This window comes from Odontesthes bonariensis, chromosome 18, assembly GCF_027942865.1.
Source record: "Odontesthes bonariensis isolate fOdoBon6 chromosome 18, fOdoBon6.hap1, whole genome shotgun sequence".
NCBI classification, from domain to species: Eukaryota; Metazoa; Chordata; class Actinopteri; order Atheriniformes; family Atherinopsidae; genus Odontesthes; species Odontesthes bonariensis.
In genome coordinates this window covers 28,746,930-28,890,158 of record NC_134523.1, presented here as the reverse complement: position 1 = coordinate 28,890,158, position 143,229 = coordinate 28,746,930, and the positions used below count along the sequence as shown (strand labels likewise).

General features: G+C 42.7%; 6 protein-coding genes and 1 long non-coding RNA gene across 9 annotated transcripts; 3 read left to right on the top strand and 4 right to left on the bottom strand.

Annotated features, from left to right (window-relative positions):
* The first annotated feature begins 9,891 nt into the window (after positions 1-9,891).
* Positions 9,892-28,675, top strand: LOC142367854 (uncharacterized). Of its 3 annotated transcripts, none has more exons than XM_075449870.1 (3): positions 9,892-10,017; positions 12,837-13,004; positions 19,303-28,675. In XM_075449870.1, the coding sequence occupies exons 2-3, from the start codon at positions 12,864-12,866 to the stop codon at positions 26,866-26,868; spliced, it is 7,707 nt and encodes a 2,568-aa protein (XP_075305985.1). In that variant the 5' UTR covers positions 9,892-10,017; positions 12,837-12,863; the 3' UTR covers positions 26,869-28,675. The 3 variants fall into 3 exon arrangements, with proteins under 3 accessions (XP_075305985.1, XP_075305986.1, XP_075305987.1); XM_075449871.1 differs by having other exon boundaries at positions 12,834-13,004; XM_075449872.1 differs by lacking the exon at positions 9,892-10,017 and adding an exon at positions 10,022-10,104.
* A 736-nt stretch (positions 28,676-29,411) lies between these two features.
* On the bottom strand, positions 29,412-34,888 carry apoea (apolipoprotein Ea). The gene is made up of 4 exons (XM_075449785.1): positions 34,846-34,888; positions 33,611-33,761; positions 31,597-31,884; positions 29,412-29,718 (listed from the first exon to the last, which is right to left on the bottom strand). Exons 1-4 carry the CDS (start codon positions 34,886-34,888, stop codon positions 29,412-29,414), a joined length of 789 nt encoding a protein of 262 aa, XP_075305900.1.
* A 28,850-nt stretch (positions 34,889-63,738) lies between these two features.
* apoa4a (apolipoprotein A-IV a) lies at positions 63,739-66,141 on the top strand. Its single transcript, XM_075449819.1, has 3 exons — positions 63,739-63,781; positions 63,866-64,016; positions 65,539-66,141. The coding sequence occupies exons 1-3, from the start codon at positions 63,748-63,750 to the stop codon at positions 66,116-66,118; spliced, it is 765 nt and encodes a 254-aa protein (XP_075305934.1). The 5' UTR covers positions 63,739-63,747; the 3' UTR covers positions 66,119-66,141.
* Positions 66,142-74,898: 8,757 nt separating this feature from the next.
* On the bottom strand, positions 74,899-90,761 carry tomm40l (translocase of outer mitochondrial membrane 40 homolog, like). Its single transcript, XM_075449960.1, has 10 exons — positions 90,710-90,761; positions 88,579-88,793; positions 88,432-88,499; positions 87,676-87,768; positions 87,497-87,598; positions 83,662-83,767; positions 81,883-82,005; positions 81,729-81,805; positions 81,527-81,629; positions 74,899-75,534 (listed from the first exon to the last, which is right to left on the bottom strand). Exons 2-10 carry the CDS (start codon positions 88,790-88,792, stop codon positions 75,395-75,397), a joined length of 1,026 nt encoding a protein of 341 aa, XP_075306075.1. The 5' UTR covers position 88,793; positions 90,710-90,761; the 3' UTR covers positions 74,899-75,394.
* Positions 90,762-94,958: 4,197 nt separating this feature from the next.
* LOC142368329 (putative ATP-dependent RNA helicase ddx6) lies at positions 94,959-112,321 on the bottom strand. Its single transcript, XM_075450477.1, has 13 exons — positions 112,151-112,321; positions 107,375-108,430; positions 107,193-107,297; positions 105,431-105,560; positions 105,204-105,350; positions 103,961-104,055; positions 103,754-103,876; positions 103,548-103,676; positions 101,363-101,479; positions 101,199-101,262; positions 100,925-101,026; positions 100,090-100,306; positions 94,959-98,212 (listed from the first exon to the last, which is right to left on the bottom strand). Exons 2-12 carry the CDS (start codon positions 107,615-107,617, stop codon positions 100,095-100,097), a joined length of 1,467 nt encoding a protein of 488 aa, XP_075306592.1. The 5' UTR covers positions 107,618-108,430; positions 112,151-112,321; the 3' UTR covers positions 94,959-98,212; positions 100,090-100,094.
* Positions 112,322-113,353: 1,032 nt separating this feature from the next.
* Positions 113,354-142,985, bottom strand: lipea (lipase, hormone-sensitive a). The gene is made up of 11 exons (XM_075449189.1): positions 142,946-142,985; positions 136,811-137,058; positions 134,131-134,415; positions 133,897-133,987; positions 132,861-133,006; positions 132,590-132,775; positions 128,992-129,144; positions 128,751-128,895; positions 125,456-125,683; positions 115,494-115,864; positions 113,354-114,736 (listed from the first exon to the last, which is right to left on the bottom strand). The coding sequence occupies exons 1-11, from the start codon at positions 142,953-142,955 to the stop codon at positions 114,470-114,472; spliced, it is 2,130 nt and encodes a 709-aa protein (XP_075305304.1). The 5' UTR covers positions 142,956-142,985; the 3' UTR covers positions 113,354-114,469.
* LOC142367226 (uncharacterized) lies at positions 125,960-133,512 on the top strand. The gene is made up of 3 exons (XR_012767043.1): positions 125,960-126,179; positions 126,281-126,350; positions 132,544-133,512. It is a non-coding gene; the product is annotated as an uncharacterized LOC142367226 (long non-coding RNA).
* Positions 142,986-143,229: the final 244 nt, after the last annotated feature.

Below are 143,229 nucleotides of genomic sequence, written 5' to 3'. Positions count from 1 at the left end.
GGCCTGTGATGTCTGCTCTGGGAGGAAACTTAAATCCACCAAGTCCTATTTATTCTGCCCGGCCTCTTTCTGTGAGAAACACCTTCAGCCTCATTATGATTCAGCTCCATTCAGGAAACACAAGCTGGTGGAGCCCTCCAAGAAGCTCCAGGAGAACATCTGCTCTGATCACGGTGAGGTGATGAAGACGTTCTGCCGTACTGATCTGAAGTCCATCTGTTATCTCTGCTCTGTGGAGGAACATAAAGGCCACGACAAAGTGTCAGCTGCAGCAGAAAGGACTGAGAGGCAGAGAGAGCTGGAGGGGAGTCGGCAGCAGATCCAGCAGAGAATCCAAGGACGCAGAGAAAGATGTGAAGCTGCTTCAGCAGCAGCTGGAGGCCATCCATCGCTCTGCTGATAAAACAGTGGAGCACAGCCAGAAGATCTTCACCCAGCTGATCCGTCTCCTCCAGAAAAGAAGCTCTGATGTGAAGCAGCAGATCAGATCCCAGCAGGAAGCTGAAGGGAGTCGAGTCAAAGAGCTTCAGGAGAAGCTGGAGCAGGAGATCACTGAGCTGAAGAGGAAAGATGCTGAGCTGAAGCAGCTCTCACACACAGAGGATCACAGCCAGTTTCTGCACAGCTGCCCCTCAGTGGCAGCACTCAGGGGGTCTCCACAGTCACCCAGCATCAATATCCGTCCTCTGAGGCACTTTGAGGATGTGACAGCAGCTGTGTCAGAGCTCAGAGATAAACTACAGGACATCCTGACAGAGGAAGGGACCAACATCTCACTGAGAGTCACTGAAGTGGATGTTTTACTGTCACAACAAGAACCAACGAGCAGAGCTGGATTCTTAAGATATTCATGTGAAATCACACTGGATCCAAACACAGCAGAGAGCTGTTACTGTCAGAGGGGAACAGAAAAGTGAGATATATAGAACATCCTCAGTCTTATTCTCATCATCCAGACAGATTCAGTAAGTGGCCTGAGCAGAGAGAGTCTGACTGGACGTTGTTACTGGGAGGTGGAGATGAGAGAAGGATATGTTGGTGTAGCAGTCGCATACAAGAACATCAGCAGAGCAGGAGGTGGGAGAAAATGTTTATTTGGAATTAATGACAAATCTTGGGCATCATATCGTTTCTCAGACAGGTATACATTTATATACAACAGCATTAGAACCTCCATCTCAGGTTCTTGGGCCTCCAGAGTCGGAGTGTACCTGGATCACAGAGCAGGTATTCTGTCCTTTTACAGCGTCTCTGGAACCATGACTCTCTTCCACAGAGTCCAGACCTCATTCACTCAGCCGCTCTGTGCTGGGATCAGGATTAATTATTCTGTATCCACAGCAGAGTTTGTGTAAAGTGAAATAAATGTATTTATCAGCTTGTTGCTGACAGCTGGTTGCTGTGATGTCTCTGCTGTTCTGCTGTTTATTTGCTGCTTTTTCCTGTGTCTGTGCAGCCATGGAGGATATCACTGCTGATGAGGAGTTTGGTTCACAGAAATATTTCTCCACATGAAAATCTAAACTTCTCTGAGCTCTAAATATCAGTCGGATCCTGGTGTCGGTGTGTCTGTATGTTGTTGTTTCTCTTCCACTTCATGGAGCCCAACAGAGGAATCAGCAGATCTTCCTTTATCACAGACTCTTTTCAGATCTCATCACTGTGGAAATGGGAAAATAATCCTGGAGTTACACTGACTTTGGTTTGTTTCAGAGATCAAATGTTGTTGCTGTTTTCTGAACCGACCAACACATGAGGAAGTCTGTTCTGAGGTGTTCAGAAACTGTCATTTCAGAGTTTCTGTGGAATCTGATGGAGAAAATGTCAAACTGATACGAGGGTCTAACTGAGGCAGTTTTCCTGTAACAGCACAAAGTCAAGAGTTCATGTTTAGAGCAGGAACACTGGAAAAAAATCTAAATCTTACCAAGTATATTTGTCTCACTGTATCTCATTACACTTAATATAAGACACAACTGCCTAACAAGTACCATTTCAGCCAGATATAGGGACTTGTTTTAATAAAATACATCTGGAATCTCTTGTTAAATGAAAAAGTCTTGAAAACATCTTGTTTTGAGTCATATTTCACATGAAAAAAGCTTTTTTTTTGCATTTGAAGAGGTTTTTAAGCTAATTTCAAGATCACTTTTAACTCAAAAGTCCTAAATATCACATCTTTTTACAAGAAATATTGACAAGCCAATTTTCACTAGTTCCATTGGTAGATTTTTTGCTCATTTCAAGCAAAAACGTCTTTTATTTGTTGTTTTTTTTACTTATTTTTGGAGGGGCATTTTTTTCCAGTGAAATATTTGTCCTTTTGACTTCCTTCAATAAAACAGCTTCATCACAGAGACCCAAGTCCAGCTTTCTTTCCTCCGTCTCTCACTCAGAAAGATTTGATCCACATCCACAACTAAGAAGATGAAGATTTGAGTGATAACAGGTGAGAATGAGGCCAAGCGTCCGGTAGAGCAGGAAATAAAACAAGAACAAATTTCTCCGATTATCTTTTCCTTCACCTTGTCAAAAACATAACAGGGTTAAAGTCAGATGGAGGAAAACTCCTTCGGGACTCAGGAAAAGACGACACTCAGCTGAGATGTGGGTCTGCAGCTCTGAAACTCCAGATGTTCAATAAATATTCTACAGAAACAGCTGCAGATGCTTCATCTGATGGGATTTTATCAGTGTTACATAGAGTCATATATATTACATTAGAGATAATATAGAATAATAAATCTGAGCCCAAGGCAACTGAAGACATCTCGGGGTAAAGACAAGAAACAAAAATCCAACACAGAGGACTGAAAACTAAACACAAACTAAAAAAGCAAAAAAACCTCTAATTTATCCAAAATATAAACAGTAAAAAATGATAAAAACACTTTTAAGTCTACAACAACAGTCCACAACCTCGGTACCAAACAGCTCCACGATGATTATCGTTAGGTCTTCGCCAGGGTGAGTGTTTGTTCTTACAGGTAGGAAATCCTTCCTACCAGCAGCCATCACCATCTACAACACCTCCCCTCTGGCTGGAAGAGAACTTCAAGCTCAATAGGCTTGAAGTCTCTCCTAATAAAACAATAAAGAAAAAATTTTAAAGCTGTATATAGCTAATGTTTATTCACTATTTGTATTTTATTTTATTTTATTTTATTCTATTTGCTTGTTTTCACTTTAATTGTTTACATGTCTTTTACTCTATGCTGCTGCAACACAAAGATTTCCCAAATTGGGATGAATAAAGTACTTACCTATCTATCTATCTATATTGTTTTATGTGTTCAGATGCTAGCAGCTAGCAGTAGCACCTAGCAGTAGCAGCTAGCAGCTATAATGTCAACAAACATGCAACACAACGACATTAGCCTGACAGTCCTTTATGTTTTTAAGGTAAACCACTCTCAGAGATACTCTGAATACTTCTGAAGACCTGAGGTCCGTTTCACGTAGCAGGTTTAGTGAAAACTCTGAGTTGGTTAACCCTGAAATGAGGGAAACCCTGAGTTTTCCGTTTCACAAAGGGAGATAACTCAACCCCGAGAAAGAGGGGTAACTCTAGCCTGTTTCACAAAGAGAGGTAACTTAACCTCACGGTCAGTTACCGGAGTAACAGACTCTCTGAACCTAACCTGGTCGGGACCAGGTTTTATTCAAGAAACCTTGAGTTTCTTTCTGTCTCCGCCCTCTTTCAGCCACACACGCCATTTGATTTCCTCATTCATTCAGTCAGCAGAGTGAGTTCTTCTACTTCTATAAGTCATTAGGCATAGTAGGAGGCAACTTTTTTCACGATCATGTCCTTTTGACAACGATCCCGTGGATGAAGGTGCAGCATTATTGCGCAGAGAAATAAATATTCTTCGGAGATGGTTATCAGACCGCATAGATTTTTGCATTTACAGACAATTATCTTTTTGAGCGGCACCATCAGAATGTGTTGGGACAAAAGAAAAAAAAGACATAAAAGACAAATAAATATTTGTATGAATAGGCGTAAAAAGACATTTATAGGCCTATTATATTTTATAAAGGCACTCGTTTCTTGGGGGTGGATTCCCTCCGGGGATTCCCTCAGCCACTGCCCTTCCGTTAGAGGTGGTGGTGCTGGGCACCATCCGTTTTACGGGCATCTGCCTTCTTTCTGTTGGCTCAGTAGAAGTCTGTGATAGTTTAAATAGGGTTAATTATTTAACAGAACATGATATAGATGATGACTCTAAATTGTCCTTCGGAGTGACTGTGAGTGTGTATGGTTGTTTGTCTCGTTTGTCTCTATGTGGCCCTGTGATGGACTGGCGGCCTGTCCAGGGTGTACCCCGCCTCTTGCCCATTGATCGCTGGGATAGGCTCCAGCCCCCCCGCGACCCGACTGACGGAGCGGTGTATAGATAATGGATAGATGGATGGATGGTATAGATGAGAAGACATAGTTTATGTGTGCGAAAACAGCATTATGTTGGGAATAAAATAACTGCACAGTCAAATAGCCACTTAATATTTATTTTACAGTGTAAAACATGATCTAAATGAGGTACCTCCATGCTGAGGTCTCACCTGTTTGAACAATGTTTTTATATTTCATCTTAAACTGCTGCCAAGAGCGCTTCTCCCCTGCGGGATTGCACTGAATGAAATAAATGAATGGGCTACCATTCAAGCAGTTTCCCTGTACTATTATTGTGATTGCAAAGGACTACATTTAAACTTACACTTTTGCTGCTGCAGCGGTGTTGCACTTATTTCTAAAAACATATTGAAACTCGCCGTATGAGCGCATTAAGATTTCCAATTCGAGGTTGGTAAAAAACGTAGCCCCTCCTCTTCCCCGTTGCCAAGGTGACTCGTCGAATCAGGGCTCCATTGATGCTGGCTTTTTAAAGTTGTGGTGCACGCGCTAAACTCAAGGTGAACTTACTCAGAGTTGATTAACCTCACTCAAATCAGCGTTTCTGGAACCGAAAACTCAGGGTTTTCTATCTCAGAGTAGATCAACTCAGAGATCAGGAATAGACTCAGAGTTGGTTGAACCTGCTACGTGAAACGGACCCTTGGATTATTACCCGCCCTCGCTGAAGAGATGACTCTTGATTTGGTAGTTTTTTGGAAACAGAGGTTGATCTTCGGAGCCCAGTCTACCGACTCAAGGTCACCCAAAGCGCTAGGAAAGCCTTTAAAAGTCCCAATTAAGTCCATATTAGACAACCGGTAACTTCATAATCATTACTAAGTAAATGAGCATTTAACGACAAACTAATGCTACATAAATACAGCCACAATAACCAAGTTAGCGAGCTAACATACCTCTGATGAAGTGGCCGCTGCAGACAGTCTCTGCTCCTCCCGACCGCAGACGTGGGTTTAAAATCCACTTTTTACGGCGTTGTTCTGTGAGCTTTTTACATTTCTCTCCTTTGTGAACGACTATCTTCGGTACTTTATAAAAACTATTTTCCCTTTTCTCGGTTAGAACGATCAGAGCAACCGTAAACCGCACAAAGCAGATCCTCAGTTCACTTCCTGACCTCCATCTGAATTCCCCGCTGTCGCGACGCAGCAATATGACGTCACGTGACAGCGACCTACTGTCGGTGTGTTGTTAGCACAGATTCTATAATAGTACAGATACGCCACCGCAGATTCTATAATAGTACAGATACGCCACTCACGGTGCATTTCCGGTTTCCAACGAGGCAATTTTGGTTGCAGTTCCACCCTTTTTCCACGTGGGGCACTCAATTTTGGAGACCAGAATGAATGGAGTCCTATGGAGCTATACGCCCTTTCGTGCCCTTATCATAAGATATAATTTTTTCTCTAGTAATTCGAATGTTGTTTTCGAAAGAGGATGTTTAGAAAATACCCACGGCTGAGTTTTAGATTTTTAGAGCCACTCATTTGCTTAAAAAAAGGATTTGAAGTGTATATGACTGTCATACATAGCTTACGACCGGAGATGCCGCTTTACGGCAACAATCCTGCTTGTTGTTGGACTCAAAGGCAGCAGCGTTTTCAAGGAAGAGCTGTAGTAAGAGAGAATGTGTGGTAACATCACAGATTCTTAGGCTGTGGTAACATAAGCGGAAAAAGTCCATCTTAATTCTGTTGTCGCTTGGTATGGAGCCAGCCGTCAAGCGGTGCCTCTGGTCGTAATTCTGGTCGAGCGCTGTCATTAGCACAATGCTAGCGCGTGGTGGACAACAAGAAGCCAACCTGTAAGAAATCAAAGGGATATATGTACTCGTTCAGTAGATTTTTGACTTGAAACCCATGTTGAGCTCTCAGAAACTACATTCAAATCTGAGCGCTCTTGAGGCGACTTAGGTGAAACTGACCATTTGTAGCATCTAGCTCCATTGGGCCCAATTCATTCTGGTCTCCACCGACGCGCCCAGTGGAATTCTGGTGGAACTGCAGCCAAAAAGCCGGTACAATGGGGCTTAATAGAGAGTGGCAAGGCTGTTCGTTATAATGGCTGTGACGCCACTCACGGTGCATTTCCGGTTTCCAACGAGGCGATTTTGGTTGCAGTTCCACCCTCTTTCCACGTGGGGCGCTCAATTTTGGAGACCAGAATGAATGGAGTCCTATGGAGCTATACGCCCTATCGTGCCCTTATCTCATGATATAATTTTTTCTCTAGTAATTCGAATGTTGTTTTCGAAAGAGGATGTTTAGAAAATACCCATGGCTGAGTTTTAGATTTTTAGAGCCACTCATTTGCTTAAAAAAAGGATTTTAAGTGTATATGAGGTCATACATAGCTGGTCGACCAGCTGTCATTAGCACAATGCTAGCGCGTTGTGGACAACAAGAAGCCAACCTGTAAGAAATCAAAGGGATATATGTACTCGTTCAGTAGATTTTTGACTTGAAACCCATGTTGAGCTCTCAGAAACTACATTCAAATCTGAGCGCTCTTGAGGAGACTTAGGTGAAACTGACCATTTGTAGCATCTAGCTCCATTGGGCCCCATTCATTCTGGTCTCCACCGACGCCCCCAGTGGAATTCTGGTGGAACTGCAGCCAAAAAGCCGGTACAATGGGGCTTAATAGAGAGTGGCAAGGCTGTTAGTTATAATGGCTGTGTTGTTAGTTCATTTCACGTTGTTTTCTCCGGTTTTTATGATCTGAATCTGATCAAGCTGCCTCCATCCCTATTATCTCACATCTTTCTCTTTCATTTTATCTCTATTTTAACGCCTCAGTAATTCATTATATTCAGATTTTAATGCACTCATTCAGTCACGCTTGTGGTTCTGATCAGCTGTTTTTTTTTTTGCATTAGAAACTATCTGACTGAGGAGGGGGAGGGGGCAGAGTCAGCTGCGGTTGCCAGGTTTGTTGATTCTAAGCGACTTCAGGCTTATAAACGCTACAGATATATATAGTTTTGCTTCTCATTTGTCTTCTGTTTTAACTAAGAGATCTGAACACATCACAGCAGCTTTAAAATCTTTACTCTGGCTTCCAGTCAGTCACAGAATAGATTTTAAAAGCCTGCTGATGGTTTACATCTGTGATCTGTTCAGAGAATATAAAGCCAGCAGAGCTCTGAGATCCAAGGACTCAGGTCAGCTGGTCCAGTCCAGAGTCCAGACTGAACATGGAGAAGCAGCATTTAGCTGTTATGCTGCCAACAAGTGGAACAAACTGCCAGTGGAGATTAAACTTTCACCAAATGTAGACATTTTTAAATCCAGGTGAAAGACATTTCTTTTCTCATGTGTCTACGCATGAAATCTGCACGGTATCTTTGAACTCATCTGGACTGTTGCTTGTTTTTAAATTCACTTAAATGATTTTATTTGTTTCTCTTTATATTCTTTTATGTATTTTTAATGCTTCTTCCACTCCCTGCTGCAATGCTTTTATTTTATGTAAAGCACTTTGAATTGTTTGTACATGAAATGTGCTACAAATAAATTTGATTTGATTTGATTTGATTTGATTTGATTCTGGTTCTTTCTGTCACTATGAATGTCGGATCCATTTTATAAAAACACTTTTCCTTCTGTTGGATTCATGGAAAACCAATCCATCGTTGCCAATAGGCAGGAACAGTCAGAGTTTATTTAATGGTACATTATTAATCCCCTTTAATCCTTTGCTGACTCATAAAGAATCAAACTGTAACAGTAATTGTGGACAGTCTTTGTAGAAGGTTATTGGTTGCAACTGGGCTGAAGAAGCCTCTGTTTCATGAGGAGGATGTGCAGTGTTGTCCAACTTGAGCAGCTTTTCTCTTCTTTAGCAGAAGCTCCAGATCAGGAAAAGATCCGGCCTCCTTTATCAGCTTGTTCAGTTTCATCTTGAACTCTCCACCAAGTCTCACTGTGCACTCCCGGTCCTAAAATCCACAGTAAAAGTCATGTGATCAGTGGAGTTTCTGTATCTGCCTTGTTGGGTTTTACTTTTCCCATTAAAGTGAGTTTTCAAAGCCTGGATTCACCTTTATACAGATGTTTTAAAGGCAGTGTGCAGATTCTATGGTAAAAGTCTAATCTACAAAAATAATCACAATCTTATTCGGTTATTGATCACATGGTTTTTACGTCATCTGTTTCTTTCCGGTTGTCCGACCCTCGTGTTTATTTTACAAAGATTTGTATGTTATTCAAACAGAGGACAAGACTCAGTTATCATCAGTCTCCAACTTTTACTCCCATACATTCTCCTGTTGGAAAAATATGTTTTAACCATCTTCTTCGTAACAATAATAAGTCAGTTAGATCCCTGTTTCAGAAGGAGGCGATTTCTACTCCTGCTGTCGTGCCTTTTTGGAATCGCTTTCGGATTAATATATCTTGGACATTTACCTGGTTGCTCCCAAATCACTTTCTTCTCACTAACTAACTAAAGGAAGTGTCCTTTAAACTCATTCACAGGATCTACCCTGCTAAAGACTACCTAAAGAAGTTCAACTCTAACATTAATGTAAACTGTACCTTTTGTGACCTTTGCCCTGAGTCCATTACTCATTTGTTCTGGTTGTGTCCTCATTGTAAAGATTTCTGGTAACATTTTTGTAATTTTGTTGACTTAAAAATATCAGCAAGCTTCCAGTTGTACTGGGAACATGTCCTGTTTGGGTTTCAACTAAGTGGCAAAATGAGTCCGAAGGTTTTCTTTATTCATTTATTAATTATCAAAGCTAAATTTCACATTCACAAATGCAAATTTTTCTAAAAGAAAACCAAATTTCTATGTTTTTTGATTGAATTAAAGCAATACTTGCTCACAATTAAACCTTCAACTAATCATAAAGCAAAAAAAACAATATGGGCTTGTTCCCAACTTGGGATTATGGACGAACTGTTGTCCTAAATCTTTGTTTTATTTATTTATTTATTTATTTATTTTACACGAGACTCCTTGGCACATATGTCAGTTTGTTCAATAGTTTTCTTTTTGCAAGAGTTTTGTGACTGTAATTCTCTTATTATTATTCTTATCTTCATGTTCCCCTTGGCTGGCTTTTTTTGTCGTTATGTACACGTTAATGTGGTTATTCTGCTTTGTTGCAAATAAAGTTATTTAAAAAAAAGACCCTCGTGTTTATTTCATGTGCGCGTTTATACTGAGCATTACGGCTCACCGGGGCCGCTTTAAAAATAAAAAAAACAAGCTTTTATTTTAAGTTTTATTTCTCTTCCAGCCTGAAGATTTGACAAGGAAGAATAAAACAAATGGAAACATTTGAAAGATTTGAAAGATTTAATGAATAAACCGGCTCAGAGAGGGATATACCGTAATGTCGGGTGTAAGCACGCATAACAAACTGCTGTAAAAAGAACTGATTGTGTTCCGGGTGGGCTTCAGCCTGTGGTTGCTTGTTTCCTTCACACGATCTGGCAACACAACAGAGGCTCCTCCTGCGGGAAGTCAGCCTGGAAGCCCGAACACGCACCGCAGGACCGACAGATGCGGTTATTTGTCCACATCTGCGGTGGTAAAACTGCGGCGGAGGAGCATCCGCAGCCGGCTGGCTGTGCTTCGTGACCGCGGTGAGAAACACGTGCACTGAGGCGGATTTATCACGGCACGGCCTGGGTTTGTGGTCGTGCTCAGCTGCAGTAACACTCAGCTGGAAGGTGCGAACACTCCGTTATGTTGTCAGAGAAGTACGGAACGCCTGCAGGGACATTTAGGGGCATGTTTATTTTTAAAGTTTTGTGCAAGAAAAAGTGAAGAAAACTTCCGACAGGCTGCAGATTAAAAACCATAAAAGGGAAAAAATGCTGAGTTTATGAAGGTTGTAGGTTGAGTCACATTATTTGCATGTGGCGATGTCACTGATGACGTCACTGCCGAGCTTGTAGAGAACTTTGGATTCTGAACACTTTCCCACGTTTTTCTGTTATTTTTTCCTTTTTTATCCTTTTCTGAACTCATGAACACAGCTATGAACAAAGCTGTTCCAACTTCTGATCTTTTTCATGTTTTCATGCGTGTCCTAACTTTGCATCCAGTTAAGTTTTAAAGGAAACTTTACGTTTTAACGTCCAGGTTTCAACAGGCTGCAGATTAAAGACGATCAAAGATTAAAAAGAAACTGTAAAAAGGGGAAAAGATTCAGTTTGACCCAAAGTTTAGGAAGGTAGTGCATTTAATCACCTAATTTAAATGTGATGACATCACTGTGGGGGTCAGATCACTTTGGATTCTGAACACTTTTCCACGTTTTTCTGTTATTTTTTTTCCTTTTTGATCCTTTTCTGAACTCATGAACACAGCTATGAACAAAGATGTTCCAACTTTTGATCTTTTTCATGTTTTTCTGTCATTTTATTTACATAAAAACAGCAGAAAATCAGTAAAACGTCTTTAACCAGATCCTGATTCTTCAGTGTTTGAGTGGCCAAGAACTGATGTTCATCTCTGTTAGTTTTATCTGTTCTCAGTGGGCTCAGCATCTGTCACATCTGTCTCCTCGATGGCCAACAGGCTCATGAAAGTGTCTGATCCCCCCTGGTACTGCATCAGGATTCAGAGAAACCCAGTCCCCATCACTGCTGACACACTGGTTTCCATTCAGACCCCCTGTGTCCCATCTATCTCCACCTTTTCCCCGTCATTACGACCTCGTTTTTAAGTGACCTTAAAACCACTTTTGCTCGATCTGTGAATAACAACAGAGAGAAATGTCTGCGTTTCTGTAACTAACAGCACTTCAGCCGCTCGTTGAAAAGCTTTAAGAGATCAAAATGTCTGAATATAAACACGATAAATTAGTGCTGGGCGGTATGACCAAAAATACATATCACGGTATTTTTTCATGGTATCACGGTTTCACGGTATATCACTGTATTTTTTTTTTTCATGCATAATTAGGTGTTCACAGCATTTTCTACAGATTGAGAACAGCATTAAAAATTAAAATAAAAATTCTTCAAAATAATTCCTTTTGTTAATAATTGGTCACACAGAACTTTATTGTGTTAATATTATCATCTTCAATGTAAACAAATTAATAACATAGCTAATTACACTGGTCGGACTGTTCAGCTGTTTCAGACTGATACCTCCGGTTCAGGCTGGTCCTCATCCTCAACACGCACGTCTCTCTTTCAATCGCGGAAAATATTTTTCAATACTCATCTGGATTGAAGCAGCAAACATTCAGTGTAAGAGTTTAAAAAACCTACTTTATTTGATTCACAGCTGCTAGTGTTTTCACCTCGACAACCCAACTACATTTATTTATTTATTTATTTATTTATTTTTTACGGCAAACTTGCAACTAGTTAACTTTATAAAGAAGGTGTAATCGCTTGTTTGCTATGGGTCGGGACGGGACGGGACAACATTGTATTAAAAATATAAAATATTTTTATAGGACTTTTTAATGGGAGCTAATCTAACGCGGCGCTGAAGCTAGCAAGCTTCCATGCTTCCCAGGGATGATCTCGCTGATGGAGACACACGCGGTGTGCACGGAGGGGCTGTGGGGGTGTGTGTGTGTGTGTAGGCTGACAGAGAGACGGAGGGAGAGCAGGGAAAGGAAATGCAGCTTAACGCATACCAGTATTTTTTAAATATTTTAAAAATAGACAGTAAACATGTTTAGAAGCGCAACACTGAAAAGGGTCCCGTCTCAAACAATGTCGCGCGACGCAGCGTTCCCCCCGTTGTGTAATCAAATACACCGGTATGGCGGTATATTACAAATTCATATCATAACGAAATTATAAACCGGTATTTGGTGTGAACCGGTATACCGCCCAGCACTACGATAAATCACTTTAATGATTAATGAAATGTGGTGTTTCTGTTTCGTTTTGTCCTCAGTTGCCATAGATACAAGTAAATCAGGATAAAGATGGAAACAGGCTGAATAAATGCATGAAAGCTGTTGTCAGTAATGTTTAAAACTGCATTTTAGTCACCTGTGAAGGTCTGAAAGCAGATTTAAAAAAAACTTTGAAAATCACTAAAAAGGTTATTTGTCCTGATACGTTTGTGTTTAATTCAAACTTTAATTAAAATAATTTGTAAAGGCAAGGCAGGTTTGTCTATACAGCACAATTCAACTACAAGGTGATTGAAAGTGCTTTACAGAGACATTAAAACAGTAGAAATAAAAAGCATGATTTAAATTTTAAACAAAAAAGAAAGAAATAAATAAGAACAATAGATAAAATCAGTAGTTAAAATGTGATTAAGTTTTGAGCTTTATTCAAATGCAGCTGAAAATAGGTGTAAGAACATGAGACACGACACAGATTCAGACTCAGGAAGCTGTAGTTTGATTTAAAGGGAAGCCAAACGTCAGATTATCAGAGTCATATTTATCGTCTGTGCTTTTTATTGTGATTTTAAGCAGATTTCCGTCCTTTAAGCTGGTGGCATCATGGAGGAGAGACGGGACGAGAGCAGCAGGTTGGACTTGAGTTCAGCTGAGAAGCAAGAAGCAAACGATGAGACCAGAGAAGAAACCGACGTGGGTCAGGATCTGCAGGTCGCCTCCAACTCTGCTCGGAAAGTCCCAGAAGTAAGAATATTCTGAGTAATAACCGAAAACATTCAGAGACTGGAAAGCTGCAAGCAGCTGTATGCGGGACCGAGATGTGCGCACGTTGGGGCATGCGCTGGACGTCGTAGTCGCGCAGCTCTGCCCACACGCACATAATAACCCCAATGCGGAGGGGTTTTTGAAAATTTCTAGGGGGCGCCAATGAGCCATTTTGCTCCGCCCACACACGATACCTTTTACAATTGATGAGGTCGAGAGGGTGGACGTGTGTGCCAAGTTTCATGACTTTGCGATGATGATAAGGCTTTCAAAGCACAAACACCATCACACGATTTACACCGACTGGCCACGCCCACACGTTCAGATTTCGGAAAAGTTTCTCTATGAATTCCCCCCCCCATGTCTTAAGAGTAACCTGGCCAAGTTTGAAGTCTGTAGCATTAAATCTGTAGGACAAGTTCGATCATATGCAAGGCATGGAATCGGGTCAAAAATGGCACAAAAACTCACTTTCCATCCAAAATGGCCGCCTTCCTGTGGATGTGGGACCATGACGGCAAGAGACTTTTTTTTGCGTCTGGGCATGATGAATGAGCACACCGAATTTCGTCGTCCCATGCAAAACTAACTCCATAGCGGGGACCATTTTTATGCATCGTAGGGGGCGCTACAGAGTCAATGAGCAACTTCCAAAAATATAAAGTTTAGATTCTTTCATGTCGTCGACTGGCAGGTGGTGCTTGCAGAATTTCATGAGTTTTTGAGTACCTTTTGCAAAGAATAAGAAAAAAGAAAAAAGAAGAAGAATCCTTACAGATACAATAGGGTCCTTGCAGTTTCACTGCTCGGTCCCTAATTAACGTCTTACTACCCAGATTCTGTTGTCTGTTCAGCTAATTGAAGCCGCACGAACGTCTGAGTCTGAGCGATGTTTTTACAAACAGTTCTGGTTGGTATTTAACCTACAGAAGGTAAAAGAATACTGAAGTCACTGTTGTAGTCGATGGTTAAAGTCCAGAAGTTTGGACCCAGAAGCAGAACTTTTCACAGGAATCTCATTAAAAATACTCCAGATAAAAATTTAAAAAAGCCTGAAAATCAAGGACATGATCAGCTGATTGGAGACGCAACCAGGGCGAACTAAAAGAGGATAAACAGGAAGCTGACCTCCAGAATAAAACAGGAAACTAAAGGAAGCCCTGATCCAAACTACAATAAAATCCTGGGAGACTGAATAAATAGAACCTGAACTGAGAAAATAACTAAAAACTGAACAGGAAACATGAACAAACACACAAAGGGAAAGCAACGCAAAACAGAATCCAAGTTCTGATTAAAAACAGTCCACCAAAAGGAACTAAACACACAGGGAATGAATAATAAATCACTCAGGCCAGCAGCAACAAACACACACAAACTTCAGACAGAACCAGGATATCAGGATAGAATACTTACGAAGTGGATTTACTGCCAGTTCTCCACCTTTTAATTAGGGCTGGGCGAGTTAACTCGTTATTATCGCGTTAACTCGCTCATCACTTAACGCTGATAAATACTTTATCGCGCATTAACGCAGGCTTTATTTAAAAAAATCTTATTTTATTAAAAATAAATAAATAAATAATTATTTTTTGGGGCTTTTCTGCCTTTAATGAAAAGGTCAGAGAGACAGGAAGCAGAGGGCAGAGAGAGGGAGAACGACATGCAGCACAGGGTCGTCCGATGTTGGACTCGAACCGGGGCCAGCTGCAGCGAGGACTATAGCCTCTGTACATGGGGCGCCTGCTCAACCCACTACGCCACGGACCTGTTTTATTATTTATTTTATCATTGTAAAAGTCTGTTGCTCACAGGCTTTTATTTTGTAAAAGTCTGTTGCTGTCTGCTGTGGAACCGGAAAAGAAAGTAATCGGCAGATCCACCAAACCTGGAGAAGGGTACGGAACTTTTACTCGGCCATTTTCATTTTAAAGTTCTTCTAGACGGCGGAGTCGACAGAACCAAAGTCATCTGTAAACACTGCCAAGTTTAACTGTCTTCTCAGCGTAGTAGTTCCAGTCTAAAATATCACTTAAAGGCAAAACACACAACTGATAGCAGCAAGTCATTCAAGGAAACAGACAGTGGAGCGAGGCTTCTACATAAAAACTACAGAAAGATGCTGATGTTAAAAGTGTGTTTGCACAACAAATGTTATGGCACTATCATTCATATGGCAGCACATTTAAAATAAAACTAAATGCTAAAGGCTATACGCTACCTTTGGATTCATTTTTGGATTCTACATACAAATGCGATTAATCAGGGAAATCATGTGATTAATTAGTGCAGTGATACTCACTGTTGTTTTCACAAGAGCCACATTGGCAGAGAAAAATCAAGGGAAGAGCCACTTTTACGACAACATACTAAAGTCCCCTTTTGCAAATATGCATTTCTACATATGAAACATCCCACAATAAAAGAAACGACACAGCCAATACATTTTCAATTCAGACCACATTTACCTTAATACTGGGATGAGCGGAAGCTGGCGTGCATGTCCTCGACTTTCTTCATGTTGTATTTGTAGTTTGTTGTTGTAATCATAAGCCCTTTTTCCATCAGATTCTGTAGCGAATTAAAAGTTATATCGCATTACTTTGTTGCGATATAAGATGCGTTCGGTTGGTTTTCCATCAAACGGGACGATTCTAGCGAAATAAAATGACATCACCGGAACATGCTGATGCGCATTATTCTGACTCGATCAGATGATTTTCCATTACAAAAGTGGCGAATTGTAGCGAATTAGAATGCTCGGTAGCGGGAATTTAATTGCTCGCGCTGTTATTGTCAGCCTCCTGTTATAACAGTTGCTATAACTTTCAAGGCTACGTACCTTTTCACCACCGGCTTTCGTTTTATTTATTAGGGTAGTTATTATTTAGAGTTATGGACCGTAGGATAGGACTAAACATGCTGAAATTTAAGAAGGAGGATGAGAGCGAGGCGAGAATTAATTATGCTGCTTCAGGACCTCCCGAATTGTGTTTAAAAAAAGCAGAGTCTCTGCTCTCGACCAGTTGTTTCTTTTATCATCGGACATTGTTGTTACTAGTTGTTGCTGCTGTTTTGATACCAACAGGATAGGTGAAATGGGGCGGCTGAGCGGCTCAACAACAACATTCGAATCCTCGCGCTTAACCAATACCATCTGCGCATGCGTGGCTAGTCTGAATCGCATTAACCTTTTCCATGACTTCTGTAGCGATACAACTTAGCCCTGAACCACCTACTTCGAGCGAATTATTTAATGCGACAAAACATCACATGTATCGCACTAACTTCTTGATGCGCATCAAATTAAAGCGAATCATGTCGTTGATGGAAAAAGGGCTTTAGTGAGACATTCAGGATGAGCATGGTTTTTGTGCTGGTTTTTGCCCTTTTTTAATTAAAAACCGATCCATTGTGCCTGCATCTCGCGCTGGCTAAAGGGCGGATTATAGTTCTGCGTCTATCGTCTTGACGTGTTGCTTTGCTCTGGTCGCAAACCACTTTTCATGTTATGGTTCTGCAACCTCGGTCTGGAATTTCTCGGGACGCACAGCAGTTTCCTCTCGCGAGAATTTCGGTGGGCGGTGACGAGAACTTCGGCGGCGGCGGCGGAAGTGTTTATCTTTCAAAAAAAAAAAAAGTGTATGCAAGATATGGATCTGGAGTTGCTCGACATCGAAGAAGAACAGCTTCTTTTATTGGAGTTGGCGAAAATGCAAAGGAGGAAGCCACACAGACAACCGGAAAGGCACACCGAGGACCAATCACAGCCGCTTTTGTCTGCGCACTTCCGTTGGTGGTCTGCGTGCGTCTGTCGCGTAGTCACGACAACGCGCGCAGAGCCTCGGCGTGGGGGAGTGGTCAAGATTTTGACGCTCGCAGAGACTCTGCGTCCGAGCGTCAGAGGCTTTGCGTCTGAAGCATAAATCAGCCTTAAAGGAGCTAGCATGCTCTGCGGTCAAGTGTGACGGTGGTTTAAGCGGGCTGCGTTGCCAGGTTTGACAGTGCCCCCTTTCGGAAACACCATTAAGCCTTAATTAATACTCAATAAAAATACTTAATACTGTGCAGTATTCGCCGTATGTTTTTTTGTTTTACTGATATTTTTATTACCTTTTTCAACATGAATACAAACAAACAACAAAGTAAAACAACATGGCCACGAGAAACAAACAAACAACACGTCTTGTGATAAACTCATACATCAGCATACTGTGAGAGTATCACTGGGAGGATGTGGGAACAAAGTACACACCCATATGTACATTCACGCACAAGGAAGGAAACGCTCAGTCCTATTACAAATGACAGCGATGTAGCAAATACACAGTATGGCAATAATGAAAATAACAGCCTATTTAGAGAGGAAATACTATTTTAACGAATCAATAAACCATAAAATTAATCATAACTAAACTTATATCCAGTCGTATCACCCAAAAACATCAGTTATCCAGTTTTCCTCATTACCATCTATCATCCCTTTTAATACAATGGTTATGAGCCTTTTACCTACATTTTAAAGAAAGGGGTCTAAATCCTACCACCAATCTTACATTGGTATCTGTACGTCAGGTATTCCATTGGTAGTAAGTCAAATATCATTTTGTGCCATCCTTTAATTGTAGATGGGGCATTATCATTCCCTTTAAGCAATATATTTTTACGAGCAGCAAATGTAAGAATACTGAACAGTCTTTTGTGATGAGACCCTTTAATATGACGACTAGGCAAGCCAAGAATCAGAACCTGAGGATCAGCGTCAAGCTGGACATTGAAAATCAAGTCTATTTGGCTGGATGTCACGGTTCAAATGATCCTAGGGTGAATCTACTCCGAACCATCCCTTTAAGTTTGCCAACAATCTTACCCCAGTATTCCTCAATATGAATGCATGTCCATATACAGTGCTTATAACTTCCCACCTCTACTTGACATTTGGAACATTTTTCAGACAAACTTGAGTTCATCCTGTGCCTAAGCTGTGGTGTAATCTGCAGACGATGTAATATTCTAAACTGAGTCTCTCTGGTTCTGTTACATATAGAAATCTCTCTAGCTAACCTCCACAATTCCAACCATGTAGATTCATCTATTCTAAGATCAAAATCAGAATTCCATTTGCATCGAAGATGCTCTAAGTCCACATTACTAACAGAGATGAGCATAGCATATCCCCGGCCAAGAATTGCTTTCTTGCCACGATCAAGAAGCAACCGTTCTATCTGTGAAGTCTGACAGTCAAAGTCATATCTGCTCTGATTCTGGATGAAGCTGCGGCATTGCAGATACCTGAAGAAGTGGTTGCTAGGAAGATCGTATTTCTGTCGAATTTGTTCAAATGTAAGCATCACTCCTTTTATCAAATAAATGTCCCAGAGTTAAGATCCCCTTCTCCTCCCATATCCTAAACCCCATGTCTGAGTGGGCTGGGTCAAAATCCATATTCTGCTATATCGGAGCTAGCGAGGACAATATTCTAGAACAACCCTCTAGCTTTCTCATTGCTTGCCATGCTCTTAGAGTTGTTGACATTAAAATGTTTCGGCACCTTAGTTGGATTTGTCCCCTCCAACTTCTCTTGCAAGCCAATTATCCTCAGGTTTTTGCGTCAACTACTGTTCTCATAATCCTGAAGCCGCTCCGTCAGCTCTTTCGTTGTTTTTTCCAAAGCGAGCAAGCGCTGATCAGCATCAGTAGATGCATTTTCCACGACTAAGATCCTCTGCTCCGCCTCACTGACACGGTCGCTGACTTCTTTCAGACTCTGAGAAATATTCGTGGTAATATTGTGCAACATCTTCCCTAATTTTTCATCCATCATAGCGGCAATATTTGCAGTCATTGCTTCAAGGGGTTTATTCAGACCCGGATCAGGTGTCCCATCAGTGTTAGCCGCTAGCGTAGCATCATCGACTTCGGGTAGGGCCACAGGCGCCTCTTTGTTCTTCAAAATTTGTTTAGGAGGCATTTTACCCGCGGGTTTGCTGAAAAATCAGTCCAGGGTCATCACATGGAGTAGTCACTCCGATTTCAGTGAGGATGAGTGTGCCAGAGCTCCGTCAAAATGTGGCTACTCAAGTGCTTGCATCATCGGAAGTCCTCGCTGTGTGTTATTTGAAAAAATGTATTGTTATTGTTACCATATTATAAGCTACTATGCGAGTGCGAGCCACCAATTAAAGCTTGAGGAGCCACACAATGTGTATCTCTGAATTAGATTAAAGATTGTAATCGTTGCCCAGCCCTAGTTTTAATATCTCTTCTCTGTTTGCAGACTGAAGAGCCGCAGAGGTTTGGTGTCACGTGTCCGAGCAGATTGGACCCCGAGGAGAGAAACTCCGACCACCGCGTTCAACCTTCTGTGGCCGAAGACGCCGCTCCTGACCCGGATGAATCACGGCCTCGAAACGACCGAACTCACCCCAAAAGAGAAGCTGTGGATGACGGAGACGGAGCGACTACGTCAGGGAGCGGAGAGGAGAAAAGATATCTCGCGGTTCTTCATCAAATGCTGCAGCTGCAGCAGCAGAAGCACAAACCTGGCCGACGATTCAAGAGGAAAACCCTCATGAAGATGGCCAAACTCTATGTAATTACCAGTGGGTGGGGCGGGGAGGAAAACAAGCAAACTGATTTAGCAGAAGAGCTAAAATCTTTCACATTGTCTCAAAGGAAGACGAGCTCTCATGAAGTTGGACCGAAAGAGACATTTGCAACTCAAACCAGCAGCAAAAAGCGTAAAACACGAGAAACGGACTGTAACTCGTCCACAGATCTACCCGACTCACTCAGTGTTCAGTCCAGGTTCAAACCGGCATCAGAAGAGCAAAAGGAATTCAGAGAAATGAGCTCAGAGGAGCCCGAAATGACAGAACCGCTGAGGAATCACGCAGCAGGAACATCTGGCATCAAGCAAACGCCCAAACAAAGAAGAAGAAGGACAATAAAAGGAGCTGGTTTGAATAAAAAAGCCAAACAAAAGCATTCAGATGAAACCTCTGCGGATGGACAGGAAGCAGACAGCGAGGAGCTGGCACCGAGAGAAGAAACTGTGCTAAAGGTCAAGAAGAAAGCTGGTCGAAGGGTCAGTAAAAACACTCTCATGAGTAAAGAGAAGCAGGAAGCAAGGGGCATGAAAGCTGAGAGTCGGGTCTCATCTCCAGGAAACCAGAGGAGGAAAAAGACCTCTGAGGCCAGCGGTACGTTAAAGGACTTCAGAGGTTTGTCCTGGTTGCGTCAAAGCGGAGACCTGGAGCACAAAGCCAGAAGAAGGAGATGCAAAGGGAGTCAACAAGCAGCTCAGCAGCTCCCAGCAGGGGACGTGTCTCCACCTGCCGAGGCGTCCTCCGCAAAATCCCAGCCGCCAACGCCACGGAAACCAGCCCCAAACACACTGACACCAGCTCCAAACGCACAGAAACTAGCCCCAAACACCCCAAACACACAGAAACTAGCCCCAAACACCCCAAACACCCCAAACACACTGAAACCAGCTCTAAACGCACAGAAACTAGCCCCAAACACACAAAAACTAGCCCCAAACACACAGAAACCAGCCCCAAACACACAGAAACCAGCTCCAGACGCACAGAAACTAGCCCCAAACGCACTGAAACCAGCCAAAAACACACTGAAACCAGCCCCAAACACACAGAAACGAACCCCAAATACAAAGAAACGTGAGGCCGCTGCAGCGAAAGCTCCAGTTTGGGATTACAGCGCCACGGCATCTCCTGAAACGTTGATGCAGACGCGTGACATCCAGAGCCACGAGACGAAGAATTCAAAGAGGAAGAAGGCAGCGCAGAAAGGAAAAGGTGCAAAAACGTTACACGTCACAGAGGAATCGGACACTGCTGTGCGGTGGAGAGCTTTCAGCCTGAAGCAGGAGGAAGGCGAGCGCGCGATCATGAGCGTAAACGCCATGAGAAACTGTAAAGGCCGAGGTCAAAGAAAAAGGATAAAGAACGAAGCTGCCGAGCCGAGTTTAAGTGTGAACGTGAAGACCGAACCGCTGGATTTCCCTTTGATGGACCTAAAGACTGAAGCCGTCAGTCCTCCCACGCTACCTCCAGCTAACAGAAAAAGGAAATATGTGGGGGGAGCCTCCACAGAAGCTCTGAGCAACGAGGTGGCCGACATAGGACCAGCGAAGCAAAACAGGAGGAGAAACAAAGTCAAACCAGAACTCCACATGAAAAACCTGCAAAACTCTCAAACGGATGAATGTTTCAGATCTAAGAACCACAGTGGAAAGGACAACTCAAACATGGAAGGAAACACGTGGAAGTCGGCAAACCCTGAAAATACGACCGAGTCCAAAGAGAAGAGGAAACGCTTGGCAGTAAGAGGACGTAGAAGGCCAACGGCAGCAGGCCTGCAGGTAACCATGGGTGATGGGGCTTCTGGAAACGTGAAGGGCAAAAAAAAAAGGGCGAACAAGAAGCAGAAGATGACATCAGGAGGATCGTGGTTTGATGAGGCGGTTGGTGAGCTCCCAACTGAAGCTGCGACGCTCAGAAAGAAGAGAGGGAGGAGACCTAAACGGGAGCTGAACATGTTAACGTCCCCAGAAGCTCAGGCAGAGTTTACAGGAACAGGATCCACGGCAGAGGGGAACCAACGAGGCAGTCCGAGGTCCTCAACAGACAGGACTGAAGATTCGCCTTCCTCTGAGGTCGCCTGCAGAGCGACAACAGCGGATCTGAAACCGAAAGAAAAAGGGAGGAAGTGCGGAATAATCAGACGAGCATCCAAGAGGAAGACGTCAACAGCGGCCGAAGAACCGTCAAAGGTCAGGAGCAAAAGGAAGAGAAGGGAACCGGTGATGAGCCCTGAAGGTGCAGCCTACCATCTGATGGATTTAAGGGCCATCAAACAAGAGCCGGATGAGAGCGAAGCATCGCGGGTCGAGTCAGGCTCGTGGGCTGAGACGCTCAGAAAGAAGAGAGGAAGAAGACCTAAACGGGAGCTGAACATGTTAACATCCCCAGAAGGTCTGGCGGAGTTCACAGGAACAGGATCCACAGCAGAGGGGAACCAACGAGGCAGTCCAAGGTCCTCAACAGGCTGGACTGAAGATGCGCCTTCCTCTGAGGTCACCCGCAGAGCGACAACAGCGGATATGAAACCGGAAGAAAAAGGGAGGAAGTGCGCGATAATCAGACGAGCATCCAAGAGGAAGACGTTAACGGCGGCCGAAGGAATGCCCGAACCGTCAAAGGTCAGGAGCAAAAGGAAGAGAAGGGAACCGATGATGGACCCTGAAGGCGCAGCCTACCATCTGATGGATTTAAGGGCCATCAAACAAGAGCCGAATGAGAGCGAAGCATCGCGGGTCGGGTCAGGCCCGTGGGCTGAGACGCTCAGAAAGAAGAGAGGAAGAAGACCTAAACGGGAGCTGAACATGTTAACATCCCCAGAAGGTCTGGCGGAATTCACAGGAACAGGATCCATAGCAGAGGGGAACCAACGAGGCAGTCCGAGGTCCTCAACAGGCTGGACTGAAGATGCGCCTTCCTCTGAGGTCACCCGCAGAGCGACAACAGCGGATATGAAACCGGAAGAAAAAGGGAGGAAGTGCGCGATAATCAGACGAGCATCCAAGAGGAAGACGTTAACGGCGGCCGAAGGAATGCCCGAACCGTCAAAGGTCAGGAGCAAAAGGAAGAGAAGGGAACCGATGATGGACCCTGAAGGCGCAGCCTACCATCTGATGGATTTAAGGGCCATCAAACAAGAGCCGAATGAGAGCGAAGCATCGCGGGTCGGGTCAGGCCCGTGGGCTGAGACGCTCAGAAAGAAGAGAGGAAGGAGACCTAAATGGGAGCTGAACATGTTAACATCCCCAGAAGCTCAGACGGTGTTCACAGAAACAGGATCCACAGCTGAGGGGAACCAACGAGGCAGTCCAAGGTCCTCAACAGGCTGGACTGAAGATGCGCCTTCCTCTGAGGTCGCCTGCAGAGCGACAACAGCGGATCTGAAACCGGAAGAAAAAGGGAGGAAGTGCGGAATAATCAGACGAGCATCCAAGAGGAAGACGTTAACGGCGGCTGAAGAACCGTCAAAGATCAGGAGCAAAAGGAAGAGAGGGGAACCGATGATGGACCCTGAAGGCGCAGCCTACCATCTGATGCATTTAAGGGCCATCAAACAAGAGCCGGAAGAGAGCGAAGCATCGCGGGTCGGGTCAGGCCCGTGGGCTCTGGCAGAACCGCAAAGGAAGAGGCGGCGGAGGCGTAAAACACTCTGGACAGTCAAGAAGAAGGCAAAGCCTCCTCAGATCGGTTCCCTCTGGAGTACTCCAGCTGACCCGGGTGTCTGGGCGCCGGCAGACGAAAACATCGCCCTGAACTCTCAGGGGAAGAGAAGCCTTCGCTGCCCGTTCTGCAGTCGCTGTTTCCGGCACATCTCGGCGTTTACGCTCCACAAACGAATCCACACGGGTGAGAAACCGTACCGATGCCTCAGGTGCAGCAAGAGGTTCCCTGATCCCAAACGACTCAAGCTGCACTCGAAGCTCCACCGCGAGCCTCCGGCGGCGAGCTGCCCATGCTGTGCCGAGACCTTTAAGAGCAAAACGGAGCTCATCCTTCACTTCCAGGTCCATCTGAAGGACGCCGACGGCTCACAGAGAGGATCGGAGGGCAAAGGTCGGTCCTTCAGGTGCTCTGTGTGTCTGAGGGAGTTCAGCAGCAAAGTCGCCGTTAGGAAGCACCGCCGGACGCACGGCGTCTGTGGGAAGACGTTCAGCAGATCCTCCGGTCTGAGTCTCCACGAGAAGACGCACCAGCCCGTGAAGCCGTTCTCCTGCTCTGCGTGTTGTAAAGACTTCGCAACGCTGCGGGAGCTCTGGACTCATTCTGAGAGTCAGCCGGGGCCGACGCCGTTCTCCTGCTCCGACTCCCAGCTCCGGACTCACTCTGAGGGCCAGCCGGGGCCGACGCTGTTCTCCTGCTCCGACTCCGAGCTCCGGACTAACTCTGAGAGCCACCCAGGGCCGACGCCGTTCTCCTGCTCTGACTCCGAGCTCCGGACTCACTCTGAAAGCCACCCGGGGCCGACGCCGTTCTCCTGCTCTGACTCCGAGCTCCGGACTCACTCTGAGAGCCAGCCGGGGCCGACGCTGTTCTCCTGCTCTGACTCCGAGCTCCGGACTAACTCTGAGAGCCACCCGGGGCCGACGCCGTTCTCCTGCTCCGACTCCGAGCTCCGGACTCACTCTGAAAGCCACCCGGGGCCGACGCCGTTCTCCTGTTACAGATGCGACGCCGCCTTCAGCAGCTCGGCAGCATTGCGCTCCCATCAGGCCGCCGCCTCGCACGGTGAGATGGAAGGATTCCTGGTGTCTCAAGGCGCCGAAGCGGCGACGGCCACCCCTGTGTTGTTTAAGTGTCCCGTATGCGGGCAGCTCCATCGCCGCTGGTGCCATTACATCCTGCACCTGCGGTGCCACACGCCTGGCGGGCGCCACCGCTGCGAGGCGTGCGGACAGCGGTACGAGCGGGCAGCGGACATCAGACGCCACTGCTCGGTTTGCTGCAAGAACAGTGGCGAGGAGACGGAGTGCAGAGGCCCCCCGGGGGACATCTGGAAGGAGGCAGAAGCTCCAGAGAGCGAAGCTGAGGAGAGCGTGGGTCCCGAGGTAGAGCAGAAGGGGGAACTGTTTCCTCTGCAGGAAGCAGGCGGACACCAGGTCGCAGATATCGTGGAGGACTTTGTCAGTGCTCCATCTCCGAGCTCTGATTTCCCCGCAGCTCCTCAGCCCCCCACCCTCCGTCTTCAGCCCATAAACCCCCGACTCGGCGGCAGCTTCTTGTGCGGACGCTGTGGGAAGTCCTTCCCTCGGTGGAACAAGCTGTGGCTGCATCAGCGTCTCCACCGCAGACCCGGCCGACCGTTCAGCTGCAGCCGCTGCGAGCTGCAGTTCCACTTCCTTGGTTCGTATGTCCATCACCTGCAGCGGCACGCCACTCAGACGCCCAAGGCGTGCCCCTCCTGCCCGGACGCCTTCGCCAGTGAAGCCGACCTGAGCTCCCACCTTTCTGACTGCCACCGACAGCCGGAAGGGTGGAGGTGCAGCACCTGTGGGAAGCTTTTCTCAGCCCGGAGAAAGCTGGAGAAACACAAGCTGCTGCATAAAGGTGCAAAGTCCCACACCTGCCTGCCGTGCAGCCTCAGCTTCTCCTGCTCCTCGGCCCTAACCGCTCACCTCCAGACCCACAGCAGGCGCCTGAGCGTGCCCAGGCCGGCGCCGCTTCTGGAGCCGCTTCTCTTCCCGTATCACTGCGGGAGATGCGCCGCCAGGTTCTCCAGCACCGACCTGCTCCGGGCGCATCAGGTGTGCCACTTCACCGCGGGGGAAGAGACGGAGAGTCCTCCAGAGGCTGTGGCGTCCTACGTTCCCAACAGAGGTCCGGAGGACGCCCAGGGAGTCACATCAACTCAGCCAACTCAGAACCAGAACCGCCTCCCGGTGAGCAGCAAAAAGCACCTGTTCAGGTATCCTCATCCAGACCGCCTGTACGTGGTACCCGTCGTCTCCTCAGAGCGGCCCGTCGTCATCTCAGACACCGAGGAGGAACCAGAACCAGGTTCTCCTCATTCAGAACCAGGTTCTGGTGGGAACAGCTCCAACATCCCTCACACCTCAGCTGCTCCCGGTTCTCCTCACTCAGAACCAGGTTCTCTTCACTCAGAACCAGGTTCTCCTCACTCAGAACCAGGTTCTGGTGGGAACAACTCCAACATCCCTCACACCTCAGCTGCTCCTGATTCTCCTCAGTCAGAACCAGGTTCTCCTCACTTAGAACCTTACTCAGAACCAGGTTCTGGTGGGAACAGGTCCAACATCCCTCACACCTCAGCCGCTCCCGATTCTCCTCACTCAGAATCAGGTTCTGGTGGGAACAGGTCCAACATCACTCACACCTCAGCTGCTCCTGATTCTCCTAACTCAGAACCTGGTTCTGATGGGAACAGGTCCAACATCACTCACACCTCAGCTGCTCCTGATTATCCTAACTCAGAACCAGGTTCTGGTGTCCCTCACACATCAGCTGCTCCTCGTTCTCCTAACTCAGAACCTGGTTCTGATGGGAACAGGTCCAACATCACTCACACATCAGCTGCTCCTCATTCTCCTAACTCAGAACCTGGTTCTGACGGGAACAGGTCCAACATCACTCACACCTCAGCTGCTCCTGATTATCCTAACTCAGAACCAGGTTCTGGTGTCCATCACACATCAGCTGCTCCTCATTCTCCTAACTCAGAACCTGGTTCTGATGGGAACAGGTCCAACATCACTCACACATCAGCTGCTCCTCATTCTCCTAACTCAGAACCTGGTTCTGATGGGAACAGGTCCAACATCACTCACACCTCAGCTGCTCCTGATTATCCTAACTCAGAACCAGGTTCTGGTGTCCCTCACACATCAGCTGCTCCTCATTCTCCTAACTCAGAACCAGGTTCTGGTGTCCCTCACACCTCAGCTGCTCCCGATTCTCCTCACTCAGAACCCGGTTCTCCTCACTCAGAACCAGGTTCTCCTCAATCAGAACCAGGTTCTGGTGTAAACAGCTCCAACATCTCAGCTGCTTTGAAGCATGAAACTGGCAGCTCACAGCAGCTGGATCGTTTGATTAAATCCTTAATCCCTGAAAAACTCTCGATGGACAGCAGCGATTGTGAGAACGATGCAGCAGAACCAACACTTCCTCCGTTTCACCTGTTAAGAGACGACGTCCACTCCTGCGTCATGTGCATGAATTCTTTCTCAGACATCTCAAGGCTGCGTGAACATTACATAGATCACGCCAGGGGGCTGCAGTGAAGACCGGGGCTGTGAGGACGCTGTGAGAATGCTGTGAGGACGCTGTGAGAATGCTGTGAGGACGCTGTGAGAATGCTTTGAGGACGCTGTGAGGACGCTGTGAGGACGCTGTGAGGACACAGTGAGAATGCTGTGAGGACGCTGTGAGAACGCTGTGAGAACGCTGTGAGAATGCTGTGAGGACACTGTGAGGACACTGTGAGGACGCTGTGAGAATTCTGTGAGGACACAGTGAGAATGCTGTGAGAACGCTGTGAGAACGCTGTGAGGACACTGTGAGGACACTGTGAGGACGCTGTGAGAATTCTGTGAGGACGCTGTGAGAATGCTGTGAGAACGCTTTGAGGACACTGTGAGAATGCTGTGAGGACTCTGAGGACACTGTGAGGATGCAGTGAGAACGCTGTGAGGACGCTGTGAGGACTCTCTGAGGACGCTTTGAGGACACTGAGGACGCTGTGAGGACTCTCTAAGGACGCTTTCAGGACACTGTGAGGACGCTTTGAGGACGCTGTGAGGACTCTCTGAGGACGCTTTGAGGACACTGTGAGGACGCTTTGAGGACGCTTTGAGGACGCTTTGAGGACACTGTGAGGACGCTGTGAGGACTCTCTGAGGACGCTTTGAGGACACTTTGAGGACACTGTCAGGACGCTTTGGGGACTCTTTGAGGACACTATGAAGACGCTGTGAGGACGCTTTGAGGACGCTTTAAGGACTCTGTGAGGACTCTGTGAGGACTCTGTGAGGACGCTGTGAGGACTCTGCACGGACTCTGTGAGGACACTGTGAGCACGCTGTGAGGACTCTGTACGGACACTGTGAGGACTCTGTGCAGACGCTTTGAGGACTCTGTACGGACTCTGTACGGACACTGTGAGGACTCTGTGAGGACACTGTGAGGACTCTGTGAGGACGCTGTAAGGACTCTGTGAGGACGCTTTGAGGACTCTGTACGAACACTGTGAGGACGCTTTGAGGACTCTGTACGAACACTGTGAGGACGCTTTGAGGACTCTGTACGGACTCTGTGAGGACTCTGAGGACGCTTTGAGGATGCTGTAAGGACACTGTGAGGACGCTTTGAGGACACTGTGAGGACGCTTTGAGGACACTGTGAGGACGCTGTGAGGACTCTCTGAGGACGCTTTGAGGACTCTGTGAGGACCCTTTGAGGACTCTGTGAGGACCCCAGAGGTTCATGGTTACATTTGAGCATTTTAAAAACGTTTCATAAATGTGTTGCTGCTGTTGACGAGTTACAAATACTTGAAACACATTTTTCAACAGTTTCTTCTGATATTTAGGTTTAATTAGCTTAAGAAGTCGGTGTTTTATCTCAACCGGTGAAAGACTGAATAAGCTTGTTTACATGTGAAATTAGAAATAAACCATCACTGAAAGCATGTTTATTTCAACACGTTACAGTGTGATACTGTAAAACTTATCTCTGATATCCTGAACCAGGACAGTCGTGTTTGTTTTATCTGTTTGAGTTTTCATCCAGGTTCATATGTTTTTTACATTTATTTTTATTTAATTGTTCCACTTTAATGTGGTGTTTTATTATTTTAATAGTCGTTAATCTTTACTTTTTTTTTATTTAGTTCAAAATTTTATATTTCTACTTTTTCTCTTTGTTGTTTTTATCTTAATCTTATAAAAACTTTATTTTTTCTGCATTTGCTGTTTTTATTTTTTCACCTTTTACTTATATACATATATTTAGTTATATTTCATGTTTTTATGTTTTGTTCATTTATTTTGTTTTATACTTGGATTTTCACCATATTATTTTAATTGTATTTTTTCCCCACTTTTATACAATTTTTTTGTTTTATTTTGTTTTTGTTTTTTTGTTTATTTTTTTTTACACTCTGATTTTTACCAAATTATTTTAATTCTATTTTTTGTTTTATTTTTCCACTTTTATACATTTGTTTGTTAATTTTGTTTTTATTTTTTCATTTCATGTTTCTAAATTTAAAAATATATATTTTTTGTTCTTTTCATTTTAAATGTTTTATTGTTTTATTTTCATAAATACTTAAATATTTTTATATTTTCAGAGTACCACCAGCATCAGTCTACATTTTGACTTTAGTATTTTATAAGTACCATTTTTTTACTGTGAAGTAGTTTTTTCTGAATGAATATTTCCTCAGACAGTGAACTGCTATATTTTTTACCTCGGATGATAAAACCTCAGTGTTTTGGTTTTGTAAACTCCGTTAATGTGAACATCTGTGATCATGTGACCCCGCACACAGCTGACTGTGTTGTTTATGTTCAGAAAAAAGACGTTTTGGACTGAAGTCAGATACAGGATTTGTTTCTTTTGTGACACAATAGTTTCTCAGTAAAAACAAACTCTACTTATCGTGTGGAATCCACTTTTTTTCCCCACATATTTCACATCCTAAAGCATCTTTTCATTCACTCGAGGCAAACACATCTGGTTTCTAACTGCTTTTATTGCTGGATTCTTTCAAACATGAACCAGTTGTTGTCAGAAGGAGATGGATGATGTTTGATGACAGGGTTTACAGGTTGTCTCTGATCAGGGAGACGTATGGCTGGAACCAGTCGCGCAGCTCCTCCATCTTCTCCCCCAGAGTGGACCTCAGGTCCTCGGCGGTGTCCTCGAAGCGATCCTTGATGTCCACGGCGGCCGTCTGGAGCTTGTCCTTCACGTTCTCCGCCTGCGACATCAGCAGATCGTTCAGGGTGGTGATCTTCGCCTGGGCGTTGTCTCGCACCTGAGAGATGTAGGGGTCCAGCCGAGTCTTCACATCATCCACGTTGTCCAAGGTGCGGGACTGGATCTCCCCCAAGTAGTCGGTGACGTGTCTGAGGAGAGAAAACGGTTTGAATTCAGAGAAAAATCCAGCTTAGGGTTGTCTGATTCAGCAGCGTTTGAGTTGGAAAGAAAGAGCATCTTTCTTTAAAATGCATGAATAATATCGTGATAAATATACCCTGATAAAATGAGAAGATTATTGATCACAGACATTTGTGCAACTTTTTACAGTTTCCAGAAGACAAAGTGACAAATATAAAATAAAATTTGAATATTTTTGGCCAGAACCAGAACCAGACGAGGTTCCTGAGTGACGACAGTAAAAAATACTTCAGTGTGTTCTGGTTCGGTTTGCACTGGAAAAAATGCCCCTCCAAAAATAAGTAAAAAAAACAACAAATAAAAGACGTTCTTGCTTGAAATAAGCAAAAAAAATCTGCCAAGGGAACTAGTGAAAATCGGCTTGTCAAGATTTCTTGAAATAAAATGTGATATTTAGGACTTTTGAGATAAAAGTGATTTTGAAATTAGCTCAAAAACCTCTTCAAATGGAAAAAAAAAAGCTTGTTTCATGTGAAATACAGTATGACTCAAAACAAGATGTTTTCAAGACTTTTTCACTTAACAAGATATTCAAGATGTATTGTCTTCAAACAAGTCCCTATATCTGGCTGAAATGGTACTTGTTAGGCAGTTGTGTCTTATATCAAGTGTAATGAGATACTCAATGAGACAAATATACTTGGTAAGATTTCACTGGAAAAAATGCCCCTCCAAAAATAAGTAAAAAAAACAACAAATACAAGACGTTTCTGCTTCAGATAAGCAAAACAAATCTCCCAATGGAACTAGTGAAAATCGGCTTGTCAAGATTTCTTGAAATAAAATGTGATATTTAGGACTTTTGAGTTAAAAGTGATCTTGAAATTAGCTTAAAAACCTGACAGCAACAGACTTTTACAAAAATAAAATAAATAATAAAACCTGCGTTAATGCGCGATAAAACATTTGTCGGCGTTAAATAATTATCGAGTTAACTCGTTAAATAATTAACGATTTAACTCTAATAATGAGTTAACTCGTTAAATAATTAACGATTTAACTCTAATAATGAGTTAACTCGTTAAATAATTAACGAGTTAACGCGATAATAACGAGTTAACTTGCCCGGCCCTAGTTATAAAGTAATAAATACATGAGCTCATTAAAGCTTTTTACTCCAAATACCCCAAAGCCAGCTGTTAAGACCCTTAAATTGTCTGTTTAAAGATACACGTGTCCGTAAATACTTCTATGGAAATAAATATATTCAGGTTATCGTCAGATAAACACACTACAAAGAGCTTTAAATAACTTAAATATCACTTGTTAACAGTAATAAAAATGTGAAATAATATTTAAACGTGCACATCGGTCTGGATCTTTCTGGCAGAACTCAGTAAAACTAAACACAATCATCTGCACTGGAAAAAATCAAAGTATTACCAAGTATATTTGTCTCATTTCTAGTCAAAATATCTCATTACACTTAATATAAGACACAACTGCCTAACAAGTACCATTTCAGCCAGATATAGGGACTTGTTTTAATACAATACATCTGGAATATCTTGTTAAGTGAAAAAGTCTTGAAAACAAATTGTTTTGAGTCACATATCATATGAAACAAGCTTTTTTTGACATTTGAAGAGGTTTTTAAGCTAATTTCAAGATCACTTTTAACTCAAAAGTCCTAAATATCACATTTTATTTCAAGAAATCTTGACGAGCTGATTTTTACTAGTTCCTTTGGCAGATTTTTTTGCTTATTTCAAGCAAAAATGTCTTTTATTTGTTGTTTTTTTTACTTATTTTTGGAGGGGCATTTTTTCCAGTGTGAAAGCCACAGAGCGTCTTACTGCACAGAGTTACCCATCAGTCTGACCCACCTCTTGATCTCCTCTGTGTCCTTCTGGAGGCGTTTGCTCAGCTTCCGGGTGTAGGTGCTGACCCTGTTCTTGACGTCGTCGGCGTTCTGCTCCATCATGGTCTGCAGCTCCTGAGCGTAGGTCTCGGCCTGCCCGCGGGCCTCCGTCATGTGGTCGCGCAGCCGGTTGACCAGCAGCTGCAGGTCCGTCCCCAGGCGCTCTGCGGCCTCCTGGGTGTAGGGTGCCAGCTTGGTGTGCATGTCGTCCTTGTACATGGACAGTTCAGACATGCTGTCCTGGATCAGGGTGCTGGTCAGGGGGGGAGATGGAGAGAGTTTATTTGGTGGCTTTGAGGACGGTTCATGATGCAAAAAGGAGACTGAAGCGGAAGGATTCCAGATCTCAGATCTCAGTGTGTTTATAAGCTTCAGTTTTTACCGAACCGTCTCATATCGGTGTGAGTCGGGGAACGAGGGAGTGCTGCAGGTCTCAAAGTTCAGCAGCAGCTCTCCACATGTCTCGCCTCACTGCGAGCTGCTGATTCACCGTCTTACATAAGCACAAACGGCGTGTTCGTGCACGTCGGCGTGTTCGTGCACGCAGATAAAAGTCAGTGTCAGAGCTCAAAGAGACGCTGACGTGTTGGAGGCAGCTTCACCCTAATCACTGCAGCTCAAGTCAAAGTCCTGCTGTCCAGGAACTGATAAAATGATGCAGGTTAAAATAACTAGGGCTGGGCGAGTTAACTCGTTAATTATTTAACGCTGATAAATATTTTATCGCGCATTAATCCAGGTTTTATTTTTATTTACTTATTGTTTTTAATTAAATTATTATTTTTTTATTTTTCGGGGTTTTATTTTGTAAAAGTATGTTGCTCACAGGCTTTTATTTTGTAAAAGTCTGTTGCTCACAGGCTTTTATTTTTGTAAAAGTCTGTTGCTCACAGGCTTTTATTTTGTAAAAGTCTGTTGCTCACAGGCTTTTATTATTGTAAAAGTCTGTTGCTCACAGGCTTTTATTTTGTAAAAGTCTGTTGCTCACAGGCTTTTATTTTGTAAAAGTCTGTTGTTCACAGGCTTTTATTTTGTAAAAGTCTGCTGCTGTCTGCTGTGGAACCGGAAAAGAAAGTAATCGGCGGATCCACCAAACCTGGAGAAGGGTACGGAACTTTTACTCGGCCATTTTCATTTTAAAGTTCTTCCAGACGGCGAAGTCGACAGAACCAAAGTCATCTGTAAACACTGCCAAGTTGAATTGTCTTCTCACCGTAGTAGTTCCAGTCTAAAATATCACTTAAAGGCAAAACAGACAACTGATAGCAGCAAGTCATTCAAGGAAACAGACAGTGGAGCGAGGCTTCTACATAAAAACTACAGAAAGATGCTGATGTTAAAAGTGTGTTTGCACAACAAATGTTATGGCACTTTCATTCATATGGCAGCACATTTAAAATAAAACTAAATGCTAAAAGCTATACGCTACTTTTGGATTAATTTTTGGGATTTTGCGTACAAATGCGATTAATCGTGATTAATTAGATAAAAAAAATGTAATCGTTGCCCAGCCCTAAAAATAAGCGATATTTCTAAAGTATGGACCAGTAAATGTTCTATTTTAGTGGCAGATGAAGAGAAACTGAGTTTGGATCCATAAATATCAAGGAAAAGAAGATTTTTTTACAACATATCAGAAACATCCCAACACTTTCATATAAGGATCGTTTCAATCTCATCTACACTGACAGTAAATTCTACCAACGACTAAAACACGCCAATCCTGACCCGGTTTGTCTCTGGCTGCAGATTCTGCCGGTTTAGAGACAGATAGATACTTTATTGATCCCGAAGGAAATTCAAGCATCCAGTAGCAAGACATAATAAAGCAATAAAAAATGTTTATATAATTATAAACACTTTAAAAACTAATCTAAGAATTTAAAAAACAGTTAAAATATAAAGTGACCAGTGAACCAGCGTTTAAACGCAGAGATGAGCAGGTTGTAATCGGGATAAATGATCATCGTCACACTCACTCGAGCTCTCTGCTGATCTGGGAGGCCCGGATGTCCTTCACCACCTCATCGGCCTTCTCGTTCAGGTCTTTGATGTAGTCATTGAACTTGTCCACGGTGACCTCCCACGTGTTCTTCAAGTCGTCCAGAGGAACACTGCGTGCATAGCACCCTGGGTCGGATTTAAAGAACAACATCGTAAGCTGACATCTTTAAATGTTGTGGACGGGAGATTAAACAAGACGCAGGGAGTTTTGGTCAGATCTGGGATCTCTTTATGAGCAGAGAGGGTTGATTTTCAGGAGTCTTAGCTGGGAAATGGACTCGGACCTTTGGAGATGAAGATGTTGTGTGTTTGAAGGCTGCAGGGGGTGTCAGGACAACTAAAATATGCTCATAAACACACCTGAAAGTGCAGCCTGGAGCATAAAAAGCAGCAAATCTGACAGATAATGTAATGTATGTAATCATCCCATCTCTGCTCATCCTCCACCAGACTCCGGAGGTCCCACTCCTTCCTTCCACCTCCCACATTAAATCAGAGTCTTATCGCCAAACAAGTTGTGTTATAAATAGGGCTGGGCAACGATTAAAATATTTAATCTAATTAATCGCATGATTTCCCTGATTAATCACGATTAATCTCAATTGTAAGCAGAATCCCAAAATGAATCCAAAAGTAGTGTATAGCTTTTAGCATTTAGTTTTATTTTAAATGTGCTGCCATATAAATGAAAGTGCCATAACATTTGTTGTGCAAACACACTTTTAACAATGTGTTTTTAATGTGTTGTAAAGTGTCCTTGAGTATTGAGAAAGTCGCTTTTTTAAAAATTAAATGTATAATTATTATTATTATTATTATTAAATAATTAACAAGTTAACGCGATAATAACGAGTTAACTCGCCCAACCCTAAAGTAATAAATACATGAGCGGCCTTCTCATTAAAGCAAAAAAGGTTTGATAAAAATCTAAGCTGAAAAATACTTGACTTTTTTACTCCAAATTCAACCTAGAAATCCAGAAAAAGAGAAGACTGGAGAATAACCCGGAGGTTGTTTACATGGGATTTACAATCAAATATTAATGATGCCGTCAAAAGCTCAGTTTCTGTGAGTCCCCCGCAAAGTTTTAGGATTAAATAAGATATCCTGATAAGATTAAATGCTGTTTTCTTCAGCGGAGACAGGTTGGAAACCTTCGTTCCTGCTTTTTCTGAACATTTTTCTGTGTCTGAGCAGAAACTGAACTCACCTGACAGGACTGCCAACGCGAGGATTGCTGCGAAAACCCTCATGATGATCACCTGGGATATTGCATGAGACACTTCATTTAGGTTAAGTTTTAGTTAAAAAAAAAAACAGGCTTAAAAAAGGCTGAAATCTTCCTCTAACTGTGAATTTATCAGAGTAAAAATGATCATTTTTTTAAAAACCAGGTTTCTTTGACCACAGGATTGATTGGATAAGTGTCTTACCTCAGAGGTCTGATCAGATCTGTGACGTCTGTGAGACTGACTGAAGCTGTCACTCAGTATTTATAGGGTTAAGGTGGCATTGATGAGATCCAATAAATATCAGGAAGATCTGTGACCTGTGTCCGAAGTTCTCAGTACGAACTGCGCTGTTGTCATCTTTTATTGCTTTGTGTGGGGTTTTTTTTGACTCCACGTCGCACACTGAAAGCACACTCAGGTCAGGACGTAAGGAGGCTAAAAAAAAAAGAAAACACTCCCCTTCCACTCTGGAGTAGTTTTGTTTTTTTGGGTTCCTTAAATAAAATAAGATTCTTCCTGCTCTCCACATGTGACTGAAGCCTCAGATTATTCCTGAAAACTCAGACTTTTACAGCTGACTGACAGCACAACAGGGAAGAGATCAAAAGTAACTTCTGTGTCATATCACGGTCCAACTGATCTGATTTATAATCCACCTTAACAGCCGCAGCCTTCATTTATGGCACTTTCATAAGATCGGAAATCTTCCAGCTCCTTTCACACAGATCAGGACAATTAATAAATAACCTGACCGTCTGTAAATATGCAGCTTTAACTGTAACCTTCAGAATGTGAGGCTTTGAAAACATCCTCGCACCCACCCCACTTGACAGGCAGAGCCGGAAGTGCAAAAACTTAACTGGGTGTTTAGTTTGTTTAAAGGCTGAAAACAGATAAGCGATAAAGAGATTACAGAACATTATGTAGATCATTTTTGTGAGGATCTGACAAATGGAGAGCTTAACAAAGAGTTTATATACCGAGGGGAACGAGGAAGGGGGGAAGTGGAAGTGGCTGTGGCTGCAGGTGTGGCTGCAGGTGTGGCTGCAGGTGTGGCTGCAGGTGTGGCTGCAGGTGTGGCTGCAGGTGTGGCTGCAGGTGTGGCTGCAGGTGTGGCTGCCGTCTGCCAGTTCGGCTCCTACCTCCACGTTGCCGGAAGTCTGGCCGTCCGCCAGACCGCCTCCAGCTTCGAGCACCTCCCTCCCACCCACAGGTTTTTGGGTTGTCTGGGATCCATCCCTTGAGGGGGGGCTCTATCACGTCCATGGGGTTTTCCCCATGCTTTTAGTTCTTTTGTGTTTTATCATGTTTTAGTTTATGTCATGTCTTAGTTTTTAAGTTCATGTTTAGTTCTTAAGTTTTGCCATGTTTTAGTTTTGCCATTGTTTTCCCCACAGTTTCTGTTTCCTCAGTCCCCATGTTCAGGTTATTAGTTCATTCACTTCACCTGTCGATTCTCTCAGCTGCATCCAGTCACTCATCAGTTATCTCAGTATTTAGACTCTCTGTTTTCTCAGTCTTTGTGAAATCCTTACACTCTTCACCCTTCACGCTAGCCTGGGTGCCAGCCAGGCCATTGACGTCAATGGCACCGAAAGAGTTAAATTCCTTAAGATGACCTCTACACCTGACCTCTCATTACATTACCAAAATTCTGCCTATGCTACACCTTACTTCAAAAGTGCACTCCTTCAGGTTAGTAAAAATCTTGCGCCTTGTGCAAACCTCTGTGCCAGTGAGGATGCTCGGAAGATCCTAGAATCATGAACTGATCCCGGCCATTTAGCCTCAATGTTGGAAATGAAATGAGCTCCATCACAGATCATCTGTATGCACGGAGGATATGAGTCAATGATGAGGTTTCACAGGGCATAAATGTAACATTGCTCAGCATTACTCAAAGGGGTTGATGTGGTATTTTTCAAAATGAGAAATCCAGTTCAGAGTCTATGGACAATTATCCCCAAGTGTACCTGTACATTTAGGATATGGAAAAATTTTCGGTGTACGTAGTCAGCCTCCACGGGTTCAGCAGGGGCCTGGACAATGTGACAATGTTTAAATCCAGACTGAAAACAGTTCTATTTAGATGTGCATATGACACCTGAAAGTATTTTATCTGCACTCTTCACTTTTAAATTAATTAATTGATGATTTTTTTTGTTTTTTGGAATGATTTTATTGCCTTCTTGTGATTTTATGTAGCTGTAAAGCACTTTGAATTGCCTTGAGTACGAATTGTGCTCTACACATTGCCTTGCCTTGGATGCGTACATGGGTACAGTACGCCCCCCCCCCCCCCCCCCCCCCCCCCACACACACATTTGCAATAATGGCACTCACCCTCTGTTCAAGTCTAAACTCAAAACCCATCCGTTTAATTTTGCTTACCTCCAGTGATTGCTCCGGTCTGTGTATTTTTAATATGGCATGATGTTTTAATTCCTGCGTTTTATCTAATATCTTATTTGTACAGTCCTTGACTGTTTTGAAAGGAGCTTTCAATCATTTGTATTATTAACATTATGACCTGTCCCCCATTTTTCTGAGTCTGGTCCTACGTGGGTGTAGATCGGATGTTTGTTAGGTATTGATTAGTTTTAATGAATACCATGTTCTCTCTCATTTAATTTCATGCTCAATACGTGTGTATAGTTGCGTTTCTTTAGTTGCACTGGCACCAACTGATTGATTTTTCGAGACAGTGAAAGTGGTGATATGATAACCACAGTTTTTGCTTCATTTTTTAGACAAGACATGAGTTGCGGGAGCGCAGAATTCTTGGTGAACATTTCTTTCGGGAGTCTGTTTCAGCCGCTCGGACATTTTTTGAGTTGCAGCTAAGCTAAGCTTCAACTTTAGCCTGCCCGGGACCAGGCTAGTTCAGCAGCATAAATTACCATGGTTACTCAGCGGGCGTCCAAATAAGCCACCTTTATGGAACGGAACTCTCGCTAAATTTAGCCAGAAGTAGCGAAATAAGCCAGGCTTTCCACTAAGCCAGCTTCTAGGAATACCCCCCAGTTTTGTCATCCGGCTCAGCCGCGCTTTGTTTTGACCTTTGTTTTTTTAAATAATAAAGAAGTTTGCTTTTTGAATAGTCTGCATCCGTGATTAATGACTGGATGTGCCACAACTTTCTCCAGCTAAACAAAAACAAAACTGAGGTAATTGTCTTTGGAGCCAAAGAGAAACGATTACAGGTCATCACAGAGCTTCAATCTATACACCTAGAAACTACCAACCAGGCCAGAAATCTGGGTGTAGTGATGGATTAAATTTGGAAAAACACATTAAGGCAATAACAAAGTCAGCTTACTATCACCTTATGAATATATCATGGTTAAAGGGTCTGATGTCTCAGCAGGACCTGGAAAAAGTAGTCCATGCATTCATCTTCAGTAGGCTTGATTACTGTAACAGCATCTTTACAGGTCTACCTTAAAACTGCAGCTTATTCAGAACTCTGCTGCTCGAGTCCTCACTGAGACCAAAGAAGTGGACCCCATCAGTCCAGCTCTGAGGTCTTTACACCGGCTGCCTGTCCATCAGAGGATAGACTTTAAAGTTCTGATGCTGCTCTATAAAGCTCTGAATGGTCCAGGACCAGAATCCATCAGTGACCTCCTGACCCAGTATGAACCTTCCAGACCCCTCAGGTCATCTGGATCCGGTCTTCTATCAGTTCCCAGAGTCAGAACCAGACATGGAGAAGCTGCATTCAGCTTCTATGCTCCACATGTCTGGAACAAACTCCCAGAAAGCCTCAGATCAGCTGAAACACTCAGTGTGTTTAAGTACAGGCTGAAGACACACCTATTTTCAGCTGCTTTTGAATAAAGCTCTAAATCTGAAGCTTGAGTTTCAAAACTTAATCACATTTTAACTACTGATTTTATCTATTGTCCTTATTTCTTTCTTTTTTGTTTAAAATTTAAATCATGCTTTTTATTTCTACTTTTTTAATGTATCTGGAAAGCACTTTGAATCACCTTGTTGTTGAATTGTGCTGTACAGAGAAACTTGCCTTGCAGGTGTGGCTGCAGGTGTGGCTGGTTGAGTTGGAGGTGAGACCCAAACAGAGAAACTGAGGATATCAGGAGGAATGACCAGATTACAGGACTCTATGAAGGGATGAATTAAGCTTGAACCAAGAACACAGAATATAAACTAAACAAACCCAAAGTGCAAAAATCTACAAACCCGAACGCCTTTACTTAAAAAAAAAAACAATGGGCCTCATGCAAGAACATTTTCGTATTTTTATTCTAAATTTCTCTTACTTTTTTCGTAAGAAGGTCTCATACTCCACGCCACGTCAGATTCAACAAACGCTCTTAACTTCGGAAAAAGTGTGTAAACGACCTGCGTAAATGATGAATCACACTAAGTGCGAGTGCACGAGGATAGTAGATTTGCATACTCCACGCCCAGAATTATACCATATTAGGAGCTGTGCTTCCTCTCCCTGTGCCAGGAAGTGTTGAGTGTTGAGTCATGAGAATTTCATCAAGGCGCAAAAAGAACAACTTTACGGGCTTTGAGACTGACGGGCTTTCAGAGATCCAAAAAGGAAAATCTGTCATTTTTAGCAGTGTCAGCAGTGGAATTACGGGACCTGCTAAAGCGAAGAAATGGGAAGCAATTACGAGTGCTGTTAATACCATGTCACCTGTAGTTCGTAATGTCACCAAAATAAAAAAATAAATGGTTTGATATGAAAATGGCTTAAAAAAACAACAACGATAAAAAACCGTCTCGCCATGGGCAGGCGATCCATGACTGCAATTAAAGCTGTGCAATCAGTTGTTGCCTCATCATGATGGCACTTTGATGGGGTGGTCCATGAGGGGGGTCTTCTGGCACCACACCTTCTGGTCTGCTTGGGCTGGTTCAGGTGGAGACCCTCGTTCATGGCAATATTGCGCCATGAACGAGGTATCGAGACACACCCACCTGGCCTTCAGCTCAGTGCGCTCCACGACAGCCCTTGTGTTTTGATGCGTATATGTATGCAGTCTAGTGCTCCAATTATGTTTGGCAGTCCAGCCACAGCATGAAAGTCCCTCTTAATTTGTACTTGTTGGACAGCGGTGTATGGGAATTTGATGTACCATGGGTGATAAAACTGATGAGAGCTTTGATGACCAAGGGGAGCGCACGGCTCACAGAGGACTGGGACACCCCCGATCTGTCTCCAATCTCCCTCTGAAAGCTCTCCGCGGCCAAAAATCCAAGGGTGGTGAGGACCTGGACGTGTGGTGGAATTGGGTTTGATCGGCGTGTTTTTCTCTGGAGTTGTGGCTCTAGCAAGCTGCATATTTGCAGCAGCACAGTCCTTGGGAATCTTAATCGCAATGTCAGACATTCGTCTGTCTCCACACGGTCTCTTCCAAGAGCCTGACGCACTAAGGCATCCAAAAGTAGCAAGTCAGCCGCTGGTTACACTTCCCATTGACCTTGTTATATACAGATTCAAATGAAACTTCAATTAGTGCACAATTTAAGTCAAACATAATAATGTCAGCATCATTATGGGGTATAATGTATATTTATTTATGTTTTCTACAAAGTAATTAAATATACAATCCATTAGTCAAGCAATGATTTGATTTGAATAACAGCGGACTATTTACGAAACTCCTACGACACTTCTGGATCACTCGTGAATTCTGTTCGTACCTGAAAGAAAACGTAAAATACGAAAAGATTGGTGAATGCGCAAATTCTCTTAAATCACTCGTACGGACGATTTAAGAACAAATCTGTGCGTACGAACGGTTCTTGCATGAGGCCCAATGTACTTTTGATCCAAGTTTAAATAAAATCCATATTAAATCCCATATTTAGTGTTGAGTTTGAAGCAATCGATCACGAACATCTTTTATATACCGAGATGCTCAGCATCTGCACACTGGAAAAAAATGCCCCTCCAAAAATAAGTAAAAAAAACAACAAATACAAGACGTTTTTGCTTGAAATAAGCAAAGAAAATCTGCCAATGGAACTAGTGAAAATCGGCTTGTCAAGATTTCTTGAAATAAGATGTGATATTTAGGACTTTTGAGATAAAAGTGATCTTGAAATTAGCTTAAAAACCTCTTCAAATGTCAAAAAAAGCTTGTTTCATATGAAATCCGACTCAAAACAATTTGTTTTCAAGACTTTTTCATTTAACAAAATATTCCAGATGTATTGTCTTCAAACAAGTCCCTATATCTGGCTGAAATAGTACTTGTTAGGCAGTTGTGTCTTATATTAAGTGTAATGAGATATTTTGACTAGAAATGAGTGTGTAATGAGAAATGTTTGCAACTGGTTCCCATCGGTGAGTCTAAGACTGTTAGGATGTAGTTTCAAACTGATACAGATTCCAACATTCTGGTGTTCAAGGTAGTTCATCAATTTAAACACAAATTTTGACTCAATTTTGACAAGCATCCGGTTAAACACAGCGTAACTCTCCACAGTAGCATGATAGTGTAAGATTGTGTTAAATTGATTAAAAAGGTCACAATATGTCACCTTTATTGTGATTATGTATGAATGACAGAATGTATGCCAGCAATCAAGATAGTTTTGTTGAAAAACAGAAAATAAGGAGGATTTCGAGACTTTTTGGACAAATTATTATAACAAAATCCGTTCTTGGTGTTAATCTTTTATTGAGTATCAAAGACAGAGTGAAAACAGAGTTTAAAAGTGCAAAATCAAACAAAAATGTTAAAACAAATTTCTTTCACATTTTTCTCGGACTTGGTGATGACCACCATGATGATGGTGTGGATGCTGCGGGTTTTGGTGGTGATGACCACCATGATGATGGTGTGGATGCTGCGGGTTTTGGTGGTGATGACCACCATGATGATGGTGTGGATGCTGCGGGTTTTGGTGGTGATGACCACCATGATGATGGTGTGGATTCTGTGGCTTTAGGTAGCATGATAGTGTAAGATTGTGTTAAATTGATTAAAAAGGTCACAATATGTCACCTTTATTGTGATTATGTATGAATGACAGAATGTATGCCAGCAATCAAGATAGTTTTGTTGAAAAACAGAAAATAAGGAGGATTTCGAGACTTTTTGGACAAATTATTATAACAAAATCCGTTCTTGGTGTTAATCTTTTATTGAGTATCAAAGACAGAGTGAAAACAGAGTTTAAAAGTGCAAAATCAAACAAAAATGTTAAAACAAATTTCTTTCACATTTTTCTCGGACTTCTACAGAATGAAGACTGAGTTTCCATTTCAAACAGCTAGGAGGTCCAAAATGGATAAAAGCTAAATATATTGTTGCATAAAATTAAAGACAAGGCAGAGGCTGCCTGTTTCACAGACTAACTGTCACCAGTATCCTGATCAGTGGCCACTGGTCCGAAGAGATTAGAGAAGGAATCCCACAGATCTTCTATCTTAGTGCCCAGCTCCTCACAGCTGAAGCTTGGTTTGGCCCTTGGCATTACTTTGTGTTGCCTATCGAAAGGAAAGAGCTTGTGGGCATGTTGGCTAACCTTGTGTCCGAAATCATTGATCAGGTAGTTCAAGTGGCTCTGACACTCCTCCAGACCATGCTTCAGCCCCTGCGTCACACCCTTCATGTGGGGTAGTGTGTAAAAGTGTAAGGGTTTCCCTATCATTTCAAGGCAGTTCCTTATGTCCTTGAACTTCTCCATCAGGGCCACCTTCAGGCCATGGATGTCCAAGGTGGAGATATGGTGGTGAGCAGTCGTCTTCATCTCATCCAGCTTGTGATGGAGCTCATCTTCCAGGTGCTGATCGTGGACGTGCGGGTGGTGTTTCAGGGAGTGCAGGTAGGCCTCCAGATGGGCCTTCAGGTGGTCGATCTCGTAGTGTAACTTTTGCTTGAACTCCGCCGTCACAGAAGCCACCTTCGTGTGCAGAAAGTGGAGGAACTTGTTGACGGCGTCGGTGCTGTGTTCGATGATGGAACTGCAAAGACACAAACAGAACTCTTAATACGACACGAATTCCTGCACATTTAGTTTCAGCGAGAGCGAGGTATGCTGCGGCCAGACAAAGGAGAAATGACCTGCAGATTATGGTGAATATGAGTAAACACTTGGAAGTTTTCTCTTACTTGAATTTCTCTGTCAGATGACACCGTTTGATGTGCGTCTGGCTATCGTCTGAGTCAGTTTCGTTGGCGACGTAGTCCCAGAAAGCGCAGTGGACCAGCTTGACTTTTGAATACGGATCATTATGATGATGGTGTGGATGCTGGTGGTGGTGGTGATGACCACCGTGATGATGGTGTGGATATTGCGGATACTGGTGGTGGTGGTGGTGATGACCCCCGTGATGATGGTGTGGATAGTACGGATACTGGTGGTGCTGGTGGTGATGACCACCATGATGATGGTGTGGATAGTGCGGGTTTTGGTGGTGGTGATGACCACCATGATGATGGTGTGGATAGTGCGGGTTTTGGTGGTGGTGATGACCACCATGATGATGGTGTGGATAGTGTGGGTTTTGGTGGTGGTGATGACCACCATGATGATGGTGTGGATGCTGAGGTTTTTGGTGGTGGTGATGACCACCATGATGATGGTGTGGATAGTGCGGATACTGGTGATGCTGGTGGTGATGACCACCATGATGATGGTGTGGATTCTGCTGGTTTTGGTGGTGATGACCACCATGATGATGGTGTGGATTCTGCTGGTTTTGGTGGTGATGACCACCATGATGATGGTGTGGATTCTGCTGGTTTTGGTGGTGATGACCACCATGATGATGGTGTGGATGCTGCGGGTTTTGGTGGTGATGACCACCATGATGATGGTGTGGATGCTGCGGGTTTTGGTGGTGATGACCACCATGATGATGGTGTGGATGCTGCGGGTTTTGGTGGTGATGACCACCATGATGATGGTGTGGATGCTGCGGGTTTTGGTGGTGATGACCACCATGATGATGGTGTGGATGCTGCGGGTTTTGGTGGTGATGACCACCATGATGATGGTGTGGATGCTGCGGGTTTTGGTGGTGATGACCACCATGATGATGGTGTGGATGCTGCGGGTTTTGGTGGTGATGACCACCATGATGATGGTGTGGATTCTGTGGCTTTAGGTGCTGGTGCTCATGATGATGGTGTGGATGCTGATGCTGCTGGCCATGTTGTTGAAGCAAAAAATGGAAAGCGTTGGCGTAATGAGCTGCAGAGAAAACAGAGGTTAAACCATTTGTTGTCCTTAAAGTCAAAGGACTTACAGGCTGAATTTTAGGAGAGCAACAAAACTTTCTTACCAGTGAAAACTGCGAGGACAGCCACGACGATCTTCATGCTGAAAAGTAACACAATATTAGCTTTTTGGAGTCAGATTTGCCACATGTTTTCTGGTCTAAGAGGAGACAATACAGACCTGCTGTTGTACCGGTTCGGTCAGTCGGGTGTTGAATACCGTGTCTTTGTGCTCTGGTCGGTCAGTATATATAAGCAGCTGGGTTGTAAGAAGGAGGAGTAGCGGCCTTGTGAATGTTATGCTCATCTTTTTGATGATATTCTTTAAAAAGCAGGATGGGATTGGCGTCTACGTGTCTCTGTGAGGGCGCCAAATTGCAGATTAATAATCAGGAAACAAAGTGACCCTGAAGTTTGAGATTCAATAATAATATTTTGATTGTACTGTGCAAGTGCTCGTTTATGTCATGACCTCAGGGCCAAAATCAGCTCTCTGAGGCACCCACACTGCCTGTACACCCCCCCCCCCCCCCCAAAAGCAGAAAAACAGGACAGCAATGCTTATTTAAAAACAAGCTAAACCAAATATAATGTCATGATACAGTATGAACCCAAGATATTTGTTCTGTCTCATTAGTTTCATTTAATTTGTTAATATACATCAATCTGACAGACATGTGAAAAGACTGTTAAAACAAACCTGAACTGTTTCGGCTGGATCAGAAATAATATACCTCTGAAGGCAGCACAGCACTTCATGCACACAATGAGTTTTTCTCATTGAAAATAGGAAAGGTAGGGGGTCTGATTTAGGGTGGGAAAGTTTTTTTGGAAAAATTATTGAAATTATGAAAATTAATTTTTCAAAAACTTGGCATGGAGTGGGAGACTCATGGTCAGGGATATGGTCCTGTGACCCTTAGGGTTAGGCTATGTGGGGGGGAAAGTTATAAAATAGGAAAGGTAGGGGGTCTGATTTAGGGTGGGAAAGTATTTGGGAAAAATTATTGAAATTATGAAAATTAATTTTTCAAAAACTTGGCATGGAGTGGGAGACTTAAGGTTAGAGCTATGGTCCTGTGACCCTTAGGGTTAGGCTATGTGGAAGATAATGTTATAAAAAGGGAGGTAGGGGGTCTTATTAAGTTTTTGGGGAAAATTATTAAAGTTGTGAAAATTTATTTTTCAAAAACTTGGTATGGAGTCCGGGATAATTCATCATCATCATCATCAACTTTATTTATATAGCCTTTTAACAAAGCCTTGGAAGAAACAAAGTGCTGTACAACATAAAATAAAACAAGTCATAAAACACAAGAACAATGTAAAAACAACAATAAACAACAACAATAATAAAAAAATAAAAACAATAAAACAATAACAGAAACAGAGTCTCATGCTGGATTAAAAGCCAGGGAATAAAAATGGGTTTTAAAAATGGGCAGTGAAGGGGCTTGTCTGATATAAAATGGGAGGTCGTTCCAAAGTTTCGGACCTGCAGCGGAAAAGGCTCTGTCTCCTCTGAGCTTCCGTTTGGCCCTCGGTTCCTCCAGGAGCAGTTAATCAGCTGACCTGAGGTACCGGGCAGGAGCATACAGTTGGAGCAGCTCAGAGAGGTAAGGCGGGGCGAGTCCATTTAAAGATTTAAAAACAAATAAAAGAATCTTAAAATGGATTTTAAAATGCACAGGCAGCCAGTGGAGGGAGGCTAAAATGGGAGTGATGTGCTCCCTCTTAGGTGTTCCAGTTAGGAGGCGAGCAGCAGCGTTTTGGACTTATGGTTAGGGCTATGGTCCTGGTTTCTTAACTTTTTCATTACGGTTAACCCTGGAGAGAGTCTCAAGGTGACTGATAACACTTTCTCTTTGTTTCTGTGGGCCACAGACAATGATTTCAGTTTTGTCTGAGTTTAGCTGGAGAAAACAGTTTTGCATCCACACACTGATCTGTTCGATGCAGCGACACAATGTATCTACAGGCCCGTGTTCTCCTGTCGTCAGTGACACGTAGATATGAGTGTAAGCTTCTAACTTCTGTAATAAGATTGCATGGTCAACTGTGTCAAAGGCAGCGCTCAGGTCCAGCAGAACTAAGACTGTGACTTCACTTGCATCTGTGTTCAGGCGGATGTCATTCGTCACCTTGATCAGAGCTGTCTCAGGCTACGGCTACACTAAAACGAAGCGAGGTTTTTTTTTAAAACGGGTACGAAAACGATTTCGACCACACAGGGGAGCTTCTCTGTCCACATGACAACGCGACTCTTGCTAAAAACGATGCAGTACACACGAAACACCTCTAGGTGCGCTGTAAGCCACCCCCACCGGTTACACCAGAACAGTAGAAGAAGCAATGCGCATGCGTGTACGCCCCTACTTCTACCAGCACGGAGCTCACGTTGTTCCTTCAACAACACCGCTGCAGTTAGCAGTGTCTGCAGCAATGTTGTGGGGTCCATGATGATCGCTGTCTGTCCTTGTTGTGTTGTCTTCTTCTTCTGGATTTTGAATAGAAGACGCTTTTTGTTCTGGGCACTGATGTATGTGTATACGTCACTGGCGTTAGCCATGTGGTTGTGCAGACGTAAACAAATCCGTTTTCGCTGCAACAATGGAAACGAAACGACACCGTTTTCAAATCTTCCCACTCTGGAACCAGTTCTCAAAAACTATCGTTTTGGGGTAGTGGGAACGCCGGCTCCGTGTGGCCGCGACAGCCAAACGATAAGAAAAAGTATCGTTTACAGTGAAAAACGTTTTCGTGTAGCCGTAGCCTCAGTGCTGTGGTGGGGCCTATAGCCTGATTGGAAAGTATCAAAAGCATTGTTAGACAGGAGAAAGTCACTAAGCTGTTGGTATACAACTTTTTCTAGGACTTTGCCTAAGAATGGCAGGTTTGATATGGGCCGGTAGTTGTTCAGTACTGTGGCATCAAGATTGCTCTTCTTTAGAAGAGGCTTAAAGGACTTATGAAACGAATTTTAATTGTTGGAATTTCACAGTTTTTGCTGCTGATTCTAAAGGTTCCAAGCCTTGTGATTAAAATTAGATATTGTCTGGAGAATAATTTATCCGGGAAGTCATGTTAAAACGGGCTCAAAAGGAGCCACATTTTGTCTTTTTGTGCGAATTCATTTTTTTATGCGTGACGTCATAGGGTTGACACAGAAGTTCTAGTCGTCTAACTGTAATGGCGGCATCTATGGCTAAGACATCAAAGCACGGTGGAAAATATTGTGTTGCTGGAGGGCCAAATGGTGTTAGTTGCAAAAATAGCAGCTTCACTGAAGGCATCTCTCTGCACATGTTTCCCAAACTAAAAAATACTGGAACTGAGGCTGACAAGGAGAAGGCAAGACGAGAGCACGGTGGATCGTATCACTGCCTGCTGCCGCCTGCCGATAGCTGCACCTGTTACGGTGTTTGCTGCTCGGAAGCAGGGGACTGCTCAGTCTGCACTTCGGTCTACACACATATCCAGCTAGAATTTAGCGCTGTTGTGAGTGGCTGGCCGTCTACCTCTGCTAGCTTTTTTTGTGTTTTGTCATGTTTTTATAGTTTTCATCACTACTGATGCATGATCGCCTGAGTCTCTTGAAAATCAGAGATTCTGTGGACATAATATCGATCACGTCAACGATCAGACAAAGCCACCGCCACCTGTTTTGGCGTCTGTACCCTCTTACCTATGGCATCTACCTGGTCGGTTGCCACGCAACAGCCGTCGCAGAAGACGTGGAAAGAGAGGTGGAGTAAAATGCCGGCTGAAAGCCCACCTGGCTTTGCCCTCCACCAAAAACGCTCGCCATCTGCTGTCTGTCTGGATTGCGCCGGCTACGACATCCGAGGCTCCGTGGATCAGTCCTACCGATGGCTGCTGTCAGTCGTGCCGAGGCCGGGTGCCCATCTCCCTGCCGCCGACCCGTGAGGATCCGCAGATGGGGCCGAGCACTGGAGGATCTCCGACCCGTTAATCCACGCCATTGTTTATTAAGCTTACATTAAAACCATGTTTTTATCACATACGTTTTTTTGAAGTGGCTGGATTTCAAAGTGCCCCTTCGTTAGGTTTCAACGTGTCAAAGACAGCGCAGCAGAATGCCATATCTGCGAAACCGGCATGTTCAAATCTTTTCCAGTTTACCACAGCAAACATACACTATTGTGTCATTTGATTGATCTTAATAATAATCAGCATGTAGTAGGAGCGATGGCTGTTTTGTGCCCGCCGATCCTGTGCCGAAAATGATATCTTTCATTTCCATTACCCATACGGGAGGTGCAGAGAGCCTCTACAATATAGATATTAAATCGATTTGTGTGGCTTAAATTCAACGAAAGTTTTTCCACATAATGTTAGAGGTGTGTTCTTTCGACCTGCTGATGTTTGTATCAGAATTTTGTTTCCTTTATGAGATATAAGTCCATCAAATGTATGTTGTTTTCACAGCCAGCCATACTAGCAAATAATGGAGTCAACTCTATGACGTCACGGTCACGTGGCCAATTTCGGACCAAAGGCCACATAATTCACACTTTTAAATGGCCGTTTTAACAAGTTATGCCCGGAAAATTTAGTTCAAGTTGGATTGATGGTTTTAGAAAAAGACAAAAATTTCATTTAAATGATAGATGAACATTCGTTTCAGTTCATCTTTAATGACAGCAGTTTTTAAGGCCTTTGGAAATGTTCCAGTCTGGAGTGAGATGTTGACTAGATGAGCAAGTTGTGGTAACAAACTGCTCAGCACAGACTTTAGGAATCTAGTGACTGTTTTGTCAGTAACAGGTGTGAAATGTGTCAGCTCTAGGTGTCTAGCTGGCTGCAGAGTAGTTAATTGTGTTGTGGAAATTATTGCATTTTTAATGCCTTGAACTTTGTCACTAAAGAATGTTGCAAACTCATTACACTTGGATGTAGAAATGAGTTCTAAAGACAGTGAAACTGGAGGGTTTGTTAATCTGTTTACTGTAGCAAACAGGACACGAGAGTTGTTACTGCAGTTTTTGATGATTTCAGAAAAATAACTCTCCCTTGTTCTACGCAAAGTCTGGTTGAACACACATAGCTTTTCTTTGTAAAGCTCATAATGAACCTGGAGCTTTGACTCGGCTCTCCAGCATTCCCTTTTCTGTTCCCTGACCGACTCTTCTTTCCTCCATGGACGCCTTTTGCCTACTTTTAACCATTCTAAACCTTGACAGGAGCAATGGTATCCAAAACATTTAAGAGACTTGATGTGTAAGAGTTCAACAGATCATCAACATTCTCAAACCTAATCATTTGCATAAACTGTGTCCCTGTGCTATCATTTATGAGTCTGCAGAATGAAATTTATGAAACTGCAGACCCAGCTGCTGGTTTGGGTATAACAGAGAGGTCGAAGAAACGCAACAATTATCAGATAAAGCAACATCAACGACATCAACAATTGAGATAACAACACCCTTTGAAATGAGAGTCTACAGTCTGCCCTCGGCTGTGGGTGGGCTCAGTCACATGCTGAGTTAGAACAAACACTTCAAGGACAGCAGTGAGCTCTTCAGCTGCTTGTTATGGGCTGCATGCACATTCAAGTCCCCTGTTAGGACTAAACAGTCAAAAGCAGTGCACACAAGTGAAAGTATTCAGTAAAATCATCAATAAAACAATTCTGAGGTGGTTTGTAAATGTTGATAGAAAGTATGGATCTCCATTTAAAATGAATTATATTCAAATGATGAAACGTCCACTCTGCTGGGGGGATGAAGCCAGCTTCTGGTGGAAATGTTCTGTTGTCAGCTGCACTGAGGAGCATGCATCTTCCATCCAGCAGCAGCTTCAGAGGATATCAGAGCCCAGTGGATAAATTCTATCTGAGGCTAATGTTCCAGCAGAGTTAGCTAAATAGACCCTCCAGAAAAACGTGGGCATAAATCCTTGATTACGCGGGCTATAATCCTTGATCTTGCGGGTTAAAATCCTGGATTTTGCGATTGAATATGCAGGGTTTTTTAATGATTTTATGCCGTGAAATTGCGAGAAGTAACGGAAACTTACGAAATGCAAAGTTGCAAAATATGCTGCTACTGAATGAAAAAGAGTCATTTTAAAGACCTCCTATGACAAACAAGCATACTGGAACCAAGTTACTTCACAGAAGGTTTTTTTATTTTAACAACTTGAGCAGTTTCACAATACATACACACACACGCACACACACACACACACTTCTCGGTCTAATTCTGTGTAATTTATTCTTTATTTGGCCAATTTCAAGCTTGTACGCTACTCACCTCGTTTCTGGTAGCTCTCGCAATGGTTTTGGAGGTTGATGCCTCAGTGAACGTCAGCTGTCTGGCTTTGGCTTTCCTTTCCGCTGCTGCAGAAAGCATTTTCCAATGTTTCGCGCTGGTAAAGTGGCACGTCACCGACGATTTTCTTTTATGCTCCAACACACAGTTGCACAGGGTGCAGAATAGTTTCCCCCCGCTTTCGTGCAAGACATCGGGGTACTGGTTTGCCTGGTCTTTGGCAGTAATGTGCGTCGGTAGGTGAGATCGATTAGATTTTTTCATTTTGTCTCTCGTTAATTTTCAACATTTTTTTCTCTTCCCAACTTTATGCAGAAAAGTGCGGAGATTGTGAAATCAAGCGAATTCTGCATATTTCGCATATTTTGCGCGGAAAGTGTGATTATTGCGGTGAATATGCGGCTTTTTTGAAAAATATTGACCCCCGCATAATCAGCGGTATTTTGCTGATTTTGCAATAAAATCAGCAATTGCAAAATCGCGTTTTTCTGGAGGGCCTAGCTAAGGACTGTGGATGTGCAGCAGCCACTTTTAGTCCCACTGTTTCAACAACTTGGTCCAGTTCAACGCTGGCCTGAAGAAGCTGAGCCACAAAGAGGGATCAGCTCCAACTCTCAGAGCCTGAACTTCAGAGCAGGGAAATGGAAGCATCTGAGAAATAACGCCTCATGGTTTATTTATTGATTTATTTTCTCCTTTAGCAGCAGCTAACGCTAACAGCTTAGCTAATGAAGGTGACGTACACCAGCTTCTAAGGAGTTATTGCTGTTCCTTTAGCAGCAGCTAACGCTAACAGCTTAGCTAATGAAGGTGACGTACACCAGCTTCTAAGGAGTTATTGCTGTTCCTTTCTGAAAGATGAACATTATTGTTCCCACATTACTTTGTCAGCTTAAAGGGGAACTCCGGGGCATTTGAAGCGCATTCCCATTGCTAGAGGTTGTCAAATACTGACAGTAGGACACAGACTGGTGCAAATCGGCGCTCCCTGTGCGGTGATTGCGCTGTTTGCACAGCCTGTCATGCTATCCAAATACGTGGTGGCCAAGGGGCAAATTCTAACCCTTCCACGTAAAACAACAACTTGCACACTGCAGAAACGTCACACCACTTTATAAACTATCCGACAATAAAGTCACAAGCCTTACCATCAAAACCATATGCATGGTTCTTACATTACTGGCATGGGGACGTTACAAAACAACTTTATAAACAGCATGTAACTCACCGGTTGTTGGTATGCACGCGCATGTGAAAGCCCAAAAGAGTCGATGGACGATAATCCCATATCCAAAGCAATTATCTTCTCTAGAAAAACTGCGTTCAAGTATTTAAAACATTATAACAATATTACTGGGCATGTATTGTTGTAATGTTTTAAATACTTGAACGCAGGATAAGGTGTGTTTCCAATGATGACAGGTAGCGTACGTAAACACAGCGTAACTCTCAACACCAGCACAACGGTGTAAGATTGTGTCAAATTAATTAAAAAGGTCACAATATGTCACCTTTAATGTGATTATGTATAGAATGACAGAATGTATGCCAGCAATCAAGATAGTTTTGTTGAAAAACATAGAAAATCAGGAGGATTTCGAGACTTTTTGGACGAATTATTATAACAAAATGCGTTCTTGGTGTTAATCTTTTATTGGGCATCAAAGACAGAGTGAAAACAGAGTCTAAAAGTGCAACATCAAACAAAAATGTTACTTTTGGGTTTAAAATGAGTTCAGAAGAGCTTTAACATTCAATTTGATCTAAAAAAAAACAAGATGTTGAAAATGTTATTATTACGTCAAAGCTTCAGGTTTTTACACATAGAGTGGATATAGTTAGCAGAATTGTGATGGTAATACAGATGTGTACGGTCACATCTGAAGCCAAATCTGCCTAAAATCCGTTTTCCATAAACCGGAAACAGTTTTTCTTGTCATTTGAAAGAGACACTGAGAGAGAGAATAAAGACATTTCAAACAGCAAGGAGGTCCAAAATTGATTAAAGTTAAATATATTTTCTTAAATTAAAGACAAAGCAGAGGCTGCCTGTTTCCCAGACTAACTGACTCTAACTCCCTGATCAGTGGACGAAATGACTAGTGAAGGCCGCCCACAGACCTTCTAGCTTAGTGCTCAGATCGTGACAGCTGATGCTTGGTTTCATCTTCGGCATCTCTTTGTGTATCTCATGGGTAGAAAAGAGCTTGTGGACATAGTGGTTAAGTTTGTACCCGAAATCATTGGTCAGGTGGTTCAGGTGGTTCTTACACTGCTCCAGACCATCCTCCACCTCCTTGGCCATATAGTGCACGGCGCTCCCTTTCATTTCAAGGCTGCTCTTTATCTCCATGATCTTCTCCATCAGGGCCACCTTCAGGCCATGGATGTCCAAGGTGGAGACATGGTAGTGGGCCACCGTCTTCATCTCATCCACCTTGCATTGGAGCTCATCTTCCAGGTGGTCATGGTGGATGTGCGGGTGGTGTTTCACTGATTTCAGGTAGGCCTCCAGATGGGCCTGCAGGTCATCAATCTCATGGTTTAACTTGTGCAGGAACTCCACCGTCACAGAAGCCACCTTCATGTACAGAAAATGGAGGAACTTGTTGATGGCTTCGGTGCTTTTTGCAATGATGGAACTGCAAAGACACAAACAGAACTCTTAATACGACACGAATTCCTGCACATTTAAAAAGGAAAAGGAGAAATTCCCTTGCAGATTATGGTGAATATGAGTAACATAACAGTTTAGGCCCAAAATACATCTGTGATATGTTCAGAGAATATAAACCCAGCAGAACTCTTAGATCCAAGGACTCAGGTCAGCTGGTCCAGTCCAGAGTCCAGACTAAACATGGAAAAGCAGCATTTAGCTGTTATGCTTCAAACAAGTGGAAAAAACTGCCAGTGGAGATTAAACTTTCACCAAATGAAGACATTTTTAAATCCAGGTTGAAAACATTTCTGTTCTGAAAATCGTGAATCTGGACTGTTGCTTGTTTTTAAATTCATTTAAATGATTTTATTTGTTTCTCTTTACATTCTTTTATGTATTTTTAATGCTTCTTACACTCCCTGCTGCAATGCTTTTGTTTTATGTGAAGCACTTTGAATTGTTTTGTTCATGAAATGTGCTATACAAATAAATTTGATTTGATTTGATTGGATATGATAACACTTGGAAGTTTTCTCTTACTTGAATTTCTCTGTCAGATGACACCGTTGGATGTTGTTCTGGCTATCGTCTGAGTCAGTTTCGTGTGCGACGTAGTCCCAAAAAGCGTGATGGACCAGGTTGACTTTTGAATACTGATCATTATGATGATGGTGTGGAGGCTGCGGCTTTTGGTGGTGATGAGGGTGTGGATACTGCGGCTTTTGGTGGTGATATGGGTGTGGATGCTGCGGCTTTTGGTGGTGATGAGGGTGTGGAGGCTGCGGCTTTTGGTGGTGATGAGGGTGTGGAGGCTGCGGCTTATGGTGGTGATGAGAGTGTGGAGGCTGCGGCTTTTGGTGGTGATGAGAGTGTGGAGGGTGTGGAGGCTGCGGCTTTTGGTGGTGATGAGGGTGATGAGGGTGTGGAGGCTGCGGCTTTTGGTGGTGATGAGGGTGATGAGGGTGTGGAGGCTGCGGCTTTTGGTGGTGATGAGGGTGATGAGGGTGTGGAGGCTGCGGCTTTTGGTGGTGATGAGGGTGTGGAGGCTGCGGCTTTTGGTGGTGATGAGGGTGATGAGGGTGTGGAGGCTGCGGCTTTTGGTGGTGATGAGGGTGTGGAGGCTGCGGCTTTTGGTGGTGATGAGGGTATGGATACTCGTGTGGATGCTGATGCTCGCCATGATGTTGACTCAAAAAATGAAAAGCGTTGGCATAATGAGCTGCAGAGAAAACAGAGGTTAAAGCATTTGTTGTCCTTAAAGTCAAAGGACTTACAGGCTGAATTTTAGGAGAGCAACAAAACTTTCTTACCAGTGAAAACTGCGAGGACAACTACGAGGATCTTCATGCTGAAAAGTAACACAGTATTAGCTTTTTGGAGTCAGTTTGCCACATGTTTTCTGGTCTAAGAGGAGACAATACAGACCTGCTGTTGTACCGGTTCCGTCAGTCGGCTGTAGAATACCGTGTCTTTGTGCTCTGGTCGGTCAGTATATATAAGCAGCTGGGTTGCAGGTAAAGTAAAGTCCAGCCCAGTGAGGACTGACGCACGGGCGGCTTGATGAACGTCATGCTCATTTTTCTGATGATATTCCTCAGAAAGTAGGGCGGGCTGATGAGATTACTGTCAAATTGCAGATTAATTATCAGGAAACAAAATGACACTGAAGTTTGAGATACAAAATTGAGATAATATTATTTCACTTTTACTGTACAAGTGCTCGTTTATCTCATGACCTCGGGGCCAAAATCAGCTCTTTGAGGTGCCCCACACTGCCTGTACAGAAAAACAGAACAGCAATGCACATTTAAAAACAAGCTGAACAGAATATAATGTCACGAGACAGTATGAAGTCAGTACAAACAGGCCTTAAAAGTACCTGATCAAAAACCGAAAAGATGGCACCGTTGCTTCATCCTTAAGAAATATGATAGAACATACTTAACTTTGACAGTTTTATACATTTCTCTTTTTTGAGCAGACGACTGCTGTTGGTGAAGTTCAGGCTCTCACTTTCTGGGTCAACTGATTAATTCTTTAAATTATAGCTAGTTTTTCTTCAGTTTAGGTGTTTTGTGCAACTGTTTACCTTCTTTACACCTTCAGTACAAACAGGCCTTAAAAGTACCTGATCCAGCCACATTCCTTACCATAGATGGGACCAAGTCACACATGTGCAAGTCTCAAGTAAGTCCCAAGTCTTAGCTTTCAAGTCTCAAGTAAGTCTCAAGTCTTAGCTTTCAGGTCTCAAGTAAGTCTCAAGTCTTAGCTTTCAAGTCTCAAGTAAGTCTCAAGTCTTAGCTTTCAAGTCTCAAGTAAGTCCCAAGTCTTAGCTTTCAAGTCTCAAGTAAGTCTCAAGTCTTAGCTTTCAGGTCTCAAGTAAGTCCCAAGTCTTAGCTTTCAGGTCTCAAGTAAGTCCCAAGTCTTAGCTTTCAAGTCTCAAGTAAGTCCCAAGTCTTAGCTTTCAAGTCTCAAGTAAGCCCCAAGTCTTAGCTTTCAAGTCTCTAGTAAGTCTCAAGTCATAGATTTCAAGTCCCAAGTAAGTCCCAAGTCTTAGTTTTCAAGTCCCAAGTAAGTCCCAAGTAATTTTTTCTTGGGCAAATCAAAGTCAAGTCACCTTATTATTGCAATTTTACCTGCAGAATCTGAACTTAATAAAGTGAAAAGACAAGATATAAGTAACTGTCAGTAAACATCATTGGCCAATGTGTCCAACCTGTCCACCCCGTATCATATCAAGCTAACGTTAGCTAACTACCGACTAGGCTAACAGGTTAATATTAGCTAATTTGACGAGCACTTACTGGTCAGAATGGATCTTCAAATGACGAACAAAGTTGGAAGTTATGCTAGATGCTTAACACTCAAGTCATTTAAGTCATCGTGTCTCAAGTCAAGTCAAGTGCCGAGTCTTTAACTGCCAAGTCCGAGTCGAGTCTCAAGTCTTTTATCTTATGTTAAGTCAAGTCACAAGTCATCAAAACAGCATCTCGAGTCGACTTGAATCCAAGTCACAGTGACTTGAGTCCCCATCTCTGTTCCTAAGAAATGCGATTGCACTAAACCTCGACAGTTTTGTGCGTTTCTGTTTTTGTTTGAGGAATCTCGCCCCTGAGATCATCTGTCGGCTGGCAGACGGACCCAACAGAACCAGTCAAAGCAACACAACAATTTTACCATCTGAAACAAAAACTATTACAGAAGCAGGTCACCCGCTCATCCATTATTATTGTTGCCGTTCATACTGTTTATTCTTTATTGGAATATCTTACATACTTTTTATTCAGGTTTTATGTTTAGTTTAGTTCAAAGTCGAGCCAGGGACTGAGGATGGAAATTAGCCACGAGCAGAAACCTGCATGCATGACTTCTCTTTTGTATGAAACACTCAGTGGGGTCACATGGCACTGAAAGGATCAGATTAATGGCTAAATTACAATCAGACTGAGTTATTAAGTGCATGTAGACACCTTAATCTGACTAAGAATTGGATCGGATCGGAGTATTAGCTAAAGAGCAGAATATCATCAAAGCATTCAAGGAATCTGGAGGACTTTCAGCGTTAAGGACGAGGGAGCGAGCCTAAGCTGGACCCCCGTGACCTCTGACCCCTCAGACGGCGCTGCATCAAGAACCCTCATTCATCAGCAGCTGATAGAAGCACAAGGACGAGAGATTACTGTGGGAAACCTTTGTCCAGCACCAAGATCCAGAGTTCCATTCACAGACTTTTTTAAGGAAACGTCACAGAGTGGGAAAAGATTCCCTGTCCTGACTCTTATAGTACAACTTCGGCTTCCTCAACCCAGCTTAGCTGATTTTGTTCATTTATATCCAGCATTGATGGAGCCTTTCCAGATGTGCAGGTTTCCAGTTCCAGTTGTGATTTGTTTTCTGTGTTTGATTGTGAATAAAAATAATGGTTCGTGAGATTTGGAGCGTCCCAACATGTACGTAGAGTCTAAACCAGAGATACTCATTGTGCGGCTCGCACTCGCATAGTAGCTCATAACACTATGGTAACAATAACAATACATAACAAATAACATACAGCGAATACTGCACAGTATTAGGTATTTTTATTAAGTATTAATTAAGGCTTAATGGTGTTAAAGGGGGCTCTGTTAAACCTGGCAACGCAGCCCGCTTAAACCACCGTCACACTTGACCGCAGAGCACGCTAGCTCCTTTAGCCAGCGCACGCTAACTCCTTTAGCCAGAGCACGCTAGCTCCTTTCGCCAGCGTGCGCTAGCTCCTTTAGCCAGCGCATGCTAGCTTATTTAGCCAGAGCACGCTAACTCCTTTAGCCAGAGCACGCTAGCTCCTTTAGCCAGCGCACGCTAGCACCTTTAGCCAGAGCATGCTAGCTCCTTTAGCCAGCACCAGATGCAGGCACAATGGATCGGTTTTTAATTAAAAAAGGACAAAAACCAGCACAAAAACCATGCTCATCTTTAATGTCTCACTATGATTACAACAACAAACTACAAATACAACATGAAGAAAGTCGAGGACATGCAGGCCAGTATTAAGTATTAAGTATTAAGGTAAATGTGGTCTTAATTGAAAATGTATTGGCTGTGTTGTTTCGTTTTTTGTGGGATGTATTATATGTAGAAATGCATATTTGTAAAAGATGATTTTGCTCTGCCAATGTGTCCAATGTGAAAAAAATAGTGAATATCACTGGTCTAAATTAATTGTAAAAAATAAAAAAATAGTCAAATTCCCCCAGAATCAGTTTATCTGAGCTATTCAAACACGCCACAAACATTTAAGTTCTTCATATTTCCTCTGAAACCGGAGGCCCGCCTCTACACGTTCCAGACTGTAATCATCTCTCATGTAAATGAGAAATGATTCAGCTGCATTTGAATAAAGCTCCAAATCTGAAGCTTGAGTTTAAAAAATTAATCACATTTTACCTCTTGATTTTATCTGATTTTATCTATTGTTCTTATTTCTTTCTTTTTTGTTTAAAACTTAAATCATGCTTTTTATTTCTACTGTTTTAATGTATCTGTAAAGCACTTTGAATCGCCCTGTAGTTGAATTGTGCTATACAGATAAACTGGCCTTGCCTTGCCTAAATGTCACAGTTTTTGCCTTAAACTGGTGAAACCGACGATATAAAAAGCCTTCGATGGGGCACTGGGTTGTGTCTGTGTGTGTTTTATTTTTGCTGATGTAGCCTTTTGGTTTAACTGTTAAACATGAGTTGGGCTCCCCAACAAAAGCCGAGCTGCTCCTCAGAAGAATTTATGGTCAAACACACGAGGGACAGAAGGTGAAATTCGTCCGTTCGGCCCATTTGGTTAGATAAGCTCTAAGCTGAGCTGGATGCTCCGTTTGAGCCCATTTTCCTCACAAACTTCATTAAAGTGTACACATTTTTACGAATGAAACGTTAGAAAGAAAAACCTTTTAAATCAGACTGGGTCACTCAGACGAGCCGGGACGAATAAAACCTCGGGTAAACAATTATAATGTTCTCAAATAATCTTCTAGGTCAGTGACATGTGAGCTGGACTTTGATCCAGTTCTGCCATCTGACGTGTTGATTATCTTTACGGGAGAACACGTCGTGTTCTCAAACAGCCGGAGCAACTGATAAAGTCCTCCTCTGAGGACAAACTGCTGATAAACGTCTCGGTGTTTTCACGTGACGTCAACAGAAAAAACCTTGAAGGAGCCTCTCAGCAAAAAGCTTTTCTTATCATAAAGCATCCACTTACTTTTCAAGGGGTTTGAGTTCTGTAAATCCTGTGATTTAGGGGAGTACAGAGGAGCAGCACAGGGGCTGAATCTGTTTAAAGGACAGAACCCGAGCAGAACCGGTCCAGAAGTGCAGCGTTACAGTGAATCAGGGCAGTTTAACCCTCCTGTTGTCTTGCGGGTCAAAAGTGACCCACCACCATGTTTGGCTGTAGAAAAAATACCTTAAACTATCTTTTTCCAAGTTGAAATTTTATGACTTTTCCTAAAGGGACTCCATCATTAGAAAAAGTCACACTTTATTTTTGTTTATGTTTCCATGTGAGCTGTACACCACTAGGGTACAAAGATTGTCTTATGGGTCATTTTTGACCTGTGAATTATAAAAACATTTAAACACCAGAAAAAAGTTCACTGTTTTTTTTTTCCCTTTCAATATAATTAATTCAGAAGTAATGACTTCACATTTATATAGTAGCAATAATAAACCTTTATTATGTAAAAGAAAACTGAGAAAACAAGAAAACTGTTGATCCAACTGACAGTTGGTTTGTGGTAAAAAAAAAAAAAAAAAAAGTGTAATCCTGAAAACTGGTGATTGTCTTTTTGTATTGTGTAACAAAAAATACATGATAAAAAATGTATTGAATTGAGTTGAATAGATAAATAACAGGTGATTTCATCATACAAAATAGATTTTGGATTTAAAATTCAATTAAGTTGCTTTATTTTGGGGCTTTGGTAGGACGGGTCATTTTTGACCCATTGGACAAGGGGAGTAAACACAATGTAAAGACCGCACAAGGGTTAAATACGTCAGACCAACTGCTCATAATGGGCTCGTTTCAGTCAAGTTCTCAGAAAAGTACGTTGAAGGGTGCACACTGAAAAAAATGCCCCTCCAAAAATAAGTAAAAAACAACAAATACAAGACGTTTTTCCTTGAAATAAGCAAAAAAATCTGCCAATGGAAATAGTGAAAATCAGCTTGTCAAGATTTCTTGAAATAAAATTTGATATTTAGGACTTTTGAGATAAAAGTGATCTTGAAATTAGCTTAAAAACCTCTTCAAATGAAAAAAAAAGCTTGTTTCATATGATATGGGACTCAAAACAATTTGTTTTCAAGACTTTTTCACTTAACAAGATATTCCAGATGTATTGTATTAAAACAAGTCCCTATATCTGGCTGAAATGGTACTTGTTAGGCAGTTGTGTCTTATATTAAGTGTAATGAGATATTTTGACTGGAAATTAATATACTTGGTAAGACTTTGATTTTTTCCAGTGCTTGAATGATCTTTAGATTCATTTTAAAGGTGCAAAACTTACACAGAAAGGAACATATTTATCTTTAGTAAACTCAAATATAGATAGATTCACCACAGAGAGACTTTTCAGCTGAATCTCAGCTGGTCACAGCAGTATGTGGATCTAAACAAAACTAGATGAAAACCTAAAGTAATTACCTGAGACTTATTCAAATTAAACTAAATCTAATTAGATTGAATCAAATGAAATGAGTCTGAAAACCATTTTAAATCAAACTGGGTCACATTGATGAGCCGGGACGAAGAAACCTGAGAGATAAGATGATGTGACACACGTGTTTTTATCATTTCAACGAACAGAGAAAACTATCATAATGTCCTGAAATGCTTCCACTCGCCATCAAAGTTACTTATGATTATATGTTTCCATCTTTTTAGGCCTTCCTCTTTATTATTCTTCTTTAAATTTATCGGCGAGGTAAAGCAGCTGCTGCTGCCCATCAACCTGGGAAGGGTTATAAGGCCGTTTCCAAACTATCTGGAGTCCATCGTTCTACAGAGAGAAAGATTATTCACAGGTGGAAAACATTCAGGACAGCTGTCAGTCTTCCCAGGAGTGGACGTCCCACTAAGGTCACCCCAAGGTCAGAAACCCAAGAGCTACATCTCAGGGGTATTCACATCTACCTCGTTTGGTCCGGACCAAACGACCAAACGGACTAGATTTTCGTTGGTTCGGACCTTTTGGGATGGTCTGAATACAAACCACCGAACTCTGGTCCGGACCAAACAAGCGGACCGAGACCGAGCTGAAAGGTTGGACTCGGTCCGGATCAAACGAACCCTGGTGCGGATCTTTTGGAGGTGTGAAAGCAGACCGGACCTAATCCCAGACTTTTTGCTTTTTTGTACCTCGGGAGCATCCGTCGCTTGTCTGCTGCTAGGTAACAGAACAGAGCGTCGTTCTTCTAATTACTAGACCGGCTGTGGTAAAGCTAACGAAAGACCGAAAATAATATTTCTAGACCGAAAATGAGTAGGGGACAAACGTGGGCCGAAGAGGAGACCCGTGCTCTTGTGGACGTTTGGGCAGATGCCCACATATCATATATTTGGAGCGCACTCATAAAAACGCTCACAAATCACAGTTGTGAAAATAGCAAAACGTTGAAAAAACATATAGTTTTGATTAGATTAAAAGCAATAACGGCACGGAAAGCGTCCATGACTACATTCACTTTTGAACTTAGCACTTTGTGTTGCGCGTGTCGATTCTGACCAATAGCCGAACAACTTCAGGGCGCGTGGCTTTGTTGACATATTTTGGTCCGTTTACTGAAATGTACAGTCTGAAAGCGAACCGCACCAAAATGAAAAAAAAAAGGTTCGGACCAAAGCAAGTGAACTATCGGACTTTCCTGGTCTGAATACGCCCTCAGACTCTGCAAGCCTCAGTTAACATGTTAAAGGTTAAAGGTCACCCCAAGGTCAGAAACTCAAGAGCTACATCTCAGACTCTGCAGGCCTCAGTTAGCATGTTAAAGGTCACCCCAAAGTCAGAAACCCAAGAGCTACATCTCAGACTCTGCAGGCCTCAGTTAGCATGTTAAAGGTTAAAGGTCACCCCAAAGTCAGAAACCCAAGAGCTACATCTCAGACTCTGCAAGCCTCAGTTAACATGTTAAAGGTTAAAGGTCACCCCAAGGTCAGAAACCCAAGATCTACATCTCAGACTCTGGAGGCCTCAGTTAGCATGTTAAAGGTTAAAGGTCAGAAACTCAAGAGCTACATCTCAGACTATGCAGGCCTCAGTTAGCATGTTAAAGGTTAAAGGTCACCCCAAGGTCAGAAACTCAAGAGCTACATCTCAGACTCTGCAGGCCTCAGTTAGCATGTTAAATGTTAAAGGTTAAAGGTCAGAAACTCAAGAGCTACATCTCAGACTATGCAGGCCTCAGTTAGCATGTTAAAGGTTAAAGGTCACCCCAAGGTCAGAAACCCAAGAGCTACATCTCAGACTCTGCAGGCCTCAGTTAGCATGTTAAAGGTTAAAGGTCACCTCAAGGTCAGAAAGTCAAGAGCTAAATGTCAGACTCTGCGGGCCTCAGTTAGCAGGTTAAAGGTTAAAGGTCACCCCAAGGTCAGAAACCCAAGAGCTACATCTCAGACTCTGCAGGCCTCAGTTAGCATGTTAAAGGTTAAAGGTCATGGCAGCACAGTTAGAAACAGACTGAACAAGTATGGCTTGTGTGGAAGGGCTGCAGGAGAAAGCCTCTTCTCTCTAAAAAGAAGATGGCAGCACAGCTTAGGTTTGCAAAGCTGCATCTGAACAAACCACAAGACTTCTGGAACAATGTCCTTGGGACAGACCAGACCAAAGTGGAGATGTTTGCTCAGAATGCACAGCAGCACGTTTGGAGGAAACCAAACATAGCATATCAGCACAAACACCTCACACCAGCTGTCAAGCACGGTGGTGGAGGGCTGATGATCTGGGCTGGTTCTGCAGCCACAGAACCTGGGCACCTCGCAGTCATTGAGTCCACCATGAACTCCTCTGGATACCAAAGTGTTCTAGAGTCAGATGTGAGGCCGTCTGTCTTCAGCTCACTGCTATTGAAGCTGCTGGATCAGGGGTTCACTTAGTTTCTCACTCACTGCCGCTACCAGCTGCTGGATCAGGGGTTCACTGAGTTTCTCACTCACTGATTCTGTGTTCTGTCTCAGTTTTTGTTCCATAATTGATAACTCGGTGTTGATGTTTATCAGAGTTTTAACACTTTGATGGGCGCCAGATGCTTTTTATTACATCCTGATTTTAAACTGCAGATTTCTCAGACTTTGGTTTGAAAAACGAGACGAAAACAAACTCGAGTTTTATCAGAGAAACTGCCACCTGAACACAACCTGTGTTCTTTCTGTAAGTGCAACAAAGGACGAAGTCCAGGCCGACCTGCCCGGCAGCTCCTGCAGACCCCGGAGTGACCGGGAGTTTTCTGCTGCCGTCTCTGAGGTCATTCAGAAGCTTGTTGGACTGAGTTGTACAACAGTGTGATGTGGAGTGACAGCGGTGACAGGAATGTTTCCAGCAGGGCACCAGAGGAAGGACTTTACCCTCAGACACGGCTATAAAAGCTGCCAACGGTGGCCTGAGCGGCACAAACTCATCAGACGGTGAAGAAGGGACCAGCTGCCTCTGAAAGGTAAAGCTTCTCATCATAAGCTTTTATTTCTTTTTTTTTCTTTTAAATTTTTCTTTTTATTTTTTTTTCATTCAATTTTTAATTTTAATTTCTTAATTTTTACTTTAATTTTTAATTTAAATTGTATTTATTTTTTTCATTTAATGTTTATTTTTTAATGTTTTTATTTATTTAATTTTTCAATTTAATTTAATTTTTAATTTTTTTTCCATTTAATTTTTTTATATTTATTTTTTATTTATTTATTTTCCTTTTTTTGTTCTTTATTTCTTTTAGCATTTAAAGGACTCACTACTTTTATTTGTGTATTTTATTTGCATTTTACTGTCCCTGCTTTTTAATATTTGTCTTTTATCCCACTGTAAAACTTTGAGATTTTTTTGTAAATGTGATATGCGTTATAAATAAAATGTTTTATTATTATTATTATTATTATTATTGTTATAAGCTGCTTTTTGCCTGAATGATTCTGATTCCCTGTGAAGCTGAACTTTTGTTTTCCTCGTCCAACAGCTTCAGTTCAACCATGAAGGTCCTCGTGCTTCTCGCCCTTTTCTCCGGTGAGCAGATTCTTCTTCTTCTCTTACTTTAAAGTTTCGGGTTGGTTTTAAAGTTTAAAGTTAATCGTGCCGTTCCATCCACAGCGTGCAACGCCAACATCCTGTGGCAGGAGCCGCCCAAGACCAACCTGGACGTGGTGAAGGACGCCTTCTGGGACTACGTGGCGAAGGCCACGCTCACCGCCGAGGACTCCCTGACGCAGATCCGGCAGTCGGAGCTGGGACAGGAAGTCAAGTAAGAGCGGCGGCGCCATGGAGGCCCGATAGTTAAAGGGATAGTTCGCTTCTTTTGACATGACATCCCATACTAGTAATATAATTTATGAACATTTTCTTACCCCCTGCTGCGTCCTGTGAGCAGAGTTCCAGCCTCGTTTTGGTGTTGATGAAGGTAGTTGGCTGGGGTTTAAAAAATAAAGCGTTTTACTTCTCAAAACAATATGCGTTCAAAAGAGTAATACATTTGCATCACAAAATCGATCTCCAGAAAAAAGTCAGACCTCACAATCGCTTGGCCCTATTTTCTCTCCCTTCATATCACTGCCTGCTGCCGCCTGCCGACAGCTGCGCCTGTTACAGTGTTTGCTGCTCGGTCTGAGAATAAAAATGTTTTCATCTCAAATTTACAGCACTGTTAATTCAGTGTAATTTTTATTTAGCTCTTTGCAAAACTATTCTGCTTCTTTTTTTTTATTATTTTAGGTTCTCATGTTCTAAAGTGTTTTAAAACAAGCAGCTTTAAAATGATAAAAATCTGGATTACAGTTTTTAACCAACAAAAGAAATCTATCCCTACTCTTAGCTCTTAGCTTAGAGTAGCTAGCTACACTAGCTAGCTACAACTAAACATGCTAAAAATCCAAAAGTGTCAGTATCCCAAATGTTTGCACTTCTTTGAAAAAATAAGAATAAATAAATGACTGATATTTACAATTAGAAATCACTTGGTTTAAAATACAACATTTTTTTCATTTAAAATGTACAGCTCGGTACATAAAGTGTAATATAGGCCACCTTTTTTTAGCTCAAAACTATACTGCTTCTTTTTTATTATCGATAAGAGAAAATCGGTATGTTTATTTTCAGTTTTAAGCATTATGTTGAAGTTCTCATCTGTTTCAAAGCAAAACAGCTTTAAAATGACAAAAATCTGGAGAATAGTTTGCAACCAGCTCAGGAAATGCATTCCAAGCATTAGCTTACGCTAGCTAGCTGTTACGGTGTTTGCTGCTCGGTCTGCACGGTCTACACAGCAGGCAGTGATACGATTTTGTGATGCAAATGTATTACTCTTTTGAACGCATATTGTTTTGAGAAGCAAAACGCTTTATTTTTTAACCCCTTAACGCCTGAATTTATATAGCTGTATATGAAAAAAAATTTGTGTGTGTTTTAGCCTTTAAGTAGATGGTAAATAATGCTGAGATCATTAATTTCACTTTTGCACAAAAAATAAATAGAAATTTTGGTATGGGGGAATAAAGATGCTATCTCAGCTGGTTGATTGAGTCAAAAGGTTTGTAGCGTATATGCGACAATAGGTGTTAAGAGGTTAAACCCTAGCCAACTAGCCGGACTACTTTTATCAACACCAAAACGAGGCTGGAACTCGACTCACAGGACGCAGCAGGGGGTAAGCAAATGTTCATAAATGATGTTGCTAATATGGGATGTCATACAGCTTCATGACAAAAGAGGCGAACTGTCCCTTTAACCACGTTTCAAAGCACTGACCGACTTCTCCCGCTTTCTCTCAGCACCAAGATCTCCCAGAGCGCCGATTCGGTGAACCAGTACATGGTGGCCCTGCGCGCCCAGGTGGCCCCTCTGTCCCAGGACTTCATGACCCGGTTCTCCCAGGAGGCCGAGCAGCTGAAGGCCCGTCTGGAGAAGGAGCTGAGCGCTGTCAGCGCCGACGTGCAGCCCAAGGCCGAGCAGCTGCTGGCTCAGCTCCAGAGCCAGGTGGAGGAGCTGAAGAAGGAGGCGGCCCCCTACGTGGAGGCCATGGACCCCGAGGCGCTGAAGGCCGTCCTGCAGCAGAAGAGCCAGGAGCTGAAGGCCCGGCTGGAGAGCAGCGTGAGCCAGCTGCAGACCCAGATGGTGCCCTACACCGAGGAGATGAAGGAGAAGATGGAGCAGAGCGTGGACGAGTTCCAGAAGACCATGATGCCCCTGGCGCAGAGCTTCGAGACTCAGCTGAGCCAGAAGACCCAGGAGATCCAGCAGAGGCTGGCCCCGTTCGGACAGGAGCTGAGGGCCAAGCTGGACTCCAGTGCTCAGGACCTGCAGGCTCAGCTGGCCGCCCTGTGGGAGGCCTTCACCAAGAACACCCAGTGAACTGACTCCAACTCTGCAGTATTTATTCCACCGTCTATTTAACCAAATAAAAACCTGAAGCTCTACACTTCTCCGTCTTCTCTGACTCGAATAAAATAAAATAAAATGAGTAAAGTCCCAGGCTGCATCTTCAAGGCAAGGCAGGTTTATCTGTACGGCACAATTCAACAACAAGGTGATTCAAAGTGCTTTACAGAGACATTAAAACAGTAGAAATAAAAAGCACGATTTAAATTTTAAACAAAAAATTAACAAATAAAAAAAATAGATAAAATCAGGAGTTAAAATGTGATTAAGTTTTGAAACTTAAGCTTCAGATTTGGAGCTTTATTCAAATGCAGCTGAAAATAGGTGTGTCTTCAACCTGGACTTAAAGGGGAACTCCGGGGCATTTGAAGCGCATTTCCATTGCTAGAGGTTGTCAAATACTGATAGTAGGACACAGACAGGTGCAAATCTGCACTCCCTGTGTGGAGATAGCGCTGTTCGCACACCCTGTCATGCGAGGCTAATACGTGGTGGCTAAGGGGCAAGAGCTAACCCTTCCACGTAAAACAACAACTTGCACACTGCAGAAACGTCACACCACTTTATAAACCATCTGACAATAAAGTCACAAGCCTTACCATCAAAACCATATGCATGGTTCTTACATTACTGGCATGGGGACGTTACAAAACAACTTTATAAACAGCATGTCACTTACCGGTTGTTGGTATGCACGCGCATGTGAAAGCCCAAAAGAGTCGATGGACGATACTCCCATATCCAAAGCAATTATCTTCTCTAGAAAAACTGCGTTCAAGTATTTAAAACATTATAACAATATTACTGGGCATGTATTGTTGTAATGTTTTAAATACTTGAACGCAGGATAAGGTGTGTTTCCAATGATGACAGGTAGCGTACGTAAACACAGCGTAACTCTCAACACCAGCACGACGGTGTAAGATTGTGTCAAATTAATTAAAAAGGTTAATTATAAAGTTGTTTTGTAACGTCCCCATGCCAGTAATGTGAGAACCATGCATATGGTTTTGATGGTAAGGCTTGTGACTTTATTGTCGGATGGTTTATAAAGTGGTGTGACGTTTCTGCAGTGTGCAAGTTGTTGTTTTTTACGTGGAAGGGTTAGCTCTTGCCCCTTAGCCACCACGTATTAGCCTCGCATGACAGGGTGTGCGAACAGCGCTATCTCCACACAGGGAGCGCAGATTTGCACCTCTCTGTGTCCTACTATCAGTATTTGACAACCTCTAGCAATGGAAATGCGCTTCAAATGCCCCGGAGTTCCCCTTTAAACACACTGAGGCTGTGTTCGAAACCGCATACTTCTCCTACTAATCCCACTACTCCTACTAACTTTAACTTTTTTTAAGTTCCCCAAATGCATACTAGATTCTCCCAATTGTTGTGTATGCATCATGAGGTTACTACTCATACTCAAACTACCCAAGATGCAACGTAACGTGATGTCGCCGATCGTCATTTCCTGTCAAAACGGCAGTTTCAAGCTAGCTACAATGAGGGTAGGTTCACTTCCTGTTTTCAAAACAAACGCACCAATTGTATCGTAATGGCTTTCCCTATGATAAAAGGCAACGGGTATTTTTTTTTGTGAAAATAACCGGAAGTGCGTTGCTCACTGCAGCTAGCTTTAGTAGCGCCGAATTCGTGGGAACAAAATTGTAAATAGCCGGTATTTTGTCAGGTTTTCAACATGTTGGGGATCTAAACGATTACTTTCTCACCTGAAAATGTTTCAAATGTTGCTAAAGTTTACAGAGTTTAGAGCTTAAGAGTAATCAGCTTCAGGCCGGCTGATTTCGGCTCGGGCAGGAGCGAAATGCATTGTGGGTAAACGCTCTGCATACTGTCTGATCGATCAGTATGTAGTATGTAGTATGCAGTAAGCAGTGTATAGTATGCAGCATGCAGAATGCAGTATGCAGTATGTAGTATGTTGTATGCAGTATGTGTGGCATACAGAGCCATAGTTAATTTGATTTCCCATTTTGGACAGCTCATGTTCAGGGTGGTGAAAATAGTCTGGGTGTTTTGTGATAAGATAGGAGATTAGTTTATTGTTGTTATTATTTAGTGTAAAATATGGTCATCAAGCAATCGGGATGCAGTGTCTAACCCTTACCAGCAGAGGGCTCGTTCGCTACACTGTGTGTTCAGGGACAAAGGGAAGTCTCGCGGGAATACGTTCCGCGAACGAGAACACACCTGTGAATGCGAAAGAAGCTGTGTGTGGCGAACGGGAATAAATAAGTTTACCTACTTTTGCTCTTTGCAGGTAAGAAGGGAGGGTTAGAAGGGTGTAATTGATGTGTGAATATGTTATGTGGTATTTTATAATCCCGGTTGGACTTAATGTGATTTTGGTTATAAACGTTACTTGTTCAGCGAACGTAATGTACTGAGGAAGGCTGGCCAGTGGTTAGTGTTGGTTGCCTAGCAACCTCGAGCGCCCGTTAAGCTGGAGAATAGCAGTCGATCTGCGCTGCTCATGTGTAGTTTATGATTTTAGAAATAAATAACTTAAAATAGATATACAATTAATTTGGTTAATATGACAATGTTATGTGGTACTTTATAATCCCAGTTGGACTTTGTGATTTTGGTTATGAACGTTACTTGTTCAGCGAACGTAACGTATTGAGAATGGCTAGCCAGTGGTTAGTGTTGGTTGCCTAGCAACCTCGAGCGCCCGTTAAGCTGGAGAGGAATAGAAGTTGATCTTAAAAGTTCGCGCTGCTCATGTTTAGTTCATGGTTTAAGAAATAGATACATGATTAATTTGGTTAATATGACAATGTTTGGGAGACGTGATTGACTGACTGTGTATTTCAGAAATAAGTTGATATTGAATGTACTTGATGAAACTGGTTTTTGAATAGTGATGTAAAATACATAATTATTTGTTTTGATGTTGGTGCTGATGTTATTAGAGAACGAGAACACACCTGTGAATGCGAAAGAAGCTGTGTGTGGCGAACGGGAATAAATAAGTTTACCTACTTTTGCTCTTTGCAGAACAAAAATCATTACAACAAATTAAATGTGTAGTGGAGGCAGTCTTCACTCTGCACCACGCTACATATGCAGTATGTAGTATGCAGTATGCAGTATGCAGTATGTTGTATGCAGTATGTTGTATGCAGTATGCAGTATGCAGTATGTTGTATGTAGTATGTAGTATGCAGTATGCAGTATGTAGTATGTAGTATGCAGTATACAGTATGCAGTATGCAGTATGTTGTATGCAGTATGCAGTATGCAGTATGTTGTATGTAGTATGTAGTATGCAGTATGCAGTATGTAGTATGTAGTATGCAGTATGCAGTATGCAGTATGCAGTATGCAGTATGCTGTATGTAGTATGTAGTATGCAGTATGCAGTATGCAGTATGCAGTATGCTGTATGCAGTATGCAGTATGCAGTATGCAGTATGCTGTATGCGGTATGCGGTATGCAGTATGCAGTATGCAGTATGCTGTATGTAGTATGCAGTATGCAGTATGCAGTATGCTGTATGCAGTATGCAGTATGCAGAATGCAGTATGCAGTATGCAGTATGCAGTATGCTGTATGCAGTATGCTGTATGCAGTATGCAGTATGCAGTATGCAGTATGTAGTATGCAGTATGCAGTATGCTGTATGCTGTATGTAGTATGCAGTATGTTTTATGTAGTATGCAGTATGCAGTATGCAGTATGCAGTATGCAGTATGCTGTATGTAGTATGCAGTATGCAGTATGCAGTATGCTGTATGCAGTATGCAGTATGCAGTATGCAGTATGCTGTATGCAGTATGCAGTATGCAGTATGCTGTATGTAGTATGTAGTATGTAGTATGCAGTATGCAGTATGCAGTATGCTGTATGTAGTATGCAGTATGCAGTATGCAGTATGCTGTATGTAGTATGCAGTATGCAGTATGCAGTATGCTGTATGTAGTATGCAGTATGCAGTATGTAGTATGTAGTATGCAGTATGCAGTATGTAGTATGCAGTATGCAGTATGTAGTATGTATACTACATAGAATATATAGAGTGTTTCAGCTGATCTGAGGCTTTCTGGGAGTTTGTTCCAGACATGTGGAGCATAGAAGCTGAACGCAGCTCCTCCAGGTCTGGTTCTGAATCTGGGAACTTCTGAGGATCAGTGCTTCTTCTGGGAGTAAAAATGTGGCTTTCATGTTGTGTTTGGGCAGAAATTCAGCAGAAATGAGTCCAGCGGAGCGGTTTCCCTGATCTGTGTGACCAGAGGATCCTCATGTCAGGAAGCTGCATTTCTGTCTGAATAAGCTAAAAGTTTCTGCTCAGTTTCATGTAAAGAGGAAACGACCTGCAGACTCATTCAGAGCAGTCAGAGGGTTCCTTTATAGAAATAGAAATAGAAAAATACTTTATTCATCCCCTAATGATTGGGGAAATTCCAATTAGTCAAGTAGCTCAAAAAAATTATTAATATTTACAATGATTGATTAACAACAACAAAAATAATACCTATTCTAATAAAAAATACTACTACTAACTAATAATAATAATAATAATAATAATTAATGACTAAATAAAATAAATAAATAAAACAATTAATTTTTATCACTTCAGATATAAAGTTTGATTATTTTTCTTCGACAGAAAGAATGTGCGACCTCTTTCAATTCAAAGGTTTTACACATCGGGACATAATTACCGATCATTTGATCCTCAGAAGGTGTTAAAACTCTGAACAACAACATATTAAACTGTCGCATTATTTATGGAACAAAATCTGAGACGAAACAGGGAAGCAGGGAGTGAAAAAAAAGTGTTGGAGCAGTGAGGCCGACTCATTTATTTCTCCTGCAGACTGAAAACGTTTTAGCTTCCATTTCCACGGGTTTCCGTCCCATCAGAAGCTGAATGTTCAGCATCGAGCCCGTGAACTTTTGCATTCTTCTTTGTTGTTGCTCTTCCAGGCAGGGTTGCCATGGAGACGGACTGGGCCAGTCTTAGACCTTCCACTTCTGATAAACTCCTTGTTTTGAGTTCATTCTGCTGCCGCCTTGGTGTGTGACATCATCAGTGAAGATTAACGAAGAGGTCACGACATCACCTCCACAGATAAGCTTCTTTCTCCCAACTTTAGCCACTGTTAAAGGTTCGTCTCTTTATTTTTTGGTAAATTCCAGCCTGAGGTTTCCCATCCTGCTCAGGAATCGGTGGTTTTTGCAACTTCTGATGTATCCTCAGGGCTTTAGTTCAATCCAATTTTATTTATAAAGCACTTTACAACAACCTCAGTTGACCAAAGTGCTGTCCAGAAAAATAAAAACAAAAAATTAAAAGAATAAAATACAAGAATAAATTAATTTATAATAATAAATAATAATTTAAAACAATAGTAATACTAAACTAAACTTTCACCAAATGGAGACATTTTTAAATCCAGGTTAAAAACATTTCTGTTCTCATGTGTCTATGCATGAAATCTGCACGATATCTTTGAACTTATCTGGACTGTTGCTCGTTTTAAAATTCATTAAAATTATTTTATTTGTTTCTGTTTATATTCTTTTATGTATTTTAATGCTTCTTCCACTCCCTGCTGCAATGCTTTTATTTTATGTGAAGCACTTTGAATTGTTCTGTACATGAAATGTGCTACAAATAAATTTGATTTGATTTGATTGTGTTTATTGGATTTTTCCGTATTCAAGACAAATATTTGAATAACTCATTGTAAATATATTTTCACCCAAGCCCCCCTCCCCCCATTTCCCATTACTGGTATATATGTCTACAGAAATGGACTTAAATACAAATTATAATACAATAGGATCATAACATAAAATAGGCACAAAAAAAGTAAGTAAATAAATAAATAAAATAATGAAACAAATGAAGATTTTTACCCTTACCCGAAAAAAAGTAAATAAATAAATAAAATAATGAAACAAATGAAGATTTTTACCCTTACCCGAAAAAAAGTAAATAAATAAATAAAATAATAAAACAAATGAAGATTTTTAGCCTTACCCGAAAAAAAGTAAATAAATAAATAAAATAATAAAACAAATATAAAGTGATGCCCAATCCCTTCTCATGTAAAAATGTGAACACGAAGCAGCCGTTGGTGTCGTCTGTTTGACTTTGACTCGGGAGCATCGTCTTCTGGAGCCTAAAACAAAGAGCTGAAAGAGCTAAAAGTTTCTTTTAAAGATCATTAGGTCACATTTATGACTTTATTAATCAAAAGCATCACTGAAATATAAAAGATTTCCTTTTTCTCCTACATTATACGACCATATCATATCCACATGCATGTTCGAAAGCTGTATAAACCCTTCTGCTACGCAGCCTCCATAATGTTTGGGACAGGTGGCGTCCAGGTGAGTTTCACTGCTCCATCAGTGCAGGGAGATCTATAGTTTCAGATTTATCTTTAAGATAAATTTCCTGCCTGTTCTGCTCTAAAACATCTGGATTTAATGAAGGAGCTCACAGGAGTGCAGCTGATGAAAATATGAGTCTCAGTCCGTCTCAGGAAGGTCGGAGCAAACCTCCAGACTGTGGTGAATGTGACGGAAAACGTCTCAGTTCTGTTCATCGTTGAACCAGAACCAGGGAGGGTAGCCATCAGGTGAGAGGACCAACACCTGCTGTAGGAAAGAAGGAAGGAAAATGTTTGTGGCTCACAAATCAGATGAACAGAAGTAACAAATACTGACATTTAGTGGTCAAACTGGGGATTACAACCACTGAAACATCTTTTAAGGTCTCAGAACTGGAAATCTGAGCTCCTCCATCGAGTTTAAATCTCTGCAATCTGCAGCTTTCGCACATTTTCTACTAAACTTCACATCTTTATCAGTGCTGGACCAAAAAGTGACGGTTGGTTGAGGAATAGTCAGAGAAACCTTCTCCTTTGGACACTTCAAAGTGTTCTGGACTAGCTGAGTGAAGCCGACACCCCACCCACGTGAAAAATTCAAGCAAACAGATCGGTTAGAGCTCCGTTTGTGCTGCTTTGGTTTCTGAGATATTAAAGATTATTTTTTAGGTCATCCAAAGGTCACCATCCCCCCATCTTACTCCAAAACAAACCAAAGTGGTCTACTTTTTTTAGTAGGGCTTGGTGAGTTAACTCGTCATTATCGCGTTAAGTCGTTAACTATTTTCTTTTTTTTTTACCCTTGTCCTGTCCAGCATTATGGCAGCAGAATTGTAATATGAATACTGTTTATGCTAAACACATTTGCTATGCCAAGGGAAGCTTTATGAATGTAAAACTCCCCTTGATGCCCATCAACTCCTTATGTATTTATTTATTTATTTTATTTACAATACTTAACATGTGATAGTGCCGAACTGGACCGGGGGACAGCGCGAGAGGGAGAGTGAAGAAGGGGGAAAAAAAGAACAGAAATATGAAGAGTCAAACATAAAAAACAATGAAAAAACAGACAACCAGCTGCTACACCTGTAAAAACAAAACTGAAGACAATTCACGGCTTTTGTGGGGAATCCAGGGTTAGAAGCACCAGCAGCACCTGTAAGCAGACAAGCAGAGAACAAACACACAAACAAACAAACAAAAAAGTTGTTAACTATTTAACGTCGATATATATTTCATCGCACATTAACGCAGGTTTTTAAAAGAGAAATTATTAAACTTTTTTCAAAAAAACATATTTTTTGGGGCTTTTGTGCCTTTAATGGATAGGAAAGTTCAGAAAGACAGGAGGCAGGGGGCAGAGAGAGGGGGAACAACACGCAGCACAGGGCCGTCCGATGTGGGACTCGAACCGGGGCCAGCTGCAGCGAGGACTATAGCCTCTGTACATGGGGCGCCTGCTCAACCCACTACGCCACGGACCACCCCTGTTTTATTATTTATTTTATTACTGTAAAAGTCTGTTGCTCACAGGCTTTTTTTTTTTTTGTAAAAGTCTGTTGCTGTCTGCTGTGGAACCGGAAAAGAAAGTAATTGGCGGATCCACCAAACATGGAGAAGGGTACGGAACTTTTACTCGGCCGTTTTCATGTTAAAGTTCTTCCAGACGGCGGAGTCGACAGAACCAAAGTCATCTGTTAACACAGCCAAGTTGAATTGTCTTCTCAGCGTAGTAGTTCTAGTCTAAAATATCACTTAAAGGCAAAACACACAACTGATAGCAGCAAGTCATTCAAGGAAACAGACAGTGGAGCGAGGCTTCTACATAAAAACTACAGAAAGATGCTGATGTTAAAAGTGTGTTTGCACAACAAATGTTATGGCACTTTCATTCATATGGCAGCACATTTGAAATAAAATAAATGCTAAAGGCTATACACTACTTTTGGATTCATTTTTGGATTTTGCGTACAAATGTGATTAATCGTGATTTATCAGGGAAATCATGTGATTAATTTCTGTTAAAACACACACACAAAAACTGCTGCATTTTCAATGTATGCAGTGCAAAGTGAAATATTCTATGGGGAATTATTAGGTCTGGGATATGTCATTGATGAGCTTCAACATCAGTTTTTACAGCTTTTTAGTTTTTCTGCAATGGCAGATTACAGAAACGGCGCCCATAGACATCCACCCTGAACCTAAATTGTGATGAAGGAGGAAGCAGGAAGCACTCATTCCCATCGTGATTCAGAGGCTTTATAAATGATAAACTCACCCTCCTGTCCTCACATTTATTCACACAAACCACAATTAGTTCGAGAGTGAAGATGGTGTCTGAATGGTTAGAAAACAGCTGAAAGGAACAACAAAAACGGCAATTTTTTTTGTAAAAAATGGTATTTATCAGTTTCCAAGAGGTATATACAGCTCATACATACTGTTCCATATGCACGCAACACGAAAAGGCAACAAAACAGGTGAGACGGTGAGCACGACACACGGTACAGCGCGGTCCTACACAGCCGGTAAACTTTGGAAAAAAGAATCACCGTTAAACAAGAGAATGAGCTTCATTCACTGCACGCCAAGACAGACTTTACAGTAAAAAAAAAATGGAAATAAAACTAAAACTCGGACGTCTCTCTGCTGCCGATGAGCTCGTGTCCGGTCGAGTTCCCGACCAATCATAGCCCGCGTTAGGGCGCAGGTCGTTCAGGGTTTGATGGTGTGGAGGTCGGACCGCGTTCTGTGCGATGGAACATGATCTGAGAGCGGGGACATGATGGTGGGACAGCAGCGGTGTACATGGTACATCCGTCTGTCCGCGGGCGGCACGCCGCCGGGCCGCTGGGCGGGGCGACACGCCGCCGGGCGGGTCTAACCGATCGTGATGCCGAAGCCGCACTGGAACTTGTTCTTGCGGTGGTTGAGGAAGGAGCAGAGGACCAGAGACAGCGGCAGAGGGAGCAGCTTCTTCTCCAGCGTCGCACCGACAACCCAGTTACTGTCGACTGAGCCTGAGGGCAGAAAAACACCACAGAGGAAAATCTGTGAGGAAAGTGGCCTGAAAACAACTCACTTAACCTTGTAGCACCCACAGTTGCAGATATGCAACAAGCTTTCTATTTATTTACATTATATTTTTATTTACATTACATTATTTGATTTTTTAAACTTACATACATTATTTACATTCATGTGTAATATTTTTTTACATTACATTTTATGTGCCGACAGTTGTCACAGCAATCATTTTCTTGGCTCAGTGAATTACACTCTGCTTTGCGGTGGTCTGTTCTAGTTCGTTCTGGTCTCGTTTGGTGTGGTCTGCTTTGTCCACCTTTCAGAGCGGTAATGGGAGGTCAGGTCTCCAAATTGTATTATTATGATTATTTTTTTATTAGCTTCATGTGCACATTTTTATTTACATTACATTTTTTGCATTTTATATGTGCTTCACTTTTCCACAACAAAGATCTGTGAAATCTGTTTGATTTGTTGTTGAATGGAAAGTTTATGATGGTTGCGTTCCGCACTTTGTATTAAGAATGTTCAATAAAGGTCTATTATATACATTTTATTGTAGTAGCAGCAGTTACTGGTGAACTTTCACTATACCTTTTTTGCCAAACGATCTACAAAGGATGACTTGGTTTTGTGAACAAAATTAATCAGGAAAGCCCAGTTGCAAATATGCAACATTGCCTAAAATGATCAAAAATAGCCCAATTCCAAAAATTCAAACCCAAAAAGATGCAAGAAGAGCCAAAATGATTTTTTTCAATGATTATTCATATGCTTGGGTGCTACAAGGTTAAAGGGATAGTTCGCCTCTTTTGACATGAAGCTGTATGACATCCCATATCAGCAACATCATTTATGAACATTTTCTTACCCCCTGCTGCGTCCTGTGAGCAGAGTTCCAGCCTCGTTTTGGGGTTGATGAAGGTAGTCCGGCTAGTTGGCTGGGGTTTAAAAAATAAAGCGTTTTGCTTCTCAAAACAATATGCGTTCAACAGAGTAATACATTTGCATCACAAAATCGTTCTCCAGGAAAAAGTCAGACCCTATTTTCTCTCCCTTCGTATCACTGTTTTTGTGATGCAAATGTTTCTTTTATGCATTTTTAATGCTTCTTCCACTCCCTGCTGCAATGCTTTTATTTTATGTAAAGCACTTTGAATTGTTCTGTACATGTAATGTGCTACAAATAAATTCGATTTGATTCTGTTTATTGGATTTTTCCGTATCCAAGACAAGTATTTGAATAACTCATTGTGAACATATTTTCAACCCCCCCCCCCCCCCCCCCCATTTCCCATTACTGGTACATATGTCTACAGAAATGTACTTAAATACAAATTATAATACAATAGGATCATAACATAAAAATACACAAAATAAAAAAAAATCTGCATCTAACTAACTAACTAAGCCAACTAGCCGGACTACCTTCATCAACACCAAAACGAGGCTGGAACTCGGCTCACAGGACGCAGCAGGGGGTAAGAACATGTTCAGAAATGATGTTGCTGATATGGGATGTCATCCAGCTTCATGTCAAAAGAGGCGAACTATCCCTTTAAAGGAAAACGCCGGAAAGTTTCAAATTTACTATTTTCCCTGGTACATGTTCCCCAAAATCGATTTCTCACCTTGTTTACATTTGTCAGCCCGAGAGAGTAACATTCGCGAATGTTTGAAATTCAAGTTATACCGCTCTGGCTCTCCCTCCTTAGCGCCGCCATGTTCACTCAACATGACGTCAGAAATGCAAACATTTTTCTACAGCAATGGAAGACACTTACGAACTGTCTTGGTCTGACTCGGACCCGGAGATAGAATGCGAAGTTTCGCCTGAGTCCGAGTCAGATCATGATCAGCCTCTCGATCCAAGTTATGTTAGCTTATAGCCATCAGCCGAGATGGTCGGATAAGGCTAAAAATAAGGACGGACAAGTGGCTGTCGCAGCAGCCGCGACACCGCCGCCAAATGCTAACGACTCACCGGTTGTATCCACGAGCCGTGAGGCGTTTCCGGACCCCATACCCAGCCTTGTGTACCGTTTCCAGGCCTACCGGCAGGTGACCTACTTTCTCCATGGGAGACTTGGGAAGCGCTTCCGAAGAGTGATTCCCTCCTGTGCGGTGTGGGCGATCAGGGATAAATATGAGTCGCAGGACGGGACCTACAAGGGTTTCCTTCACACCGACGAGGCAGTTGTAGACTATCACTACAGATATATGTGAACATACATGTTGAAATAAAAATTATTTCTAATTCTACTATATACAGGTAGTATTCAATCATTGTGTATTTCCAAGTTACACTCTACACTTTGTTAGAGCACACTCCCGCCACACAAGTAGAATTTTATTTCCGCTGCACAAGTAGAATTGCATTTCTGACGTAAAATATGCCCGGATGTGGCTGAACATGGCTGCGCCCATGGCCAGAAGTGAAAAAATCTGGGAGCGCAAGGTTATGGGTTGAATAATGTAAAACAGTGTGAGAAATCGATTTTGGGGGACAGGTGTCAGGGAAAATAGGAAAATTGAAATTTTCCGACGTTTTCCTTTAATGCTCGTTGGTGAACTTTAAAGGTTAAATATTCAGTTAGAATCCTTCTTCCTTCTCCTGGGAGCAGATATTAGGGCGTCTGAGGTCACCACAAACACAACCCTGGTATTTATTTAGTTCCCCTTTGTTTGAAACGAGCCGTTCTGATTTTCATTTCTAAAGTACTTCACTCCTTAAGTTGACTCCGCCTCCTCTGCTAAGCCCCGCCCACTCACATCCACCCTGCTGGACGGATGAAGCCAGCTTCTGGTGGAAATGTTCTGCTGTCAGCTCCTCTGAGGAGCATGCATCTTCCATCCAGCAGCAGCCTCAGAGGATATCAGAGCCCAGTGGATAAACTCTATCTGAGGCTAATGTTCCAGCAGAGTTAGCTAAAGACTGTGGATGTGCAGCAGCCACTTTTCATCCCACAGTTTTAACAACTTGGTCCAGTTCAACGCTGGACTGAAGAAGCTGAGCCACAAAGAGGGATCAGTTCCAACTCTCAGAGCCTGAACTTCAGAGCAGGGAAATGGAAGCATCTGAGAAATAACTCCTCATGAGAAATAACTCCTTATTTACTGATTTATTTTCTCCTTTAGCAGCAGCTCATGCTAACAGCTTAGCTAATGAAGGTGACGTACACCAGCTTCTAAGGAGTTATTGCTGTTCCTTTAGCACCAGCTAATGCTAACAGCTTAGCTAATGAAGGTGACGTACACCAGCTTCTAAGGAGTTATTGCTGTTCCTTTAGCAGCAGCTAATGCTAACAGCTTAGCTAATGAAGATGATGTACACCAGCTTCTAAGGAGTTATTGCTGTTCCTTTAGCAGCAGCTAATGCTAACAGCTTAGCTAATGAAGGTGACGTACACCAGCTTCTAAGGAGTTATTGCTGTTCCTTTAGCAGCAGCTAATGCTAACAGCTTAGCTAATGAAGATGATGTACACCAGCTTCTAAGGAGTTATTGCTGTTCCTTTAGCAGCAGCTAACGCAAACAGCTTAGCTAATGAAGGTGACGTACACCAGCTTCTAAGGAGTTATTGCTGTTCCTTTAGCACCAGCTAATGCTAACAGCTTAGCTAATGAAGGTGACGTACACCAGCTTCTAAGGAGTTATTGCTGTTCCTTTAGCAGCAGCTAATGCTAACAGCTTAGCTAATGAAGATGACGTATACCAGCTTCTAAGGAGTTATTGCTGATCCCTTAGCAGCAGCTAATGCTAACGGCTTAGCTAATGAAGATGATGTACACCAGCTTCTAAGGAGTTATTGCTGTTCCTTTAGCAGCAGCTAACGCAAACAGCTTAGCTAATGAAGGTGACGTACACCAGCTTCTAAGGAGTTATTGCTGTTCCTTTAGCAGCAGCTAACGCTAACAGCTTAGCTAATGAAGGTGACGTCACAGCCCTTTTAAGGCTGATTCATACTCGGCGCAACCTCGCTCATACTAGCTGGTCGCAAATGGCGCAAACGGTCACGTGTCCCAAAATTCCGCCACGCCCCCCTTCGCAAGCTAGAAAATCCTCGCGCGGCGCAAGGGCGCGCACACAACTTTTTTTCTGACTTCGCGCGCGCTCAACCGGAAACAGCTGACCAAGAAAAAGAAAAAATGAACACTGCAGAGACCGCGGTGACCGAGAGGATGCGCCTCTACAAACATCTGTACGACACGTCTATGAAGTTACACTGGGACAACGTTTGACAAAGTTCGTCTTGTTGCAAAGGACGAACAATCCACCATCTCTTCTGTTTTTGCCGCAGCCGCTTAGCTCTGAGATACATATACAGTTCTACACCCAGAGTAAATTCATTCCGCATCAGATGTGCCAGCCTCTGCTGACGTGACACCACAGGTGGCATTGTGTATGCTTTCTTCGTATGCTTTTCAGCTTGTTTCCTCAACAGTGACGCTCGCTGGTCTGGAGAGAACTGCAAATGTGACGCATTCTCGGCGCAAACTGCGCTTATGAGCTGAAGGAACTGTGAAGGGGCTGGCGCTTTCGATGACGTCATTAATGGTTCTCGAGCCAGAACAGTTGCGCGTTTGCGCCGAGTATGAATCAGGCTTTACAGACAGCCGTTCCACTTCCTATTCGCCCCATTATAAAAAATTTGGCTGCAGTTCAGTTGATTTTGTCTGGGGGTGCTGGCGAGCGAGTGCAGAATGACCATTGGCCATAGGGCTGGCGCTAATAACTCAAAAAATGTCCCCGCTAACGGCTGAAACCTGAAAATATTACTGTGATTTCAGACAGAGGGATGTGGATTTATATCGAAAGTACAATAACCTGGGAGTTATATCTTTCTGTTTTCTTACAGGTCTGGCATTTGCGAGTCAGTCTCTGCTAGCATCTAGCTAACGGAATCTGAAGAACGCACGGCTGATTACGACCGGCTGCTTTACAGCACTTGTCCACTGTGCCAGAGTGCTAACCTGGTGCTGCTCACAACAACCAAAACTAAACCAGAGGCTAGTCAGAGAGTATGTAAAAGGGCTGTGCTGAAATCTGTAACTATTTGAGCTAACACCTCTCTGCTAGCTCAGCGCTAGGACTGACCATGCCGTAAAGTGATGCCACATGCGTGACGTCACTCTGGATGCAATACTGACAATAAATGTGTATTTTAAACAAATCTAGTGAGTCTAAAAAAAATCAAACCAAGTGCCGTTTGAAAAGATAATTCATCCTGCCTTTAAGAAAATTAAAATGAAAAATGTAAAAATTAATTCCAAAGCAATGGCTGCATCTAAGGTGGATTTCATAGTATCACCATAGAGTTCGGCGTGCTCTGCACTGCTTCGTTGGCGCCCCCTAGAGTGCAGTACCACCCGGAAAAAGCCGCCAGCTTTCCCTTTCCTCATAATAGAGACTCTCTGGTGACGTACACCAGCTTCTAAGGAATTTTTGCTGTTCCTTTAGCAGCAGCTAACACTAACAGCTTAGCTAATGAAGGTGACGTACACCAGCTTCTAAGGAGTTATTGCTGTTCCTTTAGCAGCAGCTAACGCTAACAGCTTAGCTATTGAAGGTGACGTACACCAGCTTCTATGGAGCTATTGCTGTTCCTTTCTGAAAGATGAACATTATTGTTCCCACATTACTTTGTTAGCTGAAGCTTTCTAGCTGAACGGTTCCGTTCTGTTACTCTTCAACCTGTAGCTGTGTGGATAAGGTGTGTTTCCAACACAACACCGGTCCTCTCCTCACTCTCGCTGCTACACTGAACGCCGTGTACCGCTCTCGTGAGCTTAAGAAGTGACTTCAGACAACCTGATATCTGCTCTTAGGAACAGAAAGAAGAGATTTTTACTCAATATTTCACCTTAAATGGGAACAAAGTTGGTCTTACGGCACCATTTAAGCATTTTAAAATGTCTTTTAAAGTTTTTCACTGCTAAAAAAAAACTGCGAATGACCTTTTTTTTTTACCTAAATGACATCATACCTTTAAACTGTAGATTAGCTTTGGGAACATCTAGATGGTAGCCAAATGACACGCTGGTGTCTTGCATGCGGGCGCTCGCCTCAAACTCCACACCGACCTGCAGCTGCAGAGGAACAGAGACTTTTGAATTAAAAACATCGGATCTGAGGGTCGGAATGAGAGCTTCAGGTCTGAGTGCATAAACTCGACGGGTGACGGTTACCTGGTCGTTGGCTTTGTGGTAGTACGATGCATGAGCTCCCGCTGAGCCAGCGGTCAACGTGGCGATGTAGTTACTTCCTGCAGGGAGCGGCGCCACGTTACTCAGACACAAGTTTGTTTCAGATAAAAAAGCCGGTTAGAAAAGTGCGACTCACCTGTGTACCTGCCCACCAAAGACATGACCGCGCCCTCCTCTCCGGGCCTGTGGTGGTAAACCAGCTCCCCTCCCAGAGCCAGAGCCGGCGTGATGGACTGCAGGAAGTGTGTGACGACGATGGCTGACAGGCGGCGGCGAGGAAACACACAAAGAGGGCGACTTTAGTTCCTGGATGTTCAAATCTGACCAACAAATTCTGCCAAAAGCTTCGTTGAGGTTTTATTCTTTGAATGAATCGTTTGACGTGGCAAAGAAACGACTCAGTCATGTGACAAACTCGAAGATATAAACCGACTCGTGGCGTCCAATGAGGCTCGAGTCTTTACACGCGGCCCCTCGGTAAACGTTCTCAGTTATGCAGACGACACACAGCTTTATATTTCTGTGTCTCCTGGCAACAGCGGCCCGATGGATAACCTTTCAAACTGCATTGGGCCCACGGAGAGGAACTGAAGTCACCATCTAAAGAACCTCACAGTTATATCTGATTCCGGCTTAAATTCTAAGTCCCATATTTAAGACCTAAAGAGTGCGACTGATCCCTTATTTAATCTGATTTTAAGAGTATTTTACTGGTTTTTAATGCTCTTAATGGCAGAGGTGGTAGTAACGAGTTACATTTACTTGAGTAAGTTTTTGAAAACATTGTACTTCTAGGAGTAGTTTTAAATCTCTATACTTTTTACTTTTACTTGAGTAGATTTGTGCAGCAGAAACTGTCCTCTTACTCCGCTACATTAGGCTACAATGAGCTGGTTACTTCTCTTCTTACCTCTTTGGTATTCTACGCCTCATTATTTTTATCCCCCCGCGTACGCCTCATTTTAATGTTTTATTCTGACAGAGAGAGAGGCTTCCTCCAAAGGCTCTACCACCTGACTGCGTTTGTCCAATCAGACGTAGCCGTGCAGTCTGGTCACGTGACCGGACTCAGCGGCGGGACGGGTTAGCTTTAAAGTTTACAGTCGTAGCAAACAAACAAAGAAACAGATGAAAAATGTCAGAATCAACGGTGGGAAATGAAGACCCAGACGAGGCCTCATACTGAAAGCATGTTTACCTTACAAAGAGTGAGAAACAGCAGCTACATTATGTGTCTTCTGTGTCAACCAAAACAAACGCACATTTCAGCAGAAACTCAACATCTAACTTGAGGAAACATGTAGCGGTAAGTTTCCTAAACTCGTTTTTTTTTTTTCCCATGGATAGATGAATGTTTGTTTTTTAGGTTACATATGGGTTACATATGTTTTAAACATTTCCTAAGTCTCTTTTATTTTTTATTGAAGTTCTTGAATTTACCTGGATTATTTTTAATTTAAGCTATTTTGTAATTAATTAATTCATTTTAATTTATTTTATGAATTGGATGAACTCTAATTTGCCTAAAGATGATTATTTAGTATTATAGTCTGTCTTATTGAATGCTTGTGTTAACAAATAAATCAGACGTTACTCAACAGTTACTCAGTACTCGAGTAGTTTTTTCACCAAGCATTTTTTTACTCTTACTCAAGTAATTATTTGGATGACTACTTTTTACTTTTACTTGAGTCATATTATTCTAAAGTAACAGTACTTTTACTTGAATACAATTTTTGGCTGCTCTCCCCACCTCTGGTTAATGGTCAGAAGAACAAAACACAACCCCAGTTCCACAAAAGACGGGACGCTTTGTAAAATACAGATAAAAGCAGAATGCAATGATCTGCAAATCTCATAAAGAAATAACGGGGGAGTAAAAGGCTCGTCCTGCCGGTGGCGCAGCTTCACCTACCGGAGCCGACGAGGACGTCTGGGTTTCCAAGCGTTACGGTCGCAGTGAAATCTTCTCCCCTGAACTCAGCATCTCCCTGCCAGTTCACAAACTTGTTTTGCTGAGTCTGAGAACGGCACAGATTGAGACTCGGTTAACATTCGGGAAGCTAAAAAAAGAGAGAAAACAGCAAACTGAACACACGCTTAGCACAACAGGTGAAGGAAAAGGCGGCGCAGACACCTTTCAGTTGTCATTTTTAAGCCTCAGGGGCAGGGGGGGGGGGCACTGCCCCCCTGAGAAATGCCCTGTCCATCAAAAGAAAACTGGCCAGACAAAAGGCCACAATTTATTATCTCTGTTTGTGTCTTGTATTGATAGAATAAATGCAGGTGGTGATTTTCAAAAAGCATATATCTGCAAAGTTTATAGCTTCATTTATTTTTTTGTTATCGTGTTCCCCCCCTCCGTAAACTTAACCCCTTGCTGCTGAAAAAAAAAAAAAGGCGATTTTCACATTTTCGGATGTTTTTGTTGTATATAATGATCTGAAATGTAGACTTAATGAAGGTAATAAAAAAGCTGGAGTTGGCTGGATGTCTTGCCCCAAGTATCTACTTGAATTTAAACCCTCAATGGAGAATGTGGAGCATGTTAAACAAAAGCTAATGTAAGCGTTGTATTGGTGCGTTTGCATGCATCATACAAGTTCTACATTTCTTTACAAAAAAAAAAAAAAAAAAAAAAAAAACTTCATAAAAAAATTCCACACTGTTAAAGCAATACTATGTAACATTTCTACCTTAAAATAACAGTTTGAAAAAAATTGTGCGGCTAGAATGAGTTTTAATATTACGATTGGCCTGTCTCCTATGCCCTTCGGGGGTCTGAGTTGGAAAAACTGCGCTATGTAACTTTGCTGGACCGGCCCGGTAGCAGCCCGGGAGCTGAGCGGAAGTACTTCGACTTGCTTTCTGGCACACCTACCGCAAAAACAAATAGACCCCTCTCACGCTCCCAGGTATAAGGCTAAGCTAGCGCAACATTGTCAGTACGATCATCATGGCAGAGGCACCGAAGAAACAGAAGAAGACGTTGACTGATGAAGCAAGGAAGAGAAAGAGAGAGGCCGACAAAGCAAGAGACCGGACTAGAGTTGCTCTCGGAACAGCTTTTACTCGTTGGCGAGAGCTGAAAGAAACAATTTGGATACAAGTTCGATTCAGAGCTAGCCACCTTTCTGCTGGATTAGTAAGTAGCTTATTTGCTGCCATGCTTTTTGCTGTGTTGTACTTGCTTGATGTTTCACTGTGTTCGGAAAGTGACTCGCTAGTTTGTTATAACTGAGGAAAACTATTTTCAACTGATTTCGCTAGGTTTAGCCGCTAGTATTTACGACAGTGTTGTAACCGTATATTACCTCCGGGCCTGTAGGGGGAGCTCCATAATGGGCTTTTTGAGAAGTTACATAGCATTGCTTTAACAAAATTGACAGTCATGATTTATATATTATTTATATTTATATATTATTATTATAGATATGTATATTTTCATTACCGAATTGAATTATTATTATTATTATTATTATTATGCTTGAAGTTGTAGTAGTGGTTTTCAGGTATTGTTTTCTGCCCCCCCAGATGAGCTAACTGCCCACCCATGCTATTCAGGGGGAAGATGCTGCTTCTCAGCTGATAAAACCAACTCCACAGACTAAAGAAGCCTTTCAGATCAGAGCAGAAACATCTACAACAACCAATGAGAAGTCCAGTCTAGGGCTGAACGATATGGACTAAATTTCATATCTCGATATTCATGCCCGATATCTCGATATCGATACGATATGACTCAGCGTTCAGTGAAAATTAAGCATTTTTCTGAAAAATAAAAAACATAATACAAAAGAAGGACGTCTGCAATCATCGGGTCTTGAGTTGGAAGTTTGTTGTTATAAAATGTTAAACTGATGTAAGGTTCAGTCGTCCGGCTCAACCTCAGGTTGTGGCAAAACGTTCAATTTCACGGAGCTCGGATTCAACTTTCATTTTACATTCGTTGTAGATTTTTGGAATGGCCACTTGATTAAAATATGTTCGGGATGGTATTTTGTAACGTTTGTCCAGCGTCCAACTTTTTTTACGTTCCCCAAATGCATACTAGATTCTCCGAAATGTTGAGTATGCATCATGAGGTCACTACTCATACTCAAACTACCCAAGATGCAACGTAACGTGACGTCGCCGATCGTCATTTCCTGTCACAACGGCAGTTTCAAGCTAGCTACAACGAGGGTAGGTTCACTTCCTGTTTTCAAAACAAAAGCACCAATTGTATGGTAATGGCTTTCCCTATGATAAAAGGCAACGGGTATTTTATTTTGTGAAAATAACCGGAAGTGCGTTGCACACTGCGGCTAGCTTTAGTAGCGCCGAATTCGTGGGAACAAAATTGTAAATAGCCGGTATTTTGTCAGGTTTTCAACATGTTGGGGATCTAAACGATGTTTGTCGGATGTTTGTCATTGGCTGAGTTCAGCTGTACATAAGTGCAAGCGTTAAAATGATGTTTGCGACTGCCTGAGCTGCACATGCGGGGAAAATATATATCGTTGAATTTGCGATATTAATATCTTGAATGTTCATATCTAGATATTGATACGATAACGGTATATCGTTCAGCTCTAGTCCAGTCGTCCTTATTCAGGGAAAAATCGTGTTAAAATATTCAGAAATCAGTCGCTGCAAAGTTCAGCAAACGAGAGAAAAAACTTTTCTCGGGTCGGTCCACGTTAACTTTAATAGCGTTAGCTTTAACAGCGTTAGCTTTAATTATGTTAGCTTTAATAGCGTTAGCTTTAACACGTTAGCTTTAAACACGTTAGCTTTAACACATTAACATTAATAGTGTTAGCTTTAATAGCGTACGTTTTAATAGCGTTAGCTTTAACATGTTTGATTTAATAGCGTTAGCATTAACACGTTAGCTTTAATTACGTTAGCATTAACACGTTAGCTTTAATTACGTTAGCTTTAACACGTTAGCTTTAATAGCATTAGCTTTAATTACGTTAGCATTAAAACGTTAGCTTTAATTACGTTAGCTTTAACACGTTAGCTTTAATTACGTTACCATTAATAGCGTTAGGTCAGATAAGCTGCTCCGTGTTAGAAACAGATGGCCTCAGTGTTGGAGCCATTTTCTATATTTTCTATTTTCCTCACTTTATGGTGATATTTAGTTATTTAGATTTAGCTTATTGATAATTATTAATTTAGCAATATCTAGTAAATGTACTATGCATTTGGGAGCGGCACTGGTGCTTGGGCTATAGTGGGCTCTGATTGGTTGCTCCTCCCTACTCTCGCCTATCTAACCGGAGCACAGGTGGCTCAGTAAGGATTTGGATTTCTGATGGCGGGTGTAGGAAGGGAAACAGTTTTTTGACCGTGTAGGTGTCGTGTAACCATGCTGAACAGTGTTAATTTCGTATACTTAGTTATTTGCTTAGTTTGAGAAGAAAACAAGAAGATCTGTAACGTAAAGAGACCCGAAAGAATATAAATTCGAGCACTGAGAAATAAGAACGCGCGTCAGAACTTAACTGGATGCTCCCGTCAAAGCGACTCCAGCTGAGGCAGCCAGGAGGCCGCTACACTCAGTTTTACTCCTTCCTGTTAAATCTCATACAGTTACTCACTATTTCAGGTGACCTAATCTGGATGTTTAACTCCAGTCAGAATAATTTATCTGCATCTGACGCATGAAAAAGCCTCCAGTTATCATCTCTTTAATAAAAACGGTATCTTACTCGTCCTTCCTGTCATACCCTTCCTGGTCGGAGGTGTCATGTCCTCACCTGGAAGGCCACTTTGGATCGTATCCGGCTGGAGATCTGATGGATGATCTGCGCGTTAAGGCTGCCGCTGTTGTCCATGTCTCCCACCATGACTGGAAAAAACTGGAGCACAGCGTCATGTGAGGCTTTAAAAACAGAACAGGAGAGGCTTTACAGGCGAGACTTTTATGGCTGCGTACCTCGGCGGGACCGGTCTGCTTTGATCCAACGTACGTAGCACCGAACCTGTAGGTGGAGTCTGCAGTGGTGCTCAGCAGCACGGAGTGATTGACCTGCAAGGATTAACCATCAAAAAACCGCCTTTAAACTCTGAATAGGATCTGAAAACACCCAACGGAAGGTTTCCTGCTTTAAACTATATGAACTATGTGTTCATATTGTTCTGTAGAAGTGAAAAAAAGATTGGAAAGTGTTTTAAAACATGCGAGATTGAAAGGCAAAATGAGCTGAAGGCTCCTTCAAACCCGATTATTCAACCTAAAACTGATCTATTTACACTTTATTTTAAATATCTATTCCTTGTAAATCATCTGCAGTTGCTTCTTTATTAACTTTTCATATTTCCATTTACTCTGCTTTTGCAGATATACTTTATCTCCAAATAAAGTCTTCAAATAAAGTGTTTGAGGCTTCATGAATATAATAGAAAAATACTTTATTCAACCCCTAATGGGGGAAATTCAAATTTGTCAAGTAGCTCAAAAAATTAAATATTTACAATGATTGTATAATAACAACAACAATAATAATACCAATTCTAGTTAAAAATACTACTACTAATTAATAATAATAAATGACTAAATAAAATAAATAAATTTGAGAAGAACTCAGCAGTCACTGTTAAAAAGCCTTCTGGCTGTGGGAACAAAGGACCTCCTGAATCTGCGTGAGTGGATGTTTGAGGGAACTAAGCGAGCAGCCACAGTTGAACTGACCTGAAAGTGGTTGCTAAGGCCTTTGTTAACAACTAGTCTGACACCTTCCATCTGCATCGGAAAAACCTCTGAGGAGACAAGACGAAAACGTCGTTAAACTTTAGGTTCAGTCCAGAAACTGGTGTGTGAAAACGCAGGGATTTTTACCTTTGCATTTACGATGGCACTCATCAAACGTGCCGGGGTTGGGTAGATGGGGTTCCGCCTCCGGCTGCTGTGCCGAGGGTGCCCCAGTCGGGGGTATAACCGGGGAGACTGGAGGCATCCCAAAGCCCGGCGGGACCGTCAGCCCGGGGGCCGCAGCACTGCCGGGGGATGGCGGCGGCGGGTTGGGGGAACTGGCAGCCAAAACACTGCCCATGCTGAGCGACAGGAAAGAAGAGAAGGGAGTAAAAAAAAGAGAAGGTCCTGGGTTAAAATCCCATCAAGGTCAAGAGAAAAGATGCTGGAGGTCGTTTCTTTAGAATTTAAGATTCTTCTCCTTACATATAAAGCTCTTAATGACCGAGCTCCATCATATCTTAAAGATCTCATTGTAAGATATTTTCCTAACAGAGCACTTCGTTCCCAAACTGCAGGTTTACTTGAGGTTCCCAGAGTTTCTAAAAGTAGAATGGGAGGCAGAGCCTTCAGTTATCAGGCCCCTCTATTGTGGAATAAGCTGCCAGTAAATGTCCGGGAAGCAGACACCCTTTCCACTTTTAAGACCAGGCTTAAAACTTTCCTTTTTGATAAAGCTTATAGTTAGGGATGGCTCAGGTGATCCTGAAACATCCCATAGTTAAGCTGCTATAGGCCTAGACTGCTGGGGGGCCTCATCTGTCACACCTTTCCTCACTTTACTCTCTTTATGTATATGTGATATTATTGTGGTCATTAACTCGTGTTTCCCTGTTCCAACAGATATCCTTTGAATGGTGTTACAGTGCCGCCGCCGCGGCAGCCCCCCCCCCCTTTCTGTCTTCTCAAACCCCAGCTGGTCGAGGCGGATGGCCACCCTTCCTGAGTCTGGTTCTGCCAGAGGTTTCTTCCTGTTAAAAGGGAGTCGTTTCTCTCCACAGTCGCCTCAGGCACGCTCAGGCCGGGAGATTGGACCAAAAAACAAAAAGTTTTCAGTGCAATCTGTTGGTTTTCTTAGCTAGGAAATTGTTTTTGAATTGGCTCTATATGAACGAATTGGATTATTTTATGAATTATGATTATTATTAATTAATTGAATTCCAATTGGCTTGAATTGGACTTACTATCCAAGTGCCCTGAGATGACATTTGTTGTATTTGGCGCTATATAAATAAAAATGAATTGAATTGAATTCTTTGTAGCAGCACTAATTTATTTAAGCATCTCAGACGAAGGCATCCAGCCCAGCGGGAGAAATGTGGAGATTTGGACAATTTTGGACATTTATATGGTGGAAAAGCCGGGTTTATCCACAGGAGGAACACTTTGGACCCAGGTATGTGCTGCCAAAGTCACAAGAGGCCACAAACACACCATAATAAGGTCACAAAAATATCAACAGCAAAGCGGAGCAGGGCTGGAAACCAAAGTCTTGGACTGCGGTATCTCAGCTACCGGGCGCTCCAGGGCGGTTTCAGTCGGGAACGTGGATAACAAAAGCCAACGTAGGTGAAAAACGAGTCAGATTCACATAGTGGCTGTGTTCGAAACCGCCTACTTCTCCTACTACTCCCACTACTCCTACTAACTTTAACTTTTTTTAAGTTCCCGGATGAATACTAGATTCTCCAAAACGCTCTGCATACTGTCTGATTGAATGAGTATGTAGTATGTAGTATGCGGTGTCGAACACAGCCAGTATTAGGGTTCACAAACTTCTCTAGTGCAGCTTTCTGCAACTGGCTGCCCCTTGACAGGCGTCCAGAAACTAGCCAATGAGAAGACAGAGGGCTTTTAGGGTGGGGGTCCTTTAAAGAGACAGCAGCTGAAAAATTAGGCCAAAATAAACCAGTTCGGTGCTCGTTTTAACTGAGAATCATGCAAATCTGTTGTGGCACAATTTCAGAATAAAAACACAGCGTTTGAAATGAGCAAATGAGATCAACTTAATCAGCTGTTTTCAACGCAACAGACCCGGAACCAGAACCAATGAGTGAAGACCAGAATCGGTGGATTGTCGCTTTAACCTTGCTCCCACGGAGTCGCTTCAAAACAACAACTAGCTGCTGATAATTAAATAAAATACAGAAGCTACGAGGCCGTAGCGGCCTCAGAAACACAGTTATATATAACACAGAGCTGCAGAATTGCTACTCACGTTGTAGTTTCCAGAGGACGAGGCAGCCGGAAGTAGAATCCAGAACCACCACAGAACAAGACGCGACAGACGCTAAAACCCGCGTCGACAGGCTCAGGCTCCTCCTATTGGTTGAGAGGCCCTCATCCTGAAAATGATTGGTACATCTACCTGTCGGTCATATGATACTGTAAAAGGGGCGTCGCCTTGATATTCTGATGTAATACAAATACTCGAGTGCTATTGGCTGGTCAAAGGAATGTCTGCTGCAAAGGGGAGGGGCGTATGATTTGCAGGTTTCTGATTGGAAGAGATGTTCTCTGTCGGTTGGTTGCAGTTTTTTGGGCGGGTTTGACAAACCGTAACGAAGATACACCTTCAAGGTCGAACGGCAGCCGGAGGGTCCGCAGGAGGAGTCCCACGTTAACGCAGAAATGTGTTAAATGTAGAAGAAAATCAAGGCAACACAAGAATGAGACAAAACGAGCCGTTAGAGACAAAAATGGCAGTAAACTATAACAAGCACGAAGGTAAAAAAACAAACAAAATGACCATAAATTACGAAACTACAGGAAAAATAAACAAAATCAACAGTAAATTAGGTGAAATGACCCATTAACTGCGATTTAATACAAAACAGAATTTAAAAAATGACCACAAATAACCAGAAAGGCTAAAAAGATTACCAAAAAGCATCAATTGAGACGGATAAAAACAACCAGAGAAATGTAAACGATGCTAAATATCTGCAAAAATTACAAAAACTACCACAAATAATCATTTTGTCCTCATTTAGCAATACATCCATGACTTTGAGACCAGACTTTCGCAGCACAATTACTGCACATAAATAAAAATTAATAAATTTTAAAATCAGCAACCGATTCACTAGTTTTTATTTTCCGTTTGCTTTTCTTTAGAATCTGAAAACTTTTATCGTCTTCGCGTCAGGAAAAGTGCTTCGAGCACATCGAGTGATGCATTTCACATAAAGACAGAGGAAGAAAATAACTAAAAACAATATTAGGGCTGGGCAATTTTAATCTAATTAATCACATGATTTCCCTGATTAATCACGATTAATCGCATTTGTACGCAGAATCCAAAAATGAATCCAAAAGTATTGTATAGCTTTTAGCATTTAGTTTTATTTTAAATGTGCTGCCATATGAATGATAGTGCCATAACATTTGTTATGCAAACACACTTTTAACATCAGCATCTTTCTGTAGTTTTTATGTAGAAGCCTCGCTCCACTGTCTGTTTCCTTGAATGACTTGCTGCTATCAGTTGTCTGTTTTGCCTTTAAGTGATATTTTAGACTGGAACTACTACGGTGAGAAGACAATTCAACTTGGCAGTTTTTACAGAAGACTTTGGTTCTGTCGACTCCGCCGTCTGGAAGAACTTTAAAATGAAAATGGCCGAGTAAAAGTTCCGTACCCTTCTCCATGTTTGGTGGATCCGCCGATTACTTTCTTTTCCGGTTCCACAGCAGACAGCAGCAGACTTTTACAAAATAAAAGCCTGTGAGCAACATACTTTTACAAAATAAAAGCCTGTGAGCAGCAGACTTTTACAATAATAAAACAGGGGTGCTGCGTGTTGTTCCCTCTCTCTACCCCCTGCTTCCTGTCTCTCTGAAGTTTCCTATCCATTAAACAAAAGCACCAAAAAAAAAAAAAAAATTTAAATAAAAAAATATATATATAAAAAAATAAAACCTGCGTTAATGCGCGATAAAATATTTATCGGCGTTAAATAATTAATGAGTTAACTCACCCAGCCCTAAACAATAAATATGAATAAATATACTGGATGAAGTTCACTGCAGCCTGATGGCCTTAACGATGATTGGATTAGACATGAAACTGTGAAAATTCAACACAAACTTCAAACTATAATCAGGAATTTTTGATTTTATCCACTAAGATCAAACCAAGAGGTCATAAAATTTAGTTTTAAACATGATTTTGGGGTTAAAGGAAAATATCTGTGGGCTGGCCTGGAAACCTGGGGACCCCGATAAATGGATGGGTCATCAGTCCATCACAGGGACACACTGAATGAGAACTAAAATACCTCCCTGTTAAAATATATGAGAAATGTACTATATGTCCTCAGGATGAATGATGTTGCTGTGTTTTTGTTGTAACACTAGAGGGCGCAAGAGCGCACACAATGATTAATGTGTATCAATATGACATTGTATGTTTGGCACTATGGACTTACCGTAGTTGGACATTTTTAAATGTGCGTTTGTCGTGTGTGTCTAAGTGTACGTTCGGCTCAACTGGCAGATGGCCATGTTTTATGGTTCGGTGAAATAAATGGGATAAAATGCAAAGAAGTCGTCAGCTCCTTCCCTGCGAATCGTCAGCAGCAACACTGATGATAAACTCAACACTCCCTGATACAACTGAAAGCATGTTAAATTCAATTCAATTCAAATTCAAAAATACTTTATTTATCCCAGAGGGAAATTAAATGTTGATGTAGCTCTATTAAATCAAAGAGTTATTATAGATGCTGATGGCTGTGGGCAGGAAAGATTTCCTGTAGCGGTCCGTTTTGCATCCAAACTGAAGAAGCCTTTGACTGAAGAGACTCTGTTTTCCGATAACAGTCTCATGGAGAGGATGTTTAGGGTTGTCCATAATTCTCTTGATTTTATGCAAAATCCTTCTTTGCATTATTGTCTCCAGAGGTTCCACAGTCGTCCCCAGAACAGAACCAGCCTTCCTTATCAGGTTGTTGAGTCTTTTTAGGTCCCTGGTTCTGATGCTGCTGCCCCAACAGATGACGCAAGAGGAAATGACACTCTCAACAACAGACTTGTAGAAGATCTGCAACATCTTGTTGCAAACCTTGAAGGACCTTAGCTTCCTCAAGAAGTAGTCTGCTCTGTCCTTTCTTGTAGATGGCTTCACTGTTGTGTCTCCAGTCCAGTCTGTTGTCCACATGAACACCAAGGTATTTATATTCCTCAACCACCTCCACTTCTTCTCCCATGATGGAAACAGGGTTTGATCTGACCCTGTTTCTCCTGAAATCTACAATCATCTCCTTTGTTTTGTTAACATTCAAGATGAGATGATTGTTCCCACACCATGCCACAAAGCGGTCCACCAGCTCTCTGTACTCAGCTTCTTGTCCATCTCTGATACACCCGACAACTGCAGAGTCATCTGAATATTTCTGTAGATGACAGGAGTCTGACTTGTACTGGAAGTCTGAAGTGTACAGAGTGAAAAGGAATGGTGAGAGTACAGTCCCCTGTGGTGCTCCTGTGCTGCTGATCACCTGGTTAGACACACAATTCTTCAGTCTGACAAACTGTGGTCTGTTTGTCAGGTAGTCATTAATCCAGGTGATTGTTGAGGCCTCCACCTGAGTCTACTGGAGTTTCAGACGAAGCAGATCAGGCTGGATTGTGTTAAATGCACTGGAGAAATCAAAGAACATGATCCTCACAGTGCTGCCTGCTTTGTCCAGATGACAGTGGGTTTGTTGAAGCAGGTGTATGATAGCGTCTTCAACTCCAACTCCATGGCGATAAGCAAACTGCAGGGGGTCCTGATATGTGCTGGTTTGCTTACACAGGTGGGTCAACAGGAGTCTCTCCAGGACCTTCATGATGTAGGATGTCAGGGCAACAGGTCTGTAGTCATTGATGTCTGAAGGATGAGTTTTCTTTGGTACCGGAACCAGACAGGATGTCTTCCACAACAGTGGTACCTTCTCTTGGGTCAAGCTAAGGTTGAAAAGGTGTTGCAGAATCCCACAGAGCTGCTCTGCACAGGCCTTCAGGACTCGGGGGCTGACACCATCTGGACCTGCAGCCTTGTTCCGGTTCAGTCTCTCCAACTGCCTCTTCACCTGACTTCTAGAAACAGAAAAGTGGGAGGGGGAGGCAAAGGGGACAGCAGCATCTCCTGATTTGGTTGAAGACAAACTAGTGGAAGCAGAAGAATCCATGACTCAGGTGGAGGTGGAGATGTTACAGGAAAGCTGTGGGTCAGAGGAGGGTGGGATGTCTCTTTGGCTGGGAACAGGATGGGAGGATGGTGAGCTTGTTCCTGAACTGAACCTGTTGAAGAATGTGTTCAGCTCATTTGCTCTGTCCAGACAAAAGGAAGGAATCAAACGTCAAGGTAACAAATCTGACTCAACTATCAAAGAATGAACAAAAAAAATAAACATTATGATGTGAAGAAGATGGAATAAACGTAACATTCTCAGACCGTGAAATAAAAAGCCGACAACAAAGTAAAGTTTAGGTCAATTTATTGAATTTTAAAGCCCCTGCATGTATTTCCAAGTTACAACAGTAGAGGGCAGAGTTGTCAACAAGAATCGCTGGAACAACACAAAGTTACTGGAATGACAGGTTTGTAGCTCATCCAATCAAAAATCTTTGGGGGTCTGACTTCCTGATCAGGGTTTCTGGTACAAAGTGAAGGAAATCACGTGGAGCTGAAAACCCATTCTGGGGGTAAAAAAAGGCCCAAAGAAAACTGATAAACTCATGAAAGCAGGATTCCTGCGTTTGATCCATGTTTTAGAAACTGTGACAACTTTACCCTCAGCCAATTTAGAGCCAATTAGGAATGGTGACAGCAGTTTTTCTACGACTCAGCGAAAAAAACGTGACGGCTCACCGGCCGCGAAAGTTCACGTTAAATTTCAGCTCCGGTTCAGCTGGTGAAGAAATAAAGCTGTTAATTCTGCCTCATGTCAGGGTGTTCTGTACTTCTGCTCCACCCGTCTGTACCCCAACCCCACCCGTTTCCAATGCCCCGCCCACCCCCCAGCACTCCACGTCAGAGTGCACGCACACACATGCACGCACACATGCACACACACAGTCAACATTCACACCTACATTCATCATCAGCTCCTCTGTGACGCCTCCTGGATTCATTCTGTTCAGTTAGATCTGAAAGTTTTTACTAATTCTGGGCCGAAGCTCTGAAAAACATCTTTTCTTCGTCCAACTCAAATTTAATCGTCTTGACTTTTGAACCAATCACAGAGAAGATGATGAAACGACCGTCAGGGACGCGATCGGAACACAAAACACGGGAGAAAAATGGGAAATTTCTTCAGGAACGCCGTCGACAAACAGAAAATAAAAAAATAAAAAAAATAAAAAATAAAAAAAAATAAAAAAAATCACCTCCCTGACGATGTAAACACTCAGCTGGTCTGAAGGAGCCGCTCGCCGGCGCCGCCGTGCTCGGAGGCGGCGGGCGGGGGTCCCGCTCCCAGCTGCAGACGCACACCTCTGCCACATTCCTCTTTTTTGGTTTTGCTTCAAAGTAAATCCTGAAACTATTTCCATGAACAAAAAAGGGAAAAATAAAACCTTCCTCCTGCGTCCGTGAAGCAAAGTATTTTCTTTTTTTTTTCTCTCTTGTAAACGACTGTAAACGGCGAATCGTTTACGACTTTTTCCGTTGCCCGAAAGTGACTCGAAAACCCCTCGTCCGGCGCCGGGATGGAGGCGCCGCAAACACGAGGAGGTCACAGTGCGTCTGTACGACTTCACGCTCTCTGGCACTTAAATCATGGCGGCAACAGCTTTTTTTTTTTCCTTCTTCCTTTTTTTGGCGTAAAAACGACTATAAATCAAAATCTCTTCTTTATCATTTAAGTCCCAGAGAGAAGACTATTGAAGATGCTTCTTATGAAACACGTCTGCTAAGTTACCCAGTGCCGAAGCCTCCCAGCCCCGACCAAAACTGCTTTAAGCAACAAAAATAAACCTTAAAAAAAAAAAAAGCAGAAATGACCTTTTTTTTTTTTTTTCAACGTGATTGATGCTCTGTAAGGGGAGGACAAAAAGTCACAGCTGCCTGTTCAGAGATGCTACAATTCTGCCGTCAAAAACAGAGTCCGCCCCTCACAAAACACGGTTCAGAATCAGAAAAACAAAGAAACAGAAAGTCGCTGCTGCAGAGAGGAACCGCCCCCCCACCGTGAAACTTTAGTTGCAGCCTAGTTGCAGCCCAATTTCAGGCTAGTTTCAGCCTAATTTCAGGCTAGTTTCACGTCCAGAGTTCAGAAACAAAAAAAATGGTCCCGAAAGCAGCAGCAACGCGGCGGGCTCGGGTCGGAGCGGCGGCGGCCGGGTCTGTGCGCGTGGGCCGGGTCTGTGCGCGTGGACGACGGGCTGAGGCGCCACCGAGGAGAAAACCCAAAGCTCCGACGCTGCGGGTCGCCCTGAAGGAGTCTCATTTGACAGCAACGGGCCAATCAGAGGGCAGACAGCCCAGGTAGACGTAACAGTCGTGACTTAAGGTTCACAGACAGTGTGGGAACTTTGAGTTGTGAGCAGGAACATTTTCCAACCTCTGAAGGTCTGAAATCTTGGAGCTAAATCTGTTCCCAACTTTTTCAGACACACTCTCTGATGTGCTTTTATGTCCTAAGAGAGAAAACGGCGTCTCCTCCTCTTCCACACGAGCACAGACCCCACACCCGCGAGGGTTCGATTCTCGGCTCCAACCTGAGCCCGCAGGCGTTCTAACACTGGGCTGCAGAGTCAACACAAACAAAACAAACAAACAAACAAAACAAACAAACAAAAATACATTCACCAACTTCAGCTTCGTCACGTCCGGGCTTAAAAACAAAAAAAATAAAAAAAATAATAACAAAAAAAAGTTTTCTCCTCAAGAACTGAAACATCTGGATGTGGAGGTAAAGGAAACCGACTCAAATGGTTGTTTTGCACCAACCGCCGGACGTAAAGTTCCATCATCTCTCCGCGCTACAGGTACGAAACCCGGACTTCCATTGACCGGCTGCGCAGATTTACAGGATTCACCAGCTCAATAGCACATTTTTTTATTTCTTAATTTGATGTAGAACAAGATAACCTTCAGCGAGGAGAACTCGCAGGAACCTGTGCAGGCTCCGCCCTCTTTTCCTCAGGACTAATTCAGACTGGGGGGGTGGGGTGGGGGGCAAACAGTCACGCACTATCTAAGGAAAGCTGCCCTTTGTTATTGCAACGCTCACATGGAAACCAAACGTCCTCGTTGGTTCTCAGGACGCAGCTGGGAGCGCGTTTCTGTCGCCTTCACTTGCATAATGGAGGTTTAAAAGAACGCGGATTCGTGTGGTTTGTGCTCGTTTTCTGCTGCTGCGCGACAGAAGAACAGCAGGATGGAGGGGGCGGTGTCGGTAAGGCACTTAAGTGTCGACAGCAGTGTGGGTGGACATGACCGAGGCCGGTGGAAGCGCGCCTCGACCAGCAGAAACGGGCCAGAAGCTGCGGCCGGCGACCGAAGAGGCGAGGAGCCCAAGCCCAAGCCCAAGCCCAAGCCCGGGTCCGGGTCCGGGTGGCGTTTGGTGCAAAACAAACAGTTTGAGACGCTCAGTTTGGAAAAACAACGAGAAGCTGGAAACTAAAAACGAGCCGTTCCATCCGGTCGACGGGCTCAGAAACGAAGGATGAAGGTGAAGAACTGCCCGAAGCGCTGGCATCTCTGCAAAAGCCCGGCGTGTCGAAATGTTCTGGAAGAGAAACCCGGGTTAGGAGGGCGGCTCTGACGCTGCCGAGTGAAGCCGACGCCCCACCCAGGTGGAAAACTCAAGCAGACAGGTCGGTTAGAGCTCCGTTAGTGCTGCTTTAATCTCTGAGTTAAAGGGATAGTTCGCCTCTTTTGACATGAAGCTGTATAACATCCCATATCAGCAACATCATTTATGAACATTTTCTTATCCCCTGCTAAAAGATAAAGCGTTTTGCTTCTCAAAACAATATGCGTTCAACAGAGTAATACATTTGCATCACAAAACCGTTCTCCAGGAAAAAGTCAGACCTCACAAATTTTCTCTCCCTTCGTATCACTGCCTGCTGTGCAGACCGTGCAGACCGAGCAGCAAACACCGTAACAGGCGCGGCTGTCGGCAGTATTTTTTTATTTAGTTTATTGATGGTTTGCAAGGAAATCAAGGGTCACTCAAGGGTTATATGTGTTAATTTTGGATAACAAAATATTATCTGATAACTTCTCCTTTTTGAGATTTTTCCAAATCTGTGAACTAAATCTAGTTTTACTTTAATTCTTTTGTGCTGCTTACTGGTCAGTGTTGTGTTTTACTTTCAGGCGATCACATGACTTCACCTGATTAGGAGACGATTAATGTCCCCTGGTGCTGACTGTAATCACCGTTTTGGTTCTGAGTCGGTTGTGTTCCGGCACTTTCTTGTCACCAGTTAAGTCGTTCGGTAATGCACCAGTTTCCTTGCCAACCATCAATAAAATAAATCAAAAAATACTGACTCCGTAAAATACATACAACTTCATTATCAGGCTAATGTCACTGATATTTGCAGAAAAAAAAAAAAAATTACCTTCTGTTCTTTCCTGCGTTAGCAACATATCCGACAACTTCCCACTGATTGAAGTGGCGAAAAGAACTTAGTGGAACAAAACACCTAGGCTGTGTTCGAAACCGCATACTCATCGATCAGACAGTATGCAGAGTGTTTACCCACAATGCATTTCGCTCCTGCCCGAGCCGAAATCAGCCGGCCTGAAGCTGATTTCTCTTAAGCTCTAAACTCTGTAAACTTTAGCAACATTTTCAGGTGAGAAAGTAGTCGTTTAGATCCCCAACGTGTTGAAAACCTGACCAAATACCGACCATTTACAATTTTGTTCCCACGAATTCGGCGCTACTAAAGCTAGCCGTAGTGAGCAACGCACTTCCGGTTATTTTCACAAAATAAAATACCCGTTGCCTTTTATCATAGGGAAAGCCATTACGATACAATTGGTGCTTTTATTTTGAAAACAGGAAGTGAACCTACTCTCGTTGTAGCTAGCTTGAAACTGCCGTTTTGACAGGAAATGACGATCGGCGACGTCACGTTACGTTGCATCTTGGGTAGTTTGAGTATGAGTAGTAACCTCATGATGCATACCCAACATTTCGGCGAATCTAGTATGCATCCGGGAAGTTCTCGCTTACTCAAACTCGCATACTAACTCAAAAAGTTAGTATGAGTAGTAGTAGAAGAAGAAGGAGAAGTATGCGGTTTCGAACACAGCCAATAACTACAGGCTGCAGCCCCCTGATCAATATAGTGAGGTCATGTGATCACCTGAAAGTAAAACGTAACTCAGAGATTAAAGCAGCACAAGCGCCAGTTTTAACGGCACAAACGGAGCACTAAAAAAGTAGACTACTCTAGTTTTTTTGGAGCAAGATGGGGGGATGGTGACCTTTGGATGACCTAAAAAATAATCTTTAATATCTCAGAAAGCAAAGCAGCACAAACGGAGCTCTAACCGATCTGTTTGCTTGAATGTTTCCCGTGGTGTCAGCTTCACTCGGCTCTCTGACGCTGCGTTCATGCAGACTGAGGCTTCCGGAACATTCACCTGGTTTAGGCGCTGTCCCGCTGGCGTCCCGCTTTGCCCTCCGCCTCCTCCGCCTCGCAGTCGGCGCCGGAGTGGAACTCGGCCACGTAGAGGCTCTTATCGATGCTGCTGGGGATAGGCTTGATGTCGGTCACCAGCTGGTCCTCGATGGCCTTCAGGTTGAAGCGGTCCTCTGAGGTGATGAGATTTATGGCCAAGCCGAGGTGACCGAACCTCCCTGAGGACCGGGGAGTTTGGGTCATACGGGGGCAAATGGAAATAAAACAGAACAAAGACTAAATTCAGGCGTTTCAAACAGCTTCAGAGCCCGAAGACTCGGCCTTCAGAGCCCGAAGACTCGGCCTTCAGAGCGCCAAGACTCGGCCTTCAGAGCCCGAAGACTCGGCCTTCAGAGACCGAAGACTCGGCCTTCAGAGACCGAAGACTCGGCCTTCAGAGACCGAAGACTCGGCCTTCAGAGACCGAAGACTCGGCCTTCAGAGACCGAAGACTCGGCCTTCAGAGCGCGAAGACTCGGCCTTCAGAACGCGAAGACTCGGCCTTCAGAGACCGAAGACTCGGCCTTCAGAGACCGAAGACTCGGCCTTCAGAGACCGAAGGCTCGGCCTTCAGAGACAGAAGGCTCGGCCTTCAGAGACAGAAGGCTCGGCCTTCAGTCGATTATTTATTCAGTTATTTGATTTAACTTCTGATTTTTTTTGTTGATTTGAAAAAGAAAACGTTTGTAAAGACTGAAATAAAAGTGGTTTTAACCAACGACAGGCCTCATTTAAAGCTAATTTAAAGCTAAAACACGTGTTGTTTGCAGGGAAAAGTCTAAAGTCTCCCGACAAACCTGATCGTCCAATACGATGGAGGTACGTCTCAGCGTTCTTGGGGAAGTCGAAGTTGATGACCACGTTCACAGCCTGGATGTCGATTCCTCTGGTGAAGAGATCTGTTGGATCACAGAGGATCACGTCAGAGCTGCAGCATCGATGAAATAAAGTGGCCGAGGACCGCCGTGCACGTACAGGCAACTCATCGGGTCAGTTTGGGTAAAGAGTTCAAAGTAAAGAGTTCAAAGGGTAAATAACTCCAGAGTGAGTTTGTTTGAGGGGAAAACTCACCGGTGCAGACCAGGTTCCTGCACAGCCCGTTTCTGAAGTCGTGAAACACGCGGTTTCTGTATTCCTGCAAAGAAACCAGATAACACATGAACACAGAAAGGAGTCAGAGCTTCGGTTCATGTTCAGTCTGATCTACATGAAACCAGCTCCAGCTCGGACCTCACCTGCATCATCTTAGCGTGGATGTAGAAGCAGGAGTAGCCCAGCTGAGTGATCTTTTTGGCCAAGAGCTCCACCCTCTGAGTGGAGTTACAGAAGATGATCGACTGGTTGATCTGAAGCTGCGATGCAGAGACAGAGAGAAGCAGGATCGATCACATGTTCTGACCTTATTCCTTTTTACATCGATGTTTCAACAGCACAATGTCAATGCTACAGAAAGCAGCCGCTTCACATGTCGAGTCCACTGAGCGGAACATTTCACGTTAGCATTTAAATGGAAATCAGTCGGCTTGTTAGCTGAGAAGGAAGCTAGCAGAGAACAGAAGGAAGCTAGGAGAGAACAGAAGGAAGCTAGCAGAGAACAGAAGGAAGCTAGCAGAGAACAGAAGGAAGCTAGCAGAGAACAGAAGGAAGCTAGCAGAGAACAGAAGGAAGCTAGCAGAGAACAGAAGGAAGCTAGCAGAGAACAGAAGGAAGCTAGCAGAGAACAGAAGGAAGCTAGCAGAGAACAGAAGGAAGCTAGCAGAGAACAGAAGGAAGCTAGCAGAAAACGGAAGGACGCTAGCGGAGAACGGAAGGAAGCTAGCAGAGAGCGGAAGGAAGCTAGCAGAGAACAGAAGGAAGCTAGCAGAGAACAGAAGGAAGCTAACAGAGTGGAACGACCATGGATGTATTATATTAACTGGATAACGGACTGCAAAATGGCCACCGTTGATTTCAATGCAGTTGCTCGCCTGGCGCATACGCCAAAAAAGATTCTGACTTCCGCGTTATGCGGCCCATAGAGTATGTGCAGTAGAGTCAACCCCCATGATGCTCCTGGGCCTCCCATCATGCCCCGCGTCGTTGAGGACGTGCATGTACGTACACAACACAGTGTGTTCGATAGTATACTTGTACGTGTAATACGCGTGTCCCGCTCAGCGTTGAGCTTTAAAACGTCGTGTTTGTGTAAATCTGAGGTCAAAGGTGACTTATTTTCAGGCACACCAGCCGATATTCATCCTGCCTGAAACAGAGGCTGCAGGTTCAGCAAATGTCCACTAGGTGGCAGCAAAAAGTCAGTCAGTGATAGTTTAAAAGGCTAAAAGGGGCGTTTTCTCACGTGAAAGGTTATAATGAAGGATTATTAATACATTAATTAATAGGCGGAACCGTTTCATTACTTTAAAGGAAGAAAGAAAATGGTCAAAATAACTGGCATCGCCCTAGCCTAGCAAGCCAGGCCCGTACAGCAAATAGCTGTACAGGGGTCTAGTAACGCTGGATAGCAGTGTGGGCGGGATATACGGCTGTCTGTCAAGTTTAACGCCACGCAATAGGATGGCGCAACAACCAATCAGAGCGATGAAGAAGTGTTACGTAGTCAACGCGACGGAATGTACATTGTGGTCAGTAGTCTATGGCCTGAAAAGCTGATTTCTCTTAAGCTCTAAACTCTGTAAACTTTAGCAACATTTGAAACATTTTCAGGCGAGAAAGTAGTCGTTTAGATCCCCAAGGTGTTGAAAATCTGACAAAATACCGGCTATTTACAATTTTGTTCCCACGAATTCGGCGCTGCTAAAGCTAGCCGCAGTGAGCAATGCACTTCCGGTTTGCCGTTTTGACTACTCTCGTCCCGTTAACGGAATTTGACCGTTCAAATGCCTTACCGGAGAGTTTTGTCAGCTCTGAGACGAAGATCGGCCCGCTGTCTTTGGTACATCATGCTCGCAATTGACTGGGGATTGCTCTCAGATGTAAGTTTACTTCGTTTCCCTATAAATCTAAAGAGAGTTTTTTTTTTTTAACCTCTCTCTGGAACTACACACTGAAACGTCGCACCTCTGTCGTCACTAGGTAGCCCGGCCTCCGACCCCGCTCCTCACGATTTGATTGGCTCGATCAACTATTGATTTGGAACGTTGCAAAACGACCACAAGTGACTAGACTGGCCCCAGAGCAAATTCCATTTGCGGCCGCTAGGGGCGTCTAGATTTCTAGGCTAGCATCGCCCTCAATTTCACCACTTTAGTTAACGACCTTCTCCAGGAGAAGAATTAAACAAACTGCTAAAAGAGGAAGAAGTGAACCGTAAAACATCTGAACTATGATCAGATTTAAGCTGCAGAGTAGATTTTCAACATCTAAACACCTGTGATATGTGAAACATATTCAGAAATGTATCTGGAGTTGCTCTCTTACCCTGGAGAACAGCGTGTTGAGGCAGTGGACTTTCTGCCTCTCGGTGACATAGGCGTAGTACTGAGTAATGCCCTTCAGAGTCAGCTCCTCCATCAGGTTGATCTCGTAGGGTTTCTGCAGGTGCTTGGCCTGTTGGACAGGTGGAGTCAACACATTTACAGTCCTGCGGGGATAACATGTAGAAACTGTGGATGTGAGACTCTCACCATGAACTTCTGAACGCTGATGGGGAAGGTCGCAGAGTACAGCAGGATCTGCCGGTTCTTGGCCAGGAAGCTGATGATGTCCTCGATGAGCACCACGAAGTCCTGAGACAGCAGCTTGTCCGCCTGAGGATGACAGCAGAGCGCCGTCAGCCGGCTTCACCCAACAGGAAACGACTCGTTTATATAAAAAACCTTTTTTTAATTTACCTCGTCCATCACCATCATCTGGACTCGGTCCACCTTGGCCACGCCCTTCTTTATCAAGTCCAGGATCCGACCAGGTGTGGCGATCACCACGTGCACTGAGAACAGAATCAGAGTGTGAGAGACAACAACTGGACTCCAGAAAAGCTTGTTGATCATAAATCATTCCCTCCGCTGGCTGTCGGTACATCATAGGAGATCTTGGCCCCGCCCACTTTAGACTCAGGCGGGTAGCCATCTTTATTCCTTCTCTGCTTCCTAACATCTTACTTCTGTCCCTTCTGCACCTTAGCTTCCAAACATTTAAAACTAGGGCTGGGCAACGATTAAAATGTTTAATCTAATTAATCACATGATTTCCCTGATTAATCACGATTAATCGCATTTGTACGCAAAATCCAAAAATGAATCCAAAAGTAGTGTATAGCTTTTAGCATTTAGTTTTATTTTAAAATGTGCTGCCATATGAATGAAAGTGCCATAACATTTGTTGTGCAAACACACTTTTAACATCAGCATCTTTCTGTCGTTTTTATGTAGAAGCCTCGCTCCACTGTCCGTTTCCTTGAATGACTTGCTGCTATCAGTTGTCTGTTTTGCCTTTAAATGATATTTTAGACTGGAACTACTACGCTGAGAAGACAATTCAACTTGGCTGTGTTTACAGATGACTTTGGTTCTGTCGACTCCGCCGTCTGGAAGAACTTTAAAATGAAAATGGCCGAGTAAAAGTTCCGTACCCTTCTCCATGTTTGGTGGATCCGCCGATTACTTTCTTTTCCTGTTCCACAGCAGACAGCAACAGACTTTTACAAAATAAAAGCCTGTGAGCAACAGACTTTTACAAAATAAAAGCAAACGTGGACGTTGATCTAAATATTGATAGCTAAAACCGGACTTCAGTGTTTCATCCTTGCACCATGCACCAATTTGCACTTCTGATTTAATCTTGTTCTATGTCTATTTTTTGTCTATTTTTTTGTAATTGTTGCACTAAAGAGAGTGAGGTGTAACCGGAGTCAAATTCCTCGTGTGTGTCCACATACCTGGCAATAAAAAGCGATTCTGATTCTGATCTGGCGACTTTCTTTTTGTTCACTCTGATTATTTTCTAGCTAAAAATATACGTCACCGCTCAGAAATGTGGCGAAATTACGACGCCACAGACGTCCAGGAGAGAGCTCTCCTCTGGAGATCTGAGGGAGTATCTGGGACCGTCTAAAAGGACGCCGGCGTGGACGTTTACCGGTCTCATCCAGGCGCATGATGTCGTCTCGCAGGTTGGTGCCTCCCGTGGTGGCCATGACCTTGACTCCTCCCAGGTGTTTGCTGATCTGGATGCAGATCTGGCTCACCTGCAGCGCCAGCTCACGTGTGGGCACCATCACGATGGCTGCAAAGCAGAACCAGAAGCTTTGAGAAACAAAAAGGGAGAAAACACGAGGTCAGAGGAGGTTAAAAACAGCGCCTCACCCTGTATGTGGTCCTTCTTCAGGTCTATCCTTTCCAGCAGGGGGATCAGGTAGGCGCCGCTCTTCCCCGTTCCGTTCTTGGCTCGAGCCAGAATGTCTCGCCCAGACAGCGCGATGGGGATGCTTTCCTCCTGAGGAGAGACCACAGAGTCACCTTCTGAGTTCAGCCTGAGAGAAAACTCCCAGCTCTCTGCTGCCTTCTGTTCCCCCATCAGCCCACAAAATGATCCAATTTAATGAAAAAAAAAAAAAACAACAGGCCTTTAAGATAAAAACGTACTAATATGACCATGGCTGAACAGGGCCAATAGAGGCCTTTCTTCCTCAGGTACGACATCACGTGTCAAGTTTTATTATATTATATAGTATTAACCCTCATTCCTGATTTAAAAACACAACACAAAAAAAAACACAACCTTAATTTCTGAAAGGGGACATTTTTGTCCCCTTTTAAAACGACCTAAAAACATCAAAATTTTTCTCCACTTTTTTTTCTAAATCTTTTATTCCACTTCAGTTCTGATCATAACCACCAAGTTTTAAATTATTTTCAAAAAAATTAACCCTTTAAATATCAGTGTATATGAGGTAAACGCCAATTTCTGTTAAAAAACACACACAAAAACTGCTGTATTTTCAATGTATGCAGTGCAAAGTGAAATATTCTATTATTGAAAATCCCTAAAAATCAATGTTGTTGCTAATCATTGACATATCCCAGACCATAATTATCCCCACTCAATAATTCCACTTTGCATTCCATATTATGAAAATAGTGGCACCTAAAGGCTTAAAATTTGGTCTAAAAGGTTCAAATTGGCATCTAAAGGGTTAATTTTTTTAAAATAATTGAAAACTTGGTGGTTATGATCAGAACTGAAGTGGAATAAAAGATTTATGGAAAAAAAAAAAAAAAAAAAAAAAAAGGAGAAAAATATTAATATACAATGTTATTAGGTCGTTTTAAAAGGGGACAAAAATGTCACTTTTCAGAAATCAAGGTTTTTTTTTATTAAATCAGGCATAGCAAAAAATTTTTTTTTTTTTTTTTTTAAAAATCCCTAAAAAAATCAATGTTGTTGCAAATCGTTGACATATCTCAAACCATAATTATCCCTACTCACTAATTCCACTTTGCATTCCATATTTTGAAAATACTGGCACCTAAAGGCTTAAAATTTGGGCAAAAAATTCAAATTGGCATCTAAAGGGTTAAAAAAAAAATTAAATAATTGAAAACTTGTTAGTTATGATCAGCACAGGAGTGGAATAAAAGATTTATGGAAAAAAAAAAAGTGGGAAAAAAATGATGTTTTTAGGTCGTTTTAAAAGGGGACAAAAATGTCCCTTTTCAGAAATTAGGGAGTTTTTTTTTTTTTTCTTCTACGCATTGATGTGTAAAAAAATAGTCAAAAATGCACAACTGGACCAAATATGATGAGTATCACTATTTCCAGTGTGAAATTAGAGGAAAAAGTACACCCCAAGTGGAGAAAAATGTCCCCTATCAGGGATTAGGGTTAAGGTGCCTAAAAGGTGAGTTTTGGATCCAAAGAACACGAGACTTGAAGAGACTAAAGTAACAAACACAACCTGGACAGACTGGATCAAATATGGTGACCGAGTGGAGGAAAATGATCAGAAATTCCTCCTCTTGGAGGATTCTGTAGATTTAGATTTCTGAACATTCCTTCTGTGGTTTTTGTTTCATCTGTTACTTCAAAGTAAAAGGAAAGAGGAGGAGGATTTAAAAGCGAGCATACCTGGATGGGTGACGGTTTCTCCCAGCCCATCTCAAAGATGCCCATCAGGAGTTCCCTTTTGAGGCAGTAATCTTCAAACTCGTTGCCCTTGGTGGCCGTGACATCCTGCAGAGGACAGACGGTCAGAGGCAGAAGACAAACGGGTACAGACCCTGATGCTGTGGGGTTAAAGCGGGACTCACTGAGGTTTTGACCCTGTTGTCTCTGGGGGGCAGCTGTAGGCTCCTTTTCCAGTCATCTCCGAACTTGATGCCTCCGCCCTCCTGAGGGGCGCCGCCTGCTTTCTGGGGACCCCCCAAACTCTTGCCTGGCGTTGTGGGTGCCGGCGGCACCGCGGCGGCTTTGCTTTGTCCTCTGAGCTGCCCGTTCTGCTTGTTCAGTCCCATGACGACCGGCCCCACGTTTTCTGTTCTGGCGGTGGCCATTTTTAATATTTTTTATTCTCTTTTTTTATTATCTCTTCCAAGTATTAAGATTTTTTGCCTCTTAGGTTTTTGTCTTTAAAAATTCTCTTTGAAAGTAAAAAAAAAAAAAAAAAAAAAAAAAAAAAAAAAAAGATTCTCTATCTTAAACCTCCCAAAAACCTTTAAACAGAGGAGGGTTTGTAGTATTTACATATACACAAACACGTACGTGCAGTTCGGTCCCCTTAAACAACAGAGTGACTGACGCACAACAACAAAGACACCTTTTTACACAACAGCTCTTCAAAATGAAGAGAAATATGCATTCATATGCATGAATATACTCATCCACAATATAGAAAATTATACGTGAACAAGTATCAAAGCGGTTCCAGTCCTGAAATAGAACAACTAAGGCAATCTGCACTTGGGGAAATAGCTTCAATATAATCTCAGTTCAATACTTCAGTTTCTAAATTCAGCAATGTCTTGTTTCCACTTGGAGTTCATAAGAGCTGCTCAGTATCCCTGTTCTTCAGAAAAGGAAGTCCAACTTTGTACAAGTTCTCCCCCGAAAAATCATGTAGTCTGTAAATGTGTTTTTATTTCCACTGCGTGGGGAAAAGTCGCTCCATGTGTGGAAAAAAATAAAAGATCCTGCAAGGGCGAACTTAGTCCAAAGCCAAAGAGCTTCCCGCCCCTGTGGAGTCTTCAGTGTGCGTTTCCTTTGCGCCGCCGCAGGCTTTCAGCTCCGTCTGAACTGTGAGAGCGTGGTCCTGTCCAACCCGCCGCCTCCCAAAAACTAAATCCAGGTCGACAACGCAGACCTGCCACCTGAAAGAAACCCAAGCACAGGATATAAATCCAACTCATCAATCATTTCTTAGAATTTCACAAGCTGTTTGGTGTCTTAATCATTCGTTTATTGTATGAAATGTCAGAAAATAGTTGAATTAAGCTTATTTAAAAAAATGTAACCCTTTAAATACTGGTTTATATGATGTAAACGCCAATTTCTGTAAAAAAAACAAACAAAAAAAAACTCCTTAATTTCAGAAAAGGGACATTTTTGTCCCCTTTTAAAACGACCTAAAAACATCATTATTCTGACCCGCTCTAATAGGAGGACTCACATAACTCCTGTTCTTAAAGCTCTTCATTGGCTACCAGTTTCCTCTAGGATAAATTTTAAAATTTTGGTTTTAACTTTCCGAGCGTTGCATGGTCAGGCTCCACCCTACATCAGAGATCTGATCCAGCCTTACACCCCAAGCTAGGGTTCTGAGGTCTGTGGATCAGAATCTTCTGATGGTGCCACGCACGCGTTTCCGGACCAGAGGAGACCGATCCTTCCAGGCTGTTGCTCCCAGGCTTTGGAACGATCTTCCGCTCTCTCTGCGCTCGATGGAGTCTGTTGACGCCTTCAAAAGGCAACTTAAGACCTTTTTATTTGTTCAGGTTTTTTCTTAATTTTCTTAATTGTCTTAATTTTCTTAATTGTCTTGGGCTGCTATGATTGTGACTGAGTTGCTTTGGCCTTTTTAAACTTATACTTTTATGTACTTCTTAACTCTGTGTTTCTACTGTACCTGTAAAGCGCTTTGTGACCCTGGTCTGCGAAAGACGCTGTACAAATAAATTACTTACTTACTTACTATTAATATTTTTTGGTTTTTTTTCCATAAATCTTTTATTCCACTTCAGTTCTGATCATAACTACCAGGTTTTCAATTATTTTAAAAAAATTAACCCTTTAGATGCCAATTTGAACCTTTTTAGCCCAAATTTTAAGCCTTTAGGTGCCAGTATTTTCAAAATATGGAATGCAAAGTGGAATTATTGAGCTGGGATAATTATGGTCTGGGATATGTTAATGATTAGCAACAACATTGATTTTTAGAGATTTTTAATTTTTTTGCCATGTCTGATTTAAAAAAAAAGGGACATTTTTGTCCCCTTTAAAACGACCTAAAAACATATTAATATTTTTTCCGTTTTTTTCTCATAAATCTTTTATTCCACTTCAGTTCTGATCATAACTACCAGGTTTTCAAATATTTTCCTGAAATAAACCCAAGCACAAGATTTAAATCCAACTTATCAATCATTTTTTATAATTTAGCAAGCCGTTTGGCGTCTTAATCATTCGTTTATTGTATGAAATGTCGTAAAATAGTTGAATTAAGCTAGTTTTTAAATCAGGCTAACAGTCCGAAGCCCCAAAATTGTTTCAATATCTGATATTAAAGATGACATATTCAGTAAAAATCCCTTCTTTCTGTTCCTGGGAGCATGTATTTGGGTGTAAAACTCCCCAAAAACACAACCCTGGTACATATCCGGCTTGGCCCATTACTGGTGATGAGAAAGCATTGTTTGCTAGCATCTGCTGCTAGCTTACAGCTACATGCTAACCTGTTTCCCTCTGGGATCAACAGAGGAACTATCTGTATCTGTATGTACAGCTGGAGGGTTTCTGGTCTGACTGGAGCAACAGCTTCATCATGTCTGAGTTTCTGCATTAAATCACACAGCAGGTGTCCAGGTATTGATGGCAGCTAACGCAGGTAAACACAGGCGTGTCCTCAGCCAACAGACACACAGAAACTAACCCTTCACCAACGCCCTGCTGGAGCACTGATGGTTGAACCCTAATACATCACCTTTAAGGCTATATTCACATAACAATTCGATTCCATACAGATCAGATATGATGATTAAATCATAACTATCACTTTTACACGCATCATTTGATCCAGCACACATCGTATTTGTGAGATTACGCAGAAGATTAGACCGAGACAACAACAACTGTGAAATGGAAGCTACAGCTAAGAAAAAGTGAGAAAATATCTGTTCAACTCTGCAGGAAAAGGCCGAGAAAAAGATGTGACACTTGTTGTCGTAGAGCTTCAGGATTATGATGACAACACAAAAGGATTCTGATATAAGCTCCTCTGCTCATACGCAGCCTATATTAGTCCACATACTGAAAACTGGACTTGACCATCTTATTATTCTTACTATTAACTTAAGATTTTTCTTTCTGCCCATCTGATGTTCGGGCAGCAACAACGCAGCTGTGAGGGCAGAATTAATGGTTCTGATCCGTTCTGTGGATCCGGGGATCCGCCTATCGCACCATGACACAATTACTTGTGTACCGTGTTTTAAGGGGTGAATGTACTACTGAAAAGATGAACACGGCTGTTTTCTTTGTTTTACACAGTAAGTGGAAGAACACGGGAGCTAAATAAGATGTTAAAGAAGGCTGTAAACTTCCTCGTTTTCATTTCATTTGATAAGAATGTACAAAGTTTGTGTTTCTCACATAGATCCTGTTCATTTTCTCAATAAATGTTTTAATTAACATAATATTTACGTGGTTAATTTGATTCTGTGCTCTGAAAGTAAGTTTTTATCTTAGAAATGTCAGTAAAAAGAAGGTGCTTTTATATAAAAATAAAAATAGAATTAATCATATTTTATTCGATTTTAAAACACATATTTAAAACATTTCCAAAACTAAATTTCACTGAAAGTCGGAGTACTATTTTTACATAGATCTTAACAATAAATCAAAGTTCTGTATTATGTATAATTCTGTGTTTAAAACAGACATCAAATCCACGTTTTGAGATGTAAATATTGATGCTAAAACTTAGATTTGCAGGTCAGACAGATCACTGATTTCAGTTTTAATAAGCGTTTAAATTTAGTTTAAATCTCACTTTCTTTTTCAGTCTCATTTTAAAACTTTTTTATTATTGTCTCCATTAATTTATTACCAATAGTCAACATTCTGCTACTTTTACTGCAAGTAAACACACATTTTGAGTTATTCTGACGCTTAATGACCGACTTGAGAGCATCGAAAGGCTTTAGCGTTGCTACATAATGGTTTTAAGATCCACAGGTGAACTCGCAGGTTAAACTGACCCGATTAAACTGTGACCTAAACAAATGGCAGCTAGTTTAAGCTGCTGACGTTTCATCAAAACAACTTCACGTCGAGTTTCTGACTTACAAAACGTCGACCCGCTCAGATTTATCAGTTTCCAGCCAACGTGATTTAAATGGCGTTTAAAAAAAAAAAAAATAATAATAATAATCAATTCTACAAAACAATCGGCAATATTTAAAGTTAAATCAAGATAGAATTAAGTGAGTTTTATTTATAAAACAGTAGCGCAAACATGACGTTACAACTGCGTGTCAAGGGGGAAACATTAACTGCGCTAGGCTAACCGAGTTAGCTAGAACAGCTACAACTAATCGCTAAACAGCAGCACTCGTAACATATTTTTTAACACGCTCCTGCTTTAGGAAATATATCAATACACATTTAAAGTTTAAATTCCTCAATCGTGGCCAACGTTACGTTCGTTGAAGTTGTGTCGTCAACGCTACAACGAACTAGAAGGTATAGTTAGCCTTAAGGCTAGTTTAGCACAAATAAGTCCAGCGGCTAACGTTAGCTTTGTGCTAATCTGCACACAACATCATGAGTGTTTTTAACAGACAGCTGACGCTTTAAAGTATCCGCAAACGTACCTTAATTTCTTCGTTATTTTACAAGCGATAATCAGTATGCGATGGATCGACAACTTCTTTATGAATTTGCTGAATTTTTCTTGAAATAAATCGCCTCTATTGTGTTTCTTCTTCCTTTTAAATCAACATGGTCGCCTTCTTCTTCGTCCCCTCTTCCTCGGCGTCTCCCTCTTGTTTATGATATGTTGCTCCGCGACGCTGCTGCCCCCTGCTGCCACACCTGCTTATTGCAGTTCCTCTCGAAGGCACACGGTGACCAGCAGGTTTGGATCAGCGGAAATAAGAGGGCCTGTAAGTTATTCCAGTGAAAATATACCGCACTGACATTTTATAGTAAAGCTTGTATTATTAAAGACAAACAGACATTGTTAAATCCAGGTTAAAAACATTTCTTTTCTCATGTGTCTATGCATGAAATATGCACAATATCTTTTAATTTGTCTGGATTGTTGCTTGTTTTTAAATTCATTTAAATTACTTTATTTGTTTCTCTTTACATTCTTTTATGTATTTTTAATGCTTCTTCCACTTCCTGCTGCAATGCTTTTATTTTATGTGGTGCACTTTGAACTGTTTTGTACATGAAATGTACAAAAATATACAAAAATAAATTTTGATTTAAAGCGATCTAAAAGGCTGATAATAGTTTATGATCATTAAGGATATATATATATATATATATATATATATATATATATATATATATATATGTGTATATATATATATATGTGTGTATATATATATATATGTGTGTATATATATATATATGTATATATATATATATGTGTGTATATATATATATATATGTATATATATATGTATATATATATGTGTGTATATATATATATATATATATATATATATGTATATATATATGTGTGTATATATATATATATATGTATATATGTATATATATATGTGTGTATATATATATATATGTATATATATATATATATACACACATATATATACATATATATATATGTATATATATATATGTATATATGTATATATATATGTATATATATATATATATATATATATATATATATATGTATATATATATGTATATATATATATGTATATATATATATATATATATATATATATATATATACGTATGCTTTTTTTGTTAGTTTTCGTTTGTTAATACTTGCTTAATCTCGAGCTGTATTTAAAAAAAAAAAGAAAAGTAATTTAGGGTGAATTTAAATCTCCTTTTTATTGAAAACCACCTGCCTAATCAACCTCTAAAGTAGCAGTGATGCGACAGATCCTGCTGCAGGTAATCAATCTTTACACAGTCTGACTTCACATTTATCAGTTCCGTGAAGAAAAGATGATCATTTTGTTGATGGCAGTAGCAGTTTAAGGCTCTCTGCTCCTTGTTATGAAGGTAAGCTGCTGAAAAAAGACGAAAAATAAACAATAAACCAAGACAAACGGTGATAAAGTGTTGTCTTTCCATATTAATGCATATTGCAGTGATATTTTATCTGAATATACAGCCAATGCTCATATGTGTTGTTAACAGACAGAGTAACAGACTGAGGTCGAGTGACACGTTATACATAACTCCCTCTGGGGGACGCTGAGGCGTTCCCAGGGCAGATGGGATGTATAATCCCTCCAGTGAGCTCTGGGCCTCCTCCCAGGAGGCATCCCAACCAGATGAACCACCTCAGCTGACTCCTTTCTCTGTGGAGGAGCAGCAGAATCCTTGGGTGGACGCGGTTGTAAACCTTCTCCAAGTCCAAACAAAAACACACGTAGACTGGATCAACCTCCCATGATCCCCTCAGTGACTGTGAAGGTAAAGATCTGGGAGGAAAACCTCACCGCTCCTCCATAAAAAAGATGAAAACAAAAAAACCTTCCAACAGCCTGAAATCAGCACAAACAGTCCTTGGATTTTAGATTCAAAACAGGCTTTAAATGTAACAACTAAGAGTGATTTTCCATGAAGTTCCTTTCAACGAGCTGTAAACATGTGACCAACTGCCAAAATCAGGTCATATGATACCAATATAATGTGCATGATAAGCTTTGATCCTGGTTATTGTCATCATATAAAGTCTCTTATTGAGTAAAATTCTGTTAAAGGCACAAAACCTGAGTTCAGGTGATAAATCGAAGCCAACAGGTGAGTTTATTCTCGCTGTGCAACTAAATCTGAACCTTGTTAGGATGATGTTAGCTCTTATTTGCTCCAGAAAACGCGCTGCTGTACAAGTTTAAAGTGCTGTGTGTCTCCGTGGTAACCCCAGTTTGTTCCGTCCAGTTCACAACGTCATTATTATAGCCGTCTCATCGGAGCGATCAGCCCGACGAGCCAGGACTCTGGAAAGTCTCCTGCAGCTTCGGCCGTTTGTGAGGGGCGGATGTGGAGCCGTCCCGCTCAAAGATCTCCCTGATTTTCGCCACGCAGATGTCGGCGGCGTCCTGCGTCTCCCTGCAGATCTGTGACAGACTGAGGAAGCCGTGAGGAAGGTCCTCCACCACCGTCAGGGTCACCGGCTGGCCCATGGCGCGCAGCTTCTTGGCGAACATCACGGAGTCATCGAGCAAAGCATCGAGAGCCGAGGCCTGCGCGCACAGGGAGGATCAGAAAAGCTGAGAATCAGGATGGAGAGGACAGCTGAAACATGTGCTGTGTTCCAAACCGCCTACTTCTCCTACTTACTTTAACTTTTTTTAAGTTCCCGGATGCATACTAGATTCTCGGAAATGTTGGGTATGCATCATGAGGTTACTACTCATACTCAAACTGCCCAAGATGCAACGTAACGTGACGTCGCCGATCGTCATTTCCTGTCAAAACGGCAGTTTCAAGCTAGCTACAACGAGGGTAGGTTCACTTCCTGTTTTCAAAATAAAAGCACCAATTGTATCGTAATGGCTTTCCCTATAATAAAAGGCAACGGGTATTTTATTTTGTGAAAATAACCGGAAGTGCGTTGCTCACTGCGGCTAGCTGTAGCGCCGAATTCGTGGGAAATGGTAAACAGCCGGTATTTTGTCAGGTTTTCAACATGTTGGGGATCTAAACGACTACTTTCTCGCCTGAAAATGTTTCAAATGTTGCTAAAGTTTACAGAGTTTAGAGCTTAAGGGAAATCAGCTTCAGGCCGGCTGATTTCGGCTCGGGCAGGAGCGAAATGCATTGTGGGTAAACGCTCTGCATACTGTCTGATCGATGAGTATGTAGTATGTAGTATGCAGTATGTAGTATGTAGTATGCAGTATGCAGTATGCAGTATGCAGTATGTAGTATGCAGTATGTAGTATGCAGTATGTAGTAGGCGGTTTCGAACACAGCCCTGGAGCCTCCTCTCTTTCTTACCACTAAGTGCACCGGTGGCAGGCCTCTCATCAGGCTGGGCGGAGCCAGCAGGGGCGACACAAACGGGTTCCTGACGATGGGGCAGGAGGTCGGGTGGACGAACGCCAGGCACTCGGAACGCAGCGGCATGAAGCCGTCCGGGTAATGGATGAAATCCGCTGAGTTTGGCGTGGAGGCGGGAGCAGGATCCCCGCGGGCCACGTTCCCTCTTTGGGAACTCGTTACCCCCAAAGGCCGGTTGGGGTCCAGAAAGGACTGGAGCCAGTTGGAAGCGCTCTGGGTGAGGTCGCTGAGCAGCAGGGCGGTGTCCCGGCCCAGAGCGCTCAGACTGCCTCCTCCCTCTGCGGGCTGCAGGGTCTGAAAGTCGGCACCTGGAACACAGAGCGGCTCCGGTTAAGGCAAAGCATCTTTATTTATCAAATCAAAAATCAAATCAAATTTTTTTTGTATTGCACATTTCATGTACAAAAAATTCAATGTGCTTTACATAAAATAAAAGCATTGCCGCAGTGAGTGTAAGATGCATTAAAATACATAAAAGAATATAAAGAGAAACAAATAAAATCATTTATATGGCGCATTTCATACCACAGGCAACTCAATGTGCTTTACATAAAGATTTAAAAGAACAACATAAAGCAGCATAAAAACAAGCAATTTAAAAAGAAAAAAAAATAGAATAAAATTAAAACACACTTAAAAGCAATCAAAGAAGAAAAAGAAAAATATAAACTCAACCATAAGCACACCGAAAGAGAAATGTTTTTAACCTGGATTTAAAAGTGCTTCCAGTTGCGGCTGATTTCAGTTCTGCTGGTAGTTTGTTCCTGGCTGTAAACCACCACTTTACAGCCAGTTCAGCTGAAAGCAGCAGCGCCACCTGCTGGTTGGAGGGTTTAACCTCCAAACTGCTTCATAATGTTTAAAGAGTTTTTCAGAACTTCAGATCTAATTTTGTAACTTAACACAGATTAATGAAGTCTGGATCAAGACTTTTGTACAGTTTTCTGTATATCTATGAAACTTTATTCTGATCAAGTAAAGCTTGTTATTTATTAATTAGGGCTGCGCAACGCTTAAAATTTTTAATCTAATTAATCACATGATTTCCCTGATTAATCACGATTAATCACATTTGTACGCAAAATCCAAAAATGAATCCAAAAGTAGTGTATAGCCTTTAGCATTTAGTTTTATTTTAAATGTGCTGCCATATGAATGAAAGTGCCATAACATTTGTTGTGCAAACACACTTTTAACATCAGCATCTTTCTGTAGTTTTTATGTAGAAGCCTCGCTCCACTGTCTGTTTCCTTGAATGACTTGCTGCTATCAGTTGTGTGTTTTGCCTTTAAGTGATATTTTAGACTGGAACTACTACGGTGAGAAGACAATTCAACTTGGCAGTGTTTACAGAAGACTTTGGTTCTGTCGACTCCGCCGTCTGGAAGAACTTTAAAATGAAAATGGCCGAGTAAAAGTTCCGTACCCTACTCCATGTTTGGTGGATCCGCCGATTACTTTCCTTTCCGGTTCCGCAGCAGACAGCAGCAGACTTTTACAAAATAAAAGCCTGTGAAAAGTTTGTTTCCCCGCTCCTGGAAGCGGGGAAACAAACCTTTGCTCTGTGTTATCCTGCGTGCTGTTCAGAAAACACATGAAGAAGCCGGAGGGGAGCGCCCCCTTCAGGCCGCTGCTGGTTATAATAATAATAATACATTTTATTTATAACGCACTTTACATTTACAATAAAATCTCAAAGTGCTACAGTGGGACAAAAAGACAGATATTAGGTTCAAAAGCAGGGACAGTAAAATGCAAATAAAACACACAAATAAAAGTAGTGAGTCCTTTAAATGCAAAAACGAAATAAATACAGGATAGAGCATTTAAAGGGAGATCATTAAAAACATTGGGTAAAAAGAAAGGTTTTCAGGCCTGTTTTAAAGTGTTTCACAGTCTGTGGAGCCCTCAGATGTGGAGGCAGAGCGCTCCACAGCCGAGGGGCAGCGCAGGAAAAGGCCCGGTCTCCCATGGTGCGGGAGCGAGTTCTGGGAGTGTGAAGAAGGTTGGTGTTGGAGGAACGGAGAGAGCGTGAAGGACAGTGAAGGTTGAGATGGTCTTTTAAGTAAGATGGTGCATTACCATGCAGGCAGTGGAAGGTGAGCAGAGAGATTTTGTAAGTGATCCGGGCAGAGACGGGAAGCCAGTGAAGAGATTGGAGAAGATGGGTGATATGTTCATGTTTACGCAATCTCATCAGGATCCTGGCAGCACAGTTCTGAACATACTGTAATCTCTGTATGTTCTTGCCAGGAATCCCAACGAGAAGTGCGTTGCAACAGTCAAGTCTGGAGGAGACAAAGGCACGGACGAGCCTCTCTGCATCAGAAAGAGAGAGTAAGGGCCGGAGTTTTGCAATATTTCGGAGGTGGAAGAATGAAATTTTGCAGATATGCTTAATATGGCTTTCAAAGGTGAGCTGTGGATCAAATATAACACCAAGATTGGTGACCATACTGGAAAGAGAAATGTTCTGGCCAGAGAAGGTAATGTTGAGAATTTTTTGTTGTTGAATTTGATGTAAAGTACCAATTTGAATCATTTCAGTTTTTGAACTGTTAAGATGTAGAAAATTTTGCTGCATAAGAATGCGCCGCTGAGGGTGGCAGCACGTTGGAGTAGCTCTGTACCTCACATTGAGATTTTTTTCTCCATCCATCCATCCATTATCTTCCGCTGGTCCGGGGATCGGGTCGCGGGGGCAGCAGCTTGAGCAAAGAGACCCAGACGTCCCTGTCCCCGGCCACTTCCTCCAGCTCTTCTGGGGGGACCCCGAGGCGTTCCCAGGCCAGCCGAGAAACATATGCCCCTTTTCCACCGAACATTTTTGTAACTATACAGCTCTACACGGTCCCACTCTACCCTGATTGGGAGCTTTTCCACCGCGGGTTGAAGGTGGGACCCGTTACAATTTCTAGCCCCGGCAAGTACCTGCTTCAGAGGTGGGTCTAGTCGGTACTAGTCGGTGCTAAAACGTCACGTGATCAGTGCTGTCCACTGATTGGTCAGGTGAAATTACGTCATACACGCAACAAAGCTCGGGGATCTTTAAATTATCACCCGCCATGTATGAAAACACACCTGCGAGAGCAACAGAGAATAAACAGAACTACGAATATGGAAGACCAGAGAAGGAAAGCCAGCCCATGGACAGTGAGTGAGGTGCAGACCTTTCTGTATGGTGGCCGAGGACCGCATTAGGAAGGAACTGGACGGAGCAACACGAAATGAGAAGCCAAGCTGATGGCTAACCATGGCTATTACCGGAATTCTCAGCAGTGCCGAGACAAGCTGAAGAGTGATTACCGGCAGGTAAAGGACCACAACAGCCGGAGTGGGTCAAACAGAAAGACATGGAAGTGGTTCGACCAAATGGACGGCATTTACGGGAACCGCCCGGCGAACGGCGTGGATTCGGCGACGTCTTTGTTGGAGGCGATGGAAAATGGTAAGTGTTGTTCTTATCCCCTTGGTGCAACGCTTATATCTTAACAAATGCATGTTTTATATCGTAACAAATACATGTTCAGTCTTTAACTTGTGTAAAAAGTTCCACAGGTGTCTCATGTAAGTTGTTCTGAGTGAGCTAGCAAACAACGCTGTTTTGGAAGGCTAGCACAGTGTCTCACCTATGCGGTTACGTGTATGCGTTTCATATGTTCACACTTTTTATTTTTTTTCCCTCAAGACTCGGTTTGTGCAACCGATGAGTGTTCGGTTGCTGAGGTCAGCGAAGATCCTCCAATCCCGCAGGCTTCAGAACCGACACTGGCATCGCAATCTGCAGCTGAGGCAACAGCTGCTATCTGCATTCCACCGGCACCAACACTGGTGTCACCGCCTGTATCTGAGACAACTCCTGCTGTTTACTTTTGTACTTTGTTTTTTTTAATAAAGAGCATGGTTTAACTAAACAATATGAACTGTCAACTGCATTACACATTACACTCCATCATTGTGTTTACTTTTGACTAACCGCGGCATGACACTTTGTAGTCACCTGAAACCGACGTCACGTTAGTGGTGAACGGGCCAACTCCACCCACTTCCAGGCCACAGTTTGGGTGGAAAAGGAAATGTTACTGGTGCCGTGTCGTGTGGTGTAGTGTAGGGCTATATCGAATCGAGTAGAGTAGGGCTAGCTTGGCGGTGGAAAAGGGGCATTAGTCTCTCCAACGTGTCCTGGGTCTTCCCTGGGGCCTCTTCCCAGTGGGACGGGCCCGGAACACCTCACCGGGGAGGCGTCCAGGAGGCATCCTAACCAGATGCCCGAGCCACCTCATCTGACAGCGGTTCTACTCCGAACCCCTCCCGGATGACCGAGCTTCTCACCCTATCTCTAAGGGAGAGCCCAGACACCCTGCGGAGGAAACTCATTTCGGCCGCTTGTATTCGCGATCTCGTTCTTTCGGTCACTACCCACAGCTCGTGACCATAGGTGAGGATAGGAACATAGATTGACCGGTAAATCGAGAGCTTCGCCTTCTGGCTCAGCTCCTTCTTCACCACGACGGGCCGGTGCAGAGCCCGCATCACTGCAGACGCCGCACCGATCCGTCTGTCAATCTCCTGCTCCATTCGTCCCTCACTCGTGAACAAGACCCCGAGATACTTGAACTCCTCCACTTGGGGAAGGATCTCATTCCCGACCCGGAAAGAGCATTCCACCCTTTTCCGGCCGAAGGCCATGGTCTCGGATTTGGAGGTGCTGATTCTCATCCCAGCCGCTTCACTCGGCTGCGAACCGCTCCAGTGAGAGCTGAAGGTCACGGCCCGACGACGCCAACAGAACCACATCGTCCGCAAAAAGCAGAGACCCGATTCTGAGGTCGCCAAACCGGACCCCCTCAACGCCCTGGCTGCGCCTAGAAATTATGTCCATAAAAATTATGAACAGAATCGGCGTGCCCCAATGAGTCTGGGAGCTATGTTGTCTGGAGCTTTAAGCCCCTGGTAGGGTCACCCATGGCAAACAGATCCTAGATGAGGGACCAGACAAAGAACAGCTCACAAGAACCCCTATGATGATTAAAGAAAATGGACACCGTGTTCCCTTGCCCGGACGCGGGTCACTGGGGCCTCCCCCTGGAGCCAGGCCCAGGGGTGGGGCCCGCCGGCGAGCGCCTGGTGACCGGGTCTGTGCCCGTGGGGTTCGGTCGAAGAAACGATACGGGTCCCCCCCGATCTGAATCAGAGTGGTGTTTTGTTGTTGGACTTCTGTGCTCGTCACGGACTGTCCATAACGAACACCATGTTCAGGCATAAGGGTGTCCATATGTGCACTTGGCACCAGGACACCCTAGCCCGCAGCTCGATGATCGACTTTGTGGTTGTATCGTCGGACTTGCGGCCGTATGTCCTGGATACTCGGGTGAAGAGAAGGGCGGAGCTGTCAACTGATCACCACCTGGTGGTGAGTTGGCTCCGCTGGTGGGGGAGGAAGCCGGTCAGACCTGGCAGGCCCAAACGTATTGTGAGGGTCTGTTGGGAACGGCTGGCGAAATCCCCTGTAAGGAGGAGTTTCAACTCCCACCTCCGGCAGAGCTTCAACCATGTCCCGGGGGAGGTGGGGGACATTGAGCCCGAATGGGCCATGTTCTGTGCCTCCATTGTTGAGGCGGCCGACCGGAGCTGTGGCCGTAAGGTGGTCGGTGCCTGTCGTGGCGGCAATCCCCGAACCCGCTGGTGGACCCCAGTGGTGAGGGAAGCCGTCAAGCTGAAGAAGGAGTCCTATCGGGCCTTTGTGGCCAGTGGGACTCTGGAAGCAGCTGATGGGTACCGACAGGCCAAGCGGAACGCAGCCTCGGCGGTTGCTGAGGCAAAAACTCGGGCTTGGGAGGAGTTCGGGGAGGCCATGGAGAACGACTTCCGGACGGCCTCGAGGAGATTCTGGTCCACCATCCGGCGGCTCAGGGGAGGAAAGCGGTGCAGATCGGGGTGGTGGTCCCCCTCTTTAAAAAGGGGGACTGGAGGGTGTGTTCCAACTATAGGGGGATCACACTCCTCAGCCTTCCTGGTAAGGTCTTTTCGGGGGTTCTACAGAAATATTCAGATGACTCTGCAGTTGTCGGGTGTATCAGAGATGGACAAGAAGCTGAGTACAGAGAGCTGGTGGACCGCTTTGTGGCATGGTGTGGGAACAATCATCTCATCTTGAATGTTAACAAAACAAAGGAGATGATTGTAGATTTCAGGAGAAACAGGGTCAGAAACAGATCAAACCCTGTTTCCATCATGGGAGAAGAAGTGGAGGTGGTTGAGGAATATAAATACCTTGGTGTTCATCTGGACAACAGACTGGACTGGAGACACAACAGTGAAGCCATCTACAAGAAAGGACAGAGCAGACTGTACTTCTTGAAGAAGCTAAGGTCCTTCAAGGTTTGCAGCAAGATGTTGCAGATATTCTACAAGTCTGTTGTTGAGAGCGTCATTTCCTCTGGCGTCATCTGTTGGGGCAGCAGAATCAGAACCAGGGACCTAAAAAGACTCAACAACCTGATAAGGAAGGCTGGTTCTGTTCTGGGGACGACTGTGGAACCTCTGGAGACAATAATGCAAAGAAGGATTTTGCATAAAATCAAGAGAATTATGGACAACCCTGAACATCTTCTCCATGAGACTGTTATCGGAAAACAGAGTCTCTTCAGTCAAAGACTTCTTCAGTTTGGATGCAAAACGGACCGCTACAGGAAATCTTTCCTGCCCACAGCCATCAGCATCTATAATAACTCCTTGATTTAATTGAGTTACATCAATATTTAATTTCCCTCTGGGATAAATAAAGTAATTTTGAATTTGAATTGAATTGAATTGAATTGAATCTCCTCCAGACAAGCTGTAAGTGTGGAGAGAGAGGATAATTGGCAAGGTGAGGGGGCTGGCAATGATGAAGATGGAATGGGTTGGGCCTCAGGCACATTGCTACCTAACTTAAGATAAAGCTGAGTATCATCAGCATAGCACTGAAAAGAGACCCCATACCTGCTGATAATGCGCCCAAGTGGGACCATATATAGATTAAAAAGAAGAGGTCCAAGAACCGATCCTTGGGGCACACCACAGGAGACAGGATGGCTCAGTGATCTGGCACGACCAATGGAGACAAATTCGGATCTGTCCATCAGGTATGATCAGAACCAGTCCAGGGCTGTGCCAGTGAGTCCTGCAAGGTGCTGTAGGCGGTGGAGAAGGATGTGGTGATCTACAGTGTCAAAGGCTGCTGACAAATCAAGAAGGATGAGAAGTGAAGAAGAGCCACGATCAGCAGTCATCAACAGGTCATTTGTGACCCGGACCAAAGCTGTTTCAGTACTATGGGCCGCACGGAAACCAGATTGAAATTTGTCCAGAATTCTATTGTCATGGAGGTGCTCTTGAATGTAAACTGAGACTAATTTCTCCAGAACCTTAGCGAGAAAGGGAAGGTTGGAGATGGGTCTGTAGTTTGCTATGTCCTGGGGGTCCAGGGTAGTTTTTTTAAGGAGGGGTTTGATTATGGCAGATTTCAAAGTGGGGGGAATGTGACCAGATTGAAGGGATGTATTTACTATGGTAGTGATGAGGGGACTGAGAGAGGCAATATGGGCCTTAACCAGGGCTGTTGGGAAGGGGTCAAGGGCACATGTAGAGGGTTTCATGGCCCTGACAGTGGCCTCAATTTCCTTCACACAGACCTCTGGAAACGAGCAAAAGGGGGAGAGCTCCAGAGCCGTAAATTGGTAGTAGGTCTAAGTGCTGGGGGGAGAGTGGTGAGGGCTGATCTGATTGTCTGGATCTTATTATGGAAAAAGGAAAGAAATTTATCACATAGGTCATTAGTAGGGTCAATGATAGAAGCTGTTCATGGCTGAAGGAGTTGAGTGATGGAGGAAAAAAGTACTTTGGAGTTACCAGGGTTATCTGAGACAACAGATGAATAAAATAGTGATCGGGATTTTTTGAGAGACCTTGCATATATCGTGCGATGCTCTTGATAAGCTAGCTTATGGACTAACAGACCAGAGGCTAAAAAGCATCTCTCGAGCACTCGACCAGCTGTCTTCATTTTCCTCAGCTCAGGAGTAAACCAGGGGGATGAGTGTGAAAAGGTAACTGTTCTCTCTCTAACAGGAGCATGATGGTCCAAGATGTTAGCGAGGCTGGTGTTATAAAAGTCTACTGCATTAATGGATACTGGAAGGGAGACAGGAATATGAATATTAAGGTCAGTAGCTAGAAGTTCAGAGTTGATCTTTTTCAGATTTCTAAAATAAATCTTCCGCTTTGGATTGGTGGCAAGGTCCAGAAAGGGAAGCTCCAAATAAACAACTTTGTGATCAGAGACTCCCATGTCATAAACAGAGAGATGTTGCACAGTTAAGGAGTTTGTGATGACAACATCCAGAGCATGTCCACGAGAGTGTGTTGGCAATTTGACATGTTGTTCCAAGTTCAAACAGTCCAGAAGATGAAGGAATTCAGCTGCTTGATGATTGTTGGGAGTATCAACATGGATGTTGAGATCCCCAAGGATGAGTGTGTTGGAATTTGTGGAACAAAACATTGACAGAGTCTCAAACATCTCAGAGAAAAAGGAGGAATGAGGTTTGGGGGGCCTGTAGATGAGGAGTACTGTCATTGAATATGGTGGTTTGGAGCAGAAAGCCAAGCACTCGAAGGAGGACAGCTCAGGCAGAGTCACAGGAGAAAAGTCAAAATGACAGCTAAGCCGCCGACACGACCTGAGCTCCGTGTTCTCTGGAGATATTTATGTCCAGGAGGACAGGCTTCATTGAGAGTATAAAAGCTGTTTGGCTGATGCCAGGTCTCTGTAAGGCACATAATATCCAGATCCTTATCCTGGATGTGCTCTTGGATGAGGCATGCTTTATTGGACAAGGATTGCACATTGAAGAGTTCGATTTTAAGACGAGACTCAGACATGTGTCTTCCAATAGGCCTGAGAAGTTTAAAGTCCACTCAGCGTTTATTATCCGGCGCCCAGAGAGAAGAAGGAGCAGCTGTAGTCGCGTGAGGACTACAAATCCGAAGAGCCGCGGCGCTCTGATGACGTCGACGCCGTGCGCCAGAGCGCCCAGCTGACCAGATGACCGGCACGGAATAACCAGTCCGATGGATAATAAATTTTCTCCAGGAGCTTCTGTGAACATAGCGAGGTCGTCGTAACAGGCCCAGCCTTTTGATGATGGAGATGTCCAGGGGACCGTCAGATACGTTGCCGTTATTGAGGCTCAACAGCTCCGCAGCCGAATAGCTTAGCATCACGCTAGCCGAGGAGGGAGATTCAGCGTCATACAGTGGCACCTGGATGTTGAAGTATAATGTCCCCCGAACGGTTAAACCAATATCCAGGAACGCAGCGAGGTTCAAAGACAGCAGAATGTGTATCGCACACAATAAAAACAAAACGCTGTCATTTAGGCGGAGAAGCGGCGAACATATCACGCCAGCGTCCTCTCCCTGTTGCCATGGTTATTTTCTTTGGTTATGCGTGAGGGGGATGAAGCTGAATACCGATCTTAAAGACCTTAAACTTCTGGAGCTTGTCCTCGTCTCTTTATGACAGCGAGCTGGCTTCAGTGGTGCAGTGAGCCGCAGGGGGTCCACCGACAGGGACTGGAGAATATCTGATCCCATCTTCAGTCAAAGTTCAACACAAAGTGGATTTTCTATTTTGGGCGGCAAGTTTTTTCCCCCTCAGCACTCTGGAGGCAGTTTCTACTCGATCTGCTCCTGAATCTCTATTAAAGCAGTTTGGTTTGCACGAGGAGGCATCAGAGGCATTAAACATGTTCCTGTTAGTTTATGCATAAATACGTCTGCCGCCCCGCGTTCTGTCGCAGCGGCGCCGGAAAGCACGCCCGTGTTAAATGAGGCGTGAGGCGGCGCAGACGTACCTGCATAGGCATTGACGCACTTGGCCAGAACACCTAGAGGCAGCAGAGGGTCGATGAGCGTGAGCAGGCGGGAGGGCGAGGCGTCCGTGGTGAGCATGGTGGCGGGGTAGGCGGCCATGATGCCATCAGGGACCCGGATACCGGAGGTCAGGGCCCTCATGGACACGGTGATGCAGAGGTTTCCTCCGGCGCTGTCTCCGGCCAGACAGACGCGCTCGGCGGTGGAGCCTGAAACACACACAGAGGCGTGAAAAGAAACAATCACCGAGGTTCATGGTCACAAACTGGACGTGGAAAAGGACGGAAATCAAAGTATTTTTAATCTAAAAGCTGACACACATTTCCTGATGCTGAATTATTCATCACAACTTTTGATTTTTTTTAAATTAATTAATTTATTTAGTCATTTATTATTATTATTATTATTATTATTATTATTATTAGTTAGTAGTAGTATTTTTATTAGAATTGGTATTATTATTGTTGTTGTTAATATACAATAATTGTAAATATTAATAATTTTTTGAGCTACTTGACTAAATTGAATTTCCCCCATCGGGGGATGAATAAAGTATTTATCTATTCTGTTCTATTTACAGAAAGTCTCATTGTTACTTCTGCTGTTCCTTCATCGTCCAATGAGGAAAAGGGAAAACCTGGAACTCCAGCAGTCCTGTGACGTGTCCAGCAGCAGGGAGAGAAAATAGGGCCAAGCGATTGTGAGGTCTGACTTTTTCCTGGAGAACGATTTTGTGATGCAAATGTATTACTCTTTTGAACGCATATTGTTCTGAGAAGCTAAACGCTTTATCTTTTAAACCCCAGCCAACTAGCCGGACTACCTTCATCAACCCCAAAACGAGGCTGGAACTCTGCTCACAGGACGCAGCAAGGGGTAAGAAAATGTTCATAAATGATGTTGCTGATATGGGATGTCATACAGCTTCATGTCAAATGAGGCGAACTATCCGTTTTAGCATGGCGGTGCAGTTTCTCAGTGGAAACTGAGCGTGTCTGACGCTGCTGGAACTCGTGAATCTGAGAGTTTCTGGTAAAATAATATAATAATTATAATAAAATATAATAATAATAACACGTCAGAAGAAAAGTGCAACAGCAGAAGCACTGACAGCAGTGACCTCGGGTGAAGTAAAACATCGGGCGTTCCCTCTGGTGATAAACTGTTACTGTGCAACAGTTTGAGCCTCTACATGTTGCTACCTGCAACACTCTGAAGCTTCAGACTGAAAGAAGCACTTTCTGTCAGCTCGTTTGCTCAGCTAACATCAAACAGCTTTGAGTTCTGGACCGTTTACGATGAATTTTGGGTGTTTTCTGAGCAGCAGCTGCATGTATGAACCAGATGTCCATCAGCCTGAACTCTGGAACCTTTAACCTTTAACCCTGCCGGTGTCTTCCCTGTATCGTGTCTCTTTTCTCTGAGTTTCATCCCTTTCTCTCTGATTGAGGGTAAACAGAAGACTTTCTGTGTTTAATGTTGAGGCAACAGACTGTTTACAGCCAAACTAATGAGATTCAGTTCACTGTGTCCCCGAGCTGAAGCCTAAACAAGTGTTTTCTGAAGGTGGCACCCGGATTTCTCGCAGACTTTATCAAAGTTCTAACGCTTGTAATGAATTAACATCTATGTACAAACAGAGCTGCTTTTACTAAACCTAAAGTTTGAACATTTATTTAACAAACAGCTGAATAAACAACCCGATGAACTGAAAGTGAAGTAAAATAGGTGCTTTACTCTTTCTTTTCTTACGTGTTTACTAGGGCTGGGCAACATTAAAATGTTTAATCTAATTAATCACATGATTTCCCTGATTAATCACGATTAATCGCATTTTTACGCAAAATCCAAAAATGAATCCAAAAGTAGTGTATAGCTTTTACAAAATAAAAGCCTGTGAGCAACAGACTTTTACAATAATAAAAGCCTGTGAGCAACAGACTTTTACAAATTAAAAGCCTGTGAGCAACATACTTTTACAATAATAAAAGCCTGTGAGCAACATACTTTTACAATAATAAAAGCCTGTGAGCGACAGACTTTTACAATAATAAAAGCCTGTGAGCAGCAGACTTTTACAAATTAAAAGCCTGTGAGCAACAGACTTTTACAATAATAAAAGCCTGTGAGCAACAGACTTTTACAATAATAAAAGCCTGTGAGCAGCAGACTTTTACAAATTAAAAGCCTGTGAGCAGCAGACTTTTACAAATTAAAAGCCTGTGAGCAACAGACTTTTACAATAATAAAAGCCTGTGAGCAACAGACTTTTACAATAATAAAAGCCTGTGAGCAACAGACTTTTGCAAATTAAAAGCCTGTGAGCAACAGACTTTTACAATAATAAAAGCCTGTGAGCAGCAGACTTTTACAAATTAAAAGCCTGTGAGCAACAGACTTTTACAATAATAAAAGCCTGTGAGCAACAGACTTTTACAAATTAAAAGCCTGTGAGCAACAGACTTTTACAATAATAAAAGCCTGTGAGCAACAGACTTTTACAATAATAAAAGCCTGTGAGCAACAGACTTTTACAAATTAAAAGCCTGTGAGCAACAGACTTTTACAATAATAAAAGCCTGTGAGCAACAGACTTTTACAATAATAAAAGCCTGTGAGCAACAGACTTTTACAAATTAAAAGCCTGTGAGCAACAGACTTTTACAATAATAAAAGCCTGTGAGCAACAGACTTTTACAATAATAAAAGCCTGTGAGCAACAGACTTTTGCAAATTAAAAGCCTGTGAGCAACAAACTTTTACAATAATAAAAGCCTGTGAGTAACATACTTTTACAATAATAAAAGCCTGTGAGCAACATACTTTTACAATAATAAAAGCCTGTGAGCAACAGACTTTTGCAAATTAAAAGCCTGTGAGCAACAGACTTTTACAATAATAAAAGCCTGTGAGCAACATACTTTTACAATAATAAAAGCCTGTGAGCAACAGACTTTTACAATAATAAAAGCCTGTGAGCAACAGACTTTTACAATAATAAAATGAATAATAAAACCTGCGTTAATGGGCGACAAAATATTTATCGGCGTTAAATACTTAACGAGTTAACGCGATAATAACGAGTTAACTCGCCCAGCCCTAGTGTTTACGTTTATTTAGTGTATTTAAAAATGCAGCTGAAACTAAATGTTAATTTTCCAGTCCAACAGAGGGACATAAGGAGCTATATTCACTCAATTAACTCTAAGTTTTTGCAGCTGTAATCTCTTATAAAAGGACAAAGAAAAGTTAAAGAGGTTTGAGGCGTGCACTGACCCAGCAGATGACAGTTGTTCAGCGCCCAGCAGTAGGCGTAGAAGCACTCCTCCAGAGCTCTGGGGAAAGGCGCCTCGGGTGACAGAGAGTAGTCGACGGAGAGGATGGGGACGCCCAGCTCCTTCGACCAGCTCCGGAGGTAATTCTGATGAGCGAGCGGCAGAAGAAGACACGATGAACTCGGTCTGGTGAATAATTAAAGGACTCAACAGCAGTCCGGCAGCAGCACGACGTTCCTTACCTCGTGGGACCGAGACGTCTGGGCCACGAAGCCTCCTCCATGGAAGTGGATGATCAGCCAGGGGGAGCGAGGTTGCTTCTGCACCCAGGGAAGACGGGACCCCGAGGCGGGGGCAGGATCCCCGCGGGCCAGCCTCAGCAGCTCCTCAGTGTCCTGCAGAGCGGGAGGACACCTAACTGGATTAAGAAGGAAGGAAACGAAGCAGTCCAGCTCCTTTATCAGCGACTCTTCTGTATCTTACACCCGATTAGGGACAGCAAACCGGCCTCAGATCCACCATTTAGTTCTGAATTTCTGACAGATGGCACACGTCTGCTGGGGATGCATTAACAAATATTCTTATCTTCCTTATCTTTTGTTTTAATAAAAAACTAAAAGATATGGAACTATCTACTTATTTTATAAGATATCTACTTGTTTTCTTTCATTGTTATTATTATTTTTCTCACAGAGTTCAGACTGAACATGGAGAAGCAGCATTTAGCTGTTATGCTGCAAACAAGTGGAACAAACTGCCAGTGGAGATTAAACTTTCACCAAATGGAGACATTTTTAAATCCAGGTTAAAAACATTTCTTTTCTCATGTGTCTATGCATGAAATCTGCACGATATCTTTTAACTTATCTGGACTGTTGCTTGTTTTTAAATTCATTTAAATTATTTTATTTGTTTCTCTTTATATTCTTTTATGTATTTTTAATGCTTCTTACACTCCCTGATGCAATGCTTATAGATAGATAGATAGATAGATAGATAGATAGATAGATAGATAGATAGATAGATAGATAAGTACTTTATTCATCCCAATTTGGGAAATTATTGTGTTGCAACAGCGTACAGTATAAAAGATATGTAAACAATTAAAGGAAAAACAAGCAAATAGAATAGAATAAAAATATAGAATAAATACAGTGTAGAATAAACATGAGAGAAATAAACATTAGCTATAAACAAATCTACAGTATGAAGAGTAGGATAAATAATAATAATAGTAATAATAATAAACATCAGTAAACTAAATAAAAACAGATTTGTACATTTAACAATAAAAGGTAAAAATAAATTTAACTGAGCAGACTGAACCAATAAGAAAAATAGGGTATATGGATAATTTACATTATATTGTACTATTTTGTGTGAAGCACTTTGAGTTGTTTTGTACATGAAATGTGCTATAAATAAACTTGATTTGATTTGATTTGACAGTAGTAGCAGTTTATTCCCTGTTTTAAGGTGTTTTGGACCACAGGAACCTTTTCTTATAACTACTGGAGATATTTCCTACTTGTAGTTCACAGAACTCCCTTTATGGGGTCTTTAAGTTTTATCTGTACGATGATCGGTCCAGATGTTGACTGGATGAACGCACATCGAATCGTTTTGTTTAGGGCTGAAACGATTCATCGAGTAACTTGATTACTAAAAACCCTTCGTGGAAACGATCCCCTCCGACGCTTCGTTTAACTCCCACCAACGCCCTGTCATCACTGTCCACGCAACGTTCGCACGCACGTGCTGCGTTTGTAGCAGCTCGATTTGATGGAGGAAACCGGAGAGAACAACCAGGAGCAAAATCAGACTGAAGGCTGAAGTTTGGGAGCATTTCAAAGAGAAGAAGAGAGAAAACGCTGAACGGTGATTCCACTGTAAAAGCCAGTTAGCTTAGCACGATAGCACAGCGTCAACGCTCCAGCATCTCAGCAGAAAGCAGAGAATATATCAGGATGAGAAAAGCTTTTATGAACACGTCTTTTGGCCTTAACAAATTTAACCCCACACTTTCCAAATCCTGTAACAAATGCCAGATCTCAGAGGGATCATACTATCATTGCATCTTTGACCCTTTATTAAAGATTTCTCCAGAAAGGTCTGTAAAGAAACTTCTGACATATTTGCTAAAGACCTGGACCTAACCCCACTGTCTTGTGTTCTTGGTTTACATTCTGCACTGAACCTAAATTCTTGTTTGCTGAGACTGCTCGATGTTCTTCTGTTCGGTGCCAGACGGTGTATTAAACGGTGTATTATTCAGTGGGTCCCCGACAAACCTTCACACTGGAAAAAAATAAGTAAAAAAACAACAAATACAAGACGATTTTGCTTGAAATAAGCAAAAAAATCTGCCAATGGAACTAGTGAAAATCGGCTTCTCCAGATTTCTTGAAATAAAATGTGATATTTAGGACTTTTGAGATAAAAGTGATCTTGAAATTAGCTTAAAAACCCCTTCAAATGTAAAAAAAAAAAAAGCTTGTTTCATATGAAATATGAAATTTGTTTTCAAGACTTTTTCATTTAACAAGATATTCCAGATGTATTGTCTTCAAACAAGTCCCTATATCTGGCTGAAATGGAACTTGTTAGGCAGTTGTGTCTTATATTAAGTGTAATGAGATCATTTAACTAGAAATGAGACAAATATACTTGGTAAGACTTTGATTTTTTCAGTGCAAAGCTTTCACAGGGAACTTATTCCCTTAGAAGCAATGACCTGCCGGCTTAAGGACAAACCTCTGTTCTTTTATAAAACTTGGAATCCATTTTTAGGTTATATTGGTAAGGAGAGTGCACAGACTCTACAGAAGGGACTTATCTGGTCTGACATTCCCAGAGGAGCCACACTTGAGTTAAGTCTTTAAGAAGCCTGATTTATAAAAAATAAAAATAAAAAGTGCCCTGCCCATACGCGGCGTGCAGGTTAGCTAGCTAACATAACTGCGGCGGAGTTTAGGAGTTAAGAGACGCCCCTTATCATGGAGAAACGAACGGGCAGCACCAGCGACACATCCACTCACAGAGCCAAAGTAAAAAAGAAATGCGGTTCTTTTAGGATGGAATGGCTGTCTGAGTATGTGCAAACAGAAGAACAAGCAGTGAAACTGGGGGAGATTTTTTCTTTTTCGAGTGAGAAAGGTCTACTCTGCAAAACATCCAGGCCAAAGCATGACTCTCACATATAACAGATAACATACTACACATCTTATGAACAACAAGATTGTCTTTTTCATTTTAAGTGGGCCAAATCACTTATATTAAAAGTAAACTGATGAAAATTGCTGCTGTGATTTGATTCTTTTAATGAGCCACACTGCAAAAAGTGAAATCTAAGTAAAAAGAAATATCTTAGATCAAAGGGATAGATGCTTATTTTTTGTCCGATAGGATAGTTCTTCTTAGTAAGCAGTTTTTATGTTAGACTGTTTCACTTGTTTTAAGTGTTTCTGTCCTTAATTATCTAAATAAGATATTACAGCTTGTTACTGAGATTTCAGGACCTGTTTTGAGTAAGTATATGCTTGAAGCTAGAATATCAACAGTTTCAAAGCTGGTTTCAAGAAATATAAATTATAATAATATAATATACTAATTCAATTTATTTTTTTCAATATATTGAGAAAATAGGCCACGTGTATTTAATTAGAATCCAGAAAAATGTACTTGTTAGTAGTTAAAATACACTAATTCTAAGGTATTTGTCGATTAATTGAGATTAATATTTTTACTTGATTTGAAAAATCTTGACAAGCCACATTTTCTTGTTCCATTGGCAGATAATTTTGCTATTTTTAAGCAAAATACACCTCTGCAGAAGCTCACCTGTCCTTCCCGCAGCTCGTGGGACACCAGGCGCATGTGCACCGGCCCGGGGCCCCAGTGGGCGAGCGGAGGGGACACGTGGGTGGACAGCCTGGGGTCCGAAGCCAGAGGGAGGTGCAGAGTGACGGGAGGAAGGGTCAGGGTGAAGTTGACCTGCACCGGGTTGGAGGCTATCCGGCTGAAGCCCTGGACAGAAGGAAAGGTGCACAGGCGTGAGCGTTTGGAGCACAGCGCCGCTCCTCGGGTGGCTCAGAAACACAAACCAACATACTGATAAAATGTTGGACTCTGTGACGTTCCAGAAGGACTTCCAGAACTGCATGTCCAGGTTCTGGGTGATGCGTTCGAACTCGGCGCCGCGCAGCTCCGGGTCGATGACGTATTTGCCGGATGTGAGGAGAGAAAGGGCGGCCTTACCTGGAGAGGGAGAGGGTTTCAGCAAGAGAACAGGAAGTGGAACCACCTTCATCTGCACCCCGGCGTGGAACAAGACTAGGGTTGCAAAATTCCCCGAATTTTCAAAGACGGAAACTTTCCATGGGAATTTAAGGGAATTAACAGGAATTAACAGGAATTAACGGGAATTAACGGGAATTTATGGGAATTTATGTGAATAAACTGGGAATTTTCAAAATTGAAGGTTGGCTTTTCTAGGGAACTTAAATATAGTTGAGGAAAGTATATTTTAGCATAATCTTGACTAAAACAAACAGATGCCATTCCTCAATCTCAATGCACAGAACACACTGCTTACTGCATGGCTATTGAGACCACGCCCCCTACTGGCACGTGCACGCCTCCATCACATGTACAGAAGATTTCTAGAAGACTGGACCACACTTTTGAGCCTGAAGCACAAAGACTATTGAAGGCACACATTTGAGCCTGTGGACTTAACAAAGTGAAGTAAGGTTTGATGATAATCTGGGGAATTTTGGATGGGGGGGGGGGGTGTATTTTTGAATGAGGGGGGTTAGGGGATGGGTAATATTGAACCCAACACTTCTGTTTTTGTTCATCCATGAAACAAGTAATTAGAACGTGTTCCACTCTACTTACAAATAAATCTGTTGAAATATCTGTTGAAAACATTTTGTATGGATGTTTTCTTATGGCTTCTGTTTATATTTAAGCTTGGATATAATATATTCCCAGTAAGTTCTCCTAAATTCCCATTAGCTCCCATAATTCCCATTATTCCCATGGAAAGTTTCCAAAATGGAATATATCCAAAATTCCCAAGCTTAACTTCCCATGGAAATTTCCCGGAAATTTTCCGCCCCTTTGCAAGCCTAAATAAGACTCACTGATCCCAGACTGCTGCTTCCCGTACGTCTCCCCGTACGAAACCATGGCGATGACGATGGTCTGCAGGAACGGGCGGAGGGCGGGAGAGAACTGTGGAAACAAAGCCAGCCTCCGGCTATAAAAAGGCCTCACAAATACCTGTTTTATAGTCTCACAAATAGGACAGTTAGGAGACAAAGTGATGCGCGCTAAAAATAATTCGATTTGGAAATCAGCCACAGCTGTTGGCTGACCTGAAAGCCCAGGCAGCGGCCGTAGAAACAAGCTTTGTGCATGGAGCTGTACTCCTGCACGAACCTGAGGCTCAGGTCCTGGTCCTGCAGGGTGTAGAGCTGCCCGTGGTCGTTGTCGTTCATCAGCCGCTGGGCGAGGTGCAGCAGCGCCCGCAGCTGGCACAGGGCGCTGCAGTACGCCTCCATCTCCGAGGTGTTGTGCTCGGCCCGGAAGAAGGCTCTGCTGTAGTTGGAGGCGATGTACCGGCCCTTGTGAACGATGTGCAGAAGGCAGGACTGCAAAACCTGGGAAAAAAGCAATTAAAAACTTAATTTTTATTCATTTTTTCACACTGGTAACATGACAAGTCAAATTTCCCTTCATGTACATGTTTTCCCTCTGTTTACAGCTGCACATCATCTTAGCAAAATCAACAGTCAGGAAATATAGTAGTTCAATAAATGAAAACTAATAAAACATAGGACCAATTACACAGATTTGAAGTGAGAATTAAGAGGAGGAAAGAGAGGAACAAAAAAAAAGAAAGAAAAGGAAAGATCCACACTAGGTATCAAATGACTGGTGGTGTGAATGTATTTAGTACCTAACCAGAAGTCTTATGCTATACACTTATTGTATTAGCAGAGCTATAACAGGTTTCCATCGTTTAATAAAAATAGGTTTCTGAAGTCTTAATGAGTATGTAATTTGCTCCATCTGGTAGATGTCCCATATTTTTTTAATCCATACATTATAAGTAGGAGGATCTGGCTTTAGCCATCTGATGGTTATGCATTTTAGCGCTGCTGTCAGCAGAATGTTTAAGAGATATTTCACATCCCTTCCTTCTACACCCTCAGGGATTTCTCCTAATAATGTCACAATAGGGGTTTGTGGAATATCACGTTTGAAAACCTCTCTGAGAGCATCAAAAACATCTTTCCAGAAAAGGCTTAATTTAGGACACAGCACCACAGTTCCTCCAACATGAGCCACCATGTGCTGTCCCATCTTAGCTGTTATTGGAAAAAGCAAGAAATTTGACACCAGAGGAGAAGAAGAAGAAGAAGAAGAAGAAGAAGAAGAAGAAGAAGAAGACATTTAATGGACTACAAATGTTTAACTTAAAGCAATACAATGTAACTTCTCAAAAAAGCCCATTATGGAGCTCCCAAGTACTTCCGCTCAGCTCCCGGGCCGGTCCAGCAAAGTTACATAGCGCAGTTATTCCAACTCAGACCCCCGAAGGGCATAGGAGACAGGCCAATCGTAATATAAAAACTCATTCTAGCCGCACAATTTTTTTTCAAGCTGTTATTTTAAGGTAGAAATGTTACATAGTATTACTTTAACAGTCGGTGACACCTGATGAGCTGAAATCTTTCATTTCAGGCTCCTGATTCAGACTCATGTGAAGATATAAAACTTTATCATGATTGTAATTACGATAAAACGAGCTGCCATCAGGCGATAAGCGGGGAGGAAACACCCCGGGCGGGTCCATCACAGGGCCTAAAGTCCAAATCAGAAGAAATCCCCGTGGAATCCTGCTTATTTAAACCAGTTAAAGGTTCTTTTTTCATCTTAAAGTAGAAGAATGAACCAAATAACAGAGCAAACTCAATTTAAGATAAAAATAGTGTTTGCTCAGATGAAAACAAGTGCATCAGATGTCAGAAACAGAGGTATCAGTGAGGAATTCTCCGGTTTTATCAGTGAAATGCTAATTTATACATCTATAGATGTACAGATACATATATATGTGTTATCTATACGCTGCTACAAGCTAATTAAATGCTTCCCCATAGGCAGCAGCAGCATGTTTATCTACAGAGGTGACACCTGGTGTGATGTCATCCTTTATGGATGACATCACACCGGATCCTGCACGCTGTGCTGGATAATGTAAATGTAAATGTATTTTATTCATACAGCCCCTTTACAAACAATCATTACGATGTACCAAAGTGCTTTAAAGCAGGTGATAAATAAAGAGAAGAAGAAGTAAAAACAAATAAAAACAATAAAAGAACAGTGAAAGCAATAAAATACAACAAAATAAGATAAAATAAGATAAAAGTGTCATCATACTACTGGGTGTTTTAATCATGACTTTCTGAGATTATCAGCCTGGCTAATCATATCTTTATGGTTTATGGTCTTAGAAACGATCCGTTTCTTATTCTGAAGCTTTGAACCTTCAACCAACTACAAACCACCCAGGATTTGGTTTTCTTGCTCAAACACACTGGAAAAAATGCCCCTCCAAAAATAAATTTAAAAAACAACAAATACAAGACGTTTTTGCTTGAAATAAGCAAAAAAATCTGCCAATGGAACTAGTGAAAATCGGCTTGTCAAGATTTCTTGAAATAAGATGTGATATTTCGGACTTTTTAGTTAAAAGTGATCTTCAAATTAGGTTAAAAACCTCTTCAAATGAAAAAAAAAGCTTGTTTCATATGATATGTGACTCAAAACAATTTGTTTTCAAGACTTTTTCATTTAACAAGATATTCAAGATGTATTGTCTTCAAACAAGTCCCTATATCTGGCTGAAATAGAACTTGTTAGGTAGTTGTGTCTTATATTAAGTGTAATGAGATATTTTGACTAGAAATTAGACAAATATACTTGGTAAGACTTAGATTTTTTCCAGTGCACATGTCAGCAGAACACGTCCTGCTGGGTAAGCCTTACCTTGACCAGCGTGCGGTAGCCATTCCCGGGCGTCTGAGCGTCAAAGTCGTAGTGGTGATAGACGGCGGTGAAGCTGGCCACCACGGGCTTCAGGGCCCGGCCGTGCTCCTGGATGGTTTTCATGCAGGTGACCAGGCGCTGGGCCACGGTGCCGTACGTCACGTCTGCCAGCCCACACAGGACGGAGATGTTGTCGTCGCACACTTTCTCCAAGGCTGCAAACACCACTTTGTAATCCATGTCTGAGGCTGGGAGACACACAGGGAGACGTCAGGGCTGCTTTATATCCGCCTTAGCAGCTGCGAACACATGTGATGGGAACCACCTATCCTGAGAGTAAACACATTGATCACACCGGCCGCCACATTACTCCCTGCTGTGGGGACTCTTCTGTACTCGTGTTATCTGCTCGGTCAAGGGTTGAAGTTCCAGAACAGCCCGAAGGAAGAACTTTGACTCCCACCGACTGTGTCAAACACAGGAAGTTACTTTAATTACAACCATAACCAGGATTCCAGATGTAGCGTGAACTCTGCTCCGTCAACAGAAGTGGTTAAACAGGAGAGGCTGATTATTGACAACTTGTTCCACTATCTTTAAAGATTACAGGAAGTAACTGACATATTTGAATTTCCATGTAAACACTGCCTTTCAAATGAACGTGGAAAAGCCCCGATCAACAGTTCTCCGGAGTTTTTCTTTGTTAAGCCACTTAACTCTAATGAAACCTATTTTTTGCCTGGACAATGGACTCAATTTACCTGCGTAAATTCACTCCCTTGGTGTCTCAGTGGCCGTTAGATTTCATTTAGTTTATTACGGTTTTTACATTTGTTTAGTTTTGATTATTGACACAAGAGGACGAATAGCCACTACACATTCAAATTGAGACAAAAATAAATGAGAAGTTAAAGAAATTTGAGTAAAATTTAGTCATAGATAAGAAAAAAAATGGGGATTTATACATGAAATAAAGTTAAAATAACAAGATTAAAGCTCAAATTTGTTAAAAATATTCATTTTTTCTGTCAAAATGTCTGCAAACATCTTTAGTTTGATTTTCCTTTAATGATGGAAATATGTTTCAGCTGAAGCTGGAGTGTTGTTGCACCTGGGTATCTTCAGAGGAATGTGTTTTTTCTTTGTTAAGCCACTAAACTCTGAGCTATGAACCATTCAGGCAGGAAAAAGGCTAAATTTACCTAAACATGAGTAATAAAAACTGTTCTTTTTACAGAAAAGTTCAAGATTAAAACACTGATGTTCAGTTAGTTAAGATTCAAATGATCCCACAGGACAAAAGTGAGGAAAGTTAATGCTTTTATACTGAAAAAAAAGGGTAAATTATGACTAAAAGTCGTTGTTTTGCAACAAAATTAAGGAAGTGAGTCAAATCTATTAGATGGAACAGATAAAGTAAATAAATTTAAAGTCATGAAAACAAAAGATGGAGCAGAAGTCCTGATCCAGATCTCATTTCTTTACATTTTCCTTCCAAGCAGCCAGACTCTCCTGTAATATTTTACAGTGGTCTCGATCGATAGCTTTTATTTGGACATTTTCTGCCTTTTTCATCCATTTTCAGTTCAGATTAATGTGTTTTTTCTTTGTTAAGCCACTTAACTCTGAGCTATGAACCATTCAGGCAGTAAAAAGGCTCCTAACTCAAGGGATGAACCAGTGTTGTGTCCACACAGAACAGACAACTTAGCAAAGAAGTCATTTTAAACTGGATCTTTAGGCACTTTGTTCCCAGCAGCCTCTCACAGAGACGCATCATTTGTTCCCATTTCTTAAGCTGCAACTGTGAAAAACAGCTTCATAGTTTCAACTTTTTTGTACATTTACATTAAAACTGCTTTCAACTACCAAAAGAGTCAAATTAATATAAGAAATTCAGTTTAAAATAATACTTATCCCAAAAAAAATGAATGTTATCACATCTAAAAGTAGAAAAATAGGGAAAAAAAACAGACAATAATAAGAATTATATTTTATACAACATCAAGAAAAAGTAAATACGATTAAATTTAAAGCTTAAAAAAGGAATATAAGATATAATCTAATGACTAATTATGGAACAATTAATATAAATGAAATGATTAAACTGTTTTATGCCACCAGAAATGAATAATCTAGAAGCTCTTTGTGGGTTTTAGACTGGAATTAAGATTTGTTCCCATTTCTTTAGCTGCATGTGTGAAAAACAGCAAAGATAACACAGTCTGACAGACAGAAAACAGGATTTCTGCAGCAACAAGGTGATTCCCAAAGAGCTGTTAGCTGAAAACTCGGCATATCTCAGCATGGTGTGCAGTGTGTCCTTAAAACATTTGAGGAAACTGGACAAGTGGAGGACAAAAGAAGAAGTGTCAGGCCTAAAGAACTATCTACAGCAGATGAACAGGATCTGAAAGTGATGTCCTTAAGAAAGAGGAAAAAATCCAGCAAAGACCTGACACAGGAGCTGAGAGATGCATCTGGACCTTCAGCTGATCCATCTGCTGTTGGCCCAAGCCTCATCAGAAATGGGCTCCATGGAAGGGTGGCTGTCAGGAAGCCGTTCTTAAGGAAGGGAAACAGGGAGAAAAGGCTGAGCTGTGCCAAAGGACACAAGAAGTGGGCTGAAAATCAGTGGCAGCAGGTCTGATGGAGGGATGAATCCTCCCCAGAGCCCGGAGCTCAACATTACTGAAGCAGTGTGGGATCATGTTGGCAGAGAACGGAACAAAAGGCAGCCGACATCCAAAGAAGAGCTTTGGGATGTCCTTCAAGAAGCCTGGAGAACTATTCCTGAAGACTCCCTAAAGAAAGGACAGAAAGCTCGTCTGAGAGGGTTCAGGCTGTGTTGGAGGAGAAAGGAGCTCAGAGCACATATTCACTTTAAAGCTGCTCAGAACTGAACTAACTCTGGTTCTGCCTCAGATTCTGGGTTTATGTTCATGTTGGAACATGTTTCAGTGAATCTCTGCAGCTGTTACCATGGAAACAGCTGTAGATATTCACTTTAAAGCTGCTCAGAACTGAACTAACTCTGGTTCTGCCTCAGATTCTGGGTTTATGTTCATGTTGGAACATGTTTCAGTGAATCTCTGCAGCTGTTTCCTTCTTTAATATAAACATATAAAGAAATGAAGCTGGATCAAAGCAGCTGATATTATGTAATCAGCTTTGATTGGAATGGCTGGACTGTAATGACACGTCTGGCTTTTTCTGCATCAGTGTTACAAAACTCCTTGTTTGTCAGTTCAATATGAAAAAAAATGTGATATTGATTTATCAGAAAACTTCAGGTTTGAGAGAGGGGTCAGCGTGATGAGCGGTGGGAGATAAAGGAATAAACAGAGAGCATTTCTCTGTATCCCATTAAAGTGGGAGAGTCGTGTAAACTGAGCCCCCAGCAGGAGGAGAAATCAGGACATGGTGTCACCATGTTCACAAACACTGTGGGCATTGTCAGAGCCGACACATGCTCGGCTGGGTTTTTCTATTTCTGGGCAGTCGCCAAGGTCTCAGCGGGCAGATTTTAGGCCTCCGACAACTGAAGATGCTCGAATTAAATGTACTTAATTTAAAAGGTCTGATTCTAATTTTCTTTCTTAGAAAATAAGGAGCATCAGGAGCATAAAAAATGACTTTTCTTCACTTTACTTTCTGACCTCCATCCGTCTGTTCCACTTATTCTGTGCACAGAAATGAAATGTGTGAAAAAAATAAGTTTTAAATACGCGGTCAGTGGGTTTTTAGAGGCTCTACATGACGATGCAACATGGATCAGGCTTACAGGTAGAACGGTTTCTGTCTCTGTGGAGCTCACTGGACACATCATCAGCGCTGGAAGTAAATAAAACTCACCTGTCACCATAAACAAAGAGTTATTTATTAAGAGCATCATTATTAATAGATCAGAATCAGACGGCTTCGGGTTGCACTCGGGGGTTGTTTCAGGCTGGAACCTTCTCAGGACTGAAGCACCACCGGGATGATATTAATCAGGTAATCTGTGTTTTCTGAGTGAGAAATGTCTCCGACTCTGCAGGCCTCTGTTAGCATGTTAAAGGTCACCCCAAGGTCAGAAACCCAAGAGCTACATCTCAGACTCTGCAGGCCTCAGTTAGCATGTTAAAGGTTAAAGGTCATGACAGCACAGTTAGAAACAGACTGAACAAGTATGGCTTAAGTGGAAGGGCTGGAGGAGAAAGCCTCTTCTCTCTAAAAAGAAGATGGCAGCACAGCTTACGTTTGCAAAGCTGCATCTGAACAAACCACAAGACTTCTGGAACAATGTCCTTTGGACAGAGCAGACCAAAGTGGAGATGTTTTCTCATAATGCACAGCAGCACGTTTGGAGGAAACCAAACACAGCATATCAGCACAAACACCTCACACCAGCTGTCAAGCACGGTGGTGGAGGGCTGATGATCTGGGCTGGTTCTGCAGCCACAGGACCTGGGCACCTCGCAGTAACTGAGTCCACCATGAACTCCTCTGGATACCAAAGTGTTCTAGAGTCAGATGTGAGGCCGTCTAAAGCTGGGCTGAAACTGTTTCATCAACAAGACAAAGATCCCAAACACAGCGGCAGATCTACAGCAGAATGTGTGAAGAAGAGAAGAATCGAGGTGTTGCAACGGTCCAGTCAGAGTCCAGACCTCAGCCTGACTGAGATACTGTGGTGGGACCTTCAGAGAGCTGTGCAGAAACCAGAGCTGCAAACCTCAATGAGCTGAAGCAGCGCTGGAGAGAAGAGTGGGCCAAGAGAAAAACCAGCTGCTGGATCAGGGGTTCACTTAGTTTCTCACTGCTGCTACCAGCTGCAGGATCAGGGGTTCACTTAGTTTCTCACACACTGCTGCTACCAGCTGCTGGATCAGGGGTTCACTTAGTTTCTCACACACTGCTGCTACCAGCTGCTGGATCAGGGGTTCACTTAGTTTCTCACTCACTGCTGCTACCAGCTGCTGGATCAGGGGTTCACTTAGTTTCTCACTCACTGCTACTACCAGCTGCTGGATCAGGGGTTCACTTGGTTTGTCACTCACTGCTGCTACCAGCTGCTGGATCAGGGGTTCACTTAGTTTATCACTCACTGCTGCTACCAGCTGCTGGATCAGGGGTTCACTTAGTTTCTCACTGCTGCTACCAGCTGCAGGATCAGGGGTTCACTTAGTTTCTCACTGCTCCTACCAGCTGCTGGATCAGGGGTTCACTTAGTTTCTCACTCACTGCTGCTACCAGCTGCTGGATCAGGGGTTCACTTGGTTTCTCACTCACTGCTACTACCAGCTGCTGGATCAGGGGTTCACTTAGTTTATCACTCACTGCTGCTACCAGCTGCTGGATCAGGGGTTCACTTAGTTTCTCACACACTGCTGCTACCAGCTGCTGGATCAGGGGTTCACTTAGTTTCTCACACACTGCTGCTACCAGCTGCTGGATCAGGGGTTCACTTAGTTTCTCACACACTGCTGCTACCAGCTGCTGGATCAGGGGTTCACTTAGTTTCTCACACACTGCTGCTACCAGCTGCTGGATCAGGGGTTCACTTAGTTTCTCAAACTCAGTTTAATATGTGTTTTGTTCGTCTGGAGGCTGGATTTACTGGGTTATCTTTAGCATCTCCTGATGTATTAAACCTTAAAAGTGAAGCAGGGTGTACTTTCTCTTCCCCCTCTGCTCGGTGTGAGGCTTTAAAACGTACCCCGTGCTATCTGTGTATCCTTCAGTAACACCGACAGCCTGACCTCTCCACCTCAGCCCTCTCAGCTGATGAATGACGCAGACCTGTCAACACACCACCGTCAGTTTACTTTCTGCTCTCCGCTCCTCGTTCTTTCAAACTGCTCCGTTTCACAACACTTTCGACTCGTTTTCTTCCACCGAGTCGCGCTCCCGTGATCGTAGTGAGAACCAACCGACCGTTTGTCACCAACCGCCGGTGTCAACTCCCCTCCGCTCCACCAACTTTAAACGACTTCGGTTGTCTATTTTAGAGTCGCGGGGGAACGCAGACAAGACAGCGACACGGTTTTGACGTCGACGCTTAATGATCCGCGTCACGTTAAAACGTTAAAGACCCGAAAAAACGCCACAGAAATGAGACACTCCGCGGCGGTTTAAAGCGCTTCCACTCACCCGCCCGCATCCTCTTCCTTGATATTCTGTCAGTTTCTGGCAGCGCGCGCGCCCGCCCGCCAGAGCGCGGGGTGGTGGAAACGTCAGGCGAAGGGAACGCGAGGCGGCGCGCGGGCACCCAAAATAACCTGTTAGCTTAAAAACAAAAATCTACAAGTAAGCTAACAAACGATTTTCCGTTTAACTAAAATCATGATGTGTTTACTGAGTTATTTATCTTTTTATTCATTTTATTTTATTTTTAATTTTTTTTAACTTCACGTTAATGTTCTTTTTGTATCTAC

Coding starts and splice junctions, on each gene's coding strand:
- LOC142367854 (XM_075449870.1), top strand. CDS start 12,864: ATGGAGGAGAGACGGGACGAGAGCAGCAGGTTGGACTTGAGTTCAGCT. Junction 13,005..19,302: donor CTGCTCGGAAAGTCCCAGAA/GTAAGAATATTC, acceptor CTCTGTTTGCAG/ACTGAAGAGCCGCAGAGGTT.
- apoea (XM_075449785.1), bottom strand. CDS start 34,888: ATGAGGGTTTTCGCAGCAATCCTCGCGTTGGCAGTCCTGTCAG. Junction 33,762..34,845: donor CGCGTTGGCAGTCCTGTCAG/GTGAGTTCAGTT, acceptor AATCCGACCCAG/GGTGCTATGCACGCAGTGTT. Junction 29,719..31,596: donor GACACAGAGGAGATCAAGAG/GTGGGTCAGACT, acceptor TTCTCTCCTCAG/ACACGTCACCGACTACTTGG.
- apoa4a (XM_075449819.1), top strand. CDS start 63,748: ATGAAGGTCCTCGTGCTTCTCGCCCTTTTCTCCG. Junction 63,782..63,865: donor GCTTCTCGCCCTTTTCTCCG/GTGAGCAGATTC, acceptor TTCCATCCACAG/CGTGCAACGCCAACATCCTG. Junction 64,017..65,538: donor GAGCTGGGACAGGAAGTCAA/GTAAGAGCGGCG, acceptor GCTTTCTCTCAG/CACCAAGATCTCCCAGAGCG.
- tomm40l (XM_075449960.1), bottom strand. CDS start 88,792: ATGGGCAGTGTTTTGGCTGCCAGTTCCCCCAACCCGCCGCCGCCATCC. Junction 87,769..88,431: donor GCCTTAGCAACCACTTTCAG/GTCAGTTCAACT, acceptor TAATCCTTGCAG/GTCAATCACTCCGTGCTGCT. Junction 82,006..83,661: donor AGACGTCCTCGTCGGCTCCG/GTAGGTGAAGCT, acceptor GCCGCCTGTCAG/CCATCGTCGTCACACACTTC.
- LOC142368329 (XM_075450477.1), bottom strand. CDS start 107,617: ATGGCCACCGCCAGAACAGAAAACGTGGGGCCGGTCGTCATGGGACTG. Junction 105,561..107,192: donor AGAAACCGTCACCCATCCAG/GTATGCTCGCTT, acceptor GTCTCTCCTCAG/GAGGAAAGCATCCCCATCGC. Junction 101,263..101,362: donor TCCACGCTAAGATGATGCAG/GTGAGGTCCGAG, acceptor GTTTCTTTGCAG/GAATACAGAAACCGCGTGTT.
- lipea (XM_075449189.1), bottom strand. Junction 132,776..132,860: donor CAGAGTCCAACATTTTATCA/GTATGTTGGTTT, acceptor CCTTCTGTCCAG/GGCTTCAGCCGGATAGCCTC. Junction 115,865..125,455: donor GTGCGTCAATGCCTATGCAG/GTACGTCTGCGC, acceptor TCTGTGTTCCAG/GTGCCGACTTTCAGACCCTG.